The sequence below is a fragment of the Podarcis tiliguerta genome (assembly GCF_965153285.1).
Source record: "Podarcis tiliguerta genome assembly, chromosome: W".
NCBI classification, from domain to species: domain Eukaryota; kingdom Metazoa; phylum Chordata; class Lepidosauria; order Squamata; family Lacertidae; genus Podarcis; species Podarcis tiliguerta.
In genome coordinates, this window is record NC_139552.1 from 4072010 (window position 1) to 4216188 (window position 144179).

Below are 144179 nucleotides of genomic sequence, written 5' to 3' on the forward strand. Positions count from 1 at the left end.
GAAGGCTGCAGCAGATAGGATCCACCAATTTGTCATGACTACTCATGCCATCAGAAAAGAGCCCTACTGCGAAGGCTGTGCGTTGGTCAGCGTGCACTGATCTACACACCTAAAAGAAATTCACGCACAGGCGTCTTCCAAAAACCCAACCAACCCCCCCCCCCCATTGTGATCAGCAAATGGCTTACGGAGGCAGGAATGTGAAATCTGGAAGCCCCTAGTCATGAATTGACACATGGGCAGTGGATACAGATTCAGTCGTTCTGACTCAAGGAATGAGGCAGTTGAGCAGCTCGGCAGCTGTATCCATGACTGAGCAGCCCTTTTTAGGATCCTCTCTGCTCACCCCGAAAAGAGGGAGTGGCTGGAAACGGTGCCCTAAACATAGTCTGCCTCCATTTTTCCCTGACTGGATTACCGCGCCCAGTGGGGTCACCACCCAGGGGCCGTAAAAGACAACTGAACTTTGGAACATGGAATATATGGACTTTGTCAGATAACACAGACAGCGAACGTCCTAAATGCAGAACTGCCATCATTGCAAGAGAGCTGCGATGTTTTAACATCGATATTGCAGCGTTTCAAGACTCTCGAAGAGCAGGCAAAGGACAACTGAAGGAAGAAAAAGGAGGCTACACATTCTTCTGGAGAGGTCTATCTGAACAAGAATATTGAATACATGGGTAGGCTTCGCTATGAAAAACGACCTTGTGAAACTCCTGTCAGAAGTCCCTACTGGCATTAATGAGCGACTCTCAACCCTTCGAATAAAGCTCACAAAAAAACCAACAGATCACTATAATCAGCACTTATGTACCAACAGTGGATGCCGATGAAGACATTAAAGAAAATTCTTACTCTCAGCTGGATACCATCCTATCAGAGATGCCTAAGGAAGATAAAATTATCCTCCTGGGTGATTTTAATGCAAGAGTTGGGTGAGATTTCGATTTGTGGCCTAGGACTATTGGGAAAGAAGGAGTTGGCAACAGCAACCAGAATGGAATCTTACTTTTGACGATATGTGCAGCGCACAACCTTGTTATTACCAAAACACTCTTTTGACAGAAAAATAAATTTAAAACTTCATGGAGGCATCCTCGGTCTAACCACTGGCACCTCTTAGACTATGTTATTGTCCGTGCTAAAGATCAACGTGATGTGCTCCTTACCAGAGCTATGACGAGCGCTGGACAGATCACCAACTAATACGCGCCACGATGGCTATCACGATTATACCTCAACGCAGGCTTCAGGGAAGAAAACCAAGGCGCAAAATGAACACTCAAGCCCTTCAAGTTCCCATTAAGCGGGATTGCTTGTAAACGACTCTTAAGGACCACCTGCTTTCAGAATTCCCTGATAACATCGAGGAACACTGGACCAAGCTAAAAACTGTTAGGATATAGCTCCGTTCCTCCTTAAAAGAGTCAGGCATGATTGTTGTGTGTCACATGCCTGTTTAGTCCCAGCACTGTTCTCACTGGGAACTTCCGTTTTGTATATAGCTTTTGTTCTGGCTGTTTCCTCGACAGGGATGCAAACAGCCATGTTTTTCCTTTGTTTTGACCTATGTTGAATAAAGCTGTAAATATGCTCTTCTGTCTGAATCTTCCATTGCGGAGACTGCTGAAAAGGGTGTGCATGAGTCTTGGAATGTGTCTGAGGCTCATGTCGCTAATTGACTGATGCTGTTTCCACGGGAGACCGGTGATCGTCCGGAGACGGCGTGGAGGCCTGATGCCTCTGTCTCCCTGTCAATTCTCCAACAAAAACATCCATTATTGCAGTCTGTGAACAAACTATTGGATACCAAACCAAGAAACACCAGGACTGGTTTGATGAGAATGACAGTGAGATTGAATGCATGATTGACAAGAAAAGGAAGGCATTTCAGATCTGGCAAAGAGAAAGAAACTGTGCCACTAAGAAAAAAACCCTATGCCAATGCTAAGAACCAGAGAACTAAAAAACACCTGGTGGATAAAAAAAGCTTAAGAGATCCAGCACTTAGCCGACACTCATGATGCACAGAGTTTCTTTAAAGCCACAAAGACCATCTATGGACCAATAAATCATGGCATATGCCCCCTACGCTCAGCAGATGGTACCACAAAAGAAGCTTTTGCACTGTGCTGGAAAGGACACTACCAACATCTCCTTAACCACAACTCCCCCATAGCTGCTGAGGCCCTCTCACAAATCCCACAAAAACAAATTAGAGATGAGCTTGCTGTATCTCCAAATCTGGGAGAGTTGCGTACAGCTATTAACCAAGTGAAAAACAACAAAGCCAGTGGACCTGATGGGATACCTGCTGAAATCTTCAAAGTGGGTGGAACTGAACTTACACAACAACTTCACAAGCTCATCAAAGAAATCTGGGAGAGAGAAGCAATCCCAGCAGACTTCAGGGATGCCAAAATTATCAATCTCTTTTAAAAAAGGTGACAGGACTGATTGTAGAAACTATAGAGGCATCTCTCTATTAGCTGTGGCCGGCAAAATTCTTGCAAGGATCTTAGCAAACCGTCTCTTAACATTATCCGAGGTGACCCTTCCTGAATCCCAAAATGGTTTTCAGCCTTCTAGGGGGACAGTGGACATGGTTTTCACAGCTCAACAACTCCAGGAAAAATGCAGAGAGCAAAACCAACCTTGGTAATCACACCAAGCTGCCAGTTCTAGTGGTGCATCCAGCACCTCAGGGGCTCCCCTTGCTTGCTTATGAGAAGAACTGGCTCGGTGGGGGGGCGCTAGGGGCGCATTGGAAGATGGCCAACAATACCATCTCTCCGGCTCACACGAGGTAATTAAGAGGCTAATATGGGAGTAATTAGCCTCCCGGGTTTTCCCAGGGGGAATGGGAAAACGCTGCCTCGTCCGCGGATGCCTATAATTAACCCCCCGAGTTCGAAAGAAGGAGGGGGTGAGGGCACTGGACGGAAAGCCCTTGTGTGAGTTTTTGGCTCTCCCGGACACTACTTCTGATCGCGATCCTAGTTGCAGGCTCAAGATAAACAATTAGAGAAGAGTAAATGCACATGTTTCGAGCGAAAGAAAGGGAGTTTTGACTGCTAACTGAATCGACCTCTGAGAAGTTGAGTGATGGGTTGGATTGAACAGAAAACTAGATTAAAGAAGATTACATCAAAGATGTTGGTATGTTGAAACGGAGTGGAAAGGGGGGGGGGAACTTATCTTCTTTTCTTCTATGTGATTTACCTAACAACCCCTCCCTAAGAAGAACCGTCGCATAACCGATAACAAGAGAGATAGAATAATAAACTGTGTGGAAATGAATCATTGACTAAAGGCTTTGTTTTGTGGAAGATCTGGAAAGCAAATGAAAGGCTTTTGGATGACGCAGTTCTAATGGAGAATCGCCATGACGAGACAGGCTTTGTTGCAGGATTTATGATCAAGAGGGGGAGGAAGCCACGGCTTTGCTATCATATCTGAGTTCTACGTTTGACTTGGCAAGAACTACCCTGAAAAGATTGATGTCGGAGCAACAGGTCTGGGAAAGTTAATGAGCAGATGTTTAGACTGTATTTTATGGAAACGCTGAAATGGCATCTGCCGTTCGAACAGGACCTTTGGATTAAGGTGAAAATCCACACAGGACTATAATAATGTTTGTTTCAATTCACTTGTGGAGACTTTCAGAGTTTATAAAGAAAAGAAAAAACGATAACAACAACAAGATTGGAAGACGATTGGTAAAGGATAACAACAAAGAGATGGAAAGATGGAACTCTGAACATCAAAGCAGCACAAATATGAGAGGATTGGACCCTTTTTGAGCTCAAAGCATGGGTACCCCCAACAAAAATTTAAAATTTGGCTAAATATTTGGAAATATTTGGAGTTTATTATGTATTGGTATAATTTGGAATTAATGTGATTTGATTGGTTTGTTAATAATTTTTTTTTTTTTTAAAGAGAAGAACTGGCTCTGCGTTCCATACAAAATGTTGTTGTGCCTGCTGTTTGCTACAGAGACTGAAGATTCCTTCCCCCAAGTTTTGGCCCTGCTCAAGAACCAGTTAAGCACTTCTATGCCCCGTTCATTTAAACTGCTGAATAAACTTGGCCCTTCCATGAATCCCATTGAAATCTATAACATTATTATTATTCAGTTGTGTCTCAGCATATTTATGGGAAATGTCACTATTACAAAGTGTTTGGAAGAAGAGTTTGGACTTGATATTTCGCCTTTCACTCCCCTTAAGGAGTCTCAAAGCAGCTAACAATCTCCTTTCCCTTCCTTCCCCACAACAGACACCCTGTGAGGAGCTGCATGTGGAGGAGCGGGGAAGCGAACCCAGCTCACCAGATTATGAGTCCACCGCTTTTAAGCACTACACCACACTGTCTCAAAGACTAATAGATGGCAGCTATACATAACCTTTAGCTTAAAAAATAGCAACAATATCTATCTAATGGAACAGTGCAGTGTACTAGCTAGTGTCATAGAATCATAAAATCATAGAGCTGGAAGAGACCGCACGGGCCATCTAGTCCAACCCCCTGCGATGCTGGAACACACAAGCAAAGCACGAGCAAACCACGTTTTTGGGCCATGGAGTGTCCAGGAAGCTGTGGATCCGAGTTTTTTGTGGTGCAAGCTGTGCTCCTGGCTATGACGTGTGATCTGACGTTGAGTTTGGGTTGTCCCAATGCAAAAAGCGTGAGGCTCCATGAGGATCCGTGTTTCAAAACCATGTTTTTGTACCACGGTACAACCAGGAAACCATGGATCTGATTTTTTTGTTGTGCAGGCTGTGCCCCTGTACATGATGTTTGATTTGACAGTGAGTTTGGGCTGGCCCAATGGAAAAAGCACGAGGATCCGACCTTCAAAACCACGTTTTTGGGCCACGGCGTTGCCAGATAACCGTGGATCTGAGTTTTTTGCTGTACAGGCTGTGCCCCTGGCCATGATGTGTCATTTGACGGTGAGTTTGGGGTGGCCCAATGGAAAAAGCATGAGGATCCGTGAGGATCCGTGCTTCAAAACCACGTTTATGAGCCATGGAGTGGCCAGGTAACTGTGGATCCATGATTTTTGTGGTGTAGGCTGTGCTCCAGGCTATGACGCATGATCTGACGTTGAGTTTGGGTTGGCCCAATGCAAAAAGTGTGAGGATCCATGAGGATCCGTGCTTCAAAACCACGTTTTTGGGCCACGGTACGACCAGGAAGCCGTGGATCCGAGTTTTCTGTGGTGCAGGCTGTGCCCCTGACTATGACGTGTTATTTGACAGTGAGTTTGGGTGGTCCAATGCGAAAAGCGTGAGGATCCATGTGGATCCGTGCTTCAAAACCACGTTTTTGGTCCACGGTTTCGCCAGGAAGCCGTGGATCCGTGTTTTCTTTTTTCTTTTTATAAATAATTTTTATTCACTTTCCAATAAACATTTTTTCCAAATTTAACATTTGTTTTGACATAAACATCTTTTTGACTTCCATCAGCCTATCTGAAAATTCTCCATAATCTCACTACGTCTCACATTTCTTACATTTATATTGCACATTATATCTCTTAATCTTAGCCTTTCTTTTAAACAACATTTCTATCAGTCTTTTTCACAAAGCTTCTTGAAAGCCAACAAGCGTTAGTTGCTCCTCACATTCAGTTTTGATATATTCTGTAAATTTACTCCAGTCCTCGGAAAATCTCTGATCGCGTTGGTTCCTTATTTTTCCAGTCAATTTGTCCATCTCTGCATACTCCGTCAATTTCATTCTCCATTCTTCCTTGGTCGGCATTTCTTCCTGCTTCCATTTCTGGGCCATCAAAATTCTTGCTGCTGTCACTGCATATCTAAACAATTTCACATCTTTCTTACTGATTTCGTTCCCTACTATCCCAAGTAGAAATGCTTCTGGTTTCTTAATAAATGTATATTTCAACATTTTCTTCATCTCATTATAAATCATTTCCCAAAAGCATTTCACTTTTTTACATTCCCACCACATGTGATAAAATGTTCCCTCTTTTTCTTTACATTTCCAACATTTGTTACAAATTTTATACATCTTACCAAGTTTCACTGGTGTTACGTACCATCTATACATCATTTTCATTACGTTTTCTTTTATTGTAGTACATGCAGTGAATTTCATTCCCTCCTCCCACAATTTTATCCATGGATCGAATTGAATATTATATCCAAAATCTTTGGCCCACTGAATCATAACCGATTTCACTTCCTCATCTTTCGTATGCCACTCAAGCAATAATTTATACATTTTTGACAGAACTTTAACATCATTATTCAGAATCTCCTGCTGAAACCTCGATTGCTTTTCTTGGAAACCTCTCTCCAACAATGTCTTTTTAAACATCGCATTTATCTGGTGGTAATGCAACCAATCATATACATTTTTCTTAACTTCTTCATATGGCTTTAATTTCCATTTATTACCTTCTTTCACCATCAGATTCTCATATGTAATCCAATTCCCTGACATATTGACCTTTCTTACACTCATAATTTCCAATGGTGATAACCAGTATGGTGTTTTGAATTCTAAAAGGTTTTTATACCTATTCCAAACCTCATTCAGCGGTCCTCTAAAGATGTGGTTTTCAAAACCTTTGTGCACTCTATACTTTTCACACCATAAATATGCGTGCCACCCGAATCTATTGTCATACCCTTCTAAGTCCAACAATTGTGTGTTTTCTAATTTTATCCATTCTTTTACCCAGCAAAGACACGAAGCTTCATAATACAACTTTAGGTCTGGCAGGGCAAAGCCTCCTCTTTCTTTCACATCTGTCAGTATCTTAAATTTTATTCTTGGCCGCTTGCCCTGCCAGATATATCTTGATATTGTTCTTTGCCATTCCTTAAATATTGTCACACCTCTAATTATTGGAATTGTTTGAAACAAAAACAACAGTTTCGGTAGCACGCTCATCTTTATCGTTGCTATTCTTCCCCAAAATGATAATTTCATTCTTCCCCACACCTCCAGGTCCCGTTTGATTTTATTCCATTCTGGTACATAGTTATTCTGATACAGGTCAATATTTCTGGGTGTTAACATAATCCCTAAGTATTTTACTTTTTTAACCACATTCATCTCGGTTTGTTGCTGTATTCTTTCAATTATTTCTTGATCGATGTTCTTAGCCATTATTTTAGTCTTTTTCCTATTTAATTTAAAACCAGACACCTTACCAAACTGTTCTATCTCTTCCAACACCTCTTTTATACTTTGCTCAGGATCCTCAATAGTTAGAACCAAGTCATCAGCAAAGGCTTTTACCTTGTATTCATTACATCCTATTGTTACACCTTTTACATTTCCATTGTCTCTTATTGATCTCAAAAACACTTCCAGGACCAAGATGAACAATAGCGGAGACAAAGGACACCCTTGTCTTGTACCCTTAGTTATGGCAATATTTTCAGTAATAACATTATTCACAATCAGCTTCGCTCTCTGATCTGAATATATTGCCTTTATACCATTCAGAAAAGCTTGACCTGTGTCCATATATTCTAAATTCTTTAGCATAAATTCCCAAGAAATATTATCAAAGGCCTTCTCTGCGTCCACAAATATTAGCATTGCTTGTTTGTCCTTCCCGCTTGACCGATATTCTATTATATTAATTACATTCCTTATGTTATCTTTCATCTGTCTTCCGGGAAGAAAACCTGTTTGATCATTGTGGATCATTTCCTTTAATATCTTTTTCATTCTGCTTGCTAGTATACTAGCAAACATTTTATAATCATTATTCAATAGCGAGATTGGCCTATAATTCTTTACTTGTGTCAAATCTGAATCTTGCTTGGGAATAAATGTTATATATGCTTCTTTCCAGGTCTCCGGTATTTCTCCTTTTTCCAATATGTTATTCATTACTTCTCTTAATGGTACAAGCAGGGTGTATTTCAGTTCTTTATAATATCTTGCACTGAATCCATCTGGTCCCGGTGACTTCCCGCTTTTCAAATCCCTTATTGCCATTTGGATCTCCTCTAATTCTATTGGTTTGTTCAATTTGTTTTTATTACTCTCCGATATTTTTTGCACCTTTTTCTTCTCCAGGTACTCCTCTATTAATTTCATATTAATTTTCTCCTTTCTTTTATACAATTCACGGTAAAAGTCCACAAAACCTTTCCTTATACCTTTCGGACTCACAATTTCCAAATCATCTATCTTTATTTTGTTAATCATATTTTGCTCTTTCCTTTTCTTAATTTGCCACGCTAGCCATTTCCCTGATTTGTTTGCAGATTCAAAGTTCTTTTGTTTCATTCTTCTTATATTCCATTCTACTTCCTTATTGATTATCATTGCGAATTGTGTCTGGAGTATTTTTATACTTTGTTTTACTTTTTCATCTTTTGGTCTTATGGTCAATTTTTTCTCATTCTCCATTATTTGTCTAAGAATCTCTTTCTTTCCTTTTTCTCTCATTTTATTCTTAATCGCATTTTGTTGAATGAAGAATCCTCTCATGACCGCTTTACTTGCATCCCAAACCGTGCTCATCTCTGTCCCCTTATTAACATTGTTTACAAAATAGTCTTTTAGACATTTCTGAGCGTTATCTGCTACTTTCTGGTCATCAAAGAGACTCTCATTCAGCCTCCACCTATAATATCTTTCTTCAAATCCTTTCAAAATGGCTTTTACCGCGTTGTGATCTGATAATACCTTTGGTTGGATCTCAATTTTTTGCATTCTTGTAGTTAATTCATTGGACACCCAAATCTGATCAATTCGTGACATTGATTGATTTACCTCCGAGTAGAAGGTAAATTGTTTTTCCAGTGGGTGTCTCAATCTCCATATATCCACCAAATTACAATTTTCTACCATATCGAAAAAGGTTTTTGGTAATTTCCCTTCCTTCTTTTTCTCTTTATCTCGTAATCTGTCCATTTCTATTGAAACCACTCCATTCATATCACCCATGATTATCATTTTTTGATCCAAATATTCAAATAATTTTTCCTCCAAACTTTTGAAAAATTCTGCTTTACTCCCATTCGGTGCATACACTCCGATTACTACCAACTTCTCGCCCTGCCAATTGACTTGTACTGCAATATATCTTCCTTCCTCATCTTTAAAAAGTTGTTGTGCCTCTAATTTACTTTTTATATACAAAACCACCCCTCTCTTTTTGCTTTTATCTGATGAAATATATTCGTTCCCCAATTTTTTGTTGATCAAGATTTTTCTATGTGATTTTTTAACATGCGTCTCTTGTAAACAAATAATGTCCATTTTTTTTTTGTTTTAAATATTGTCCCAATTTATTTCTCTTTTTTTTATCGTTCATTCCATTCACATTCCAAGTCCAAAGTTTCAGTGCCATGTTGTCTGCCAATTAAATATTTTTACTTTATTTCTCTTCCTCTTCTTCTTCTTTATCAATATCTTCTTCGTCTTCTCTTTTTTCTCCTCTTCCCCTCCTCCTGTCCCTTTTACTTCTTTCTTCGTCCTCCTCCAGCTCTGCTGAGTCCCCTTCATCACCTCCTGTCCCCGGCTCCTCTGTCTCTTCTTCTTCCCTGGTCAGCTCTTTGTATCTTCTATAAAATTTTTCTACTTCTTCCTTTTTTATCAGCCTGTGCCTCTTCCCTTTATATGCAAATGACACGCCTTCGGGAAATTCCCATTTGAATTCAATCCCATTCTTCTTCAATGTTTGAACCAATTGTCTATATTGATCCCTTTTTTTCAAAAGCCTCATCGGCACATCTTTAAAGATTATTATGTAGTTCCCGTCGATGTTCAAACGTTTTTCTCTGTTTTTTTGCAAAATCAGATTTCTCATTTCTCTATCTTTAAAAATAATCAGGCAATCCCCTGGGAGTTTTTTCGCTCTAACTCTTCTTGTTTTAATCCTGAAGGCGTTCTGTATTGTCTTTTCCACGTCTTCTATTTTCATATCCAACCATTGGGCAATTTCTGCCATCAATTTCTCTTTAATTTTTTTCTCCTGGGGCTTCTGGCACCGCCCTCAGTCTCAGATTCGTTTCCCGTTGCCGAAGTTCGTTCATCGCAACCGCGTCCCACACCTCATCCTGCGTCCTATTTACTTCTGATATTTCCGCTCTCATTTTTTCCTCTTCCTTCCTCATCTCTCTCATGTCTGACTTTGTCCTTTTCATTCCTTCCTCTAGATTCTGTGTCCTTTTGACAATCTCAGTATTTTTCTTAACAATGTCCTTCATCTGGTCCCTCAATTCACTCACTGTTACATCTATTTTATTGTCCATTTGCTCCAGTTTTGTTTCCATTTGACCTAATTTATTCTCAATTCTTCTCACTACCCTTTATGTCCGCCTTTAATTCTGTAAACATCTTAACAATATCTGCTTTCCACTCTGGTTCTTGTCTTGAACCCTTTCTTTCTCCTGGTGTTGCACCCTCGCTTTTTTTCTGTGTATATGCCATTCTCAATTATCTGCAACCTTAAATATTCAATATTCAATATTCAATATCAATATCAATGTTCCAAATAAGTTTTCCAATATCAATATTTCAAATAAAATTTCAGATATTTCGAATAAATTTTCCAATTAAATTAAATATTTCAAATAAAGTTTTCAGGTAAATTAAATTTCTATAATACTCAAGACATTTCCCAATATTCAAAACAATTCCCAATACTCCCAATACTCTTTTCCCATTCACGTTAATTTCAGAAATTATTTCAGAGATTTCAGAAATATAACCAAATTTTTCTATCTGCAACAAATGGGACAACAAATGAATTAAATATACCAAACTCCTTAGAAAGTCAAGTCAAGTCAGAAAGTCAAGAGATCAGAGAGTCAGAAAGTCAGAAACTCGCCAGGTTCACTGTAAATCCACACTCCTTTTGTCTTCTTGCCACTTGCCTGGCCATTTCCTTAGGGTTTGTTGCAAAATTCCGAATAGTACAAAGAGCTTCCCTCATGCACCTCTTACCATATCCTGCAGAGGTCGCCTTATTAAATCCCAAAACAATACGGTGATAGAAAGACCCAAAGTGCAGGCTGGAGTAGGGTGGGGAGTTCAAATCCTTCACTCCAGGGACGAGGGAGAGAAAAAGGGAGAGAAAAAATATAACTCCCACACAATAACGTCTCCAACACAGCAATTCCCAAAGTTTTGGATACAGTAACACGAAGAGAAAAAGTTCTTTTGTTGCCACAAAATGGCTACAGGAAGCTCCTGCTGCGGCGTCAAAATGGCACTTTGTATCTCTTTCTTTATAACTCCAAAGAGAGCAAAGGAGAGGGGGGGGGGTGCTCCCGTAACCAATTTACAATCCCCAAATTCTTAAAGACTCCCCTCCTGAAGCCAAGCAAAAATTGGTGTCCGTCTTATTTCTTTCCTGGTTGCTTGAACCGGCCACTTTATTTTTAATCCAAATCTTTATCTTAACGACCATAAAATAGATTGTGCAGTTTCTTTTAGAAGTGAAAGTAATCCCGTCTCACTATCTCCGGTAACTCCCCAGCGCTCACAGCCGACTCTCCCCAGGCTGTTTTTCTCTCACTTCCCCACAAATCTCCTTTTATCATTTCAGCATAACTCAGTTCATTTTGTGTGGGAAGTTTTCTAAGAAAGGGTCATAAATATATCCATTACTCTCCGCTTGTCAAAACTTACAGTTCTCCGCTCCGTGAATTCCTCTTGTGCCTAGATAAAATTCCCGGCAAGGCTAACCTCCTTTTTTCCACCTTACCGCCTCGAATTAGTTCCAATCAATCTTTTTTAAACTCCAATTATAAGTCCCAATTCGTTTTCCTTCTTTTTGAGAACGGATCGCTCTGTGCGCAAGTTTGGGGCTTCGCTTTGAGAGGTAGAAATGGCCTCCCGCTGCCGACGTCTCAACTCCGTCGCTCTCGTCGCCTCCTAAAAGAAGGTTACTTGGCGACCGGGGGAGAAATTAACTGGCAGCGCTGGGATCCCTGCCTCTTGAATTCCCTTCCAAGAGTATTTGGGAGGCTGCGGCGCCCTTGCAGACCCCCCCTTTCCCCCTCAAAAGCTGGATTCTCCTGCACGCAGGAGATCCCACTTGCTTTCACTTTCGCGATCCGCCGGAAGTCGTGGATCCGTGTTTTCTGTGGTGCAGTCTGTGCCCCAGGGAATGATGTCTGATTTGACGGTGAGTTTGGGGTGGCCCAATGCAAAAAGCATGAGGATCTGTGATTTTTGTGTTGCATGCTGTGCTGTTGGCCATGATGTTTGATCTGATGGTGACTTTGGGCTGACCTACTGCAAAAATCAAGAGGATCCATGAGGATCCGTGCTTCGGAACCACGTTTTTGGGCCACGGTATGGCCAGGCAGGCGTGGATCTGAGTTTTCTGTGGTGCAGGCTGTGCCCCTGGCTATGATGTGTGATTTGACGGTGAGTTTGGGTTGGCCCAATGCAAAAAGCGTGAGGATCCATGAAGATCCGTGCTTCAAAACCACGTTTTTGGGCCATGGAGTGGCCAGGAAGCAGTGGATCCGAGTTTTTTGTGGTGCAGTCTGTGCCCCTGGACATGATGTGTGATTTGACGGTGAGTTTGGGTTGGCCCAATGCAAAAAGCGTGAGGATCCATGAGGATCCATGCTTCAAAACCACGTTTTTGGGCCACGGAGTGGCCAGGAAGCCGTGGATCCATCATTTTTGTGGTGCAGTCTGTGCCCCTGGACATGATGTGTGATTTGACGGTGAGTTTGGGGTGGCCCAATGCAAAAAGTGTGGGGATCCATGAGGATCCGTGCTTCAAAACCATGTTTTTGGGCCACGGAGTGGCCAGGAAGCCATGGGTCCGTGATTTTTGTGGTGCAGTCTGTGCCCCTGGACATGATGTGTGATTTGATGGTAAGTTTGGGTTGGCCCAATGCAAAAAGCGTGAGGATCCATGCTTCAAAACCACGTTTTTGGGCCACGGAGTGGCCAGGAAGCCGTGGATCCATGATTTTTGTGGTGCAGTCTGTGCGCCTGGGAATGATGTGTGATTTGACGGTGAGTTTGGGGTGGCCCAATGCAAAAAGCATGGGGATCCATGAGGATCCGTGTTTCAAAACCACATTTTTGGGCCACGGAGTGGCCAGGAAGCCGTCGATCCGTGATTTTTGTGGTGCAGTCTGTGCCCCTGGACATGATGTGTGATTTGATCGTGAGTTTGGGTTGGCCCAATGCAAAAAGCGTGAGGATCCATGAGGATCCGTGCTTCAAAACCACGTTTTTGGGCCACGGTGTGGCCAGGAAGCCATGGACCCGTGTTTTCTGTGGTGCAGTCTGTGCCCCTGGACATGATGTGTGATTTGATGGTGAGTTTGGGTTGGCCCAATTCAAAAAGTGTGAGGATCCATGAGGATCCGTGCTTCAAAACCATGTTTTTGGGCCACGGTGTGGCCAGGAAGCCATGGATCCGTGATTTCTGTGGTGTACAGTGTGCCCCTGGACATGATGTGTAATTTGACAGTGAGTTTGGGCTTATCTAGTGCAGAAAGCGTGAGGATCCATGAGGATCCGTGCTTCAAAACCACGTTTTTCGGCCATGGAGTGGCCAGGAAGCCATGGATCTGTGATTTCTGTGGTTTAAGCTGTGCCCCTGGACATGATGTGTGATTTGATGGTGAATTTGGGCTGATCTAGTGCAAAAATCATGAGGATTCATGAGGATCCGTGTTTTTAACCATGTTTTTGCGCCATTGCGGCACCACGAAACAGTGGATGCGTGATTTTTTTTGTTCCTCCTACAGACTAAGATGTGGTCTACAGTAGCATGGTGTTTTTATTTTGTTTCAATATAAAAATCATATGAATTCATGAGGATCCGTGCCTCGGATCCATGTTTTTGTGGTGCTGCAGCGCGGCAAAGTGTTGGATCCACGTTTTTTATAGTCCAGTTTGTAGGTGTGCCTTCTAGGTGTGATTTGACACTGCATTTGTTGGAATTATTTTTAAAAAAGTGGAGGATCCATGAGGATCCATGTAGATCCGCCTTTTATGCAGACCCGATTTTTTTCATTCAAATTAAATAAAACCACCATGATACTGTAGACCACGTCTTACTCTGTTTGTTGTTCTTGTAGTTTTTTAAAAAACAACAACAGGTGCTTGGATTTGCTTGTTGTTTAGTCGTTTAGTCGTGTCCGACTCTTCATGACCCCATGGACCAGAGCACGCCAGGCACTCCTGTCTTCCACTGCCTCCTGCAGTTTGGTCAGACTCATGTTTGTAGCTTCGAGAACACTGTCCAACCATCTCATCCTCTGTCGTTCCCTTCTCCTTTATATTTATTCCGGCAATCTTAATTCCGGCTTGGGATTCATCCAGCCCAGCCTTTCACATGATGAATTCTGCATATAAGTTAAGTAAGCATGGAGACAATATACAGGATTGCCGTACTCCTATCCCAATTTTTAACCAATCAGTTGTTCTATATCCAGTTCTAACTGTAGCTTCTTGTCCCACATAGAGATTTCTCAGGAGACAGATGAGGTGATTAGGCACTCCCATTTCTTTAAGAACTTGCCATAGTTGGCTGTGGTCGACATAGTCAAAGGCTTTTGCATAGTCAATGAATCAGAAGTAGATGTCTTTCTGGAACTCTCTAGCTTTCTCCATAATCCAGTTTGCAATTTGATCTCTGGTTCCTCTGCCCCTTCTAAATCCAGCTTGCACTTCTGGGAGTTCTCGGTCCACATACTGCTTGAGCCTGCCTTGTAGAATTTTAAGCATAACCTCTTAAGGTGATTGATTTATTGCTCAGATAAATCCAGGCGTCCAGCCTGCTTCGGCTGCGCAGCTACCAGCCAGGCCTCCAGATTTCAAAGGAGACATTCCGATGCTCTGAGCAACACACAGAGATCAGCAGCAGCGGTCAGAGAAAGCTGTAAGCTCCAGTGTGCTTAAATAAAGTCCACTCAGGATCTTAGCGGCTAAAAGCAGTTTTATTTAAGCAGAAACTATTCATTGTCGAACAGCATTGTGAAAACACGTCCACTCTCCTCAAAAGCGAAAGTAGAAAGAACAAAGGCTGGAGACTCTCGGATATGACGCAGAATCTCCCCCTCCCAAATAGTAGACAGGGCGTACACTCTGAGCTGTTTAACCCTGTAAGCTCAGGTTCTCCTCACACCCCCTCTCGCCCTGCGCTACTGTGGGGAAAGTATGTACAGAACTTACCCCCAACTGCAAACCACCACAAAACTCCCCATGACGCTGGAAGCTTAAAGGTTTGGTAAATCCACCAGCCAAGTTATTGTGACTGGCACAATACTTCAGCCGAATCAAACCTGACTGAACACACTGACACACATTTTGGAAACGTATGTCCAGATGCTTGGTTCTGGCCTTAAATTGCGCAGATTCAGCCAATTTCAAACAGGGTTGATTGTCTCCCCAAACCGTGATGGGCAAGTTACAATCCCCATAGAACTCTTGCACCAAGCATCTATAGAACTCTAGTTCCCGGCACAAATCTGACAGTCCGCTGAATTCAGTCTCAGTAGAAGACAGCGCAATGAGACTTTGCTTCCAGGACTTCCACCCAATTAGTGACTTCCCAAACTTTACCACCAACCCAGAAACAGACTTGCGGTCCTGCGAATTCGCCCAGTCACTGTCCGCATAGCATGTGAGCTTCGCCTCACCTTCAGCTGACAGAAGTCTTTGGTATGCTGCAGGTAGTGCAGTACCCGCTTGATACCGTGCCAAGCACTCACACTGGGTTTTGACGCTTCCCTACTTAGCAGGTTGGTAGCAAAGGCAATGTCTGGTCTTCTCCATTGGGACAGATACAACAGACTACCGAGAGCTGACTGAAAGAGCTCAGCATTCTCAAACTCAGCACTTTCTGTTTGCTGGCTATCTTTCACGAAGTTCGTCTCCATGGGTGTCCGAACTCCTGCACAATCAGACATTCTGAACTTCTCAAGCAACTGCTCAATCTTGCCTTACTGACTGAGCAAGAAGCTACCATCCTCAGTTCTCGCTATCTGCACGCCCAGGTAGATCCTTACTGCACCCAGGTTCTTGAGCTGAAACCGTTTTCCAAACTGTTTGGCAAACTTCTGCACCTGTTTGTCTGCCTTTCCAACGTGGATGATGTCATCAACGTAAAATAACACCAGTTCCTGTGAGTCTCCTGATCCTCTAAGGAACAGGCAACTGTCAGCAAGACTCTTCCTGAAACCTAGCTTCTCCAAAGCTTCATTCAGGCACAAGTTCCAATTCCTGGCCGATTGCTTCAGGCCGTAAATTGACTTGTGAAGTTTCCACACAGTACCTTGCTCACTGCCCTCAAACCCTGGAGGAGGAAGCATGTACAGATCCTCCTGGAGGTCTGAGTTCAAGTAGGCAACATCCACATCAAAGTGATGCACCAGCAACCCTCTTTGTGCATCAACGGCCAAGACCAAGCGTAGAGATTCACTCCTAGAGGTGGGAGCATAAACTTCCGTATAATGCAACCCCCTGCGCTGCGTGAATCCTCTCACCACTAATCTGGCCTTATACTGCGGTTCTCCTGTCGCTGTGGGCTTAAGACGGTAAACCCAGCGGCTACCCACAGCCTGTTTGCCCACCAGCAACTTCGTGAGGGAGAACACACCTAGAGACTCCATTGAGCTCATTTCTTTCTGCATCGCCTCATGCCATTTCCTGGCTTCTTCCTGAGGCAGTTTCTGAACATCCTCAAAACTTTCAGGTTCACACTGTGCCATTCCGACCCACACGCTAGTGACGGCAAACCTTTCAGGAGGTTTCCCCTTGGTCGTCCGAGCTGAACGGCGCAACACTACTTCAGGACCACCCTCTGACCCACTGGGGCCAGCCAGAACATCCTTGGCATCAGAGAGCTCCCCCTCTGACTTACTGCGCCTTCTGGACCTCTCAGCCGAACCTGTGGGGGAAGATGGAGCACTGCGTTGCTCAATCTTCACAGCCTTGGGAGAAGTTCTCCCCTCTGCCTGCACTGGGTCTGGACTCTGAGCCTCAGTAGCAGGTTCAACCTCTTCTTCTTCTTCATCAGCAGAGTCTAGCAGACTCTCTGACAGGATGTCAGGGTTCCCATGTATCCTTGCCCAGCCACTCTGCTCACAGAATTCAGCACTGTTGCTGAGCAGAATCCTGGACTGATTCCCTGACGGATAAGCAAACCTCCACCCCTTGGTCCCTGGCTCATACCCACAAAAAATCATCTTTTGGGACTTGGGTTTACCTTTCTTGTGCTTGGCCTTTGGTATGAGGACCCAGGCCTCACAGCCAAAAACGCGGAAATAGTGCACTTTCGGCTTCTTTCCGTGCAGCAAGAAGTAGGGTGTGTCACCTACCACTGAATTGAATGACCTGTTCAGAATAAAGTTGGCCGTTTGCCAAGCCTCCCCCCAAAGGCACTGTGGGAGCCCGGCATCAAACAAAAGCGCTGCGGACATCTCCCCTAGAGTCCTGTTCCGTCTTTCCGCAATCCCGTTCTTTGCAGCTCAGACCTGGAGAACTTCCCACCGCGACCACTCTGAAAAGTTTTGCACCCGTGTGGAAAACTGCAGTTCCACAGCCGCAATCCAGCCTTTGATTAGCGGCGCAGCTTCATTTTTGTGTTGCATCGTGAAGAGCCAGGAGTTGCGTGTATGGTCATCAATCAGAACCAGCGCATATTTGGCTCCGCCCATACTGGTCACAGACATCGGACCACACAAATCTGCATGAATTAACTGAAAAGCCTTAGTGGTCACCCTCTCAGACCTTGGGTATGTGCGCGTTTTCACCTTTGCGGACTTGCACGCTCTGCAATCTAGAAACTTAGCACATGATTTCATTTTGCACCCTTGCGTACACTCTGGGATCTTCTTCACTGACCCCCAGGACACGTGAGCCATTCATCGGTGCCATAAGTGAGCACACGCATCATGAACTGGAACGTTGGCACACTGTGCTTGAGCCACCTCCGTGTCACCTGTACCTGCAAAAGAAGCATCTATCACAAACAACCTGTCTTTACATTCAACACTGACTAGTTGCTGTCCATTCTTAGAAATAGAACACTTATTGTCCTCAAAACACACTCTGTAGTTCTCAGCAAGAAGTGCACTGACAGACAGCAACGCGCAGGACAGTCCTGGAACAACAAAAGCCTGGATTGAATCCTGTAAGAAAGAACAAAACAGTGAGCCAGTCTGCGTGAGTGGGTGTCGAGTCCCATCTGCTAAACAGACAGTCTTCCCAGAAGTTACAGAGGTGCAGTTCTCCAGGAATCCTGCAGATGGCACTAGGTGATGGGAAGCTCCACTATCGATCACAAAAACCAGCACAGCGTCCTGTTGACAACTCTTGACTGCTGCCATAGAGGCTGCCAAATGTTTATGTTCAGTGTCTCTGCCAGCTGCCTTCGGCTTGCCTTTCCCACGCTTTGAAGAAGAGCCCTTTGTCTGGTTGCTACGGGAGACGGCCTTCGGCTGTTCCTTTTTTTTAATAATAATATTTTATTAAGATTTTCACAAAAAGAGAAAAGAAAGAAAAGAAAAATACAAAAAGTAAAAAGCAATTAAAAACAGTTCAATCTTTCATAATATATCTTGCATTTGCTTGTTTCTCGGACCTCCCCACACCTCACCTCTTTGTATTCCAATTCAATTTATTTATTCAGCAAATCCTTTCCCTCTTTACCTTTATCTTAATCTTGATCTTAATATATTTTAGCTTTAACTTTCCACCTATTAACATTCCATTTTTGCATATTCTTTCATAACATTATTGCTAAAAACCCCTTAACCTCAATCCAACATCATTCTAACATTCATTAATTTTGCAATATTTCTGTAGATAGTCTTTAAATTTCTTCCAATCTTCTTCCACCAGCTCTTCTCCCTGGTCTCGGATTCTGCCGGTCATTTCCGCTAATTCCATATAGTCCATCACCTTCATCTGCCATTCTTCCAGAGTGGGTAATTCTTGTGTCTTCCAATACTTCGCGATGAGTATTCTTGCTGCTGTTGTAGCATACATAAAGAAAGTTCTGTCTTTCTTTAACACCAATTGGCCAACCATGCCCAGGAGAAAGGCCTCTGGTTTCTTCTGGAAGGTATATTTAAATACCTTTTTCGTTTCATTATATATCATCTCCCAGAAAGCCTTAATCCTTGGGCACGTCCACCAAAGGTGAAAGAATGTACCTTCAGTTTCTTTACATTTCCAACATTTATTATCGGGCAAATGATAAATTTTTGCAAGCTTGACTGGTGTCATGTACCACCTGTATATCATTTTCATAATATTCTCTCTTAAGGCATTACATGCCGTAAACTTCATACCTGTGGTCCATAACTGTTCCCAGTCAGCCATCATGATGTTATGTCCAACATCTTGTGCCCATTTAATCATAGCAGATTTTACTGTTTCATCCTGACTATTCCATTTCAGCAGCAAGTTATACATTTTTGACAAGATCTTAGTTTTGGGTTCTAACAATTCTGTTTCCAATTTTGATTTTTCCACCTGGAAGCCAATTTTCTTATCCAATTTATATGCTTCCATTATCTGATAATAATTAAGCCAGTCTCGCACTTTGTTTTTTAACTTTTCAAAACTCTGCAATTTCAATTTATCTCCCTCTTGTTCCAAGATTTCCCAATATTTCGGCCATTTGGCCTCCATATTGAGCTTTTTCACAGCCTTCGCTTCCATCGGTGACAACCACCTTGGGGTTTTATTTTCAAGTAGGTCTTTATACCTTATCCAGACATTAAACAATGCTTTCCTGACAATAAGATTTTTAAATGTTTTATGCACTTTAACCTTTTCATACCACAAATATGCATGCCATCCAAATGCGTTATTGAAACCTTCTAAATCCAAAATATCTGTATTTTCAAGAAGCAGCCATTCTTTCAACCAGCAAAAAGCTGCTGATTCATAGTAAAGTTTAAGGTCTGGCAGGGCAAAACCACCTCTTTCCTTTGCATCAGTTAGTATTTTAAATTTTATTCTTGGCTTCTTGCCCTGCCAGACAAATCTAGAAATGTCTTTCTGCCACTTCTTGAAGCAATCCATTTTGTCAATAACTTGCAATGTTTGGAACAAATATAACATTCTAGGCAATACATTCATTTTTATCGCTACAATACGGCCTAGCAGTGAAAGCTTCAAATTTGACCAAATTTCCAAATCTTTTTTCACCTCCATCCAACATTTTTCATAGTTGTCTTTAAATAAGTTCCCATTCTTAGATGTCATATTAATCCCCAAGTATTTCACTTTCTTAACCACTGTTAAACCTGTCTCATTCTGAAACCTCTCTCTCTCAGTTCCTGTTAAATTTTTTTCTAAAACCTTTGTTTTTAACTTATTCAATTTAAATCCTGCCACTTGACCAAATTCTTCCACCAGTTCTAGAACTCTTTTAGTACTAGATTCTGGCTCCTGCAAAGTCAAAACTAAGTCATCTGCAAATGCTCTTAATTTATATTGTTTGGCTCCGACCTGTATCCCTTTAACCAATTGGTCCCTTCTGATCATGTTCAAAAGGACCTCCAGGACCGATATAAAAAGCAATGGGGAGATTGGGCAACCTTGTCGTGTTCCTTTTTCTATCCTGAATTCCTCCGTCACAACATTATTAACAATTAGTTTGGCTTTTTGTTCAGAATAAATTGCACCTATACCATTTTCAAACCCTTGTCCTACCCCCACCCCCTGGAGATTCTTCTTCATAAAACTCCAAGAAATATTGTCAAAGGCTTTCTCCGCGTCCACAAAAATCAAAACTGCCTTAGTGCTGATGTTCTCTTGTAACAGTTCCAAGATATTGATTATGTTTCTCATATTGTCAGATAAGTGTCTACCCGGGAGAAAGCCTGCTTGATCTTTATGAATCTCTTCTACTAAAACTTTTTTTAATCTTTTAGCCAAAATGTCTGCAAAAATTTTGTAATCCACATTTAGCAATGATATAGGCCGGTAGTTCTTGAGCTGTGTCTTTTCAGTCTCTGTTTTCGGTATAAGTGTGATGTACGCTTCCTTCCACGACTCTGGTGCCCTTCTCCCTTCCAATATTTCATTACAGACTTCCTTCAAAGGTTGTACCAACCATTCTTTCAGCGATTTGTAGTATCTGGAAGTCAATTCATCCGGCCCTGGAGATTTACCTAGTTGCATGTTCTGAATGGCACTTTCTACCTCTTGTTCAGTTATTTTATACTTCAGCCTCAATTTGTTTTCTTGAGAGATTCTTTGTAGTCCATTTATTTTCAAAAATTGATCTATATCAGTCTCTTTCTGTGGCCGTTGTGTATATAATTGTTTAAAATACCTCTGAAAACATTTTCTAATCTCAGCTGGATTTTGTATAATCTTTCCATCCACTTCTAAATTGGTGATGGTATTTAGTTTTTGTCTTTTTCTCATTTGCCAAGCTAACAGTTTCCCACATTTGTTAGCTGACTCAAATGTCTTTTGTCTCATTTGTCTAATTTTCCATTCTATCTCTTGATTTATTATTTCCATATATTGTACTTGATATAATTTTATTTCTCTCAAGATTTCTTGTGACTTTGGTTTTACTCTCAATCTCTTCTCACTTTCCTTTATTTTCTCCAAAAAATTTTCTTTCTTTTCATTTTGGGTTCTCCTCTTTAATGCATTCTGTTGTATCAGGAATCCTCTCATAACGGCTTTACTTGCATCCCAGATTACTCTTTTTTCAACTGAAGTATTCATATTTATCTCAAAGTAATCTCTCAAGGTTTTTTGGGCCTTCTTAGTTACTTCTTCATCTCTAAATAGGTTGTCATTCATCCTCCATCTGAAGGAGCCAATTGGTGTTAAGTTCATCTCCATCTTCACGGGGTTATGGTCGGAGCAAGTTTTGGGGCAGATTTCCACTTTTCTTGTCTTTGGTGCCATACTTCTAGTTATCCATATTTGGTCAATTCTTGTCCATGTCATTTTGGCTTCAGAGAAGAAGGTTCCCTCTCTTCCCAAGGGGTTCTTCGTTCTCCAGATATCCACTAAATCCAGATTGTCTGTCATCTCAAAAAAGGTTTTTGGTAGTCTGCCATCTTTAGTAACTACCTGTCTTTGTGCCTTATCCATATTTGTAGATACCACTCTGTTCATATCCCCCATCAAAAACACATTATAGTCCATGTAGTCTGTCAATGTCTCATGCAACTTCTTAAAAAATTGGGATTTCCCCTCATTTGGTGCATATACACCTACTATCAAAAACTTCTCTTCATGTATTTGAATTTCAACTGCCACAAATCTTCCTTGATCATCTTTAAAAATGAATTTCGGTGATAGGCTCTCCTTTACATAAATCACTACTCCTCTTTTTTTAACTCTATCTGATGAAATAAACTCCTGACCCAATCTCTTATTAATCAACACTTTTCTGTGTAGCCTTATCACATGAGTTTCCTGTAAACAAATCAAGTCCAATTGTTCCTTTTTTAACAAATGAAAAATCTGTTTCCTTTTCTGAGGGGAATTCAGACCGTTACAATTCCAACTTAGTAGTTGCAGAGACATGATGTAATTACCTTGCTTTTCCTCCAACTGCACCCAATGCTGCTTCTTGCTCTGTCGGTGGTACCACCTTCTCCAAGCTGTCTAAATCAGGAAGTATTTTTGCCTTGTCTATTGTTCCTCTTTCCGGTACTCTTTGCTCCTTTCCAAGTCCTTTCTGTAGATCTTCCCCGTAGTCTTTTAGAAATCTGTCTTTGTCGTCCACTGATCTTATTTTAATCTTTCTTCCTTTAATACTAAAGGATAGGCCCTGGGGGAATTCCCACCTGAAAATAATGCTATTGCTTCTCAGCAAGGCAACCAAATCTCCGTACAGTGGTGCCCCGCAAGACGAATGCCTCGCAAGACGGAAAACCTGCTAGACGAAAGGGTTTTCCGTTTTTCAATGCGCTTCGCAGGACGAATTTCCCTATGGGCTTGCTTCGCAAGACGAAAATGTCTTGAGATTTTTTTTCGCTCCCCACCCCCTTTTTCTAAGCCGCTAAGCCACTAATAGCCTTTTAGCAGCTAATCCGCTAATCCTTTAAGCCTTTAATAGCCGCTAATAGCCGCTAAACCGCTAATAGCGCTAATCCGCTAATCCGCTAATAGGGTTGCTTCGCAAGACGAAAAAATCGCTAGACGAAGAGACTCACAGAACGAATTAATTTCGTCTTGCGAGGCACCACTGTAGTTAGATCTAAGTTCCAAAAGATGTTTCGGAATGTCCTTAAATATCTCCACTCTTGACTGATGTATTTTCAGGGCCTTCTGGAAATGCAGACCCAAGATTTTATCTCTCTCCTCTTTTGATCTGAGGGTAATCAGACAGTCTCTCACCTTGGTCTTCTTTCCCCCTCTTCCGAGCCTGAATGCACTCACTATCTTGAATTCTTCCTTCTCCAGATCTAAATCCCAAAAGTCTGCAAATTCCTGCATAAGAAAGTCACTTAGCTTATCTTTCTCAAGTTCAGGTACAGCCCTGATCCTCAGGTTTGTTTGTTTCTCCTTCAGTTCAATCATAGACAACATTGACCTATGGTCTTCCAATTGTCTATGTATCGGTGGTATTTTTTCCCCTGTGGCCACTGCTATCTCTTTAGCTTCTTCAGCCGTCTTTCGGGTCATGGTAGATTCCTGTAATAATTTCTGTATGGTCTCCGTATTAGTAGTGACCTTCTGACCCAAGTTATTAATACTTGTAGTATTTTGGTCAATTTTACTTGATGCTTCCACAACTCGCTTATTTGTTTCAGCTACTTCTGCAGTTAAATTGTTCAAAGATTTCTGAATTTTAGCTAGTCCCACAGCTAAAACTTCTTCAGTTGACATGCCTTTTGATTTAAGTTGTGCAGGAGCACCCCCTGATGGGCCAGATGCTGAGGCTCTTCTCTGCTGTCCAATGTCTGGGCGAAAAGATTTGCCAGACCTCGTTGTTTTTTCTTGAAGCAATTCTATCTTTTCTTTCCCATCTGCCATAACACTCTAGATAAAACTCAAGGTCGATCCCACGGCTAAAGTATATTTTGCAGTGGAAATTTCCCCTAGCCCAGTTGATATTTTAACAGTTTCCAACATCCACTAGGGGGACACAGTATCAATCAACTTGTTGCTTTAATAAAAGTATCCTTTTTTTTTCCTTTTTTTTTTTGGTCCCCCTTTCTCTAAATGGACGATAGTATCAATTTTCCCTTAGTCCCAGTTACTTTAATACCCAAAGAGATCCACCAGAAACACTGTATCTCTCTTTGCAGAGTTAGCTGTCAAAAAAGTACTTTAGCGCTTTTCGCTATACAGCATGCTATTGTCCCTTGGCAGCCCGTTCCCAGGTTTTTAAGCGGTGGATTTTAAACTTTATCTTCTTTTCTGCAGGAAATATATCGTTCCAACCTTTCCCCCCAACTCTCCCGCAACCAGGAGGGGAGATCTCTTATTTGACGTTGGATTTTTAGTCCTTTTAAACGTCTTTCAGGATTTTAGCTCAAAGTCTCTTTGCTTTGATCTATTTACAAAAAGCGGAAGGCGGACTTCCTGTTTGTACCTTACCGCTTCGGTTCCAAATTAATCCCTTTTTTTCTTCTTTATTTCCAATTTTTCCCCTACTCACGGGTAGTTCCTTTTAAATCTGAATTGTCACAGAAAGAAGTCAGCGCTCTCCGATAACAGCTGTGCGGCTTCGCTCTGAAGAAGAAGCAGTCGACTCACAGCACCGCGCCACACCCCGCCCGTAACTGGGTTCCTTTGCCAATTTGGGGGGGCGCAAAAGGTGCCCGCCGAGTCCCACGTTCGCAAGCTTCACCTGCCTGCGTTTTGAGGGGTCCCCACTTCGCCGCAGCGGTGTAGACCCAATTTCCTCAGAGGAGCTCGTCCCTCCGGAGATCAGAGGGAGTCCGCCATTACCGATGGCGCCGACCCGGAAGTCCCGGCCTTCGGCTGTTCCTGTGCCTCCACTGGACATTCTCTCACAAGATGGGAGGGGGAGCCACAGCGATAACAGCGGCGGCACGTAGCAACAGCTCTCACAGCTCTCTCTTCAGCCATTTCTGCGTTCCCAGCACCCCCACTTTTGGGTGCACAGCCTGGGCCTGCACGCTCCCCGGCACTCTGGTTGCGGGCCTCTACATCACACGGCCCCTCGGAGACAAAGCAGCTACTCCCAGCTGTAACGTCAGAAACATGGCCAGCAGCCCCCACTGGGCTCTCGGCTTCCTCCCTGCTCTCGGCTTTCTCCCGGCCCTGGGCTCCTGCTGAGCTTTCACACAGACTCCTCAGCACCTGCCAGGCGGCCTGAGCCGACTCAACGCCCTCCAGGTGGGGCAACAGCAAAGCGTCTACACTGGCTTTCAACATGCAGAGCTCTCTTTGCATTCTCTGCTCTCTATCTTCCAGCAAAGCAGCCTCCAGGTCTGCTGCGCCATCTTCAGCAGCAACTGGCGTGGGTGGGGCCGGCTCCTTCTGGACTATACTCTAGAGCCCTGTGGCCAAAAACCACCCCCTTACTCTTCTAACCCAGATATCCCAGGACTGGGTTGTGAGCTTTTCAAACGAGACATCATAAAAGTCCTGGAGCTCAGCCATCTCCTCCCCCGGTCCCCCCTTGGGGCTTTGGAGTACTCACGCGTACCAACCGGCTCCGAGGATAGGCCTCCGACGTCCCTTTGCAGCACACAGCTTGCAGCCAGCATCCCTGCTTTCTCCCAGGCAGAGCCTCAAAGCAGGTATTTTTTTCTTCCGGCAGCAAAAACAGCAGCTTCTCAGCTTTCACAGCCTTTTTTAAGCACACAGCACTTCAGGCTTTCTCTAATTGCCATAACTGTCATCCATAACCTCTTAAGGTGATTGATTTATTGCTCAGATAAATCCAGGCGTCCAGCCCGCTTCGGCTGCGCAGCTACCGGCCAGGCCTCCGGACTTCAAAGGAGACATTCCGATGCTCTGAGCAACACGCAGAGATCAGCAGCAGCGGTCAGAGAAAGCTGTAAGCTCCGGTGCTTACTCCAGTGTGCTTAAATAAAGTCCACTCAGGATCTTAGCGGCTAAAAGCAGTTTTATTTAAGCAGAAACTATTCATTGTCGAACAGCATTGTGAAAACACGTCCACTCTCCTCAAAAGCGAAAGTAGAAAGAACAAAGGCTGGAGACTCTCGGATATGACGCAGAATCTCCCCCTCCCAAATAGTAGGCAGGGCGTACACTCTGAGCTGTTTAACCCTGTAAGCTCAGGTTCTCCTCACATAACCTTGCTAGCGTGTGAAATGAGTGCAATTGTGCGGTAGGTGGAGCATTCTTTGGCACTGCCTTCTTTGGGATTGGGATGTATACTGATCTCCAATCCTCTGGCCACTGCTGAGTTTTCCAAACTTGCTGGCATATTAAAAAAAATCATGCATTCACTGTTTCCTGGGGCCACGGTGGCGCAAAGACATGGTTAAAAAACACGAATCCTCATGGATCCTCATAATTTTTGCACTAGATCAACCAGAAGTCACCATCAGATCAAACATTGTGGCCATGGGCACAGCCTGCACCACAAAAAACTCAGATCCACGGCTTCCTGGCAACTCCATGGCCCAAAAACATGGTTTCGAAGCACAGATCCTCATGGATCCTCACACTTTTTGCATTGGGCCAAGCCAAACTCACTGTCAAATCACACATCATAGCCAGCGTCACAGCCTGCACCACAAAAATCTAGGATTCACGGCTTCCTGGAAACTCCATGGCCCAAAACCTTGTTCCGAAGCACGGATCCTCATGAATCCTCAGAGTTTTTGCATTGGGGAACCCCAAATTTGCCCTTTATTCAAATATCTTGTACATAACCACAAATCTTACCACAAACATCATGGATCTACTGCCCTGGCCAGATGCTACCCTGGATATATTGGCCAATTTTTAGGTGGGTGTGCTGGGATGGAGGAAACGGAGTCGGCTGAATCTCTATCCATTAAAGATGGGGGTCCAATGGCTGGGCTGGAATGATTTCAGTTGGTTTGCCAGCTCCCAGCTCTTGATGGGGCGCAAAAATCACCTGTAACCGCCATCAGGAGTCCCGGTGTGATCCTGGACGCTTCTGTCTCTATGGAGGCACTGGTCACAAATGTAGCCAAAATGGCATTTTTTAATCTATGCCAGGTTAGGCGATTGGTACCATACCTGTCACTTTCCAACCTAGCCATGGTGATCCATGCAGCAGTCACCTGCAGACTAGACTACTTTAACTTGCTCTACACCTGATCTGGTGAGGGCAGGGTATAAATGTGATAAATAGGTAGGTAGGTAGGTAGGTAGATAGATACGCAGATAGATACGCAGGGCTACCCTTGAGACTGCTCCAGAAACTCCAAATGGTCTAAAATGCAGATGCATGAGTTCTTACTGGGACTTTGTGGAGAGCCCACATTCAGTTGGTTGTTCATCAGCTGGATTGGCTCCAGGTGGAGTATCGAATCAGGTTCAAGGTTTTGGTGCTAACCTTTAAAACCCTACACAGTCTGTGACCTTTCTTATCTATGGGTATTATCTTCCAATACACCCCCCAAAGAGCGTGACGCTCATCTAACAGCAACCTACTGGTGGTCCCTGGCCCAAAACATATCCAGCTGTCCTCAACCAGAGCCAAAGCCTTTTTGGTGGAACACTTGGTCTAATGAGACCAGGGCTCAGTGCAATCTATCTCAGTTCTTTCACTCGCTGGATCATCACCTTGTTGTGGTGAGTGGGCTTGCACAGTCCTATGAACTTTGTGAGCGAAGCCTTTGGGAATCTTGTACTCCCAGCAGGGTCACCCAAGGCGGTAGCGTCAAAGGGAATGAAATATACTTGGAGTCCTGTAGTGATTTCATGCTCTTTATTGATGCTTGTAAAACAGTGATTGAATTGCCCCCCAAACCTCTGGCTTCTATATACATTATTTACACAATGAGTCCTGTCTGATTGTCTGATTCTGCTTCCCTCCTGGAGCCTGATTGGTCTTTTCCTGCAAGCCAATCAGTTGTTGCATTCTAGGATCCTACTTGCCTATTGTTCTAGGATCGAAGCTTAATACATAACAGGGAAGGAGCTAGACAAAGAATGCTCCAAGAAGTCCTCAACGGCAGAATAGGCAGATGATAACAAGCGGTATGTTACAACGGCTGTGAAAGCGGATGAAGGCTGCAGCAGATAGGATCTACCAGTTCGTCGTCACTACTCATGCCTTCAGAACAGGGCCCTACTGCGAAGACTGTGCGTTGGTCAGTGTGCACTGAACTACACACATTTAAAAAATTCATGCACAGGCGTCTTCCAAAATCCCAACCCATGGCAATCGGCAAATGGTTACAGGGGCAGGATCATGAAATCTGGAAGCCCCTAGTCATGTATCCTAGCACATGGGCGTTGGATACAGATTCAGTCATTCTGACTCAAGGAACAAGGCAGTTGAGCAGCTTGGCAGCTGTATCCATGACTGAGCAGCCCTTTTTAAGATCCAATCTGCTCATCCCAAAAAGGGGGAGGGGCTAGAAAAGGTGCCCTAAACATAGTCTGCCTCCCTTTTCCCCTGACTGGATTACCGTGCCCAGTGGGGTCACCACCCAGGGGTTGTAAAAGACAATTGAATTTTGGAACATGGAATATATGGACTTTGTCAGATAACACAGACAGTGAACGTCCTAAACGCAGAACTGCCATCATTGCAAGAGAGCTGCGACGTTTTAACATCGATATTGGAGCGCTTCAAGACTCCTGAAGAGCAGGCAAGAGACAACTGAAGGAAGAAAAAGGAGGCTACACATTCTTCTGGAAAGGTCTATCTGAACAAGAACATCAAATACATGGGGTAGGCTTCGCTATCAAAAATGATCTTGTGAAGCTCCTACCGGCATTAATCAGCGACTCTCAACCCTTCGAATAAAGCTCACAAAAAAACCAACAGGCTACTATTATAAGCGCTTATGCACCAACACTGGATGCCGATGAAGACATTAAAGAAAATTTTTACTCTCAGCTGGATACCATCCTATCAGAGATGCCTAAGGAAGATAAAATTATCCTTCTGGGTGATTTTAATGCAAGAGTTGGGTGAGAGTTTGATCTGTGACCTGGGACTATTGGGAAAGAAGGAGTTGGCAACAGCAACCAGAACGGAATCTTACTTTTGACGATATGTGCAGCACACAACCTTGTTATTACCAACACACTCTTTTGACAGAAAAATAAATTTAAAACTTCATGGAGGCATCCTTGGTCAAACCACTGACATCTCCTAAACTATGTTATTGTCCGTGCTAAAGATCGACGTGATGTGCTCCTCACCAGAGCTATGACGAGCGCCGACGACTGCTGGACAGATCACTGACAAATACGCTCCACGATGGCTATCAAGATTATACCTAAACTCAGGCTTCAAGGAAGGAAACCAAGGCGCAAAATGAACACTCAAGCCCTTCAAGATCCCATTAAGCTGGATTGCTTCCAAATGACTCTTAAGGATCATCTGCTTTCAGAATTCCCTGATAACACCAAGGAACACTGGACCAAGCTAAAAACATCCATTATTGCAGCCTGTGAACAAACTATTGGATACCAAGCCAAGAAACACCAGGACTGGTTTGATGAGAATGACAGTGAGATTGAACACATGATTGACAAGAAAAGGAAGGCATTTCAGATCTGGCAAAGAGATAGAAACTGTGTCACTAAGAAAAAAACCTATGCCAATTCTAATAATAATAATAATAATTTATTATTTATACCCCGCCCATCTGGCTGGGCTTCCCCAGCCACTCTGGGCGGCTTCCCAAAAAATATTAAAATACTGTAATACATCAAACATTAAAAGCTTCCCTAAACAGGGCTGCCTTCAGATGTCTTTTAAAGAGAAGATAGCTGCTTCTTTCCTTCACATCTGAAGGGAGGTCATTCCACAGGGCGGGCGCCACTACCGAGAAGGCCCTCTGTCTGGTTCCCTGTAACCTCACTTCTCGCAATGAGGGAACTGCCAGAAGTCCCTTGGTGCTGGACCTCAGTGTCTGGGTAGAACGATGGGGGTGGAGACGCTCCTTCAGATATACTGGACCAAGGTCATTTAGGGCTTTAAAGGTCAGCACCAACACTTTGAATTGTGCTTTGAAATGTACTGGGAGCCAATGTAGGTCTTTCAAGACCAGTGTTATATGGTCTCGGCGGCCGCTCCCAATCACCAGTCTAGCTGCCGCATTCTGGATTAGTTGTAGTTTCCGGGTCACCTTCAAAGGTAGCCCTACGTAGAGCGCATTGCAGTAGTCCAAGCGGGAGATAACTAGAGCATCCACCACTGTGGCGAGAGAGTCCGCAGGCAGATAGGGTCTCAGCCTACGTATCAGATGGAGCTGGTAAACAGCTGCCCTGGACACAGATTTGACCTGTGCCTCCATGGACAGCTGTGAGTCCAAAATGACTCCCAGGCTGCGCACCTGGTCCTTCAGGGGCACAGTTACCCCATTTAGGACCAGGGAATCCTCCACACCTGCCTGCCTCCTGTCCCCCCAAAACAATACTTCTGTCTTGTTAGGATTCAACCTCAATCTGTTAGCCGCCATCCATCCTCCAACCACATCCAGACACTCATACAGGACCTTCACTGGTTCTGATTTAAAAGAGAGGTAGAGCTGGGTATCATCCGCATACCGATGAACACCCAGCCCAAACCTCCTGATGATCTCTCCCAGTGGCTGCATGTAAATGTTGAAAAGCATGGGGGAGAGGACAGAACCCTGAGGCACCCCACAAGTGAGAGCCCAGGGGTCTGAACACTCATCCCCCCCCCCACTTTCTGAACACTACCCAGGAGGAAGGAGCGGAACCACTGTATAACAGAGCCCCCAGCTCCCAGCCTCTCAAGACGGTCCAGAAGGATGTTATGGTCGATGGTATCAAACGCTGCTGAGAGATCCAGCAGAACTAGGAAACAGCTCTCACCTTTGTCCCTAGCCCGCCGGAGATCATCAACCAGTGCGACCAAGGCAGTTTCAGTCCCATGATGAGGCCTGAATCCCGACTGGAAGGGATCCAAATGGTCCTCTTCTTCCAGGCGTGCCTGGAGTTGTTCAGCAACCACTCGCTCAATCACCTTGCCCAAGAATGGAAGATTTGAGACTGGGCGATAGTTGGCCATTGTGGCCGAATCTAAAGATGTTTTTTAAAGAAGCGGTTTAATAACCGCCTCTTTCAGCGGGTCTGGGAAGGCTCCCTCACAGAGGGAAGCATTCACCACCCCACGAAGCCCATCGCCCAGTCCTTCCCGGCTAGCTTTTATAAGCCAGGATGGGCAAGGATCCAGGAGACAGGTGGTTGGTTTCACTCATCCAAGCAGCCTATCCACATCCTCGGAGGTAACAGATCGGAATTGATCCCACGCAACGTGACTAGACAGGACTCTAGCACTCTCCCGCCCCGGCCCTGCTCCCATGGTGGAGTCTACTTCTTGCCGAATCTGAGCGATTTTATCTGCAAAAAACTTTGCAAAATCATTGCAGGAGATAATGTGGCCCGTACTGGGCCCCGATGTAGCAGGTGGTTCTGCTAAATTGTGAACCACCTGAAAAAGTCTCCTGCTGCTGTTTTCTGCAGATGCAATAGAGGCGGTGAAGAAAGTCTTCTTCGCCGTCGCTATCGCCACTTGGTAGGCTCGACGTTGAGCTCTAACCTGTGTCCGGTCAGATTTGGAATGAGTTATCCGCCACCGGTGCTCTAGCCGTCTCAACGATTGTTTCATTGCCCTCAGATCCATGGAAAACCACGGGGCTGTTCGGGCTCCATGCAATCAGAGAGGGCGCTTCGGAGCCAAAGAGTCAATAGCCCTGGTTAACTCCACATTCCAGCGGGCCACCAGGGAATCAGCTGAAAGGCCATCAACATGGGATAAAGCATCCCCTACCACTCTCTGGAAACCATTTGGATCCATTAAGTGGCGGGGGCGGACCATCCGAATCGGTCCCACCTCCCTGCAGAGGGGATGGGTCGCAGAGAAGTCCAGTTGCACCAGGAAGTGATCTGACCATGGCACTTCTTTCGTTTCGCTTTTACTTAGTGTCAGATCACCAACATCCATAGAGGTAAACACCAGGTCCAAGGCATGTCCGTGGCTATGGGTTGGGCCAGACTTATTCAGGGACAGCCCCATGGAGGCCATGCTTTCCATGAAGTCCCAACGGCCCCTTGTAAGGTCGTGTCGGCATGGATGTTAAAATCCCCTAGGACAACCAAACTAGGTGTCTCCAGGAGAACATCCGCCACGACCTGGAGCAGCTCGGGCAGGGAATCCTTGGTGCAGCGGAGAGGTCGGTACACCAAAAGGAATCCTGTACTGCCCCTATTGCCCAACTTCCAGAACATGCTCTCAGAGAACTGGGTCTTCCCAATAGGACGCCTGGTGCAAACTAATGACTTCCTAAAAATCACTGCAGCCCCCCCTCCCCGCCCACATGACCTGGGTTGCTGTGCGTAAGAGAATCCTGGTGGACAAGAAGCGGCAAGGACAGGCCCATCTGCTTTATCCAACCAAGTCTCTGTTACACGTGCTAGGTCAAGTCCTCCATCCATGATCAAGTCAATAGCAGTGGTCTTATGAATCATTGACCTGGTATTGCACAGCAGCACCTTCAGGTCATGTGGGTATCCCTTGCTAATTCTAGTATCCATCCGGTCAGGACCAGACCCGGAGGCAGGGATAGTCCTCAGACAACGACTAAACCTGCCTCCTCGGTAATGACATGGTCTGGTCTTAGCGTAACTCCTCCTCCTACCCGTGATCACTGAGATCGGTTCTCCCAGTGCATCCCCCCCCCCCCTGTGGAACATGCCCCAGCCATTTTGTTGGCTGGGACCCACTCCCAGGCAGCCCTGACCCCTCCCCTTAAGAACAAAATAAAACCTTTTAAAAAAACACAAACCAATAAAACAATACAAACAAAAAACTATAAAAATTACGAAAACATCAAAATCAAACAAATTTCCAAGCCCAACCAAACATCCATCCCACCCCATTCTAAGAACCAGAGAACTAAAAAACACCTGGTGGATAAAAAACCCCTCAAGAGATCCAGTACTTAGCCGACACTCATGATGCACAGAATTTATTTAAAGCCACAAAGACTATCTATGGACCAATAAATCATGGCATATGCCCCCTATGCTCAGCAGATGGTACCACACTTCTAAAAGATAAAGAAGCTATTGTACTGTGCTGGAAAGGACACCACCAACACCTCCTTAACCACAACTCCCCCATAGCTGCTGAGGTCTTCTCACAAATCCCACAAAAACAAATTAGAGATGAGCTTGCAGTATCTCTCAAACTGGGAGAGTTGTGTACAGCTATTAACCAAGTGAAAAGCAACAAAGCCAGTGGACCTGATGAGATACCTGCTGAAATCTTCAAAGTGGGTGAAATTGAACTTACACAACAACTTCACAAGCTGATCGAAAAAATCTGGGAAAGAGAAGCAATCCCAGAAGACTTCAGGGATGCCAAAATTATCAATCTCTTTAAAAAAGGTGACAGAGACTCTAGAAAAAATAATTGATTATTTGGGCAAAAATAAACTACCAATAATACCTAAGGAAAAAACTGAAATCTTGAACTCACCAATAACAGCTATGGAGGTGCAACAAGCTATACAGAGATCAAAATTAGGAAAGACACCGGGCCCAGATGGTCTTCCAGCTAATTACTATAAAAAGTTATAACAAGCATTATTTCTTCCCATGAAAGACCTAATGAAAAATATTCTGGCAAATGGAAAGCTTCCGAAAACCTGGAAGGGCAGCTTTATTACTCTTATCCATAAACAGGGAACAGATGCCTCAAACATGGCCAATTACAGACCCATTGCACTGCTAAATAACGATTACAAGATATTCGCAGACATTCTTGCAAATAGATTAAAAATGGTGCTGAAAGAGATAATTCATAAAGATCAAACCAGATTTCTTCCCGGACGATTTATGCAATCCAATATTAGATGTGTGATTAATGTATTAGAATATTTGGATATTAAAATTGATAAACCAGCAGCTATTATGTTGGTAGATGCTGAAAAAGCTTTTGATAACGTGTCCTGTAAGTTTATGAAAAAATTAATGGAAGAAATCGGACTGGGAGAAAATATTTGTAAAGGAATAAATGCCATCTATTCGGAACAATATGCAAAATTGATCATCAACGGAATAATTACTGAGGAGTGCAAAATAAACAAGGGAACCAGACAGGGCTGCCCACTGTCTCCACTGATATTTATCTTGGTGATGGAAGTCTTGAACAATCAGATAAGAAGGGATCAGCTTGTTAAAGGCATCACTCTGGGAAACAAAACATATAAAATTAAAGCTTTCGCGGACGATCTACTTGTTATGACTGAAAACCCTTAAAAAAGTCTGAAAAGAGTGCTGGAATTGATTAAAGAATTTGGAGAAGTGGCAGGCTTTAAGCTGAATATAACAAAAACAAAAATGTTTGTTAAAAATGTAACCACAGAAGAAAAGGACGACTTAGAAAAAATATTGGGCCTGAAAATCTCTTCAAAAGCGAAATACTTGGGTATTTGGATCACCCCCAAGAACATAAACTTATTTCAGGATAATTACACCAAAACTTGGTTAGAGATTAGAAAAAACTTGGTAACCTGGAGTAAACTAAAATTAACATTTCTGGGTAGGATTTCCATTATAAAGATGAATGTGCTTCCAAAATTAATCTTTTTATTTCAAATGATTCCAATACTGGGTGAAGCAGGTTGTCTCAAGATATGGCAAAGAGAAATTTCCAAATTCCTGTGGGAAGGGAAGAAACCTAGGATTAAACACCTGATCTTAATAGACATAAAAGAGAGAGGAGGCTTTTCCCTACCCAACCTAAAACTTTACTACGAGGCAGCCTGTTTCACCTGGCTAAAAGATTGGTGCACGTTGCAGGATCTGGACCTCCTGGACCTGGAAGGTTTTGACAACCGCTGGGGATGGCACGCCTACCTAATATATGGAAAAGCGAAAATTCATAAACATTTTACCAACCATATAATAAGAAAGTCACTCTTTGCTGTATGGGAAAAATATAAAGACCTGATGGAGCCTAAAGTCCCCTGGTGGACTTCTCCAGTAGAAGCCATAGCAGTAAAACGGAAAAATACTCAGGAAAGCTGGCCAACATATAAAATACTTCTAAAAAATGAAGATAACCAAATAAAATTTAAAAAATTTGAGGAAATAAGAGAACACATTTCAGACTGGTTCCAATACCATCAGTTATTTGAAAAATTTAAATCTGACAAACAAAAGGGGTTCTCAGTAGAAATTTCCCGATTCTAATCTGATCTTGTAAATTCTAAAAGAAAAACTTTTCCAAAACTTACCAGTCAAGGAGGAGGAGGTAACAGTGGCAATGGTGAGGTGGTCCCAGGATTTTGGCCATTCAATAACCATGGCCCAATGGGAAAATTTATGGAAGATCAATTGGAAATTCACTGTTACACGATTAGAGAGAACTTTCAAAAAATGCAACATCGATGGTATCTTACACCATGGAAACTTTCAAAAATGTATAAAAATGTGTCAAGTAATTGTTGGAGATGCGGAGACTCAGGAACATTCTACTATATGTGGTGGATATGTAGGAAAATACAGGTATTCTGGGAGAGTATACATGCAGAACTGCAAAAAATGCTAAAGATCTCTTTCAATAAAAAACTAGAGGCCTACCTCCTGGGAATAACAGATTTGGATATTCCACAAAAGAGGAAAGGTATCTTTTTATATGCGACAGCGGCAGCAAGAGTTTTGAGCGCAGCAAAATGGAAGAGTAATGAAATCCCCTCTATACAAGATTGGATCCAAAAGCTGACAGAATATGCCGAATTAGATGGTTTATCAGAAAAAATAAAGAATAAATCAAAACAGGAATTTGTTTCTAAATGGGAGGTTTTCAAGAATATCTGAAAAATAAATATAGTAGTTTAAATTCTGTTGCAGCATTCGAGGAACTTCAGTAATAGTTGCTAGGTAGATAGAAGAAATTAGATTTATTGAGAATAAGTTTAATTATGAAAAAAATGTGTATTGGCAATACATAATATGAATTTGAAATATGGAATAGATGGGAAGTTGGGTCTTTAGTGTTAAGACCAATAGATGTTCTATTGTTTGCCAAGATAATTATGTGTCTATGGTTATTTTTGTAATTTGTGTGTAATTTGGTATTTGTGTTTTTTTGTGTGTGTGTTTTTCTTGTTGTATAAATAAATATATATGAAAAAAAGGTGACAGAACTGATTGCGGAAACTATCGAGGCATCTCTCTATTAGCAAGTGACAAAGACTTCCTTTACACACGCAACAGGAAGGTCTCAAATTACACACTGGACACAGATTCCCAAAGCCTGTGAACTTCCGGGAATTTACTTTCCCACAGCTAGCCATATCACATGATGTCAACAAGCTGGCTGTCTGCAGCTGCGATGTTCTCATATTGTAACAAATATGACAGCAACAATCGCTGATAACAATGGCTCTCAAAGTGAACCATTCAAAGTGGGATCAGGTGTTAGACAGGGTTGTGTTATTGCCCCAACTCTATTCATAATTTTCATTTCCATGATCCTACACTTTGTCGAAGGGAAATTCCCCACTGGGGTAGAAATCATATATCGAACAGATGGAAAGCTCTTCAATCTGAGCAGGCTGAAAGCAAAGAGTAAGATTACCATAACTTCCGTCATAGAGCTTCAGTGTGCTGATGACAACGTAGTGTGTGCACGCTCAGAGGAAGACCTCCAAACCATCCTAAATATCTTCACAGGAGCTTACGAAAAGCTTGGCCTGTTGTTCAACACCCAAAAAACCAAAGTGCTGCAAACAATGAGTACAAAATAACCCCTCTGCAGCGCCACAAATCCAACTCAATGGTGTAACATTGGGAAATGTCAATCACTTCTCCTACCTAGGCAGTTATCTTTCCACAAGGGTCAACATTGATGCTGAAATCCAGCATCGCCTGAGCTCTGCGAGTGCAGCTTTCTCCCGATTGAAGTGCAGAGTGTTTGAGGACCGGGACATTCGCAGGGAAACCAAAATGCTTGTTTACAAAGCTATTGTACTACCAACCTTACTGTATGCTTGTGAAACACTTACAAATGCCATCTCCAACTTCTCGAAAGATTCCATCAACGGTGTCTCTGAAAAATCTTACACATCACTTGGGGATACAGGCAAACTAATATCAGTGTACTGGATGAAGCAAAGATCACCAGTGTTGAAGCAATGATTCTTCAACATCAACTTCGTTGGACTGGTCATGTTGTGCAGATGCCTGATGATCATCTTCCAAAGCAACTACTCTATTTCAAACTTAAAAATGGAAAGTGTAATGCTGGTGGTCAACGAAAGAGGTTTAAAGACTGTCTCAAGGCAAATCTTAAAAAATGTAGTATAAACACTGACAACTGGGAAACATTGGCCTGCGAGCGCTCCAGTTGGAGAACAGCCTTTATCAAAGGTGTCATGGACTTTGAAGACACTCAAACTCAGGACACAAGGGAGAAACGTGCTAAGAGGAAGGCATGCTTGGCAAATCCACACCGTGATCAACTACTGCCCAGGAACCAATGTCCCCACTGTGGAAGGACATGTGGGTCCAGAATTGGCCTCCACAGTCACTTACAGACTCACTGTTAAAACCATGTTTATGGAAGGCAATCTTACTCGGCTACGAGTGATCAAAGAAGAAGAAGAAGATCTCAGTTCTGTAGAGCCTGTAAGACCGAGTTGTTTCACCAGTCCTAAGGTTGAGGGCAGCAATTGTTTTATTTTTACCTTTTCCTTCCCTTCCCCTCCCCTTTTTATTTTCTTCTCACTCTTTCCCTCTTCCTGTTGGTCCTTTCCCTCTTCCCCTTTTATCCTAGTCACGGTGCCTCAGTTATTGGAGTCGAATTGTCTTTTAATCTATCTGTTTTATTGAATTTCTGATGTTGTACACTGCTCTGAGCCCACTTTGGTGAGGAGAGCAGCTTAAAAATATAATAAATTATTATTATTATTATTATTATTATTATTATTATTATTATTATTATTTAAAAGGGCCAGGATGAAGGCTGAAGCCCATTCTCCCCTTTCACTGTGGTGCCAATCCAAATTTGGCCCCCGTGGTGCTTTTCCCACAAGGAGGTCACAACTGCTGCCCTGCTGCAAGTCCCTGTGGCAATCTTGTGTTTCGCAGTCTTGTTTTGCCCTTAGAACTGATGGCATACAATGCTAGAATATTGCTTTTCCTCTATTGCCTTATAACAGGATTAAGTGGTGGTTGCACCTGATTTTTAATGTGATGTCATATGCCTCAGAAACATCTGATAATTCCCATTCCCACAGGCCATGAGATATACTTAATCAGAAGAGATCCCCTTCCATCAACAATCCTTGCACTTGCTCTTGTCCCTTTTTGATTGTCTGTATTAAAATTTCAGCTCTGGTCATCCGAGCTGATATGGCTCATCTTCCTTTGAGCCCAGCAGAGCATTAAAACAACAAAGTCCACAACAGAAGGGTGAGGCAGCTATGGGCTACATTGCTATACTTTATTACTAAGCTATGCAGAGAGCAAAGAAATATACATGTTCTCTGTGTGAGAGCAGAGAGCAACTGAACAAAGAAAATGAAAGAACAAAGGAAACAGGAAACCAGTAATGTCACATCCCGTCTCCCTTTCCTGTGAGAATCCAACAGTATCTGGACTGTGGAATGTAAACAGTCCTGTAACTGCAATCAGCTGCTCAGTGAGGAAACAGAAACTAACATCCTCCCCCTTTCTGTGAACATCACTGGGCAGTGTGTTCGTACAATATCAGTACAAACCCAATTTCTGTACATAGGTACAGTGTTGATCCTTTGGAACAACCTTGGACAATAAATCAGCAGGAATTTCATTACCTGGCATGTAGGACAACGTTACGAGTCCTTTCTGAACACATTCTCTAGCATGTTGCAGCTTCAATTGCAAGTGCTTCGTGCTTTGCTTACAACCTTCTGAAGTCAGCAAAGCCAAACATGCTTTGCTGTCCTGATAAACCTGGATTGGACATTTGACAGGAATTTTCATGTCTTTACACAACTGTAACAACCATTCACAATCCACAAGTGAATAAGACAGTGCATTCAGTTCAGCTTCACAAGTACTCAAGCTAACTGTTGTTTGCTTCTTGCACGACCAATCAAATAGACCCTGATTGTACATGTAGCAAACTCCAGACGTACTTTTCCTGTCTGTAGTGTCACTTCCAAAACTCGCATCTGCAAATTTCTCAAGACCTCCAGACTTCTGATTGTTAAATCTCAGTCTGTAGTGCATAGTGCCTTTCAAATATCGTGCTATGCGTTTCAGAGCTTTCCAATCCTTAACTGTAGGATTGTTGACTTGTCTGCTTAGCAAATTACAGCTAACTGCAATGTCAGGTCTTGAACATCTGGCAATGAAGTTTAGTTTGCCTAGCACACTTCTGTACAGTGTAGTGTCAGAAAATGCTCCTTCAGTGTCATCTACCTGAAAACCTGTTTTCATCGGTGTGTCTACAGAGTTAGCATCCATCAAGTTTAGTTTGCTTAACACATCAGCAATTTTCCGTGACTGGTGTACTAGAATATTACCATCTTGGTCTCTCTCTATTTCCAGAGATAGGTAGTTGGCTACCTCACCGAGATCTTTCATGTCAAAGTGCTCTTTCAGTTGAGCTAGGGTGCTATTGTACATTTTGACATCCTTCCAAAAGAAAAAATATCATCAACATAAAACAAGCAATACAGCTTCTTTTGCCCTTCCTCTTTGACAAATACACATGGATCAGCTTTACCTTGCTGAAAACCCAGAGAAAACAATACTTCAGTGAGTTTAGAGTGCCAGCACCGTGCACTTTACTTGAGACCATATAGGGACTTCTTCAGAGAACAAACAAATTCCTGTTTTACCTGTACGCCATCAGGTGGAAGCATATAAAGTGATTCACCTAAGGTTCCGTACAAAAATGCTTTATTCACATTGTGATGAGAAACATGTAGATTCTCTTCTGCAGCAAGTTTGAGCATAAGCCTAATGCTCTCATATCTCATGGTGGGTGAGTAGGTCTCGTGATAGTCTTCTCCTGTTACCTGTGAAAAACCTCTGGCTACCAATCTGGCTTTGTGTCTGACTATCTTACCATTTTGATCTGTCTTTGCTTTGAATACCCATTTGCTGCTAACCAGCCTCATTCCTGGAACTACTGGAACCAGCTCCCATGTTTTGTTCCTCTCTAAGGAATCAAGCTCAGCCTTCATGTCAGTTAACCATGGCTCAGCATCCTTTGAATCCAAAGCCTGGATCTCTTGGAAACTTGAAGGTTCAAATACCTTCTTGGAGCTTTTAACAGCAGTTACAGCTTTTGCTGCCTTAGCAAATTCATCAGTAAATCTCTTTGGAGGTTTACCTTTAGTGGCTCTTTCAGACCTGCGAATTAGCCGTAAGTCTTCAACACTTTCCTCTTCTTTCTTAGGAGAAAAGTGGCCTATAGTGAATAATGGTTCCTCCAATTCTCGATCAGAGCCTTCAGAGGGTTGCATAGAGGCCGTAGCACTCTTGAAATCCTCTGAATCATCTGATTCAGTTTCAGAATCAGAATCCGAACCTTCGTCAGTGGATGTGGGGTGTTGCTGCTGCTTATCCTCAGACTCTTCACTGTCATCAGGATAACACTGGAAAATTCCCACATTCTCCCCCCACTCGGCATTGTACTCAACACTTCTAGTGAGCCTAATTGTCTTAGAGTCAGTCATCATCACTCTGTAAGAACCTTTCTGATACCCTAGAAAGATACCATGAAAACCACGTTTGCCTAACTTGGAGCTTTGTGGTGTGTGAACCCACATGTCAGAACCAAAAATTCTCATGTGCTTGATGTATGGTTTCTTGCCAAACATCTTTTCATAGGGGGTACAACCAATCGGAGATGATAATCTGCGATTATAAGTGTAAACAAGACAGCTGAGTGATTCTGCCCAATAACTCTCTGGAAGATTGGCATCATGCAGCAAGGTTTTCAAGCCTTGAATTAATGTTTGGCTTGCCCTTTCACAAAGTCCATTCATCCATGGAGATCGTGGACTTGAAAGGTCATGTTGAATTCCTTTCTCAGTCAGAAAAGCTTCAAACTGCTGAGAAGTGAATTCTCCCCCTCGATCTGTAAATAGACACTTCACCTGTTTACCATGCACATTTTCAACCAAGCACAGAATTCCTTGAACCTAGGAAACGCTTCTGATTTCTGCTTGAGATTGAACACATAAATATACCTGGAAAATGAATCAATGAGGACCATGAAGTACCTGGCTCCACCCAAAGAGGGTGATAGTGGACCAACGAGATCAGCAAGCAATACTTGATATGGTTCTGTAGCTTGTCTACTAGACACCTTACCTTTTGCAGCCATTTTGACCTTGTTTGCTGCGCATGCCTTACACTTCATGTGGTACCTGCAGGGTTTAATAGTCACACCTTCAACTAAGGCAGGCATTTTGGAAACTGCCTCGAAGTTCAAATGACCAAATTTCCGGTGATAATCATGAAAACATCCTGCATGCAAAACCTTGTTAGTATCTGCAATACAATAAGTTTCATCCTGCACAACATCAACAGAATCAACATAATGCAATACAAACAAACGATCAATATAATCAGCATGCAATACAAAGCCATCTTTCTTGGTGATGGTGCACTTCCTTTTCTTGAAGGAAACATCTATGTCCTGTTCAGTCAGCTGCGAGACACTCAGTAGATTGTGTGCAGCATCTGGAACAAGAAGAATGTTGTTTATAGATGCATCCAAGCTGTGAAGAACAACCGTTCCATAGCCTTGACTGGAGATCGTACGGTCATCCGCTTGGTGAATCGCACCTTCCTGCGGAGTAAAGGACACAAAGAGATATTTGTCCTGACAGACGTGCCTGGTGGCTCCCGAGTTGACAACGAAGAAAGATCTAGACATCTTCTGGACCTTTGGAGTGTAGCGTGAGACCATTGCCCTGTGTTGCGTTGTCCTGGACTTCGGACCTTTGCCTTTGCCTTTTCCGCGTGTTGAGCTTTCGCTGCGCTGCTCTGTTGCCTTGGCCTTGGGATATTTACTGTGATGGCCTGGGAATCTGATTCAGAGGCTGAACCGGAGGAATCCCAGCCTGCACAGGAGTCCCCTCCTCCAGGGCTGGCTGAGCTGGGGCAGAGCCTTGAATCTGAAGCGCCTGCACCTGTGCCGGATCCTCAGGAGCAGACACCAGATGAATCCACTCTGGCTCCGGAGGTGATTGAGGACCCATTGCCTACAGGTGCGCCTCTCCCAGCCCTGTCAGGGGAAGGTGAGCCTCCCCCCTGGGTCCAGTAACCCTCCAGCCTCTCCTGAGCTGCAGAGGCTCAGGGCAGAGAGGCAGAGGGAACTGGTTTCTCTCAGGAGGAGTGCTCGCCTTAAGGCCAGGAGAGGCGGGTCACCTGTGGGCCGGGACTGCCCCTGGCCTCAGAGAAGATAAAGGCCAGTCAGCTCGGTCCCAGGTTGCGGGAGCAACGATGTTGGAAACCTGTTTCTGCCAGCACCCAGACCTGTCTTTCCGGAGTTCCCGACCATGCCTGGCTTTTTGCTTTGAACCCAGCTTCCCCCTTGGTGGACAGTCTCCAGACCCTCGGCCCAGGACCAGACTTTGACCACGCCTCACGGTAACCCCCTCCGGGACCAGCACAGTTTGCTCCCGCCACACCACCACTCCCCCATCATTGGGGTGTGTTTGGGAAGACCCAGAAGCCATGGCTGACCAGGCAGCTGCATTGGTGGCATTGGCCCAGGAGAACCAGGCCTTGACTTACACTGTTCAGCAGCTAAGCAATGCGGTTACGGCGCTTCAGCAGTGGTTGGACGCCTTACCGGCTCCTGGGGCCGACGCCCCAGCTTCTGGCAAGTACCCACTGGCCCTGCCAGAGAAATTTGATGGGTCCCCAGCCAGCTTTCCCATGTTCCTCGCCCAGGCCAAGCTGTATATTCAGGGGCGAGCCCGGAATTTTCCTGACGATCGCACCAAGGTGCACTTCTTGATCAGTTTGTTAAAGGACCAGGCGGCCAAGTGGGCTTTGGCACTGCTCCGGCAAGACTCTCCTTTGCTAACAGACTATGTGGGGTAATGTAACCACTTGGAGACTGCGTTTGGCAACCGTCTGAAGGGGAGCCAAGCCAATCGCGTGATTCGTCTTTGCCATGATTATCGGGCCCTGAACAAGATTACTATCCCAGACCGGTACCCCTTGCCCCTTATCTCGGAGTTGCTGGAGCGGGTGCAAGGGGCGCAGGTGTTCACCAAGCTAGACCTCCAGGGGGACTACAATTTAATTCGGATCTGAGCCGGGGATGAGTGGAAGACAGCATTATGGGCAGTTTGAATACCTGGTAATGCCCTTCGGATTGTGCAACGTGCCCGCTGTGTTCCAACGGTACATCAATCACGTGTTCCAGGACTTACTAGACAAGTACATGGTGGTGTACCTAGATGACATTCTGATTTTCTCCCGTGACCCGGCTCGCCACGAGGGTCATGTCTGGACCGTGCTGCAGCGCTTGCGGGAGCATCGCCTGTATGCGAAGCTCAGCAAGTGCGAGTTCCATCAGCAGTCAGTGGACTTCCTTGGTCACCGACTCTCTCCAGATGGGGTGCAGATGGATCCTGGGAAGGTGGCAGGAGTTCGGGAATGGGCAGCACCTCGGAACCGCAAGGACCTACAGTGATTCCTGGGGTTCGCCAACTATTACCGGACTTTCATTGCTGATTATGCTCAGCGCACCACCCCGTTGACCCGGCTGCTGCGCCCCAAGACACCATTTTCCTGGGACAAGGAGGCAGAGGAGGCGTTTCAGGGGTTGAAAGCCTGTTTCAAGAGGGCGCCGATCTTGCAACATCCTGATCCCTCTTGACCCTTTGTGGTAGAGACCGATGCCTCCAGCACGGCTCTTGGTGCCGTTTTGTCTCAGCAGCACGGACCTGATGCGCCACTGTTACCCTGCGCCTTCTATTCCTGCCAGCTCCTTCCAGTGGAGCGTAACTATACCGTGTGGGAGCGGGAACTACTGGCCATCAAGGTGGCCTTTGAGGTCTGGCGCCACCATCTTGAGGGGGCACAACACCTGGTGGAGGTGAGAACCGACCACCGGAACCTGGAGTACCTCCAGACCACCCGCAAGTTGAACCAAAGGCAGATCTGGTGGGCGTTGTTCTTCTCCCGGTTCCAGTTCCGGATCTGCTACATCCCCAGCTCCCAAAATCAGAAGGCGGTTGCCCTGTCCCGGAAACCCGAAGACATCGCAGACACGGTACAGCAAGCAGTACCAACAACGATTTTTCCACCGGCCGTGTTTCTGGCCACTCAGGAGGCTGAGCCACTGCTGGCTCGGGAGCGGGAACAGCAGCGGGTCGACGCTTGGGCCCAGGAACGACTCCGGGAACTGGCCGAATGGTCATGCCCTCAGTATCCGGGGCTGGTCTTGCACCAGGGCCTTCTGCTGCACCACGGTCGCCTGTACATCCCGCCAGGGCCACTGCGGGCTGAGGTTCTCCGGATGACCCATGATGCCCCAGCAGCAGGACAGTTTGGGCGGTATCGGACCACCCATCTGGTAAGCCGCGAGTTTTGGTGGCCTCGCTTGAAGGCTGACGTGGCTCGCTACATCGCTGGTTGTGATGTCTGCCGGCGGGCCAAGGGCCCTACCGGGCGACCCCCCCCGGCCTACTTCAGCCGTTGCCAGTCCCACCACGTCCTTGGCACACGGTTTCGCTGGACTTTGTGGTGGACTTACCCCCGTCTCGTGGCTGTACCTGCCTCCTAGTTTTCTCCAACCATTTCACTAAGATGGTGCACTGTGCCCCCTGCCCATCCGTACCCACAGCTAAGGAAACCGCTCAGCTATACCTTCGGCATGTCTTCCGCCTGCATGGCCTATCTGAGCGTGTGGTGTCCGACCGGGGCGTTCAGTTCACATCCCGTTTCTGGCGAGTATTACACCAGACCCTCGGGACAGAGGTCTGTCTATCATCAGCCTACCACCCACAGACCAATGGCCAGACGGAACGGGCGAACGCGGTGCTGGAGCAGTACCTCCGGTGTTGCTGCAGCTACCAGCCTGATGACTGGGTCGACCACCTAGCATTGGCGGAGTTCGCCTACAACAACGCGGTGAATGCGTCCACCCAGCAGACCCCATTGCAGGCCAGTTACGGTTATCATCCGCGGCTGTTCCCGGATGTGCTGCTGGCATCCGCAGTCCCTGCGGTGACAGAGTAGCTTCAGGAGCTCCAGTCTCAGCAACAGCTATTGATGGAGCAACTGCGCCAGGCCAAGGAGGCGTACAAGTCCCAGACCAACCGCCAGCGCCAGGTGGGGCCGGAGCTCCACGTTGGTGACCTGGTATGGCTCTCCACTCCGCACCTCCACCCCTCTCGACCTTTGCGGAAGCTGGACGCCCTTTTCACCGGCCCGTTTCCCATCGTGGACTAGGTCTCGCCTGTGGCTTTCTGTCTCCGGTTGCCCGCAACCGTGAAGGTTCACCCGGTATTCCACAAGTCCCTTCTGAGTCTGGTGGCCCCGCCCGACGAGTTCCACCCGAACCGCCCCCGACCGCAGCCAGTTTTGGTTCCGGGGAGCCTGAGTACGAGGTGGAACGCATTCTGGACTCCCGATGCCGCAGTGGAAAGCTGCAGTATCTCATAGACTGGAAGGGGTATGGACCTGAGGACTGTTCCTGGGAACCAGCAGCCAACGTCCACGCACCTGCCTGCCTCCGTGATTTCCATGCGGTGTACCCCAGCAAGCTGGGTCCAGACCCTCGGTTGAGGGGGGGGGGCTGGGAGGGGGGATGATGTAAACAGTCCTGTGACTGCAAGCAGCTGCTCAGTGAGGAAACAGAAACAAACAGTCTGCACTGGGAGGGTGCAGAGGACACGCACTCATGTGCCACAAGGGTGAGTGCGTAGTGAGCCACTGTTTGAAAATCATGTGCATTCCATAGCTTCCCTCCAAAAGGAAGTCCTGCTCGCCAGCATTTTGGAGTTCCTTGAGAAGGGTTACAAGCACCTGCATGAGGGTGAGCTGTTAGACATGATATGCTTGGACTTCCATTAGAAACCTCACCAGACTACTGAGAGTAATCTTACCAGCCATGGGACCAAAGATTGGGCCCACTGGGGGATTACAAATTGGTCAAGCGACAGGAAGTTGGAAGAAATGAACAGTTCTCCCAGTGAAAGAAAGTGAGCAGTTGGGTCCCACAAGGATCAGAACCACTATTATTTCATTTATTCATGCATGATCTGGAATTAGTGCTGAGCAGTATAGTGGCTATGTTGGCAAACCAAATTCTGTGCTGGAGACTATTGAAAAAGGAACTAAAAATGAAATGGTCATTATTGTAATGTCTCTGTACAGTTCACATTCTCCTTCAATGCCATACATGCTGTAAATTTTAAGTTCTCCTTCCATAACTTCTCCCAGTCTTCAAACTGTATATTATAACCAATATCTCTGGCCCAATGTATCATCACCGACTTTACTTCTTCGTCTTTTAAATTCCATTCTAATAACAAATTATACATTTTTGAGAAATTTTTAATCTCCTTATTTACTATCTCTGACTGGAAAATTGAGTCTTTGTCGGCATAGCCCCATTCTTTCACATCTTTTCTGAACATTTCGTTCACCTGGTAATAATGCAACCAATCATAAACATACTTTTTAACTTGTTCGTATGGTTTCACTTTCCATTTTCCTCCTTCCTTCTCTAACAATTGACCATATGTTGCCCAATCACTTCTCATATTGATTTTCTTTACACTCATAACTTCTAGAGGTGATAACCAGTGTGGTACTTTAGGTTCCAATAGGTTTTTATACCTATCCCAAACTTCAATTAATGGACCTCGGAAGATGTGGTCCCCAAAACCTTTATGTACCTTTTTTTTCTCTTTCCACAAGTACGCGTACCAACCAAATCTGTTATCGTATCCTTCTAAATCTAACAGTTTCCTATTCTCTAATTTTATCCATTCTCTCAACCAGCAAAGGCATGATGCCTCATAGTATAATTTCAAATCAGGCAGGGCAAAGCCTCCTCTTTCTCTTGTATCAGTTAGAAGTTTAAATTGTATTCTCGGCTTTTTGCCCTGCCATATATATATATTGAAATCGCTCTTTGCCATTCTTTAAATAGACTACCCCCCTTAATTATAGGGATAGTCTGGAACAGAAATAACATTCTTGGCAACACATTCATCTTAATTGTAGATATTCTTCCCCAAAATGAAAATTTCATTCTTCCCCACACTTCCAGGTCCTTCTTTATTGCATTCCACACTGGTACATAGTTGTTTTGAAACAAATCAATATTCTTCGGAGTTAACCATACTCCCAAATATTTCACCTTTTTGACTGCTTCTATTTCAATTTGCTGTTGCATTGTTTCAATTACACTTTGATCCATGTTCTTCACTATCATTTTGGTCTTTTTCTTGTTTAACTTGAACCCTGCCACTTCTCCAAACTTTTCCATTTCCTTTATCACTTCTTTGGCCGTCTCTGTTGGTTCTACTATTGTTACCACCAGGTCATCTGCAAATGCTTTAATTTTGTATTCATTTTGTCCTATCGTTACCCCTTTTATATTTCCATTTTGTCTTATTGAATTCAGAAGGACCTCTAACACCGTTATGAATAATAATGGCGAAAGCGGACATCCTTGTCTTGTTCCTTTAGAGATTTTCAGTTCTTCTGTAATAACATTATTTATTATAAGCTTAGCTCTCTGTTCCGTGTAAATTGCCTTGATTCCATTGAAGAACTCTTCACCGATTTCCATATACTCTAAATTTCTCAGCATAAAGTCCCAAGCTATATTGTCAAATGCCTTTTCTGCATCCACAAACATCAGCATGGCTTGTTTCTCAATCCTGACAGACAGATATTCCATTATATTGATTACATTTCTTATATTATCTTTCATCTGCCTGCCTGGAAGGAAACCAGCCTGATCCTTATGAATGTAATCTTGTAATATTCTTTTCAACCTCTTCGCAAGTATCCCTGCAAATATTTTATAGTCTGTGTTCAATAGTGAAATCGGTCTATAGTTCTTTACTTGGGTTAAATCAGAGTCCTGTTTTGGTAAAAATGTAATATATGCTTCTTTCCAAGTTTCTGGGATGTCTCTTTCTTTTAAGATGTTATTCATGACTTCCTTCAACGGTGTTAGCACAATAGGTTTCATTTCTTTATAGTATCCTGCGGTGAATCCATCTGGGCCCGGAGCTTTTCCCCTTTTCAGATTTTTAATAGCTTCTTTTACTTCCTCGATTTCTATTGGGGTATTTAACCACTGTTTTTTCTCAGTAGGGATCTTTTGCACCTTTTTCTCTTTTAGATATCTCTCTATTTTCCTCAAATTATTTCTTTCTTTCTTCTTGTAAAGTCCTCTGTAATAATCCAGGAACCCTTTTCTTATCTCTTTCGGGTTGACTATCTCTTCACCTTCAGCCGTAATTTTATTTATTGTACTTTGCTCTTTCCTTTTTTTAATTTGCCAGGCCAACCATTTTCCAGATTTGTTCGCATGTTCAAAATTGTTTTGTCTCAGTCTTTTTATGTTCCACTCAACCTCTTTGTTTATTATCATTGCAAATTGGCTTTGTAGTATTTTGATATTTTCTTTTACTTTTCGGTTGTTCGGGTACCTAATTAACTTTTGTTCATTGTCCATTATTTATTTTAAGATTTCTTTTTTCCCTTTTCCCCTGTTTTTATTCTTGATTGAATTCTGTTGGATAAAGAAACCTCTCATTACAGCTTTGCTTGCGTCCCAAACTACATTTATTTTTGTGCCTTTATTACAATTGTCCACAAAATATTCCGTCAATTTCTTCTGAGCTTTTTCTACCACTTCCTGATCATCCAGTAGATAGTCATTCATCCTCCATCTGAAAGTTCTTTCCTCGTATCCTTTCAGTTCAAATTTTATTGGATTATGGTCTGAAATTACCTTCGCTTGAATTTCTATTTGTTGGGTTCTTGGAGTGAGTTCCGTTGAAATCCAAATTTGGTCTATTCTAGACATTGACTGGTTCGGTTCCGAATAATAAGTAAACTGTTTGTCCAATGGGTGTCTAAGTCTCCAAATGTCTATCAGATTGAGATTCTTTGTCATTGAGAAAAAGGATTTCGGTAATTTCCCTTCTTTACTTACTCCATCTCTGAGTCTATCCATCTCCAGTGAGACCACTCCATTCATGTCTCCCATTATTATTATTTTCTGATCCATATATTCAAATAATTTTTCTTCCAAAGTTTTGTAGAACTCAGTCTTATTTCCATTAGGTGCATAGATCCCGACTATAATTAATTTTTCTCCTTGCCATTTGATTCTAACCGCAATTATCCTTCCGTCTTCATCTTTGAATATTTGTTGGGCTTCGATTTTGTTGTTTATATAGATGACCACTCCTCTTTTCTTTTGTTTATCTGAAGATATAAATTCGTTCCCCAATCTTTTATTGATCAATATCCTTTTCTGTCTTCTTGCCACATGTGTTTCTTGTAGACAAATTATGTCTAAATGTTTCTTCTTTAAAAATTGTTTGATTCTGTTTCTCTTTTTTTTATCATTCATTCCATTAATGTTCCAATTCCAAATTTTCAGCGCCATAACTTCCGAATTTTAATTTTAATAATTTTGATTAAATAATTTTATAATTTAGCTTTTTCTTCTTCCTCGTCTTCTTCTTCGTCTGTCTTCTTCTCCTTCTCTTCTTCTTCCTCTTCCTCTGATCCGCCTGATGCTCCTCCGTCAGTTCCTTTGTCTTCTTCTTTCTCCGATTTTAATTCCTTATATTTTCTCAAGAATTTCCCCATCTCCTCTGGACTTGTCAATCTATGTCTTTTGCCTCTGTATGCAAACGCTATCCCTTCCGGGAACTCCCATCTAAAATCAATCTTGTTTTTCTTCAACGTTTGCACCAAAGGTTTGTAGGGGTCTCTTCGTTTAAGCAGTCTAATCGGAACATCTTTAAATATAATTATATAGTTCCCATTTATACTCAATCTCTTCTCTCTGTTCTTTTGCAAGATTGTGTTCCTCATTTCTCTGTCTTTAAATGTAATCAGGCAGTCTCCCGTAAATCTCCTTGCTTTTGTTGATTTTACTCTCATTCTGAATGCGCTTTGCACTGTTTTTGCCATCTCTTCCTCTGGTATCTCTAACCACTGTGCCAATTCTGAAATCAGCTTATCTTTAATATTTTCTCCCTGTGCCTCTGGTACCGCTCTGAGTCTTAAATTCACTTCTCTCTGTCTGAGTTCATTCATAGCTATTAAATCCTTCATATCTTCCTGTGCTTTGCTTAACTCTCTCATCTCCATTTTCATTTTCTCTTCCTCCTTTCTGACATCCTTCATCTCTGATCTTGTCTTCTTCATTCCCTCCTCCAGTGATTGTGTTCTTTTCACCACCTCCTTCAATTGCCCTTTCAATTCATTTACTGTTTCATCAATTTTTTTGTCCATTTTTCCAATTTTGTTATCCACTTGCTCTAATTTTGTTTCCAAGTTTTTTTCACTCTGCTTAATTTCAGCAAACATTTTTAAAATCTCTGCCTTAAACTCTGTTTCCTGTTTGGACCCCTTTCTATCTGATGGTGTCCCCTCCGTCCCTTTCTTTCCCAAATTAGACATTTTGCCTCAGTTTCACACCCCTCTCCTTATTTACAAATATTCCCGCCAACCTCCCTTTTTTGCCCTTCTTAATTTCCAACTTATATATTTAACAAAACACAAATTAGAATTATTTTAGTTCCAATAGTTCAATAGTTCATCAATGTTCGCTCCTCTTCTTGCCTCCAATCAGGCTAATCCATTTTAAATAAATCGTCCTCTTCTTGCCTCCACTCAGGCTAATCCACTTTTGGGGTTATTCAAATTATATTATTTTTTAATTCCGGGGTCCAATCCTAATACAGTTACAATCCCAGTTCAGTTCCAATTGAAGACAAAAGCGGAGAAATCAAATCGGTCCCAGAACACAGAGAGCCAATCCACCATCCAAGTCCCTCTCCAATAAGGGGAGAATTCCAAAAGTTATATCAATTAAATTTGTGGCTGAAAACAGAAAAATAAATTGTAGTTTCCTTATCCACCACCAGGGGGGTAGCTTATAGTGTGGCGTAGTTCAAAAATCAAAAGTTTTTTCACAGTTTCTCAGGCTGTATTAGTTCCACCCATAAAAAGAATGTGAAAAAAAAACCAATATAAAGAGTCATATACCAATAGCGATCCCAACTTCCAGTTCCAGATATATTTTGGTTTTTAACTTCTTTGATTTAGTTGTAGAAAACACTCGATAGTTAGAAATGGCGTCGAGGGCTTCTCTTCCGTTCCGCAATCTATTGTTCTTTTCAAAAGTGAAAGTAAGGAAGCACCTCTACTTAAATAAAAGCCCTCAGTTTAACAGAAAGCCTCCTTTTAAATCAATTTTTATCTTCTGCCTCCCCCTTATTTTAATCATGCTTGAGACGTTGCTTCAAGCAGGCCACTTAATAACTTAAAAGTATCTTATGGGGGAAAAGAAACAGTAACCGCCAGTGACTCACTTTCCTTTGTTGTCGCTCTGCCAATGGTGCTGCGTCTCTGCCGATTTTGGCAGCCGGCTGAACTCGGGAGAGGTTTCTTCACTCCCCGGGACTTCCTTTTTTTTAATCCAAAATTATCCAAAATTGTCGGTTTTAAATTTGGTGCCGGGTTTCGATGTCTCGACCCGCTGATCCGCTCCGCCGTTCTCTTCGCTTCTAAGAAGCTACCTGACGGCTGGGCGAACCGCTTCTGGTACCGCCGGGAACCTGACCTTCTGGACTCCCACCAGAGGTGATTTTTGGGGGCTACTGCGCCCTGTAGCACCCCCTGCTCCTCCGAAATAGCCCGGGATTAGCCTCTCGGCAAAATCCCCGCTTGCAGCGAGATCGCGCTCCACCGGAAGTCCCCTTTTAGGAAGATATTTCAGGCTTTAGCTGCCATCATAACACTAATGTTTCAAAAATGATAACAACAGGGCATTACTGACAACTGGAAAAGGCACTTCAGGTGTGGTGTGGTGGTTATGAGTGGTGGACTCATAATCTGGTGAGCCGGGTTCACTTCCCCGCTCCTCCACATGCAGCTGCTGGGTGACCTTGGGCTAATCACAGTTCTCTCTGAACTCTCTCAGCTCGGTCTACCTTACAATGTGTCTGTTGTGGGGGTGGAAGGGAAAGGAGATTTTTAGCCGCTTTGAGACTCCTTAAAGTAGAGAAAAGCAGGATATAAAAACCAACTCCATGAATAAGAATTCTATGGAAAAGGACCATCCCTGCCATGATGATGAAAACTATGTGTTTGGATTTTGCTGTATTATACCAACCTGTGAAATATGACAGTTCGCAGATTATCAAATCCTACAAAGTACTGAGCGCAAATATAACATTGAATCACAATGGTACAAAATAACTCAGCAAGCTGACATTTATCAAGAGCTAAACGAAGGTTAGTGTACTAAATATTATTTCCCATTCTAGGTAGTTTGCTATTGGAGAAATATCATATATGATTGTAAAAATCTAAAGCAAAATTATTTAAAAATATTATTTCATTTCTAGATCAGACAGACAAGATTTCTTCTACTATATATTTCTTTATCATATACACACAAAGCTTCTATTTTTAAACAGGAAATATTTTTGTAACCTAAGGTCTATTATACAAATCCATACAGATGTTCATTTTGTTACAGTTCTGTTAAGTTGTATACAAATTATAAAGATTCATTTTTTTTTTTTTATGTTCCTCCATGGGTCTATTATTTACTAAATTAGCGAGTTTTGCCATTACTGCATATTCTGATAGTTTCTCTTTCCATGCATCTATTTCAGGACATATGTCAGATTTCCATATGTTAGCCAACACACTCTGACTACTGTGGCCATATAACTAAATAGTTCCACTGACGATTTCACAATAGTTGAATGAGTCATTCCCAACAGCATAGTTTGGGGGTCCAAGGCAAATTTAGGGTTTTGGGGGTTTTTTACATTTTTTTGCATTGCTAAATGATCTTTCCTCCAAAACCTTTTGGTCTTTTCACAGGTCCATCATGAATGGAAGAAGGTCCCTTGAGGTCTATCATATTTCCAGCAATTTCCATTCATTTCATTATTCATCTCTATATCTTTCAATTTATATACCATCGAAAGAACATTTTTGTACCAATTTTGTTTTAGGGTTTAACTAGCAGTGAATTTTATTCCTTTATTCATAATTGTTCTCATTGTTCCACTGCAATCTGCTCTTAAAATTTTTGCATCCATTTTCTCATACAAGGTTTTGCTCATTCGGGCTCGGTGTCATATTTGAGTAATAGTTTATAAATTTTACCCAAAAGGTAGACCTCTGTTATGATGGACTCAAATTCTGTCTTTTCTCTGATTTAACTGTTTGCCATACAGTCTTTGTTGAATCTGGATATTAGTTGACATTATGTAAGCAGTTTCATATTTTTTCTCCTCTTTAATACTTCGGCATGTTTTTGATCTCTTCTTGAAGATGAACCATATCTTGGTACAATATATAGTTTCTCCTCTATACATTCTCCTCTTGGCTCTAATACTAATGTTCCAGTACAGTGGTACCTCGGGTTACATACACTTCAGGTTACATACGCTTCAGGTTACAGACTCCACTAACCCAGAAATAAAACCTCGGGTTAAGAACTTTGCTTCAGGATGAGAACAGAAATTGCGCGGCGGCAACGCAACAGCAGGAGGCCCCATTAGCTAAAGTGGTGCTTCAGGTTAAAAACAGTTTCAGGTTAAGAATGGACCTCCGGAACGAATTAAGTACGTAACCAGAGGTACCACTGTAGTGACATTAACAGTGCTGGTGAGGGCCTTCTTGTGATTTTTGTAGTGCAACTCATGATTCTTGTAGTGCAGGCTGTGCCCCTGGCTAAGATGTGTGATTTTACGGTGCATTTGGGGTGGCCCAATGCAAGAAGCGTGAGGATCCATGAGGTTCCGTGCTTCACAACCACGTTTTTGGGTCACGTTTTTGGGCCACTCAGACACTCACATGATGTACACAAAACATAGTACAATAGTACCACTCGCTGGAGCAGCTCGGATAGATAAAAATCCTAACATCACTCCCCCATTTTTAGGTAACCGTAGCTACGTAAGGTAGTGCAGCATCAAGTGACATAAACAAACAGTTGTCATACACTTAGTATACCCCTGTTGTACCAGTTCCACTCTTAGAACTACCTGCAACTGGATTGACCAGTTCAAACCTCTGGTTACCTGTCTTCCATGGGACTAGAGTTTTTGCTCTACCTTGGTCTGAGGAAACAGTGTTGACTCTTGCAACCTTCAGATGTGGCTTTGTCTTTCCTGTGGACAAACCATGTATCTCACGCAAGACCTCAGTGTCTGAAACCTGGTTTGAGCTGCTAGCCACAGCTATACATGCAACAGATGTGTTAGCAAACTCCCGAGAGTACCTCTTGGGTGGCAGTCCCTTTGTGACTCTCTCAGATCTATGTATCAGGTGCAGATCCTCCTTGCTGGCTGGTTCTTCCTTGGGAGAACCACGACCAACAGTAAACAGTGGCTCTGGCAATTCCAGTTCAGCCTCAGACAATGGCCTGGACACTGCTTGTGTATTTCTCTCAATAACTGTGTCATCTGTACTAGAACTCTCAATGGTGCTTTCAGTGTCACTCTCAATGTCAGAATCTACATCTGTGTTGGCATTGATGGGGTAACTGTGGAGAACCTCTCTCCTGTTGTGCAGTGCATTCTACATCCCTAATAAGAATCACTGTCAGAATCAGGCAAGAAAACTCTGTATTGACCTTTCTCATAACCCATGAAAATGCCCCGTGCACCCTTTGCAGCTTGTGGTGTTTGTACCCACATGTGAGACCCGAAAACCTTTAATTGCTTGACGGAAGGTTTTCTCCGGAACAGTTTCTCAAAAGGAGAACTTTCCATACCTGTGGAAACCTTTTTTACCCACGTGTAAGAAAAAGCGTTCAGCAACTCAGCCCAAAACTCCTGGGGCAAACCTGCACTTAGCAGTTGTGCTTTCATGCCTTGTTGCAACTCTGTGTTCACCTTGACACAGACACTCTTGTTCCAGGAAGTTTCTGAGACAGCAACCTTGTGCTCAATCTCCTGTTCACATAGGAAACCCTGAAATTCCTGTGATACAAAAACCTGCTTTTCATCAGTGAAAAGACATTCAACATTAGCATCATGAACAAATTTCACCTTATCACAAAAATTCTCTGAACTTTCTTAAGGTTTGCTGCGGTCTCTGCAACATATGCACCCAAACATACTGAAAAAAACAATCAACCATTATCAGGTAGCATTTGGCTTTGCCTCTAGAAGCTGGCAGAGGTCCAACCACATCAGCATACACTTGCTGGAAAACTCTGGGTGTTAGGCTTCTTGCCTGTGGCACCTGTAACACAAGACACAACAACACCATTACAATCCTTACAATCAGTATTACAATCAAAGGAAAGCAAATAAAGCCCATCTTCTTTGTAGGCGTACAGAAGTGGTGTCCCATCTCTGGAGATCTCACATTTCTTCTTGTTGCAGGAAACCTCAAAACCCTGCTCAGTCAGCTGTGGCACACTCAACAGGTTGTAAACTGAACCTGGAACAAAATAAACATTGTTAATGGTGGTTTGGAGACTTTCAAGAAACACTGTTCCAAACCCAGTGGCTTCCAAATCATGACCATCCACTTGCTTGACAGTGTAACGCTGTTCCTCAAAAGTGGTAAACAACCCCTTGCGTCTAGTCAGATAAACTGTGGCTCCTGTGTCGACAACAAAAGCATTCCAGGTTGACAATGACGTCTCCGGTGTAATCAAAGAAAGTGCTTGCTTGGTCTGGGGCTTAGCACGCTCCCTCTGTGCTGCTTTGCTACCGGCCCCTCCTATCTCTGAGCTCCCCGTGGCTCCTTTGGGATTCCGGCTCTTTCTACAATTCTTTTGTAGATGGCCAATTCCACAATTGTGACACCAAATGACTTTAAGAGCAACTGCCTGCTCTCCTTGAGCAACTGTGGGGGATGCTATCAAAGCTCTACTCTCCCCCTGACACGCAGCAAGCGCGGCCTGGTGATCGGCTTCATTCAGAAGTGCTGCACAGATCCTCGGCACCGTGAGATCTGCTGCAGGCAACGTGCCAAGCTGTGACGCAACAGTCATAAATCTCTGATCCAGACTGTTGATCAACATGAAAGAGAACACAGGCTCTGGCAGTGGAAAATTCCTCTGCTTCAACTGGTTATGCAGGAATTTCATCTGTGTCAGATGCTTTTGGAGATCTTCTCCTTTCCTCAGCCTTAAATTGCTGAGCTGTTGGAAATACACTCACATGATATACACAAAACATAGTACAATAGTACCACTCGCTGGAGCAGCTCGGTTAGATAAAAATCCTAACAATTTTTATTCCTTTCCCCGGGATCTTTGGAAAGGGAAGTATCCGCTAAGGTTATATTTTTTTTGCAACCTCATGTTCCTGTAGCTTAATTAGATGAACTTTTGCCAAAGAACAAAGGAAAGAACTGTCATTTCCAAACCTTTTGAAACAACGACACCCCCGAAATCAATACATCAATTTTTGTATATGTAACTGAATAATGTATTATGTAATTATTATTATTATTATTATTATTATTATTATTATTATTATTATTTATATTCCGCCCATCTGGCTGAGTTTCCCATCCACTCTGGGCGGCTTCCAATTGAGTGTTAAAAACAATACAGCATTAAATATTAAAAACTTCCCTAAACAGGGCTGCCTTCAGATGTCTTTTAAAGAGAAGATAGCTGCTTCTTTCCTTCACATCTGAAGGGAGGGCATTCCACAGGGCGGGCGCCACTACCGAGAAGGCCCTCTGTCTGGTTCCCTGTAACCTCACTTCTCGCAATGAGGGAACTGCCAGAAGGCCCTTGGCGCTGGACCTCAGTGTCTGGGTAGAACGATGGGGGTGGAGATGCTCCTTCAGATATACTGGACCGAGGCTGGTTAGGGCTTTAAAGGACAGCACCAACACTTTGAATTGTGCTCAGAAACGTACTGGGAGCCAATGCAGATCTCTCAGGACCGGTGTTATGTGGTCCCAGTGGCCATTCCGAGTCACCAGTCTAGCTGCAGCATTCTGGAGTAATTGCAGTTTCCGGGTCACCTTCAAAGGTAGCCCCACGTAGAGCGCACTGCAGTAGTCCAAGTGGGAGATAACTAGAGCATGCACCATTCTGGCAAGACAGTTCGCAGGCAGGTAGGGTCTCAGCCTGCATACCAGATGGAGCTGGTAGACAGTTGCCCTGGACACAGAATTAACCTGCACCTCCATGGACAGCTGTGAGTCCAAAATGACTCCCAGGCTGCACACCTGGTCCTTCAGGGGCACAGTTACCCCATTCAGGACCAGGGAGTCCCCCACCCCCGCCTACCCCCTGTCCCCCCAAAACAGTACTTCTGTCTTGTCAGGATTCAACTTCAATCTGTTAGCCGCCATCCATCCTCCAACCGCCTCCAGGCACTCACACAGGACCTTCACCGCTTTCGCTGGTTCTGATTTAAAAGAGAGGTAGAGCTGGGTGTCAGCTGCATACTGATGAACACCCAGCCCAAACCCCCTGATGATCTCTCCCAGCGGCTTCATATAGATATTAAAAAGCATGGGGGAGAGGACAGAACCCTGAGGCACCCCACAAGTGAGAGCCCAGGTGTCTGAACACTCATCCCCCCCCCCCACTTTCTGAACACAGCCCAGGAGAAAGGAGCGGAACCACTGTATAACAGTGCCCGCAGCTCCCAGCCCCTCTAGACGGTCCAGAAGGATGTTATAGTTGATTGTGTCAAAGGCCGCTGAGAGATCCAGCAGAACTAGGAAACAGCTCTCACCTTTGTCCCTAGGCCGCTGGAGATCATCGACTAGTGTGGCGAAGGCAGTTTCAGTCCCATGATGAGGCCATCAACTGGAAGGGATCAACATGGTCCGCTTCTTCCAGGCGTGCCTGGAGTTGTTCAGCAACCACCCGCTCAATCACCTTGCTCAAGAATGGCCGGGTCTAAAGATGTTTTTTTAAGAAGCGGTTTAATGACCGCCTCTTTCAGCGGATCTGGGAATGTTCCCTCACAGAGGGAAGCATTCACCACCCCACGGAGCCCATCGCCCAGCCCTTCCCGGCTTGCTTTTATCAGCCAGGATGGGCAAGGATCAAGGAGACAGGTTTCACTTGTCCAGGCAGCCTGTCCACATCCTCGGAGGTAACAGATCGGAATTGATCCCACGCAACGTGACTAGACAGGACTCCAGCACTCTCCCGCCCCGGTCCTGCTCCCACGGTGGAGTCTACCTCCTTCCGAATCTGAGCGACTTTATCTGCAAAAAACTTTGCAAAAGCATTGCAGGAGATCTTGGGGTCCCTACCCGGCCCCGATGACGAAGGTGGTTCCGATAGATTGTGAACCACCTGAAATAATAATAATAATAATAATAATAATAACAATAATAAATAATAATATTTATATCCCGCCCTCCCCAGCCGAAGCTGGGCTCAGGGAGGCTAACAACAATAAAATAATACAACATTCTAAAATCATTACATAATAAAATTAATTCAAATCAAATTGATGGCAACCATTGGGCTAGAGTTCTGTGAAGATTGCCAAAGAGGGGAGTCAGGCTGTGCCCTGGCCAAAGGCCTGGTGGAACAGCTCTGTCTTGCAGGCCCTGCGGAAAGATGTCAAGTCCCGCAGGGCCCTAGTCTCTCTCTCTCTCTCTCTTTTTTAATAATAATATTTATTAGATTTTCCACAAATACAAAAATTACAACAACAAAGGAATCAAATACAACAAAATAAAAAGAGGGAAAAGGGGGAAAAAGGCAAAGACCCAAAAAATGCATAAAGAAAGAAAACAAAGGAAGACCAACACCCTCCCTCCACCCCTCCCACCAACACAAAAAAAGAAAAAAAAGAACACAAAACAAAAACATTCAAAAAGAATAAATTTCCATTTTTCAATTCCATTTTTCAATAACTTATTTCCTCGGCCTCCTCCCACCTCCCTTTTTGTATTCCAGTTATTAATCAGGTCAGCAAATTCTTTCCAACTTTCACTGCTTACTCACTTATTTACCTTAATCCATTTAAACGTTATTCTCTCGTCAGCATCACAATATAAGTAAGCATCTAAAAAGAAATTATCCAAACTCCAATTCACTAGATAAGAAGAAAAAAAAGAAAAGAAAAAACCTTAAATCTTATACTCTTAAATCCTAATATCATATACCCTTATATCCTAATATCTTAAATCTTTATGTTATTTCCACTAAAGCCAGATAGAATCATTCCACCATCTCCCAAAGGTTCTTAATCATGCCATATTATACTAAATACTTTTTTTTTAAAGGTTCCCAATTTTTCCCACCATCTCATCCCCCTAGTTTCGGGTTCTACCAGTCTTTTTTACAAATTTTATCAGTCTTTCCTGTCGACGAATTAATTCCCTCAACCCGATTCCCTTATGTCCGAGGCTCTCGAGTCATCTCCCTGGACTGCCTGCAAGTTTCTTTTCCGGCCTGAAATTAAGTCCCAAAGAACTTCTTTCCCGACGTCTCCTTTAATCCTCTTCAGCACGCTTTAATCCTCTTCAGCACGCTTGCCCAAACTTCATATTTCAGTTCATTTTTTTTTTTATATGATATTTTATTGGGTTTTACAATAAGTGAACAAAAAATAAAACACAATACAACAGACCAAAAAAGCAGAAAAGAAAATACAACAACATACAAACACCAAACAACAGAAAATATAAAAAATAAAAAATAAAAATATTAAAAGCAATTTTTGTCTCCTTATATTCTTTGCATTAACTTGTTTCTGCGACTTCCACAGACTTCCCTTCTCTGTATTCCAGATCATATATTCTGTCAGCAAATTCCTTCCCTCTGTCATATTTTGATTTCATCATTATCTTAATGTCTTAATATAATTACATTTCCATATATCTTAGAACATAATCTTTCTTAATCTTTAAATTTTTTACTAATAACCTTTTACATTCAGTCTGGTGTCATCAAGTATTCATTATCTTATAGTGTTTCTGTAAATAGTCTTTAAACTTCCTCCAATCTTCCTTCACCGTCTCTTCTCCCTGGTCTCTGATTCTGCCAGTCATTTCTGCCGATTCCATGTAGTCGATAACTTTCATCTGCCATTCTTCAAGCGTGGGTAGTTCTTGTGTCTTCCAATACTGTGCGATAAGTATTCTTGCTGCTGTTGTGGTGTACATAAAGAATGTCCTGTCCTTCTTATGCACCTGTTGGTTGACCATGCCCAGGAGAAAGGCCTCTGGTTTCTTCGGGAATGTGTATTTAAACACTTTTTTCAGTTCATTATAGATCATCTCCCAGAAGATCTTAATCCTTAGGCACGTCCACCAAAGGTGAAAGAATGTACCTTCAGTTTCTTTGCATTTCCAGCATTTGTTATTGGGCAAGTGATAGATTTTTGCTAGCTTGACTGGTGTCATGTACCATCTGTATATCATTGTCATAATGTTCTCTCTTAAAGCATTACATGCTGTAAATTTCATACCAGTGGTCCATAACCGTTCCCAGTCAGCCAGCATTATATTATGACCAACATCTTGTGCCCACTTAATCATTACTGATTTCACTTCCTCATCCTGTGTATTCCATTTCAACAGCAAATTATACATTCTTGACAATATCTTAGATTTGGGTTCTAACAATTCTGTTTCCAATTTTGATTTTTCCACCTGGAAGCCAATTTTTCTATCCAATTTATATGCCTCCATTATCTGATGGTAATGAAGCCAATCACGGACTTTGCTTTTTAATTTATCAAAACTCTGTAGTTTCAATTTGTCTCCATCTTGTTCTAAAATCTCCCAATATTTTGGCCAATTGGCCTCCATATTGAGTTTTTTTAAAGCTTTTGCTTCCATTGGAGACAACCACCTTGGAGTCTTGTTTTCCAATAAATCTTTGTATCTAGTCCAAACATTAGACAGTGCTTTCCTGACAATGTGAATTTTGAACATTCTATGCACTTTGACCTTATCATACCATAGATATGCATGCCAGCCAAATACATTATTAAATCCTTCTAAATCCAATATATCTGTATTTTCAAGAAGTAGCCATTCTTTCAGCCAGCAAAAAGCTGCTGCTTCATAATAGAGTTTCAAGTCCGGCAGGGCAAAGCCTCCTCTTTCCTTTGCATCTGTTAATATTTTAAATTTTATCCTTGGCTTTTTGCCCTGCCAGACAAATCTAGATATGTCCTTCTGCCACTTCTTGAAACAGTCAGTTTTATCAATGATCTGTAGTGTCTGGAATAAAAACAGCATTCTTGGCAATACATTCATCTTTATCACCGCAATGCGACCCAATAAAGAGAGTTTCACATTAGACCATGTTTCTAGATCTTTCTTTATCTCCGTCCAGCATTTTTCATAATTGTCTTTATATAAATTCCCATTTTTTGGAGTCATAGTAATTCCCAAATATTTCACTTTTTTCACCACTGTCAAACCTGTCTCATTCTGAAACCTTTCTTTCTCAATTTCTGTTAAATTTTTTGTCAAAACCTTAGTTTTTGTTTTGTTTAATTTAAAACCTGCCAATTGACCAAACTCTTGAATCAGTTCTAAGACTCTTTTCACACTAGATTCTGGCTCCTGTAATGTCAAAACCAGATCATCTGCAAAAGCTCTTAGTTTATATTGTTTAGCTCCGACCTGTATCCCTCTGACCATTTGGTCCTTTCTAATCATATTCAGCAGCACCTCCAGGACTGATATAAAAAGCAAAGGGGAAATGGGGCAACCTTGTCGTGTTCCTTTTTCTATTCTGAACTCCTCAGTTAAGACATTATTAACAATTAATTTAGCTTTTTGTTCAGAATAGATTGCTCCTATACCATTTTCAAATTCTTGGCCTACCCCCATGCCTTGGAGATTCTTCTTCATAAAACCCCAAGAAATATTGTCGAAGGCTTTCTCCGCATCCACAAATATCAAAGCCGCTTTTGTATTTATCTTTTCCTGTAAAAGTTCCAAGATGTCTATTATATTCCTCACATTGTCTGATAGGTGTCTTCCTGGGAGAAAGCCTGCTTGGTCCTTATGAATCTCCTCTACTAAAACTTTCTTCAATCTTCTAGCCAAGATATCTGCAAAAATTTTGTAATCCACATTAAGCAATGATATAGGCCGATAGTTCTTAAGTTGATGTTTTTCAGATTCTGTCTTTGGTATAAGAGTCACAAAAGCTTCTTTCCACGTTTCTGGTGCCCTTTTCCCCTGGAGTATTTCATTACATACTTCCTTTAAGGGGTTGAATTAGCCAGTCTTTCAGTGATTTATAGTATCTTGCAGTCAGCCCGTCAGGTCCTGGAGACTTGCCCAATTGCATGTTTTGATTGGCACTCTCCACCTCTTGTTCTGTTATCCTGCAACTCAGTTTACATTTACTTTCTTGAGGTATTTTTGGTAGCCCATTCACTTTCAAAAATTCCTCTATATCTGCATCTTTCTGTGGTTGTTGAGAATAAAGCTGTCTAAAGTATTTTTGAAAAGCACTCCTAATCTCGGCAGGATGCTGTAAAGTTCTTCCTTCCACTTCCAAATTTGTTATTGTATTCATTTTCTGTCTCTTCTTTATTTGCCATGCCAATAACTTTCCACATTTATTTGCAGATTCAAAAGTTCTTTGTCTCATTTGTCTAATCTTCCATTCAATCTCTTGGTTTATCATTTGCATGTACTGTACTTGGTATAACTTTATCTCTCTTAAAATTTCTTGTGATTTTGGTTTTGTTCTCAATCTCTTTTCACCTTCCTTGATCTTTTCCAGTATCTTCTCTTTTTTCCTGTTGTAGTCTCTTCTTGAGTGCATTCTGTTGTATCAAGAATCCTCTCATAACAGCTTTGCTTGTGTCCCAAATGGTTCTTCTCTCCACAGTGGTGTTCAAATTTATCTCAAAATAGTCTTTCAGAGTTTTCTAGGCTTTCTTGGCTATTTCCTCATCTCTGAACAGAGAGTCATTCATCCTCCATCTAAAGGAACCAGTTGGTAGTAGGTTCATTACCATCTTTACTGCATTATGGTTGGAGCAAGTCTTTGGGCAGATTTCCACCTTTCTTGTCTTCGGTGCCAGTCCTCTAGTGATCCATATTTGGTCAATTCTAGTCCAAGTCATTTTGGCTTCAGAAAAGAAGGTTCCCTCTCTTCCTAAAGGGTTTTTAGTTCTCCAGATATCAATCAGGTCCAAGTTGTCAGTCAATTCAAAGAAAGTTTTCGGTAGTCTCCCATCTTTGGTGACTACCTGCCTTTGTGCCTTGTCCATATTTGTTGAAACTACTCCATTCATGTCTCCCATCAAAATCACATTGTACTCCAAATAGTCCATCAATGTCTCATGCAACCTTTTGAAAAAATCTGATTTTCCTTCATTTGGTGCGTATACACCCACTATCAAATATTTCTGTCCATGATATTGAATTTCAATTGCCAAATATCTTCCTTGCTCGTCCTTAAAAATAAATTTTGGTGACAGGCTCTCTTTAGCATAAATTACTACTCCTCTTTTTTTTACTTTGTCAGATGAGATAAATTCTTGTCCCAATCTTTTGTTAATTAAAATTTTCCTATGGAGCCTGGTCACATGTGTTTCCTGCAAACAAATCAAGTCCAATTGTTCTTTTTTTAAGATATGGAAGATCGATTTCCTCTTTCGAACCGAGTTTAGACCGTTACAGTTCCAGCTCAAAAGTTGCAGAGACATGTTGTATTTTTTTCTATTGTAATCCTCCAGATGCACCCAACGTCTTCTCCTCTTCCGATCCCGGTGGTGTCTTTTTATCCAAGTTCAGATTCAATATTGCTTCTGCAGCATTCTTCCTTCTTTCCTCTAGCAAGTCCACAGTTCCTTTCTGTAGGTCTTCCCTGTAGACCTCCAAGAAGCTGTTTTTATCTTCCACTGATCTTATTTTTATCTTTCTTCCTTTGAAGCTAAAAGAAAGTCCTTCAGGAAATTCCCACCTGAAGATGATATTGTTGTTCCTCAACTGAGTGACCAAGTCCTTGTACCTGGCTCTGAGGTCAAGAAGGTGTTTCGGAATGTCCTTGAAAATTTCAGCTCTAGACTGGGAGATTTCCAAAGATTTTTGAAAATGCAGTCCCAAAATCTTGTCCCTTTCTTCTTTAGATCATATTTCAGTTCATAAACCAAAAAGTATTCCACAGTGTACTCCACAGTCTCTTTGGGGTTGCAGAGATCCATCTTTCCAAACTCTCCCGCAGTGCCACCCTCCAGCATATTGATCATCCATCCTGCATCACTCAGTCCACAGGGGGCACTGCCATTCCAAGTCTGTCCTTCAGCCTCAGTAACCTCGAATTTAAATTTATCTCCATCAATTTGAGGCTCTGTTGCTGAGGCTTCCACATAAAATTCCTCTTGCAGAAACAGAACCGGTTTGGGTTGCTTCGTCCTCTTCTCCAGTGCTTGACTTTGTGAAGTTGATTCCATTTCTCGAACCACACCTGTTAAATTATTCCCATTCTGTACCAAAATCAATACATTTTCCTTCAGATCAGAGATGCCCTGTTCAAGAATGCTCACTTTGTTTATAACTTGATCCAGCAGAGCTGTTATTCTTTCAGCCATGTTCCCAGGCTTATTTTTCCCAGTATTGTCTGCTGCCCTTCAAGGTCACGTTCACAGTCTCTTTATCTGCAGTCACGGAATTTTCCATCCAATGTAACAGTCCCAATTTCCAGACATGCAACAGTTAGCAACAGTTTACTTTAGTTATTTTCCATTCACTTCAGTTACAAAAATTACCATTCAGCTCCTTTTTTCTTTCAAAAACCACAAATCAATGCCTAAAACATATATGTCTCTGATCCTCCTTCCGTAAAAGTATAGTCCATTCCTCCGTTGTTGTTATTTTTAGGTTATAAAAACCTTTTTTTTTTTTTGACAGCCCGATCCCAAGGCTTGAGACGGTAGTAAATTAAATCAACTTTTACTGTCCTGCAGGGCTCAATAATCCATCAAAAGAATCTCCCCCTCTTCCCCTGCTTCCGAGGGGGGGTTTAGGAAACTTGAATGATAAAAATTTATACTTTGCGAAACACTTTTCAAAGGCTCCAGCTTATAGCGGCTTTGCTTTGATCTTTCTACAGAACGGAAGGTGGGCTTCCTGTTTATACCTTCACGTTCAAGTGCCAAATTCAGATATTTTTGTAGTCCAATTCTGTTTATTTACGAAGTTTATTTGAGTCCAAATGTCCACAGGAAAAGTCGGCGCTTTCTGGTAACAGCTGTGCGGCTTCACTCCCTGAAAACAGTGATCGATTCGATGTGCCGCGCCACTCACCCCACGTCGCTCCGGAGCCCCGAAACCGGGGTCTCCCCACGAGTAGGGGAGGCACTAAAGGCACATGCCGAACCCCAAGCCCACGGTCTTCCTCCGACTGTGGTTTTTAACGGGTCTCCGCCTCGCTGTGGCGGTTAGACCCTTCTTTCCAGGGAGCGGTCTCCTCCAGAACGGAGGAAATCCGCCATTAGCCAGCCGCGCCAACCCGGAAGCCTCCCGCAGGGCCCTAGTCTCTTGTGACAGAGCGTTCCACCAGATCAGAGCCACAGCCGAAAAAGCCCTGGCTCTAGTTGAGGCCAGCCTAACTTCTCTGTGGCCTGGGACCTTCAAGGTGTTTTTTTTTTTTTTTGAAGACCGTAAGTTCTTCTTCTGCTGTTTTCTGCAGATGCAATAGAAGCGGCAAAGAAGGTCCTCTTCGCTGTTGCCATTGCCACTTGGTAGGCTCGACCTTGAGCTCTAACCCGTATCCGGTCTGATTCAGAGTGAGTTTTTCACCACCGGCACTCTAGCTGTCTCAGCGATTGTTTCATTGCCCTCAGCTCCGGGGAAAACCACGGGGCTGTCCGGGCTCCATACAATCGGAGAGGACGCTTCGGAGCCAGACAGTCAATAAAGGTAAAGGTAAAGGTACCCCTGCCCATAGGGGCCAGTCTTGACAGACTCTAGGGTTGTGCGCTCATCTCACTCTATAGGCCGGGAGCCAGCGCTGTCCGCAGACACTTCCGGGTCACGTGGCCAGCGTGACAAGCTGCATCTGGTGAGCCAGCGCAGCACACGGAACGCCGTTTACCTTCCCGTTGGTAAGCGGTCCCTATTTATCTACTTGCACCCGGGGGTGCTTTCGAACTGCTAGGTTGGCAGGTGCTGGGACTGAACGACAGGAGCGCACCCCGCCGCGGGGATTCGAACCACCGACCATGCGATCGGCAAGTCCTAGGCGCTGAGGTTTTACCCACAGCGCCACCCGCGTCTCTAGACAGTCAGTCAATAGCCCTGGTTAACTCCATATTCCAACGGGTCACCAGGGAATCAGCTGAAAGGCCATCAACATGGGATAAAACATCCCCTACCACTCTCTGGAAACCATTTGGATCCATTAAGTGGTGGGGGCGGACCATCCAAATCGGTCCCACCTCCCTGCAGAGAGGAAGGGTCGTGGAGAAGTCCAGTTGCACCAGGAAGTGATCTGACCATGGCACTTCTTTTGTTTCGCTTCTACTTAATGTCAGATCACCAACATCCATAGAGGTGAACACCAGGTCTAAGGCATGTTTGCGGCTATGAGTTGGGCCAAACCTATTCAGGGACAGCCCCATGGATGTTGGAAATCAAGCCTATATCGGGAGAAACTGGCAACTCTCCCAGGCACCCGGCTTGGTCTCCGGTTGACCTCCCTGGCTGCATTCCCCAGCAAGATCCAGGCTAGGTCTTGATAGGCGATTCTTTTTTTAAAAAAAATGATATTTATTCAAATTCTAACAGATACAGAAAAAGTAGAAAAAGACAAAATACAATAAAAAAAGAGAGATATAAAAATATAGAAAAATTTAAAAATACATAAAACCACGCCTCCACCCCACCAGCAGGAAAAGACACAAAAACAAAAACCTTTTAAAAAAAGAAACCCTTCCATTTTTCACAATTCCATCCTTCAATGACTTGTTTCCTCGACCTCCTCCCACCTCCCTTTTTGTATTCCAGTTAGTAATTAAGTCAGCAAATTATTTCCATCTTTCACTGCTTACTATCCCTTATTTATTTTAATCTTAATCCATTTAAATCTTATCCTCCCATCAACATCTTAAGAATTATCTATACTCCAATCTAGTAAAGAGAGAAAAAGAACCTTAAATCTTATACCCTTAAATCCTAAAATCTTAAGTCCTTATCATATTTCAACTAAAGTCATATAAATTCATTCCACCATCTCCCAACATTCCTTAATTATACAATATTATACTAAATAATGTTTTAAAAATTTCCAATCTTCTTCCACCATCTCTTCTCCCTGGTTTCGGATTTTATCAGTCTTTCCTGCCAATTTATCAGTCTTTTCTGTCAATTCCATATAAATCATCAACGGGGTGCTCTTGTGTCCGAGGCTCTTAACTCTTCTCCCTGTCCTGTCTGCAAATTTCTTTTAGTGCCAAAGATTAAGTCCCAAAGGGCTTTCTTCTCAGCAGCTCCTTTATCCCATTTCAGCATGTTTGCCCATACTCCATATTCATAATTGTAATCCAAAAGATATTCCAAGACATACTCCACAGTCCCTTTGAGGTTACGGAGCTCCACTTTTCCAAGCTTTCCCGCAGTGCCTCCCTCCAGCAGAAAATCTACCCATCTCGCCTTATTCAGTCCAAGCGGGGCACTGTCTCTCCCATTCTGGCTCTCAAACTCCATCACCTCGAAATTCAACTTGTATCCATCAATTTGGTTCAATGGAGCCAGGGCCTCCACTTGAGTTTCTTCTTGCAGAGCAGAGACAGTTTGTTCCATCTTTTTCTCCAAAGCTTGCCATTTCAAAGTTGGTTCCACATCCTGAACAGTTCCTGTTAAATCACTCACTTTTTGTTCCAAGACAAATACATTCTGTTCCAAGTCAGAAACACTGTGTCCACAAGTGTCCAATTTCTTTATCGTCAAGTCTGTCGTTTCATGCAGATGCTCCAACAGAGCATTTATTTTGTCAAACATGTTCCCTAGGACTTCTTGTTTTTCCATTCTTATCTAAAGACTCCTCAAGGTCGCTTGTTTCTCAGCCTCTATTTTTTGGTGGAAAGTTCCACCTCTCACTTATAACAGTTGCAACAGTTTCTGAAGCTCCCTCTATCGACAACAGTTTCTATTTTTTTGTTATTCTGAGTCAAAATCCAGTAACAAAATTACTATTCAACTTTTCTTCTTTTTAAATACCGCAAAATCTCTATTCAACCGTCCATCAAGATGTGTTCCATTCCTCGTTGTTAATTTTTCCGGATCGCAAAACTTTTTGACAGCCCGATCCCAGGCTCGAGACAGTGGTGAATTAAGTCATCTCCCTCACTCTCCTGCAGGTTTAAATCATCCACAAAAAAGTTTCCCCCTCTTCCCCTGCTTCCAAGGGGGTATTCAATATCTTAAATGGTGAAAATTTAATACTTTACAAAATACTTTTCCCAGGCTTTAGCTTACGACGGCTTTGCTTTGATCTTTTTACAAAACGGAAGGCGGACTTCCTGTTTAGACCTTCACGTTCAAGTGCCAAATTAAAATATTTGGTAGTCCAATTTTCTGTTTACTTACGAATATTTACTTAGAGTCCAAATGTCCACAGGAAAAGTCGGCGCTTTCTGGCAACAGCTATGCGGCTTCACTCCTTGAAAGTAGCGGTTGATTCGATGTACCGCGCCGCTCACCCCACGTCGCTCCGGAGCACCAAAACCGGGTCTCCCCGTGAGTAGGGGAGGCACAAAAGGTACCTGCCAAATCCCAAGTCCACGGGCTTCTTCCGCCCATGGTTTTTAGTGGGTCTCCGCCTCGCCGTGGAGGTCAGAACCTAGTTTCCAAGGAGCAGATTCCTCCGAGACGGAGGAAATCCGCCATTACCAGAAGCGCCAACCTGGAAGTCCGATAGGCGATTCTTCCCAGCGTGGGAAGAGCACACCCACTCCCTCCTGCTCCCCCAGCAAGGAAAGGAGATAGACAGAAACGTATTTACATGCTTTTATTTCTGTCTTTGCAGCATTACAGAAAACGTGTCTGTACTCTTCAAACTCCAGCAATCAAGTGACAAAGACTTCCTGTACTTCCTGTACAAACGCAAGAGGAAGGTCTCAAATTACACTCTGAGCAAATTCCGGTGCATCGCCCTGTGAACTGACTGTCCCGCTGTTTCCCACAGACAGTCCCAACATTCCCATCATGTGATGTTTTCAAGCTACCAGTTTGCAGCTGCGTTGCTTCCATATCATAACATACTCCCCCATATGAATCAATGTGAGCTGCGAACAAAGCTTGATCCAGAGAAGAAAGCAAACAGTTGTTATACATACAACAATCCCCTGTTGTTTCAGTTCCACCCTTGGAACTACCCGCCACTGGTTTCACCAGTGTACCTCTCTGGTTGTCTGAGTTCCAAGGAATGAGTGCTTCTTCACTACCTTGGATAGGGAATGTAGTGTTATGCTTAGCAACTCCCTGTTGTGTCTTTGTCTCTGACTTGGACACACCTTTAACCTGTCTTGAGTTGTCAACAATAGTAACACATGCAACAGCTGAGTTAGCGAACTCTTTAGAATACCTCTTGGGTGGTATACCCTTGGTAATTCTCTCAGACCTGCGTATGAGGTGCTGATCCTCTCTGCTGACTGGCTCATCCTTTGGACTCTTTGGAGAACCAGTTCCAATAGTAAACAGTGGTTCATCCTTAACCTGTGAAGGTCTAGCCATTGTGTGAGATTTCCTCTCAATTACTGTGTCAACAGAGCTCTCTGAGCTGTCTGTGTCACTCTCAGTACCACTATAATCAGCAAATTCAGAATCATCATCTGAATTGTCATCAGTGGGAAATGTGTGAAAAATTACTCTCTCCTGCCCAGGAGCACTTTCTATAAATTTTGTGAGAATCACCTGACCAGATTCAGACAAAATTACTCTGTAGAGACCCTTCTCATAACCCACAAAAATGCCTCTGGCATTCTTTACTCCACCTGGAGCTTCTGTCTTTACGTGAGATCCAAAAACCTTAAAATGTGCAACTGAAGGTTTTCTATGAAACAGCTTTTCAAAAGGAGAACACTCCATACCTTTTGAAACCTTTCTCAACCAAGTGTAACAATAACACGATAAAGATTCAGCCCAAAACTCATGCGGCAAATGTGAACTCAGCAATTGTGCCTTCATGCAATTTTGCAATTCTTTGTTCACTTGCACACAAACACTTTTGTTCCATGCATCTGCAGAAACAGCAGCCTTGTGCTTTATGCTTTGTTTCTCCAGGAAGTCCTGAAAATCCTGTAAAAGAAAAACTGGCTTTTCATCTGTGAAAAGACAATCAATGTTAGCATCATGAACACTTTTAACCTTATCACAAAACTCTTTAAACCTTGTTAAGGCTTCCTTTGGACTCTGCAAAATGTATATCCACACATAATGAGAGAAATTATCAACACATATAAGATAGTATTTTGCATTGCCTCTAGATGGTGCTAGAGGACCAATCACATCAGCATACACTCGCTGAAAAGCACTGGTAACTTTCGTTGCCTTCTGGACGTCTTTCGACACACCTGCAAGAGAAATCATGTTAGACTCAGATGCAGTACAATTATTGTAATCATTCTGATCAAAAGTCAACAAATACAGTTCATCTTTCTCTCTGGCAGAAAGATACAGCTCTCCATCTTTGAAGATTTTGCAGCTTTCCTTATCATAGGACAACACCAGTCCTTTCTTAGTGATCTGTGAAACACTCAGCAGATTGAACTTTAAATCAGGAACCAAATACACATTGTTAATAGTCAAGTTCAGACTTTCAAGGTAAACAGTTCCAAATCTGGTCGCTTGGATTTCCTGACTGTTGGCCTGTTTCACAGTGAAGCTTTGCTTCTCAAATGTAGAAAACAGTTCTTGGCGCAGTGTCATGTGTTGCGTCGCTCCAGTGTCCAAAACAAAAGCGTTTTCCGCTGAAAATGCAGCTTTTGTCGACAGCAATGCCTTAGCTGGTTTCACCTGGGACTTGGTACAACTTTTGCCTGACGCCTCAGGCTTTTCAGAGCTCCCTCTAGCTCCTTTCTGTTGACGTGGCTTCTTGCAGTTCCGCTGAAGATGCCCAGTCTGTCCACAGTTGTAACAACGGACCATGTTCAAAGCAACAGCCTGTTCTTCACTAGCAATAGCAGCAGGGGTGCTTGAACTCCGAGCTTCTCTCCCCCTGTCAGCGACATCTATTGCAGCTAGGCGATCTCTCTCATTGAGAACCACGGAACAAATTCTCTCCACTGTGAGATCTCTGGCAGGTAGAGAACCCAGTTGACTTGCAACTGTTTTATAAGTCCGATTAAGGCTGTTAATTATCATGAAGCAGAATATCTCCTCCTGTAGAGGGAAGTTGCGTTGCGCCATCTGTTGGCGTAAGAATTTCATCTCTGTCAGATGCACTTGCACATCCCCATCAGGTGCCAGTCTCATGTTTGTCAGCTTTTCAAAGTGCAGCAATGCTGTAGCACCAGCATCTCTTTGATGTATTCTCTGCACCGTTTCCCAAATCTCATGCGCATATTCCAAATTCTCAATATGTACGAGTTGATCATCAGAGACACACAGAATTATGGCCGACCAGGCTTTAACATTCTGTGAATTCCAAGCTGGCGTGTGTGCAGCTGGAATGGGATTTTCAATCACTGTAAAAATCCTCTGACTCTGAAGCATGGCCTTCATCTTTACAGACCATGAGGAATAATTGTCATTAGTCAGTGGAGGTGGGTAAGGTAAGCCTCCCCCCTTCTTGGCATCCATTTTGAATCCAAGCCTCAGCTCTCACTCTCAAGCTGGTAAAATCCCAAAAGTCTATTGGTTGTTTACTGCTTTGCACCTGGCAGCTAAAGCCCAGGCTGCTTTGGAAAGTCCCTCCAAGAGCAGTGAGATAACAAACAAACGCTGGAATTTCCACCAGTATTTTTCCAGCCTCTCACAGTCCCAGCCTTGCTCTTGCGTTGGCTTGTAATTTTCCACTTTACTTTTCAAAGCTAACTAGCTCAGAAGTAGCTGAAAAGTACTCACGTCTTGTTGCTTAGCAACTGGACTCGGCAGGCGGCAGTAGCAGACCTTATCAGTCCCCAGGAATGTGAAGTATGTGGCTCTCTCTCGGTGCTGTTTTTATCCAAAAGCAGCTTCTGTGAACCAGAGAAGAATCAATCTGCGTTCACTCTTTTAGCCATCAAATCGGCATACCTTTAGGGGTTCCGCTGCACGTAGCTTATCAGCAAAAACGTCTCAGCCGTCCTTGTAGCTTCCATCCGCTCGCTACCATATCTTCTTTTATCTCCTTGCAGAGGATGAATACGATCCATCGTCCTCTTTTGCTACCACATGTAGCAAAACCATCAGCTCATGCTACCAGATGTTGGAAATCAAGCCTATATCGGGAGAAACTGGCAACTCTCCCAGGCACCCGGCTTGGTCTCCGGTTGACCTCCCTGGCTGCATTCCCCAGCAAGATCCCTTCTCCAGTGTTTCTAAGCAAAAGTGCATCCCTTTATGATACAGGGAATTGTTTTTGGGGAAGAAAAGAAAAGTCAACAAGTTATACCCCTAGTGCCCACACAAACACACAGACACGCCTTCTTGGCACTGCCTGCTTTCATCCACATGCCTTGGAATATGTGTAGAGGGTGCTTCTGAGCATCTACAAAGTACCCCCCCACACACACATACACAAAAACCCTATCTCCACCGGCTTATCACACAGCTCACCCATAAGCATGTCTGAGTCTGTATGTGCAACTGGAGAGGGTGAGGGGTGTGTAGAAAAAGAGTCACCCTTAACCAAATTTGAAAATTGCAATGGATGGGGGGGGGGGAGGATTAGATTCTAAATTATACTCTCTATTGCTTCATGTAGGTTTGTGGTTCGAGGACCCCCAACCCACCGTGAGGTGGAAATAAACACACAAGGACACGTGGTATAAGGTTTATGGGCAAGGAAAAGGCCACAACTTTATTGGTTACTGCAATGAAAAGGTATTGGCTTAGGCATTGGATGACCACAGCAGAGGGGTTGAACCACCAGTAGATGGAGCCAGTTGATGCCGATCCAACTATAGGCTCACCCATGATGTCACCGGGGGTCATGCCATGGCCTCCAGCCAAGCAGGCATCGGACAGAATACACGACCGCCAGATTCCTTTAACGGAATACCCAAATCGAAGGCGTAGGCGATGGCCACACCTAGCCTTCCCACACAGCATAACACCCAAATCCAATGCCTAACCGCCACCCGAGCCGAAAAGGCTCGCCGCCAATACCTTCAAAGCCGCAACCAATCCCTAACACTCCTGATAACGCTGTCCAACCATAAGTCATTCCCTTTATCCGTGAGGTGAACCCCGTCATCCCGGTATAAGGCCCTATCGCCAATCCGGATGCGGTCATGACTGATCACTTGGCCATAAAAAAGCGCACCCAGCGGGACACGGCCCGGTTCAGGACTTTCCTGGTTCTTTCAATGGCCATACAGCTCTGCGCACCACGCCAAACAGTTCTTTTCAGGAGGGAGGACCAAAACACCATCGTTCCGGGGCACGAGGCCGCAATTTCATCCATATCATTCCTTATGGCCCAAGATAAGTCCACACTTTTCCTGCTCACGAGATCATTCTCTCCCAATTGAATGATCAGAATGTCAGGGGGGCCGAATGCAGCCACCTTTGCCCTCAGCAAAGGCATAAGCTCCTGCCAGAGCATGCCTCTTCTGGCGAACCAATATACGCGTACTCCCGGATGTAAGCCCAGATTGGGAGTGAGGCCCCGGCTGACGGCCCTCTTGTGGGCCCAATGGACAATACTGTGGCCGCAAATCCACACGTTCTTCCTGAAAGCAACTATGAAATGAAGAAGAGAAAAGAAGGGTAAGCGGGGGGTCTGGAAGTAGACACGATTTAACGTATATAAGTTTTATAAGCATTAGACTTCCAACGGCCCATCTCCTTAATCCTATCAGCTGGTAGGCCCAAGCACGCGGCTGTTGTGGCGGCGCCGATCCTGAACGAATGCGCCGCGTAATCCCGTGAGGGTAAACCGCAAGCGTCAATGGCCTTGCAGAGCACCCTTGAAAACTGGTGTCTTAACAGAGGAGATCCGTCCTCGTGGACTAGAAGTGGACCGGGACCGGGAGGGCGCAGGCGGAGGAAAACGCCTGGTATCCTTGACCGGGCATGGCCCGGGCTCCGCTGATGCTGTAAGCTTTATTAGGACCCCCCTGCCAGCCTGATCCGTCTTTGACTGACGTATCCGGACTGTCATGCCTGCCTCAGACAAGTGGACGTCCTCCATCAGGAGCCCGCGCATAGACCCATTTCCAGCTGCCTCAACCACCACCTCGCCCACCCGGAGGGCGCCGAAAAAGGCGATGGCAAAGGCCGCTGAAAAGAGTCTGGCCTCGAACTTGGACCAACAAACCGACCTTAGCTTTTCCCGTATCTGGCAGAGCAGCCCATATGAAATTGGTTTGCGGCCCCTAGCTCTGGACAGTTGCGATCTACCCCATCCCTCTATTGCTCTACGAACTAGAAAGTCACAGCAAGGGTCGGAGGCAAATGTCGCTTTGGCGAAAAAACTGATGGCGGCCGTATGTATTTTTAAGGTTTTAGATGCTCGCCCCAAGTCGTCCAGGTGGGCTAAGTATTCTAAGACGTCATCAGTGGTGGGTGGCACGCTAGCAGGTTGCCCGGATACCCTGACCCTAAAGCCCAGGAAATCGCACCAGGCCTTTTTGTAGGACCTAAGAGTGGAAGGCGCGATAGACGCTAATACTCCCTTGATCACTTTGCGTCTCCAACGCTCCACAGGTGCTCCGGAAAGGGTTCGGGCAACAGTTGAGCTCCAGGTGCTAGCGACCGGAAGCGGGACATCTGAAATCGAGACAAAGCATCAGCAATGTTATTATCCACTCCGGGTACAAATTTAGCTGAAAAGACTATATTATACTCAAGACATCGGAGGACGAAAGATCGCAGGAGGGCGGAAACCCTTGCCAATTTTGATGATTGCCTCGCCAAGATTTTTACCACTGCCTGATTGTCAGATCTGAAGCACACCCGGCGATTTCGGAACTCCTCTGGCCAAATGTGTACCGCTACCGCTATAGGGAAGAACTCAAGAAAAGTAAGGTCACGAGTGATGGCGGTACCCTGCCAGCTTGCCGGCCACTGCTGAGCGCACCAACGACCCCTGAAATACACGCCGAAGCCTAAGGATCCTGCTGCGTCGGATTGGACCTGGAAGTCTGAGGAAAGATTAATGACATCCTGCCACAAGGAGACCCCATTGTAGCGCTCCAGAAACATAGCCCAAACCTCCAAGTCTGACTTGATTGACTTGGGAAGTCGGACCCTGTGATGCGGGTACTTGAGGCCCGCTGATAGTCTGGCCAGTCGAGCGCAGAAGGGGTGCCCTGGGGAAACCACCCTACATGCAAAGTTGAAATGGCCTAGCAGAGACTGAATCTGTCTAAGTGTGATCTTTTTGAGGGTAAGAGTAGATTGTATCATTTCCTTGAGGTTGCCAATTTTCTCCTCAGGTAAGCGAGATGACTGGGCGATTGTGTCTAACTCGATACCTAGGTACGTGAGGCGTGTGGCCGGGCCCTCCGTTTTTTTCAGCCGCGAGGGGTACACCCAGGTCCTGCGCTAAGGTTGAAAAGGCCTGGAGGAGTGATGCACACTCCCCAGACCCGGACCTGCCCACGAAGAGAAAATCGTCTAAATAGTGTGTGACCCCGGCAGAATTTGTCCTAAACCTCAAGGCCCAATCCAAAAAGGTACTGAATGACTCGAATGCCGAGCAGGCGACTGAGCAACCCATCGGCATGGCCCTATCCACGTAATACTGACCCCTGAATTTGAAACCCAATAACCAGAAATCCTTGGGGTGAACCGGCAGGAGGCGGAAAGCCGATTCAATATCACATTTTGCTAAAAGGGCTCCCTGGCCAAAACTCCTAATTAACTTAACCGCATAATCAAAAGTGGCGTATTTAACTGAGCAAAACTCCGGCGGAATGGCGTCGTTCACTGATCCCCCCTTAGGGTATGACAAGTTGTGGATGAGGCGAAATTCGCCAGGGGTCTTTTTGGGCACTATGCCCAATGGGGATATGTGCAGATTTGGGATGGGAGGTTTTTCAAAGGGGCCCGCAACTCGACCCGCGGTCACTTCTTTGGCAATCTTCTTTTCCGCGACTTCCGGTCTCTCCCTAACTGATTTTTGATTGGGAGAGTCCCTGGACATCAGGTGGCCCACAACCGGAATGCGAAACCCAGCTGAAAAACCCTCCCAAAGGTATGATGCTGTCGTTTTGTTGGGATAATGTGCTAGCAACTCGTGAAGGGGGGCCAACTTCATAGGGGAAAAAGCCATTTCCAGCCTCACCTCACCCTCTGTTCCCGGATCCGGGGGCTCCCCTGGGACTGGTATGATGGAACCCCCGGCCTCCGCGAAAGGGCTGTTTGCCCCCTTTAAAACAAGTCGTCACAGGGTGGGCCCCGGCGCACCTCTCGCACTCGTGAGGGTATTTGCATGCTGCCCGCTGGCAGGAACCTTTATTATACTCCCAACACACCCTGCGTCTGAAGTCCCTTCTGGGATCTGCCCTGACAACACGCAAAGAGTCGCCCTGCCTTTCCTTGACATATGGGCCCACTGCGATTGACCAAATACCATTTTCAATCTGATCCCAGCGCGCAGTTGGAATCCTAGAGGCCTTTCTACGGAATTTTTTGTCGTAACTTATCGCAGCGGCCTCCCCAGAGAGGGCATACGCGGTACGGATATGAGAAAGATAAGCGACTAAATGGACCGCCCTCTTGGGATAAGCGGCGACTATTGTTCCCATGAAGGCCTGGAAGCCATCAAGCCAATTCTCAAAAGTTCTCGGCACCGAGGGGTACTTACTCTTCCTCTTGCCGTGGGAAGGCCTCCTTTCACCCCTCCCTAATTCCTCCGCCGTAGGAACTAGTTTAAACATGTCTACAAATTCCCCGTTTAAAATTTTTGAACGCAATTTGGGTGAGAGATGATCTCCAGGAATCACATCAGAGGTTGAATAAGTGGAGGCTGGGGAATCTTTTAGCCGGGCCCCATCCTTCCATTCCTGGGTACCACCAAACTTCTTTCTGTGAGCGTTGGCCCTCCTAGCTATGGCCCAATCAGGGAGACCTGAGACCTCCTCCCCTTTCCCCCAATAGGATCCCAAGGAGGCGTCGCTATCATAGTCTGATGTGGAGCTACCTGTCTCATCATTGGTGTCACTCTTTTTGGACTTGCTCCTTCTGCAGGTGTGCCTCTTCTTTTCGCGTCTCTTGCCAGCTGGTTTTTCCACAGGTAACCCGCCGGGCGTATCGTCCACGTCCTGCTGCTCTTCATCCTCCGTTGATGAAGTTGGCTCTGTTCGCTGCACCCTAGACCGCCTGATCTGTACACGAGTGGTAGAGCTAGACAAAGAAACATTATCAGCACGCGCGGACTTATTGGACGCCTTACCCCCTCCGCCCCGAGACGTGGATGCTGCTGGCTGGGCCCGTGATCTGGTCCGCACAGGCTCCACCCTGCCTGTCGCGCCCACCCTTGCCAGTTGTGTATCGCTAAAGAGGGCAGCAGAAGTGCTGGGAAGTTCCTCATCGGGAGAAGATCGGGGGCTCTCCGGAACCACTTGTGTATCCGGGATGGTGTCAGGGGAAGACGGGGGGCTGGCGTTTTCCTCCGGGAAGCGTTGCTCGTAGTCATCTATAAAAGATCTGAAGGCTTGGAGGAAATGAGAGATAGGTTTTTGAGTACTGCTCTTTCTTTGTGGTTTCCCTGATGATTTTGCCACTGCACTGCGTGCAGCCTCGGGCGCGCACTTCCTCTTTGGAGCCATGGGACAAACAGCACGCAAAAGGTGGCTTACAGTTATTATTGTTTTGCTGCCTATTAATACCTGTTATTGTTGCTATTGGTATACGCCAGATATTTGTATCTGTATATCTATCTATCTACCTATCTGTCTATCTAACTATCTGTCCACAATGTGTAAGGATCTATGAGTGCGTGTGTTTGTGAAGTGAGTGTGAAGCTATGCGTGGGTGTGCTAAATATCTGAATATATGTATAAATATTCTAAAGCGTGTGTGTGAGTAGCGTGTGTGTGTGCGTGTTGATTTGTTACTAATCAAAAGATCAAATATTAATAGGTTTTTTTTGTTTTTTTAATTTATTTATTTATATATTTATCTATTTATTAAATTTATATTATTAAATTTATTTTATTTTATTTTATTTTTTATTTAATTATTTATATATTTATCTATTTATTAACTTTATGTTCCAATAAAATGTCCAGCCCAATCGCCACCTAACACTGCTTGCTAAATACCCACTGTGCCGAAATGCGTAACTCAAGTAAATCACAGAATAAGCAACTGTAGTAAACCGTCTGTTGAACCACTGGCCCGGAGGGCAGCAAGCTGTACCCCAGTAAATCTAAGAAACTTTGCTCTCAAGCTTGCTCTCTAGCAGCCACCAGCACCCCCAATGTGATAGCCTTTTGCTACAATATTAAGTACCAGCCAAGGGAGGTGCAGCTACCCAGCAACACTGTAACAATAGCCTGGCTATCCACGTGGTCACTAGGGATCAATGTATCAATAGCTTGGAACTCCAGCAATCACTCGGCAACCAGTGAACAAAAGCCTAGCAGCCAAGGAAAAAGGTGCAGCTGCTCAGCAGCAATGTAACAATAGCCTGGCTATACACGTGATCCAGCAATCACTCAGCAATCAGCGAACAATAGCCTGGCTGCTGGGTTGCCTAGCAACACAACAGTGTCTAGCTGGAGAGGCAGTAGGCTCAGAAAAGCAGGAAGAATAAACCGCTCCCAACTCAGTAGATGGCTGGCTTTCCCCAATGCCCCGAGGGAACAATACAGCAATCACCCAGTAGTCAGTGTAAAATACAGCAGAGTATAATAGATAGGCAATCAGTTCAGCAGTAGGCTGGCTATTCAGCAATTAGTGTAAAATAGCCCAGCAATCAATTCAGCAATATGCTGTGCTGGCTGCTGCAGTTGCTTAGCAACGTAACAGCGCCTAGCTTGAACGGGCGGGAGACAAGAAAAGCGGGCAGAATGAACTACTGTTCAAATAGCGAAAAGGAAAAATGGTATGGGGGGGGAATTAAGAATTAAAGCAAGTAGCCACTTCGCTGGGCAAGAACCCAGACTAACATCCCTGTGAAGGGGAATGGGTACAACGTGAAGCCCCCTAAGATTGCAGCCCCAACGACCCCTCCTTAGCGCTAAAAGCGGGACCCTGAAGCCCCTTAGGATTGCAGCCCCAAAGATCCCTCTTCAGCGCTTAAAGCAGGGGATGGTGGGGGTGGGGTGGGGGTGATCTTTTACCCTGTAGGTGGTTAAATTAAAGTATTACCACAGATAACTAACAGGACACAAAGAAGACAAACACAAAGGACATAAACCTAACAGAAGCCTAAACACAGCAGAAAACAAATAGAAATGGTGTGTGAAATTAATCCTAACAGAAAACAAACAGGCACGGAAAGACAAAAAGGCACAGGGGCGGGTACACACACTGCACGTGGCAATGTTCCTGTTCTATGCTAAGCACCAACTGAGCAGATGAACCACTTGCGTTCCCTCGCCCAACGTGCTGATAGGGAAACCTACAGATTCCTACAGGCAGGTACCCCCCCACGGGAGCATATTATTTGCTGGGGGCGCCTGCCGCCAGAAACACAACCCAGACAGCCGCAATGGTAAAGTCAGGGAAACACAGAAGCAAAGTTTCGCAGGGGAGAATGGGGTGGGGGGGTGGGGTAGCAGGGTTAAAGCAACGGGAAAGGAAGGTGAAGCAAGGCAGCACAAAATGCAAAGAACGGCAGAAGCAGGGTTAAAGCAGCGGGAAAGGAAGGTGAAGCAAGGCAGCACAAAATGCAAAAAACGGCAGAACCACTCACGCGGGAGGTAAAACACTGGCTGGTTAAAGGGGGGGGGTGGTCGGTTTTCCAGGCAGCAAATGCTGTTTAAAGCACCCCGCCGCGGCGGCAACAAAATGCAGGCTTATAAATCAGGAGGAAACACGAAGCGCCGTTGCAACAAAAGTAACAAAGGAGCCCACCGCACACGTGGCAACCGGGAGCACACACTCAGGAAACCACTCAGCAGCAGAAACGTACACCAAGGGCTCGCACACACACTGGCCCCTCAGACCGCACACTCAAACCATACGACTCCCAAGCTAGCCAGAGTCCACCCCCCTAACCACGTTAATACTTCCCTGGCTTCTGCGCAGCGTAGATGCTCCTCCTGAGGATCTTGACTCTCGGAGCGGCGACGACGAAAAGAGGCTGGGGGGGGCGGCGCCTGAAGATAAAGGATGGCTAGGCACGCCCCTGCTACGGGCGGCTCCAGGTGGGAGCCGCCCCCTGGGCGGGAGGCGCCGGCCAGGTACGCAGGAAGGGGCAGGGGCTCACGCCCCTGCGTGGGCGGGGGTTGGAGCTCCCGCCCACAACCACTCCCCTCCCCTCTGGGGAGGAGAGTCTTATCAATGGATATATGGAACCCCTTAAAAAGATATGGCACACAAATGATTCCCAAGGATGGGAATAAAATTTGGGAATCGCAGCCCTTAAAATCTGCTTCCAGATTTCTTTGGGGAAACACCTTGAAATTATTACACAGATGGGAGAGCAGGACCTGGTCGCTTGCGCATGCACCTGGCAGGGACCTGGCCTTGTTGTGAGCAGCAGAGCTTCCAGCCGTGGTGCTCACGACGGACTCCCGAGAAGGGCACGGAGGCTGCATCGCCTGCTGTCACTTACTCCAAAGTAAGTGTGTGCGCACTTACCTGGGACTAGTTGGCCCGATCTGACTCAATGCACTTACTTCTGAGTAGACATTTAGGGGATTGCTCTGAACGCCTCCATTAAGGGGATGAAATGTTTCATGTGCGTGTTGTGCTCGGTCCTCAGTGCCAACAAGGAGAGGGAGCTTACTTGCAGGAAAATCACCAGGATAGTGTTATTATTATACCTGTTGCTTGAGAGAGGCAGAGTTTTCCCAAACTGCCAGCATGGCAAGGAGGCAAGGTGCACGCCAAATGGGTGGGAGACACGTGTATGCCTGCGCGTGTGTGAATGTGACGTTGCGTGTAGTGGGCAAGGCATGAGACCTGCAGCCAGGGAGAAAGTGTGGTTCCCACAGGCTGGAAGAGCTGTGTGTTTTCTCATGGGAAGTGTGCAAGGCAGGGAAGAGGCACTTGCCTTCCGAGCATGCAGCAGGACATGATACAAGAGCGAGCGTGCAAAAGGTGTGAGCCACCCGTGCACGCCAGGCACAGATGGCAGCAGCGGCTTCCTCCGAAAGCAAGGTGCAGGGATTCGTTTTCTGAGGGTATAGGCAGCAAGGAGCAAAAGACAGCTCATGAGCGTGCAAAGGGAAGGCAGTGTGGTGCTGTGGTTAGAGAGCTGGCCTAAGACCTGGGAGGCTTAATGTGGGGGCTGACCTAATCTTACTCAAAGTAGACCCATAGAAATTACTGGACACAGAGATAGTTTGGTGTAGTGGTTAGATTGTCAGACTGAGACCTGGGACAGACCAGGGTTCAAATCCCACCAGAAAGCTCCTCTCCACAGGCGGTTGGACTAGATGGCCCTCAGGACCCCTTCCAACCCTGCAATTCTATGATTCTTTGAGAGCAAGAGAAGAACTTTTCCCTACCCGCTTTCTCAATGCCATCCATAATTTTTTAAAAAATTCTATCCTGTCGCCTCTTGCTTGTCTAACTCCCAAGCGCTGCAGTCTTTCTTCATCAGGGATTCACTCCACGTGGTGTGTGGCGGGGAGAGAAAACTGCTCTGGTTATCCAAACTGAACATAGTCATAATTTGGTTGCATTTTACAAAGCACTTCAGGGCGGTTCAGACGCTTCCTTGGAGAAAGCTCCCCTGCCCATGAAATCTTCCTAACAGCCTTGTGAGGTGGGCTCGTTCCCATGTTTGTAGCGACTGGTTTTGGAAGCAGGCGGCAGTTTACTAAGATGCTGACCTTTGTTTGATAATTTGTATTTTGCTGCCTATAAACCTTACTTTCTCTGCGTTAATTTTCTTGCCCTTACCGGCAGCGGGGGTGGGGGTGGGTGGGAAGGGGATTTACCTATTTCTATGGGGAAAAGATAAATGTCATAAATTCACTTAGTGATGATGACAAATCAGGTGCCACTTGAAAATAAGTATTAGCTTGGCAGGTTCAGACTTTTTAGCTTTGTTTACTAAATGTAAGAAAAACAAGCAGGCTAATATAAGTTTTTGCAAATTTGATATTCAACTACCCTCCCACCCCTGCATTTTATACGCTTTTTCCGAACATATATTCTATACTTTTCGCAGATATAGCGCCTGAGACGTGGGCTTTCCCACCTGCGCCCTCTGCTTCTGTCTGTCCCTTTTCTTTTTCCCACCCCCTTGCATAGTTTCTAGTCTCTTATATCTGTTCTTTGTTTTCTTTTCCCCCAGATTTCTCTGCTCCCTTTCGGCTGTTCCATCTCTGCATAATTTCATCCTTGTATAATTGATTTCCCCCTAGTTGGGGAATTAGTAATACCACACGAGCTTAGGTGGTTGGACGATGGTGGAAGAGGAAATCTTGTAGAAGAGAAAAGAGAAAAGAATTAAGCCTTGAAGGGTTAAAATAAGACGTAATCGTGTGGGACAAAAACAAGCTGTACTGAGGGGAATTGACGGGAGGAGCAAGGGAATTTGGTGGTCAAAGGGGGGGGGGTAAGGCTCTTAGCAACAAGTTTGTATAATGGATAAAATGAAGAGGGAGGCGGGAACGCCAGCAGAAAGGAGGCCATCTAGACAAGAAGACGGAAAAGAGAGGAAAGAAATCAAGGACTATGACAGTCTGATGGCTGAAATAAGAAAAGAATTTAAACATAATGAACACAATATTGAGAAAAAGTTATTGGAACTACAGGAAACCTTGGAAAAGAGATTGGAGGGGGTGGTGGGAGAATTGACAGGAAAAGTGAAAGACTTGTCGGCAAAAACTAAAGTAATTGAGGATTCTGTGAAAAGGGTACAAAAAGATATGAAAGATAGTAGGAAAGATTTGGACAGGACTAGAATGGAAGTTAAGGAGCTAGGTAAGGTACAGGAAGAATTGCTAGATAACATGGCAATGACGCAGATGAGACAGAATCAACTAAATTTGAAATTTAGAGGGATCCCAGAGGAACCAAATGAGAATATAAGATCTAAAATGGTTAAAGAGTTGGCAATTTGGCTAAATATGAAGGAAGAAGAGATAAACTACTCACTGGCAAACATCTTTAGGATAAAAACAAAATCGGCTAAAGCTAGGGGGGGGGGGGGAAATCTGCCAGGCGATGTATTAGTTATGTTCAATTCGTTGGATTTGAGAAACGAAATTTTGAAATTGAATTACAGTAAAAGATTAATTATTGGCGGAAATTCAATTATTATATTTAAACAAATACCTGCGAGATTCCTTCGAAGGAGGGATGTTTACAAAAAATTAACCACCCAGTTGAAGAAAAATGGGATCTTATATAGATGGGAATTTCCGGAAGGAATCTCATTCTATTTTAAGGAAAAAAGATTCAGACTGCCCAGTCCTTCGGAACTGGAAAAATTTGCAAGAAGATACGAGAATTAGCTGATTAGCTGCTCTCCCTGTGCAAAGGTCAGAGGGGGCAGGGTTTCTGTTGAGGCAGGTGATTAGCTGTGGGAGGAGCTTATCAGACCTTGCAGGCCAGTGGCTGAAGAAGGAGCCAAAAGGGTTTTCTTGTGTGTGTGATTCTTTGTGGATGATTAGCTGCTCTCCCTGTGCAAAGGTCAGAGGGGGCAGGGTTTCTGTTGAGGCAGGTGATTAGCTGTGGGAGGAGCTTATCAGACCTTGCAGGCCAGCGGCTGAAGGAGGAGCCAAAGGGGTTTTCTTGTGTGTGTGATTCTTTGTGGCTGATTAGCTGCTCTCCCTGTGCAAAGGTCAGAGGGGGCAGGGTTTCTGTTGAGGCAGGTGATTAGCTGTGGGAGGAGCTTATCAGACCTTTCAGGCCAGCGGCTGAAGAAGGAGCCAAAAGGGTTTTCTTGTGTGTGTGATTCTTTGTGGCTGATTAGCTGCTCTCCCTGTGTAAAGGTCAGAGGGGGCAGGGTTTCTGTTGAGGCAGGTGATTAGCTGTGGGAGGAGCTTATCAGAGCTTGCAGGGCAGCGGTGTGCGTCTAGCGGCGCGCACAGTTTAATCCATCTTTTAGATTTAGGGGAGCTAGTCTCATACGTTTGTTGGGGGAGACCTAGGTTTTTTTGGGGGGGAGTTATTTGTCCTGTCTTCACGCTTTTTATGATGCAGGACAGCTGTAGCCACCCCCAACGACACGTTCTCAAGATGGAGGGGGAGGGAACAGCTGCAGTCGCCTGCGGTTCCTGCGCAATGTTTGCCATCTTGCCAAAGGTTGCAGGCAGCTTTACCTGCAGCAATTGCATGTTGATTGCCCTCCTAAAAGACAAAGTCCAGCAACTGGAGGAACGTGTAGCTACGCTCCAAAGAATTAGAGAGCTGGAGCTCTTCTTGGAAGCAACAGAGCACACTGTCTCCACCAAGGAGGAGACAGGGGACTCCCCTGAGAAGGAGGCTAGTTCACCAACACAGGAGCCAGATATATGGAGAAACGTGACTCAAAGAAGTAGGAGGCCCAGGGTTCGCTCTGATTGTTTAGAAATACACAATCGCTTTGAGGTCCTCTCCCCTAGCATGGAAGACGAAGAGCAGACTCCATTTGAGGATCTCTCCCTCATTACAGTCGATCAGGTATATGAAGATGAGCAGCAAAGTCAGTCCTCAGGGAATGTGCAGGCGACCTTGGAACGGACCGCTCACGGAAGAACCCCGACCAAACCTAAGAGGAGGCGTGTAGTGGTGATAGGGGATTCCCTACTGAGGGGAACAGAAGCAGTGATCTGTGGGCCTGACAAGATGTCTTGGGAAGTGTGCTGTCTCCCCGGGGCTAAGATCCAAGACGTAACTGAACGACTGCAAGGAATCATAAAACCCACTGACAAATACCCCTTCCTCTTGGTTCATGTGGGGACCAATGACACTGCAAGCAATAGCCTCCAGAAGATCAAAAGAGACTACGAGGCTCTGGGCAGGAAATTGAAGCAATTAAATGCACAAATCGTCATCTCATCTGTCCTCCCAGTTGAACGACGTGGCCCAGGGAGAGAGGGGAAAATAGTGGAAGTGAACAGCTGGCTTCGCAAATGGTGTAAACAGGAACGGTTTGGATTCTTAGATCACGGACTGCAGTTTCTTGAAGATGGACTTCTGGCAAGCGATGGGCTGCACCTCACAACGGTTGGGAGGAATGTTTTTGCCAAAAATATCAGAAACCTCATCAGGAGGGCTTTAAACTGACTAATGTGGGGGAGGGAGACAGTGCTCCTGAAGGTAGGAGTCTATCAATTGATGAAGATGATCATCCAAATGTCATAGACCAAATGTAGCAAACAGCAAGCAGACCTAGTGGTGGGAGGAAAAAATCATTAAATAAGAGACACGGGGGAATGACTAATGGACTTCAATGTCTGTACACTAATGCACAAAGCATGGGAAATAAACAAGATGAGCTTGAGCTCTTGGTACAGCAAACTAAATATGACATAATAGGCATCACTGAAACCTGGTGGGATAAGTCCCACGATTGGAATGTAATAATGGAGGGATACAATCTATTTCAGAGAAACAGACCAGACAAGAAAGGAGGAGGAGTGGCATTATATGTCAGGGATGTGTATACCTGTGAAGAGATCCAAGATTTAGAACCTCAAAGCCAAAGTGAGAGCATTTGGGTCAAAATTAAGGGAGAGAAGAATAACAGTGACCTCATTGTGGGAGTTTACTATAGATCCCCAAGCCAAATGGAGGACATAGATGATGCCTTCCTGGAACAGATGGCCAAGCATGCAAAAGGAAGGGAGATAGTAGTAATGGGGGACTTCAATTACCCGGATATTTGTTGGATGTCAAACTCAGCCAAGAGCATAAGGTCAAACAGATTCCTCACTGGCCTTGCAGACAACTTCATTGTCCAGAAAGTGGGAGAAGCAACAAGAGGAACAGCCATTTTAGATCTGGTCCTAACCAATGTTGATGACCTGGTTAATGAGGTAGAAGTGGAAGGATCATTAGGCGCGAGTGATCATGCTCTTCTGAAGTTTACTATACAGCGGAAAGGAGCAGCCAAGCATACTAGGACTCAATTTCTTGACTTTAAGAAAGCCGACTTCATAAAACTTAGGGAAGTGCTGGGTGAGATCCCATGGACAGTAATACTAAAAGGAAAGGGAGTTCATGATGGCTGGGAGTTTGTTAAGAGGGAGATAGTAAAAGCACAACTTCAGGCAATACCAATGAGACGGAAACATGGAAGGTGCCTAAAGAAGCCAGGGTGGCTATCTAAAGAACTTTTAACTGAGTTAAGATTAAAAAAGGATGTGTACAAAAAATTGAAAAGGGGGGAAACCACCAAAGAGGAATTCAAACAAATAGCCAGCACGTGTAGACACAAAGTCAGAAAAGCTAAAGCATAGAATGAACTCAGGCTTGCTAGAGAGGTTAAAAGCAACAAAAAAGGCTTCTATGGGTATGTTCGTAGCAAAAGGAAGAACAAAGAAACAGTGGGGTCACTCAGAGGAGAAGATGGTGAAATGCAAACAGGGGACACAGAAAGGGCTGAACTCCTCAATGCCTTCTTTGCCTCAGTGTTCTCCGATAAAGAAAACAATGCCGGACCTGAAGAATTTGGAGCAAATGATTCAGCAGAGAAAACACAGCCCAGAATAACTAAGGAGATAGTACAAGAATACCTGGCTAGTTTAGATGTATTCAAGTCTCCAGGGCCAGATGAACTGCATCCAAGAGTATTAAAAGAACTGGCAGATGTGATCTCAGAACCACTGGCAATCATCTTTGAGAATTCCTGGAGAACAGGCGAAGTCCCGGCAGACTGGAGGAGGGCAAATATTGTCCCTATTTTCAAAAAGGGGAAAAGAGAGGACCCAAATAATTACCGCCCAGTCAGTCTGACATCAATACCAGGGAAGATTCTGGAGCAGATCATTAAGCAAACAGTCTGTGAGCACCTAGAAAGGAATGCTGTGATCACCAATAGTCAGCATGGATTTCTGAAAAATAAGTCATGTCAGACGAACCTGATCTCATTTTTTGACAGAATTAGAAGCCTGCTAGATGAAGGGAACGCAGTGGATGTAGCCTACCTTGATTTCAGCAAGGCATTTGACAAGGTGCCCCATGATATTCTTGTAAAGAAGCTGGTAAAATGCGGTCTTGACTATGCTACCACTCAGTGGATTTGTAACTGGCTGACTGACCGGACCCAAAGGGTGCTCATCAATGGTTCCTCTTCATCCTGGAGAAGAGTGACTAGTGGGGTGCCACAGGGTTCTGTCTTGGGCCCGGTCTTATTCAACATCTTTATCAACGACTTGGATGATGGACTCAAGGGCATCCTGATCAAATTTGCAGATGACACCAAACTGGGAGGGGTGGCTAACACCCCAGAGGACAGGATCACACTTCAAAACGACCTTGACAGATTAGAGAACTGGGCCAAAACAAACAAGATGAATTTTAACAGGGAGAAATGTAAAGTATTGCACTTGGGCAAAAAAATTGAGAGGCACAAATACAAGATGGGTGACACCTGGCTTCAGAGCAGTACATGTGAAAAGGATCTAGGAGTCTTGGTTGACCACAAACTTGACTTGAGCCAACAGTGTGACGCGGCAGCTAAAAAAGCCAATGCAATTCTGGGCTGCATCAATAGGAGTATAGCATCTAGATCAAGGGAAGTAATAGTGCCACTGTATTCTTCTCTGGTCAGACCTCACCTGGAGTACTGTGTCCAGTTCTGGGCACCACAGTTCAAGAAGGACACTGACAAACTGGAACGTGTCCAGAGGAGGGCAACCAAAATGGTCAAAGGCCTGGAAACGATGCCTTATGAGGAACGGCTAAGGGAGCTGGGCATGTTTAGCCTGGAGAAGAGGAGGTTAAGGGGTGATATGATAGCCATGTTCAAATATATAAAAGGATGTCACATAGAGGAGGGAGAAAGGTTGTTTTCTGCTGCTCCAGAGAAGCGGACACGGAGCAATGGATCCAAACTACAAGAAAGAAGATTCCACCTAAACATTAGGAAGAACTTCCTGACAGTAAGAGCTGTTCGACAGTGGAATTTGCTGCCAAGGAGTGTGGTGGAGTCTCCTTCTTTGGAGGTCTTTAAGCAGAGGCTTGACAACCATATGTCAGGAGTGCTCTGATGGTGTTTCCTGCTTGGCAGGGGGTTGGACTCGATGGCCCTTGTGGTCTCTTCCAACTCTATGATTCTATGATTCTATGAGAAGGAACTAGGAAGGATGGTGGGGTTGGAGGAGGCAGGGGAGCGGATGAGGGAGGGGGGCGGAAACGGGGGGAGTGAAGAAGGAGAGGGGGGATAAATTCGGGAGAAGAGAGTGAAAAGGAAAAGATAGACGACAAAGAACAGGAGCTTTAACTTAGATTAGATAAAGACTTATTTGCATATAAGCGATGGCTTTAAAAGTTCTATCTTGGAATGTGAATGGGCTCAATAACAAAAATAAAAGGAATCAGACTGCGCATATACTTCTAAAAAAGAATCTTGATTTAATTTGTCTTCAAGAGACGCATGTAACGAGAAAACATAAGAGAATTTTGAGTAATAGGAGATTAGGGCTGGAGTTTGTGACATCAGACAGGGTTAAGAAAAGAGGAGTGGTACTATATAAAAAGGAAAAACTTGACCCAAAAATATTATACAAAGATGAACAAGGGAGAATAATAGTAGTACAATTTACGTTTCAAGGAGTAAAAATAATTGTTGTTGGAATATATGCTCCGAATGACAAAAAATCGACTTTCTTTTCAGAACTAGGAAACAAACTATTAGAATGGATGGACCAAAAAATGATATTGATGGGTGACTTTAACGGAGTGGTATCACCTGACCTAGATAGATCAGCAAAACAGTTAAAGAGAAAGGAAGGCAAGCTACCCAAAACTTTTTTTGAAATGGTCAACAATATGGGAATAATTGATGCTTGGAGATTTAAAAACCCGTGTGTAAAACAATATACCTTTTTCTCAAACCCGAACCAGAGTTGGGGGAGAATAGATAGTATTTGGGTTTCGAAGGAATTGACACAGAGTCTAAACAAATCCGAAATTCTCCCACAAACTATATCGGACCATAACCCAGTATTTATGGAGATAAAGGGTCAGGATGTTAGAGCATCCAGATGGAGAATGAACGAATATTTATTTAATGACCAAAAGGTAGTAAATAAGGCAAAGGAAACATTTGAAGAATATCTTAAATGGAACCTAAATAAAGGGACAGCCATAGAGACGGTTTGGGACGCGGGAAAGGCAGTTATGAGGGGCTTCTTAATTCAGAAAAATAGTCACTTAAGAAAAAGAGAAAAGAAAAGAGGAGATCCTAGTGCAGCTTATGGAGAATGAAAGACAATTGACTACAAAACCAGTAGAGGAGACAATAAAACAAAATATAAAGATATTACAAGCCCAATATTCTATGATAGTAAATCAGGAGATCGAATGGAAAATTAAAATGATGAAACAAAAAAGCTTTGAGTCAGCTAATAAAATAGGGAAATACCTGGCGTGGCAATTAAGAGAAAGAAAAAAACAAGACATGATCTGTAAGATAAGAGGTGGAGAAAGGATAGTAGAAGAGCCAAAAGAAATAAAAAGGATATTCCAAAGATATTACAAAGACCTATATAAAAGAGAGAAGGAATGGGATTCTGAAATAGAAAACTATTTGGGAAAACATCACTTACAACAGATCACAACAGAATAAAATGAAATCTTAAACCAGAAGATTACAGAAGATGAGATAAAGAAGGCAATAAAAAAAATGAAAAGTGGAAAAGCACTGGGGCCGGATGGCCTATCGGCCAAATATTGCAAAACGTTAAGCGACCAATTGATACCAATTCTAGGGGAAGTTATGAATAAAATCTTAGAAGAGGGAAAGATTCTGAACACCTGGAAGGAAGCCTATATCACATTAATTCCCAAAAAAGAGGTAGACGCTTTAGAAGCGAAGAATTATAGACCGATTTCACTTTTAAATAACGACTATAAATTGTTCGCGGATATAATGGCTGAAAGGTTAAAAAAAAGTTTTGATTAGTAGAATTCACAAAGACCAAACAGGCTTCCTAACAGGGAGACAACTGAAGGATAACGTGAGAAATGTGATTGATATTATTGAATACTTGTGTAATGGTTCTAGGGGTTGCTCGTGCATAAGTTGTCTTTACTCCTCGCTAGGTTGCATGGTTGAACCCTTTCTGTCAGGACAGCCCCAAGATCCGTGGCTGCCTCAGTCGCTGGCAGAATCCGTCAGTGGGCGTTTCTTGAACCGCTTCCAGCATAGAAGCTGTTTGACGCCCAGTCTCCTCCCCTGTTGCCCGCGCGAATGTTTTCTGCGCAAGGTGGGTGTGGGCAACGGAGTGCTAGTGCCCTCTCCGCTGGTCTCCTGCGAAGAGTCCGGGAGCCACCTCTCCGATTCCTCTATCTCCTCCCCTTCTCCACTGGTGTTGCGCTGACTACCTTCCCCAGCGGATGGGCTATCCCTCCTCCTACTAGGACCTTCTCCACCATCGTCCGGGAGCCTCCTCTCCGCCTCCCGCTCCGATGGCAGTTCCCTGACATCCACCTCCCCCCCAGGACCCCCTCCACCCCCGGGCTGACCTTCTGACATAACCTCGTCCCTGTCCTCGACCGACGATGCGGGGAAGTCCCTGAAGGAGCTGTCGTCATCCTCCGAGGATTCAAAACCCGCTTCCCACCCGCTCTGATACCTTCCCGTGGGGTGAGTCTCCCAGCTTCCTTCTTCTTCCTCGGACACCTCTCCTCCCTCCTCTTCAGAGGCAGGAAAACCCACGAAGTCCTCTTCGTCGTCTGTAGTGCCAAAGTCCTCCTCCCAGAATCTCACTAGCGGTTTTGGTTTCCGTGGATACAGATTGTGGAATTCTTCCACTACACCCCCGTCCGTGACAGCCTCAGCAGGGACCCACGTGTTTTCTGACTCAGGTTCTCCTTCCCAAGCTACCAAGTACTCCACCTGGCGCCCTCGCCACCTTGAATCAAGTATTTCCGTAGCTTGGGTATGGTGTTCCCTCTCCTCTACCTGCGGGTGGGTGGTGACTCTTCCCCCCTGCTCTGGAAACTTCTGCCCCTCCCTGTACGGTGAGAGTAGGGACCTATGGAACACCGGATGTATCTTCATGCTGTTAGGCAGTTTGAGCTTGAATGCCACCGGGTTCACCCGCTGTGTTACCTCAAATGGTCCCAGCCTCCTTGGTTGCAACTTCTTGCACCCTCCCTTTAGGGGTAACCCCTGGGTTGACAACCACACCCGGTCTCCCACCCGTATGGTCTCCCCCTCCCGACGGTGTTTGTCGGCTTGTCTCTTGTAAACTTCCTTGGCCCGCTCCAAGTTCCACCTGAGTTGCTGGTGCAAGGCCTCCATTTCTTCCACAAACTGCTCTGCCGCCGGTACACTCCATCCTTCCTCCCCCCTCCCCGGGAAGGCCCTGGGGTGACACCCATAATTGGCCATGAACGGGCTCGTTCCCGTGGATACATGTTCAGCGTTGTTGTACGCAAACTCAGCCAGCGCCAACTTCTCTACCCAATCGTTCTGTCTCTTGCCTACGTAGCAGCGTAGGTATTGCTGGAGTATCCCGTTTGCTCTTTCTGCTTGCCCATTGGTTTCCAGGTGTCGCGCTGTCGAGAACCCCACTTCGACCTGTAACAAGCTCATGAGCTTCCTCCAGAACCGGGAAGTAAATTGTTTCCCGCGATCTGAGATGACTCTCGAGGGAACCCCATGCAGTCTGAAGATGTGCTCCACAAATAACCTGGCTGTTTCCTCTGCCGTCACCGCATGTGAGCAAGCGATGAAATGGCACATCTTTGTCAGTAGATCAACTACTACCATGACTGCTGTTTTCCCCCTCGACTTGGGCAAATCTGTCATAAAATCAATGGACACCACCTCCCAGGGTCTTCCCGGCGTGGGTAAGGGTTCCAGTAACCCTGCAGGAGCCGCCCTCTCCCCCTTGGCCCTTTGGCAACGGTCGCACCCCCGTACATATTCTCGCACATCTTCCCTTACTCTTGGCCACCAGAATTGTCTGGTGACAAGTAGCATTGTTTTGTGTTGCCCGAAGTGGCCCGCCGTGGGGTTGTCGTGGAGTTGCTTGAGTACCCTTCCCCTCAGGGTCCCCCCTATTACATACAGCGCCCCCTTGTAGTACAATAGCCCTTCCTTTTCCTCAAACCCTCCCTGGCTTTCCCTTCCGTCTCAGAGTTCTCTGATCTTGGTTTGAGCGAACTCGTCATTTCTAATAAGCTCCCCCAGTTCCCGTTTCCCAACCAACGTTCCCCCGCCACACCCATCGGTCCTCGGGGATCACGTGTCGTATCTCCGGCGGTCCCTCTCCTTCCATGTACTCCGGCTTCCGGGAGAGCGCATCTGTTCTCACGTTTTCTTCTCCCGGAACGTATCGGATCTCGAAGGAAAACTTGGAGAACTCCTGTGCTCATCGAATCTGTCTCTGGTTGAGCACTCGCGCGGTCCTCCAGTATTCTAGGTTCTTGTGATCAGTGCAGACCTGAATCTTGTGTTGCGCCCCTATTAACAGATGTCTCCATCGGCGAAACGCCACATAGATCGCAAGCAGTTCACGGTCATACACAGTATAGTTCTGCTCCGACTTGCTCAGCTTCCTCGAGAAAAAGGCACACGGTCTCCAGTCCCCTTCGGCTCCCGCCTGCAAAAGAAGTACCGCCCCAATGGCTCGGTCGGACGCGTCGGTTTCCAACCTCATGGGCTTCTTCAGATCAACATGCAGGAGCTGCTCCTCTGAGGCGAATGCCTTCTTCAGTCTTTCGAAGGATTGCTGGGCACTTTCTGTCCAAGCGAACTTCTTCTTGCTGCTGAGACAATCTGTGATGGGTGCTGTCAAGTGGGCAAAGTTCTTGATGAACTTCCTGTAGAAGTTGCTGAACCCTAGGAATCTCTGCACGTCCTTCCGGGTCTTGGGTGCCTTCCACTCCAACACCGCCTGCACCTTGCTCGGGTCCATAGCTAGGCCCTTGTCAGACAACCTGTACCCCATAACTTCGACTTCTCTGGTGTGGAATTGGCATTTTTCCAGCTTGACCCACAGCTGGTGCTTATGCAGTCTTTTTAGCACTTCCCTGACGTCTCTGACATGTTGCTCCTCATTGTCCGGATAGATTAAGACGTTGTCCAAAAAGGCCACACAGTTCTTGTACAGCAGGGGCCCCAACACGTGGTGTATGAAAGCTTGAAAGCAGGCGGAGCCTGATTGTAATCCAAATGGCATGACTAAATACTCAAACGCCGCCAGGGGGGTGAACATGGTGGTTTTACATTCGTCCCCCTCCCGTATTCTGATCAGATTGTACGCTCCCCTGAGATCCAGTTTAGTAAAAAAATTTTCCCGCCTCACCTGTGTTAAAATGTCATCAATCCTTGGCATTGGGAAGGTCACTGGTTCTGAAACCATGTTCAACGCCCTATAGTCCACGACCAATCTGGGCTGGTTAGTCTCCTTTTTGTCCACAAAGAACACCGGGCTGCCCCCCACCGCCTTGGATTCCCTTATGAACCCTCTCTTCAGATTCTTGTCGATAAACTGCTGCAACTCCTGCATCTCCCTGTCAGACATGGCATACAGCTTACCCATTGGTAGTTTAGCGCCTGGGAGCAAGTTGATTTGGCAGTCAAAGGGCCGATGGGGGGGTAGTTTGTCTGCCTCTTTCTCGCTGAAGACTTCCCTTAGGTCAGCATATTGTGTTGGCACCTCCCCTTTCGTTCCCACTGCCAGCCCAGCTACCCTGGCCACTGTCATTCTTGGGGTCCCCCCCCCCAGACAGTGCTCCAAGCAGTAAGTTGACCCAAAGGTGACTGACTGCTGATGCCATGACACTACTGGGTCATGCAGTGCCAGCCAGCTCATTCCCAATATTATTGGAGGTCCTGCCAGTGTGGCCACGTGAAAGGCGATGGTCTCAGTGTGCCTGGAAACCCTCATTCGCATTGGTGGGGTCTGGTGTGTCACTTCCCCTCCCAGAAGTTCCCTGCCATCTATGGTGGTCACTTGCAAGGGAAAATCCAAAGGTAGTAGGTGGAGTTGGTGCTCCAGGGCAAAGTCCCTGCTGAAGAAATTACAGGAGCTGCCTGAATCCAGCAACCCCTCAACCTGGACTGGGTGCCCATTCGGGAGTTCTAGCACCACTTCTACAGCTATAGCTGCTCTGGGGCGCTCAGGCCGGGGCGCTTTTATTGGTTGTTTGCCTGGCTGCTGCCCCTCTTGATTGGCAGCCAGGCACTTTCGTTTCCCTGCTCCTGTTCTTGCTCCTCCTTCTCCTCCCCGCTGGCAGCAGCCCCCACCATCCCTTGCCAGGCCTTCCTTTGAGGGCAGACCCTGGCAAAGTGTCCTGGCCGTTGGCAGAGAAAACATTTCTTGGTCGTCTTCCAATCCTTTCCCTCCCTTTTGCGATCTTCACTGGACTTTGAAACCCCGCTGGCTCGAGCACCATCCACTTCCATTGGTTCAGGAGCCTGGGAAAGCTGCCTTGGTATTTCAGGAATGCTGTAGTCAAGGCAACGTTCCCTCTTTCCCTCACGCTTCTCCTGAGCGCGCGCTTCCTGTCGTACTCCAATCGCAAGCACAGCCTTGGTCAGCTGATCCATGGACTGCGGGGGGGGGGGGCTGGACAGTTCGTCCTTCACAGCAGGAGACAAACCTTCCTTGAATAGCATTTGCACTGGTTCCGAGTCCAAATTCCATCCGAGCCGGTGGATCAGCATGGCAAAACGTGACCAGTATTCTCTAACTGATTGGTTCCCCTGCTTGCACCCCATCAGCTCCCACCGAGTCACACTTTGTGCCACTTCACTTTAATACATCACATCCATGGCCTGGAAGAATTTCTTAAGGTCCTTCAGGGCCGTATTCTGCGTTGCCATGAGGGGCCTAATCCATTCACGTGCCCCCCCCCCCCCGGAGATGCCCCACCACATAGGCTACCCGTTCTCCATCATCCGCAAAGTCATTATGCTGCAGTTCCAAGGCATACTCTATTTCCGTTCGGAACGCATTATAGTCTTGGGGGTCCCCCCGAAACTTCTGTACCAACCCCGGCACTTACCTTGCGATGGGGGTGGGTCTGACCTGTGCATCCAGAGCCCGCCTTTCCTCCAGCCGCGCCGTTAGGAGAGCCACATGCTGTTCCAAGTCTCGGTTTCTCTCAACCAGACTTTGCCCTCCAGCTGCTTGCTCCTCCCGACCTCCGGATCCCCTGGTAGGGCTCATGTTGTCGCTCCTCCGAAGCTGTGCACAAGCAACATAAGGGACTGACGGATTGCTGTAATGGTTCTAGGGGTTGCTCGTGCATAAGTTGCCTTTACTCCTTGCTAGGTTGCATGGTTGAACCCTTTCTGTCAGGACAGCCCCAAGATCCGTGGCTGCCTCAGTCGCTGGCAGAATCTGTCAGTGGGCGTTTCTTGAACCGCTTCCAGCATAGAAGCTGTTTGACGCCCAGTCTCCTCCCCTGTTGCCTACGCGAAAGTTTTCTGTGCAAGGTGGGTGTGGGCAACGGAGTGCTAGTGCCCTCTCCGCTGGTCTCCTGCGAAGAGTCCGGGAGCCACCTCTCCGATTCCTCTATCTCCTCCCCTTCTCCACTGGTGTTGCGCTGATTACCTTCCCCAGTGGATGGGCTGTCCCTCCTCCTACTAGGACCTTCTCCACCATCGTCCGGGAGCCTCCTCTCCGCCTCCCGCTCCGATGGCAGTTCCCTGACATCCACCTCCCCCCCAGGACCCCCTCCACCCTCGGCCTGACCTTCTGACATAACCTCGTCCCTGTCCTCGACCAACGATGCGGGGAAGCCCCTGAAGGAGCTGTCGTCATCCTCTGAGGATTCAAAACCCAGTTTTGATTAGTAGAATTCACAAAGACCAAACAGGCTTCCTAACAGGGAGACAACTGAAGGATAACGTGAGAAATGTGATTGATATTATTGAATACTTGTGTAATGGTTCTAGGGGTTGCTCGTGCATAAGTTGCCTTTACTCCTGGCTAGGTTGCATGGTTGAACCCTTTCTGTCAGGACAGCCTCAAGATCCGTGGCTGCCTCAGTCGCTGGCAGAATCCGCCAGTGGGCGTTTCTTAAACCGCTTCCAGCATAGAAGCTGTTTGACGCCCAGTCTTCTCCCCCGTTGCCTGCGCGAAAGTTTTCTGCGCAAGGTGGGTGTGGGCAACAGAGTGCTAGTGCCCTCTCCGCTGGTCTCCTGCGAAGAGTCCGGGAGCCACCTCTCCGATTTCTCTATCTCCTCCCCTTCTCCACTGGTGTTGCGCTGATTACCTTTCCCAGCGGATGGGCTATCCCTCCTCCTACTAGGACCTTCTCCACCATCGTCCGGGAGCCTCCTCTCCGCCTCCCGCTCCGACGGCAGTTCCCTGACAACTTGGAAACTAGAATAGACAAGCAGGCGGCTTTGATATTTATCGATGCCGAAAAGGCATTCAACAATGTTTCTTGGCGCTTCCTGACTGAAAATCTAAAAAAGATGGGAATGGGAGAAAGATTTAGAAAGGGCATTGAAGCTATTTATTTTGAGCAAAAAGCAAAACTTGTAATCAATAACACCACATCGGAATATTTTGATATATCTAAAGGGACTAGACAAGGTTGCCTCCTGTCTCCTTTATTGTTTATAACAGTGCTAGAAGTGCTTATTAAGAACCTGAGGGAAACAACAGAGGTTAAAGGAGTCAAGGTGGGCATTAATGAATACAAGATTAAAGCCTTTGCGGATGACATTGTACTAACATTGGAAGATCCAAAAGATAATGTGGAAAAGGCTCTTAAAAAATTGGAAGAATTTGGTGCTGTGGCTGGACTTAAAGTGAATATGAATAAGACTAAAATGTTGACCAAAAATTTAAGTAAAGAAGATAATATAGACCTAGAACAAAGGACAGGAATTAAGATAGTAAAGAAGGTGAAATATCTTGGCGTGTGGATCACAACCAAGAATATCAACCTCTACAAGGACAACTACGAGGTCACCTGGAGGGGCATTAAGAAAGATCTAGAAATTTGGGAGAGAATGAAATTATCCTTCCTGGGGAGGATAGCGGTTGTTAAAATGAACATATTACCCAGAATGCTTTTTCTGTTTCAAACTATACCTATACTTAAAGGGTTAAAACAGTGTAAAGAGTGGCAAAGAGCCTTAGCGAGATAGATCTGGCAGGGAAAAAGACCGCGAATAAAAATGAAAATATTGGTAGACAAAAAAGAGAGAGGGGGCTTCTCCCTACCGGATTTAAGCATATACTATGAAGCGGCGTGCCTATTGTGGCTTAAAGACTGGATAAGATTGGAAAATAGAGACATCTTGGATTTGGAGGGCTTTGACAATAGGTTCGGGTGGCACGCGTACTTATGGTACGGAAAGGTGAAGGCACATAGAAGCTTCCTGAACCATGTTTTCAGAGGACCAATATTTCAAGCATGGGAGAGAAATAAAAACTTGCTGGAAAGGAAGACACCTTGGTGGATCTCGCCAATAGAGGTCCTAACGGTTAAAAAAACCAATATGGAAGGGAAGAATGCCACCTATGAAGAACTTATATGGAAAACTGATCAAGGCATTAAACTCAGACCATATGAAGAGATAAAAAATTCATTTACTGGGTGGATACAATACCACTAGGTAAATGATTTGTTGAAAGAAGATAAAAAGAATCCAGGGTTTGAAGATAAAAAATCTAAATTTAGTATAGAAATCATAGAAGGTAAAAATAAAATATTGGCTAAGATGTATGATATTTTACTGGAGTGGTATACAAAAGACGAGGAGGTGAAGGAGGCTATGACTAAATGGGCAGTGGATATTGGGTATAATATTGAGTTTGAGAAGTGGCTGGAATTGTGGAACATCAATATGAAGTTCACGGCGTGTACGGTACTAAAGGAAAATCTATGGAAAATGATATATAGATGGTACCATACACCAGTGAAGTTAGCTAAAATCTATAGGCTGAAAAATAAGAAATGTTGGAAATGTGGAGAGGCAGAGGGAGACCTCTACCACATGTGGTGGGCATGCAGTAAGGTGAAGGGCTTTTGGGAAATGATTTACAATGAACTTAAAAAAAATTTCAAATATACTTTTCCCAAAAAGCCTGAAGCCTTTCTGTTAGGAATGATGAGTAAAGAAATTAAAAAAGAAGATAAGATACTGTTTTTATATGCCACTACAGCCACCAGAATCTTGTTAGCGCAAAACTGGAAAACAGAAGTTATACCCAGTATAAGTGATTGGCAGGTTAAGTTGATAAATTATGCCAAGCTCGCTAGAACAACAGGAAGATTAAGGGATCAAGACGAACAGAAATTTCATGACAATTGGAATAAATATTTGACTTATCTTAGAACTAATTTTCAGACGACACTGGCAGGGCTGAATTAACTCTAACAGTACATGATACAGGATTAAAACGATAAAATACGTGAATACAAATTTATTTGATACTTACCAAAAGTGTGGAAGGAAGTCTACGGCTCGGCGGAGCCTAAAAGAATTTTGTGTTGTATTTTTGATTTGTTGATTTGATGTGATACGCGCAAGTTATGGTATAAATTTTGTATTTGTTCTTATGTATAAATGAGCAATATTAATAAAAATTTACTTGCAAAAAAGAAAAGAAAAGAAAAGAAAAACAAGCAGGCTAAATTGGATAGCTCATTAGTCCCAGGATGGAGAATCTTTCGTCAGCCCCCGCAGGCGTGGCAATGGCTAGGAATGGATGGAGTTGTATTGTAGTTCAGCAATATTCGGGGGGGGGGGCACAGCATTCCCCACACCTGCTCTTGGTCATTAGGATGTTTGCCCCATTCAACATTTTCCCCCAAGTGGTTAGCACGCTGTCCACCAGCCTGAAGAGTGCTGGATTGTCTGTGCGCTGCTTGTTTTCTTATGGTAGTCTGTTGCAACATACACATAGCTACTCTCTCAACCGAAAAGGAGAGTAGAACTCTTCAAAATAAATATTGCCCCCCAGTAACTTAATCAGCAACATGTTTGCTTGATCTATAAGTGATACGTTGTGGTCCTAATATTTATCACTTAATTGGTCTAGGGGTTTTCAATTCAGCTATGCAGTTGTTCCTTGCAATATTGACTTGATAAAATTCTCACGACCCTGAGAGGTCATGACTGTGAGGTTTGGAGTTTACAGGGTTAACATCTCTGTGTGTCCTGCATCTGGGGAGGAGCCTTCCCTACATCCGGGAAAGCTGAGTTCTTTGTGAGTTACTTTCACTTTTCTGAGGAGAGAAGCAGACACATCATGTCAGCTGTTTCTGATGGAGTGTTTGTTGTTTTATCTGTCTGATGTAAATAAAGCTGTTAGTTTAGAAGAACTACAGCGTGTGGACTCTCTCTTCACTCACACATCAAGCACTCACTGTTCCACTCTGCTACAAAGTCCGGTTATGGCAAGTTGCCAGCCACGTTTGTGCTGAGTGTGAGGAGGAGGAGAAGTGAAGTCCAGCTCTGAGATCCTGTCTGCTGTGGTGAAGGGACAGAGGCAGTTTGACCTCGCTGGTGAAAGCAGGAGCCTGCTGGAGGAGGCATCTTTGAAGCAACTGGCTGGCAGAAAGCATGAGTAAGCTTATAGCCCCGGGAAGATGGCTCAGGCTCAGGAGACTTTCACTGTCCCTTTTGAGAGGTTGAATGGGTGCAATTGGGAAGACTGGTCGAGGCGTGTGAAGTATTGGCTGTTGGGCAAACAGCTCTGGGATTGCATGCAAGCCCCACCGATCCAGGCCGCTGCTGGAGCAGATGTGGCAGCTGCTCTGAAGAGGGATCAAAGTGTGCTGAGCATGCTGAGGCTTAGCGTGGAAGGTTTGCTGTTGCCCCACCTTGAGGGTCTCAAGGTGGCCCAGGCCTTTTGGCAGGCACTGGAAAGGGTTTGTGAAACCACAGTGGGAGCCAAGGGCCATGCAGGAACCGAGGGCCATGTGGGGGCTAAGGGCCAGGTCTCTGGAAGCTGTTTCTATGCTTCAGCGCGTCTTTGCGATGAACAGGAGAAAAGACAGAAAGCTGGGGGGGCAAGCAGGCGCTGGCTGTTCCTCCAGAAGCTGTGCACCAAGGAGTGGGGGTACAGGGAAAAGCAATGATGAATTTGTGAAAGCCTTTGCTTGAAGACGCTGCTACAGATGTGGGTCCCCCTCCCATCTCGTGAGAGACTGCCCGGTAGAGGCTCAGGAATGCAAGGTCAAACAGATTAGCTCAGCGCAGAGACATGGGAAAATGCACAAAAGTTCCAAGGGAACTGAGAGCAAGGAAAAGTCTTCTCAGTATCATCTGGCAGCTTCCATGGCAACAGTCAAGAGCTGTAAACAGGACGCTGTGCTGACCTTCGTGGTTGACTCTGGAGCGACTCACAATCTTGTGCCATCTAGTGGGCTTTGGCGGGTTTGCAAGGCTGTTAAAAATGGAAGAACTGTCACGTTGGCAGGTGGAAGTCGACGTGCTCTGACTATGTCTTGCTCATTGTATTGTCCTTTCTTGCAGCACGAGATTCAGACTTTTGTGGTTCCAGAAATGTCCAGCTGTCCAGAAATGTCTATCCGTCGCTGCCCTCGTTGCCGATGGTTTCAGCGTTTGTTTTGAGAATAACATGTGTTCTTTTTCCAGGGGTGGGCATCAACTGTTCAGTGTTGAATGCAAAAGCAGGCTGTTTGTGGTAGAAACGCCTATTGCAGGTAACAGTCCCACTGAGTCAACACAGGAGCAGTATGCCAATGTTCCAACACATGATGGCTGTCAGCATTTGTGGCATTGAATTGGGATTACGTTAAAAAGGCCCCGGGGTTTACTGAGGGGTGCAAAATGAAGGCATGTGATAAGTTTTTAGATTGCAGAGCTTGTAAGTGGGTGGACACGCATACATGGTAACCCAGACGTACTTTCAGAGAGTTTTCTTGACTCAGCTGATGAGGAAGAGGTGGAGACTGATCCTGCTGCTGAGGAACAGAGTCCAGAGCAGGAGCAGCCTGGAGCCTCTCCTAAAGCTGTCAAGTCAGAGCCAAAAAGTGAACCGTCCTCACCCACAGGTCCATTTGAAAGGTTCATTTTTTAAAAAATAAAATTTATTAGACATTTTATACTTATAAAAAGAAAAATAATACATAAATTCAACAAACAATACGTCAACAATAAAAAGAAAAAAAGAAGAAAATACAATACAACAATACAACATAAGAAAAAAATACAAAAACACAAATCCAAATTTTTGTATCCAAATCTTTCGTTAGCTTATTTCCTCGACTTCCTCGCACCTCCCTTTTTTGTATTCTGGTTCAAATTATCTAGTTCAACAAATCCTTTCCCTCTTCTTCAATTTGGTCTGTAATTTATCATAACACAATTTAACTTTCAATTTCCCAATTTAACACATTAACACTTAATGTTCATATAATTCTTAATAACCCTTCTGGTAAAACCATATAACTTCATTCCAATATACTTCTAACATTCATTAATTTTGCAATATTTCTGTAAATATACTTTAAATTTTTTCCAATCTTCTTCCATCGACTCTTCTCCCTGGTCTCGGATTCTGCCGGTCATTTCCGCCATTTCCATGTAGTCCATCAGTTTCATCTGCCATTCTTCCCGAGTGGGTAGTTCTTGTGTCTTCCAGTACTTTGCGATAAGTATTCTTGCTGCTGTTGTAGCATACATGAAAAAGGTTCTATCTTTCTTTAACACCAATTGGCCGACCATGCCCAGGAGAAAGGCCTCTGGTTTCTTCAGAAAGGTATATTTAAATACCTTTTTCATTTCGTTATAGATCATTTCCCAAAAGGTCTTAATCCTTGGGCACGTCCACCAAAGATGAAAGAAAGTACCTTCCACTTCTTTACATTTCCAGCATTTATTGTCGGGCAAATGATAGATTTTTGCAAGCTTGACTGGTGTTAAGTACCACCTGTACATAATTTTCATTAAATTCTCCTTTAAGGCATTACATGCCGTAAATTTCATACCGGTGGTCCATAACTGTTCCCAGTTAACCATCATAATGTTATGTCCGACATCCTGTGCCTAATGAAATGAAACAGGTATTTAAATATACCTTCCAGAAGAAACCAGAGGCCTTCCTCCTGGGCATGGTCGGCCAATTGGTGTTAAAGAAGGATAGAACTTTCTTTATGTATGCTACAACAGCAGCAAGAATACTCATCGCGAAGTATTGGAAGACACAAGAACTACCCACTCTGGAAGAATGGCAGATGAAGGTGATGGACTACATGGAATTGGCGGAAATGACAGGCAGAATCCGAGACCAGGGAGAAGAGTTGGTGGAAGAAGATTGGAAGAAATTTAAAGATTATTTACAGAAATATTGCAAAATTAATGAATGTTAGAATGATGCTGGATTGAGGTTAAGGGGTTTTTAGCAATAATGTTATGTAAGAATATGCAAAAATGGAATGTTAACAGGTGGAAAGTTAAAGCTAAAATATATTAAGATCAAGATTAAGATAAAGGTAAAGAGGGAAAGGATTTGCTGAATAAAAAAATTGAATTGGAATACAAAGAGGGGAGGTGTGGGGAGGTCCGAGAAACAAGCGAATGTAAGATATGTTCTGAAAGATTGAATTGTTTTTAATTGCTTTTTATTTTTTGTATTTTTTTTTGTTTTTTCTATCTTTTTGTGAAAATCTTAATAAAATATTATTGGGGGGAAAAGACATCCTGTGCCCATTTAATCATAGCAGATTTCACCATTTCATCTTGAGTATTCCATTTCAACAGCAAGTTATACATTCTTGACAAATTTTTAACTTTGGATTCTAACAATTCTGTTTCCAACTTTGATTCTTCCACCTGGAAGCCTAATTTTTTGTCCAATTTATATGCCTCCATTATTTGATAATAATGGAGCCAATCTCTCACTCTATTTTTTAATTTTTCAAAACTCTGCAGTTTTAGCCTGTCTCCCTCTTGCTCCAAGATTTCCCAATATTTCGGCCACTTGGCCTCCATATTGAGTTTTTTCAATGCTTTCGCTTCCATTGGTGACAACCATCTTTCTAGCAGATCCTTGTACCTTATCCAAACATTAAACAGTGCTTTCCTAACAATATGGTTCTTGAAGGCCCTATGGACCTTGACCTTATCATACCACAGATATGCATGCCAACCAAATACATTATTGAAACCTTCCAAATCCAGAACATCAGTGTTTTCAAGAAGCATCCATTCTTTCAGCCAGCAAAAAGCGGCTGATTCATAATAAAGTTTAAGGTCTGGCAGGGCAAATCCACCTCTTTCTTTAGCATCTGTTAATATCTTAAATTTTATTCGAGGCTTCTTGCCCTGCCAGACGAATTTAGAGATATCTCTCTGTCACTTCTTGAAACAGTCAATTTTGTCCAAAATTTGCAATCTTTGGAACAAAAACAGCATCCTTGGCAATACATTCATCTTTATAACAGCAATTCGGCCTAGCAATGATAGTTTCAAGTTTGACCATATTTCTAAATCCTTTTTCACTTCAGACCAGCATTTTTCATAGTTATCTTTAAATAAGTTCACATTCTTAGAAGTCATGTTAACCCCCAAATATTTCACTTTCTTAACCAATGATAGTCCTGTCTCCTTCTGGAACTTATCTCTCTCCATTGCAGTTAATTTTTTTTGTTTTTGTTTTCATTTTATTTAACTTAAAACCTGCTACCTGACCAAAATCTTGGATTAATTTCAGTGCTCTTTTAGTACTAGTCTCAGGCTCCTGTAAAGTTAATACCACCATTTGAAAGGTTCAAAAGGTGCAGCAAGTCAGAGGGGGAGCTATCTGACACCGGGGACGGTTTAGCTGGCCCTAGTGGGTCAGAAGGAGTACCGGAGCTCATGTTGAGACGTTCGACCCAGGCCACGAAAGGTAAACCACCTGACAGGTTTGAGGCCACAAGTGTATGGGTTGGGGTAGCTCAGTGTGAACCTGAAAGTTTTGAGGATGTTCAGAAACTGCCTCAGGAAGAAGCCAGCAAATGGCAAGAGGAGATGAGCTCAATGGAGTCTCTAGGTGTGTTCTCCCTCACAACGTTGCCGGCTGGCAAACAGGCTGTGAGCAGCAGGTGGGTTTATCGTCTTAAACCCACAGAAACTAGAGAACCGCAGTACAAGGCTAGGCTAGTAGCCAGAGGGTTCACGCAGCAGAAGGGCATGCTCTTAGCCATTGCTGCACAAAGAGGTTTGCACTTTGTTTGTTTGTTTTTGTTTTTTTAAATAACCAGTGTGGTGTAGTGGTTGAGAGCGGTAGTCTTGTAATCTGGTGAACCGGGTTCGATTCCCCGCTCCTCCACATGCAGCTGCTGGGTGACCCTGGGCTAGTCACACTTCTCTGAAGTCTCTCAGCCTCACTCACCTCACAGAGTGTTTGTTGTGGGGGAGGAAGGGAAAGGAGAATGTTAGCCGCTTTGAGACTCCTTAAAGGGAGTGAAAGGCGGGATATCAAATCCAAACTCTTCTTCTTATTATTATTATTAACAGGCCAATCAAATCACATTAATTCCAAATCACATTAATTCCAAATTACACAGCCAAATTTTAAAATTTTTGTTGGGGGTACCCATACTTCGAGCTCCTGCTCTCTCTTGCTGCTGCTTTAGTATACACAGTTCTGTCCAAATAGTATTCACAGTTCTATTCCATCTTCTCTTTGTTGTTTTCCTCATCTTCTTGTTTTCTTTATGATCTCTGATAGTCTCCACAAGCGGGTTGAAAACAAACGTTGTTATATCCTGTGTGGATTTTACACTCATCCAAGAGCCATATCAAAATAGACAGACATCATTTCAACACCTCCGTACAAAACATTTCCCACAGTCTGTCCTGATTTCCACAGGCCTGCCGCTCTCATAAATTTTCTCAGGGGGCCCTGCCAGGCCGATCTCACATTCCGATATAGTAACGAGCCATAGTCCTCCTCCTCCTCAGTCCTCCTGCGGGCAGGCCTGCCATAACAATCTCTTTTTATGACTGCGTCACAAGGAACTTTCTTTCCTTTCTCAATGTTCCCACACGCCATATCTTTGATTAGTAATTAATTTCCACCCAGTTCTTACTCCTCCTGCTTGTGATCAGTAATCGCGACAATTCTTTCTTAGGGGGAAGGGTTATTGGGTACTCAACATAAGACAAAAAAAGAAAAGCCCCCCCCCCCTTTTCAGTCTCACTCCGACATACCAATCTTCTGATGATTCTTCTTCTTGATTTATTGTTGAATCCAGCCCGTCGCTCCACATCCCAGAGATCCCTTTAATTAGCATTCTTTACTCCTGATCTTCACTCGAAGTATGTGCATTTGCTTCTTTTCTAATTGTTTATTTCAAGCTGATGCAGCCAGCGCACGATCAGAGACAGCATCCGGGAGAGCCGGACCCCACATAGACAGGTGGAGAAGTTTCCCAAAGAGCTTGGTAAACGGTTTAAACTCAAGAACTTAGGCGCAGTAAAGATCTACCTAGGCATGCAGATTTTTAGAACTGAAGATGGAAGTTTCTTGCTCAGTCAGAGAAGCGAGATTGAGCAGTTGCTTGAGAAGTTCAGGATGTCTGAATGTGCAGGGGTCAAGACACCCATGGAGACAAGCTACGTGAAAGATAGTCAGCAAGCAGAATGCGCTGAGTTCGAAAATGCTGAGCTCTTTCAGTCAGCCTTGGGTAGTCTGTTGTATCTGTCCCAGTGGAGCAGACCTGACATAGCTTTTGCTACCAATCTGCTCAGCCGGGAAGCTACAAACCCAAGCGTACAAGCCTGGAATGGTGTCAAGCGGGTGCTGCGTTACCTGCAAGATACCAAAGACTTTTGTCTCAAGCTGTCAGCTAAGGGCGACGTCAAGTTGATGTGCTAGGCAGACAGCGATTGGGCGAATCTGGAGGACAGGAAGTCCGTTTCTGGTATGGTGGTGAAGTTCGGGGACTCTTTGGTTGGGTGGAAGTCCCGAAAACAAAGTCTCATAGCGCTCTCATCTACTGAGGCTGAGTTCAGTGTGCTGTCTGAGATTTGTAGGGAATTGGAGTTCTGCGGAGAGTGTTGCTTGCCCATCAGGGTTTGGGAGGACAATCAACCCTGTCTGAAGTTGGCAGAGTCTGGGCAGTTTAAGGCCAGAACCAAACAGCTAGACATCCATTTCCAGAATGTGTGTCAGAGTGTTCAGTTGGGATTAGTGGAACTGAAATATTGTCCCAGTTTGAAGAACCTGGCAGATGGGTTCACGAAACCGCTGACCTTCCAGCGTCGTGGGGAGTTCTGTGAAGGTCTGTATTTCGGGTAAGTGGTCACACTTACATTCCCCCAGTGCAGGACAAGAGGGGGTGTGAGGTTTGGAGTTGACAAGGTTAACATCTCTGTGTGTCCTGCATCTGGGGAGGAGCCTTCCCCACATCCGGGAAAGCTGAGTTCTTTGGCTGTGAGTTACTTTCACTTTTCTGTGGAGAGAAGCAGACACATCATGTCAGCTGTTTCTGATGGAGTGTTTGTTATTTTATCTGTCTGATGTAAATAAAGCTGTTAGTTTAGAAGAAGTATAGCACGTGGACTCTCTCTTCACTCACACACTGAGGACTCGCTGTGCCGCTCTGTTACAAGTCCAGGAATTCTGTTGCTGTGGAAGCGTACCAGACAGGTCAATGACTGGTCCATGGTCACTCACTGAGCTTCATGGCCTAGTGTGGATTTGGACCCTGGATCCAACACTCTTACTACTACTGCACAGTGACTGTCGGAGGAATTGGCAAAAGCCCTCCCACTGCAGGCCTTAAATACATGAGGGAAAACTGTTGCGCAGCGGTCAATTAATCAACGCAGAGTCTTCTTCATAAACAGAATAAAGGTTTACTAAAGAAAATAAACTTATTCAGAAACAGCATAGTCAAAGAGCATACACAGAGTGCTCCTAACAGCCTTCTTAGTCTTCACAGAGGCACAGATCTTAGTTACTGATTAATTGGAGTCCTGGAGCCGCTCTGTCTGCAACAACACAACATATTGGCTGAGATACACACACTCTACACACAGACTGAGGCCCACAGAGATGGCTGGTTATATTTATAGGGAACCCAAGATGAGTCACGAGTCACAGTGACACAGCATTTTACTGCTAAAAGTTAGGCTTGAAAGATTTGTGTAGCCCTCGTAGGCCGCACTGCCTAGGCCTTGCCTGCTTCTGCTCTCAAGCACCTTTGTCTCATGACACTCCCCCAAAGGTTAGAAGAGCAGAAGTATAAACATGAATATTAACTTATTCCCCCTTCATGGATCACTGCCTTGCCGTGGCGAAGGGGCTTGAATAACTCAGAGAAGCTATGAGTTATGCCGTGCATGTTAGGATATTTCCATTCCACCTTAAAAGGGAGCAGGCTTTGTGAGTCACAGAGTCTGCGTATTTCCTGTTCAGAGGAAGTTTATGTTGTGTCTTTGCTTTCGTTTTCTCTCTGTGTCTGAGACACTGAAGCAGGCAGTCATGTTTTCTCTTTGTTCTGATCAACGCTGAATAAACTTGTAAATAATGCTCTCCTGAGTGCATCTTTCGCTGTGCATTATCTGCTGATAGAGCGTGCATCAGCTCTGGAATGTGGCAAGCTATTTCTGGAGCTCGTGTCACTAATTGCTGATACTGCGTGTCTACGGGAGATCGATGGACGTCCGGAGACGACGTGGAGTCGTGATGGACTTTGTCTCCCTGGTAGTATCCCAACAACAAGTTTCGGGCCCAGATTCACAGCACTTACAGGAGAGTAAGACTGCAAGAGAGGTATGTGGGGGAAAAGTGAAAGTGAGGCTTTTCGTTGCTACGGTAGAGTCTCTTTGAACTCCGGCCAGCTAATTGGCCTGGGAGTCAAGCCAATCAGAACTCAAGATTTATGAGCTGCCAAGATAAGGAGTCTCTGAAGTGAATAAGGCTCACGGCTCAAGTAAAGAGCTGGAATGGATTTTTTTCAAGCTTCTGAAGCTGATCAGTGCCCAAAGTTAAATGGGCACAATTATAATACCTGGGGTGTGTGGTGTGAGAGTTTGTTGCGACAGTTTGGAGTGTGGCATACTATGTGTGAAGCCCCTCCAGTTCCTCTGACAGATAGATGGAGGGCCCAAGATTCAAAGGCCATAGACGTAATAGTCTTGTCCGTCTTTCTGGAGGAAATTGCTACGCTAGCTGGAAACACCACAGCACGTCAGATGTGGAATGCTTTGAAAATAGCCCATCTGCCAATCATCCCAGCCCAGAGTTTGACTGCGTCGGAGGTCCTGGCTGTTTCCCAGAATGCGAGTGAATGCAGGGATGCCGAGGGCACTGGTTGCAAGCTGCAGGGGGAGCTGACTGTGATGTCATCCCAGGCAGCATTCCAGCCTCCAGAGGGAGCCAAGGAGTCGGCAGCTCAGAGCTCTGTTTCTCATGGGAGCCAAGGTCATCCTCACAGATACCGGAAGGCCAGAAGTAAACAGAGACAGATGCCTGCAGATGGCCCGAAGCAGAAGGGGGGTGAAGAGCCCACGCCAGTGGAAAACAAGGCTTTGTTTGCTGGCACAGCTTCACCAAAGGCTAAAGGCAAGTCTGATGGCCAGGAGCAGGGGGGCAAGCAGCAAAAGCCCACGCTGGTGGAAAACAAGGTTTTGCTTGCTGTAAAAGCTGCTCCAAAGGCCAAGGCCAGATTTATTGTAGATTCTGGATTCACCCGCCATCTGGCAAAAGATAAGCATCTGTTTATCTCCTTCACACCTCAAGATGGAGAGATCCACCAGGCAGATGGAAAGACGTTGTGAATCGCAGGAGAAGGGAATGTGAGACTGGCAAGTCTGCACACAACCATCAAAGATGTACTTTATGTTCCAGGTGCTGTAAACAATTTGCTCAGTGTCCCACAGCTGACTGGGCATGGTTTTGAGATTTCCTTCAAAAGGAACATCTGGGTCATCAGGAAAGCAAAGAGAACATTTTGCATGCAAAGTTTATAGATGGTTTGTTCTGTATAACTTATGATGACAATGGTGCTGTTGTGTCTAATGTTGATTCTTGTTGTGTTGCACAAACTAACAAAGTTCTTCATGCAGGATGCATTCACGAGGCACATCGAAGATTTTGTCACATGTCTTGGCAGGCACTGGCCAAGATGCCTGGATTGGTTCAGGGTTTGAACATCAAACCCTGTAAGTTTCACATGAAATGTGTATCTTGTGCAGAGAACAAGGTGAAGGTTGCTCCAAAAGGCAAGGAGTCTAGCAGGCAGGCTTCCAAACCCTACCAGCTAGTCCACGCAGACCTGGTTGGTCCACTTGCGCCCTCTTTGGGTGGAGCAAGGTACTTCATGGTTCTAATTCTTTTTCCAGGTACATTCATGTGTTTATGCTCGAGCAGAAATCACAAGCGTTTCCTAGGTTCAAGGCATTCTGTGCTTGGTTGGAGAATGTTCACAGTAAACGTATCGGCTGTCTCTTTACTGATCGGGGCGGGGAGTTCACTTCTCAGCAGTTTGAAGCTTTCCTGACTGAGAAGGGAATCCAGCATGACTTGTCAACGCCTAGATCGCCATGGATGAATGGGCTTGCGGAGCGAGCAAATCAGACTTTGCTTCAAGGCCTAAAAACCTTGTTGCATGATGCCAATCTCCCTGAGAAGTTTTGGAGGGAGGCTCTGTCCACTTTTGTTTACACTTTTAATCGCAGATTGTCATCACCTATTGGTTGTACTCCCTATGAGAAGATGTTTGGTAAGAAACCTTATGTCAACCACATGAGAATCTTTGGTTCTGACATGTGGGTACATACCCCACAGAGCAACAAGCTTGGGAAGCGTGGGGCACATGGTTTGTTCATGGGGTACGAAAAAGGTTCATACAGAGTATGGATGACTGGCTCTAAGTCCATTAAGTTCACAAAGAGTGTTGAGTACAATCCTAAGTGGGGGGAAAATGTGGGAATTTTCCAGAGTTACCCAGAGGAAGATGAAGGTGATGTGAAAAAAACAGATAATGTTGAGAAAGCTGAGGAAGGTGAGGATGAGGATGATGATGATCAGAGTTCGGATTCCAGTTCAGTGGGCGGCGCTACTGCTGATGTCAGCGACAGTGATGACACAGCAGACTACAAGAGCGCAAAGGCCTCAGTCAGACCATCTGATGCGCCTGACAATGAACTGGAAGAACCACTGTTCACCATTGGTCACTTTTCTCCTAAGAAGGAGGAGATGAGTCCAGAAGACTTGCGTCTAGTACGCAGATCTGAAAGGGCGACCAAAGGCAGACCTCCAAAGAGATTTGCTGATGAGTTTGCTAAGACAGCAACTGCTGTTCTTAGTAGCTCAGAGAAGGTGTGGGAACCTTCAAGCTTCAAAGAGGTTCAGGAGTTAACCTCTAAAGATGCTGAGCCTTGGCTCAATGCCATGAAGGCTGAAGTTGATTCCTTGAACAGGAACCAAACTTGGGAACTGGTACCGGTAGTCCCAGGAATGAGACTGGTTGGCAGCAAATGGGTCTTCAAGGCCAAGACAGACCAGAATGGCAAGGTTGTCAGACACAAAGCCAGATTGGTTGCCAGAGGTTTTTCACAGGTACCAGGACAGGATTACCACGAGACCTACTCACCCACCGTCAAGTATGAGAGCATTCGGCTGATGCTCAAGATTGCTGCAGAGGAGAAACTGCATGTTTCCCATCATGACATTAATACAGCTTTTTTGTACGGGATTTTGGGGGAGGAGCTATATATGCTTCCACCTGATGGAATGCAGATACAGAAGGGGATGGTCTGTAAACTTCGGAAATCCTTATATGGTCTCAAGCAGAGTGCCAGGTGTTGGAACACAAAACTCACTGAGACATTGCTTTCTCTAGGTTTTCACCAGGGAAAGCTGATCCATGTGTGTTTGTCAAGGAGGAAGGGCAAAACAAACCGTATTGTTTATGTTTTGTTGATGATCTTCTGATGTTTTGGAAGAATCAGGCTTTGTACCAAAGCACCCTAGCTCAGCTGAAGGAGCACTTTGACATGAAGGATCTTGGTGAGGTATCCAACTATCTTTCTCTGCAGGTGGAGAGCGACGCAGCAGGTAATTTTCTGGTACATCAAACACAGAAAATTGCTGATGTATTAACCAGGCTGAATTTGGTTGATGCAAACCCAGCAGACACACCGATGGTGACAGGTTACCAGGTTGATAGTACTGCTGAAGCGTTCTCTGACACTACACTATACTGATGCATTCTAGGCAAGCTGAATTTCATTGCTAGACGCTCAAGACCTGACATAGCTGTAAGCACTAACCTGCTTAGCAGACATGCTAATAATCCTACTGTTCAGGATTGGAAAGCTCTGAAGCGCATAGCCCGCTATTTGAAAGGGACTTTGCACTACAGGCTGAGGTTTACCAGTGAGAAGACTGGAGGTCTTGAAATCTTTGCAGATGCAGTTTTGGAAGTGACACCACGGATGGTACAAGCACTTCTGGAGTATGCTACATGTACAACCACTGTCTGTTTGACTGGCTGTGCAAGAAGCAGACGACAGTGAGCCTAAGTTCCTGTGAAGCAGAACTCAATGCTCTGTCATTTTCACTCATGGATTGTGAATGGTTGATGCAACTGTTTAAGGACATCAGAGTTTCTGTGAAATGTCCTATGCAAGTGTATCAAGACAATAGATCCTGTTTGGCTTTGCAGAACTCAGAGAGTTGCAAGCAAAGAACCAAGTACTTGCAGATTAAGCTACATCGTGCAAGAGAGTGTATTCAGAAAGGACTCATTCAGGTGTCCTACATGGCAGGAAATGAAATTCCTGCTGATCTGTTGTCTAAGGTTGTTAACAGAGAACAACATAAGGTTTACGTACAGAGGTTGCAATTGGGTTGAACCACAGGTACTACAGGGTACACGGAAAGGGGGAGGATGTTAGCATATTTCCGTTCCACCTTAAAAGGGAGCAGGCTTTGTGAGTCACAGAGTCTGCGTATTTCCTGTTCACAGGAAGTTTATGTTGTGTCTTTGCTTTCGTTTTCTCTCTGTGTCTGAGACACTGAAGCAGGCAGTCATGTTTTCTCTTTGTTCTGATCAACGCTGAATAAACTTGTAAATAATGCTCTCCTGGGTGCATCTTTCGCTGTGCATTATCTGCTGATAGAGCGTGCATCAGCTCTGGAATGTGGCAAGCTATTTCTTTTTTTTTTTATATAAATAATTTTTATTGATTTACAACAAAACAAAACAAACAAAACATACATTATTTTCACATCTCACATTTCGATTTCTGCATCTTTGATTTTGGACTTCCTTCAGCTTTTCCGTAAATCTTTCGTAGTCTTTATTAATTTCCGCATTTCCTTTTTTACCATTGTCATTAGTTATATTTTCCCCTCTCCTTCGTTTTGACAATGTCTCTCGTATATTCACAGTGCTCTTTTAAAACCTTCTAGTGTTATTTGACCATCACTTATACTCTCCAGATACTTTACAAATTTCCCCCAGTTTTCTGTAAACTTTTGGTCTCTTAAGTATCTAATCTTTCCAGTCATCTTATCCAGTTCAGCATAATCTAACAACTTAGACCTCCAATCTTCTATTGTCAGTATTTCCTGTTGTTTCCATTTTTGTGCCAGTAACACTCTTGCTGCAGTCACTGCATATTGGAGAAATTTACTGTCCTTTCTCTTAATTTCCTTTCCCAAGATTCCTAGCAGAAAGATCTCTGGTTTCTTTGTAAAAGTATATTTCAGAATCTTCTTCAACTCATTGTATATCATTTCCCAGAAGTCTTTCACTCTCTTGCATTCCCACCACATATGATAAAAAGTACCCTCTTTTTCTTTACATTTCCAACACTTATTACAGGTCTTATACATTTTTGCCAATTTTACCGGTGTAATATACCACCTATAAAACATTTTCATCACATTCTCTTTCAATGCCATACATGCTGTAAATTTTAAGTTCTCCTTCCATAGTTTTTCCCACTCTTCCAGTTGTATATTATAACCAAAATCTCTGGCCCAACGAATCATAACCGACTTCACTTCCTCGTCTTTTAAATTCCATTCTAACAACAAATTATACATTTTTGACAAAATTTTAGTCTCCTTGTTTACTATTTCTGACTGGAATGTTGAGTCTTTATCTACATAGCCCCATTCTCTTACATCTTTCCTAAACATTTCATTTACCTGATAATAATGCAACCAATCATAAACATGTTTTTTAACTTGTTCATATGGTTTCACTTTCCATTTTCCTCCTCCTTTCACTAACAATTGACTATATGTTGCCCAATCACCTCTCATATTGGTTCTCTTAACGCTCATAACCTCTAATGGTGATAACCAGTGTGGTACTTTAGGTTCCAATAGGTTTTTATACCTATCCCAAATTTCGATTAGTGGACCCCGGAAAATGTGGTCCCCCAAACCTTTATGTACTTTTTTCTTGTCTTTCCACAAGTACGCGTGCCAACCAAATCTGTTATCATAACCTTCTAAGTCTAACAGTTCCTTGTTCTCTAATTTTATCCATTCTTTCAACCAGCAAAGACATGATGCCTCGTAGTATAATTTCAAATCGGGCAGGGCAAAGCCTCCTCTTTGTCTTGTGTCTGTTAAAAGTTTGAATTGTATTCTCGGCTTTTTGCCCTGCCATATATATCTTGAAATCATTCTTTGCCATTCTTTGAATAGACTAATCCCCTTAATTATAGGGATAGTCTGGAACAGAAACAACATTCTTGGCAACACGTTCATCTTAATTGTTGATATTCTTCCCCAAAATGAGAATTTCATTCTTCCCCACACTTCCAGGTCCTTCTTAATTGCATTCCACACTGGTACATAATTATTTTGAAATAAATCGATATTTTTCGGAGTTAGCCATATTCCCAAGTATTTCACCTTTTTAACTGCCTCTATTTCAATCTGTTGTTGCATTGTTTCGATTGCACTTTGGTCCATATTATTTACGATCATTTTAGTTTTTTTCTTGTTTAACTTGAAACCTGCCACTTCTCCAAACTTATCCATTTCCTCTATAACTTCTTTGGCCGTAGTTGTTGGCTCTTCTATTGTTACCACCAGGTCATCTGCAAATGCTTTGATTTTGTATTCGTTTTGTCCTATCGTTACCCCTTTTATATTTTCATTTTGTCTTATTGAATTCAGAAGGACCTCTAACACCGTTATAAATAATAATGGCGAAAGTGGACATCCCTGTCTTGTTCCTTTAGAGATTTTCATTTCTTCTGTAATAACATTGTTTATTATGAGCTTAGCTCTCTGTTCTGTATAAATTGCCTTGATTCCATTAAAGAACTCTTCACCAATTTCCATATGTTCTAAATTTCTCAACATAAAGTCCCAAGCTATATTATCAAATGCCTTTTCTGCATCTACGAACATCATCATGGCTTGTTTCTCAATCCTGACAGACAGGTATTCCATTATATTAATTACATTTCTTATGTTATCTTTCATCTGCCTGCCTGGAAGGAAACCAGCTTGGTCTTTATGAATATAGTCTCGTAGTATTCTTTTCAATCTTTTCGCAAGTATTCCTGCAAATATTTTATAATCTGTATTCAACAATGATATCGGTCTGTAATTTTTAACTTGGGTTAAGTCTGAGTCCTGTTTTGGTAGGAATGTAATAAATGCTTCTTTCCAAGTTTCTGGGATGTCTCTTTCCTTTAAGATATTGTTCATAACTTCCTTCAACGGCGTTAGTACAATAGATTTCATTTCTTTATAGTATCCTGCGGTGAATCCGTCTGGCCCTGGAGCTTTTCCCCTTTTCAAATCTTTAATAGCTTCCTTTATTTCCTCTGTTTCTATTGGGGTATTTAACCACTGTTTTTTCTCAGTCGGGATCTTTTGCACCTTTTTATCTTTTAAATATCTCTCAATTTTTCTCAGATTGTTTCTTTCTTTCTTCTTATATAGTCCTCTGTAATAGTCCAAGAACCCTTTTCTAATCTCTTTCGGGTTGACTATCTCTTCTCCTTCAACCATAATTTTATTTATTGTACTTTGTTCTTTCCTTTTTTTAATTTGCCAAGCCAACCATTTACCAGATTTGTTCGCATGTTCAAAGTTATTTTGTCTCAGTCTTTTGATGTTCCACTCTACCTCTTTGTTTATTATCATTGCAAATTGGCTTTGTAATATTTTGATGTTTTCTCTTGCCTTTCTATTGTTCGGATGCATAACTAGTTTCTGTTCGTTGTCCATTATTTGCTTCAAAATTTCTTTTTTCCCTTTTTCCTTATTTTTATTCTTAATTGAATTCTGTTGAATAAAGAATCCTCTCATTACTGCTTTACTTGCATCCCAAACAACATTTATTTTTGTTCCTTTATTACAATTGTCCACAAAATATTCCGTCAATTTCTTCTGTGCTTTTTCTATAACTTCCTGATCGTCTAATAGATAGTCATTCATCCTCCATCTGAAGGTTCTTTCTTCGTATTCTTTCAATTCAAATTTTATTGGATTGTGGTCTGAAATCACCTTCGGTTGAATCTCAATTTGTTGGGTTCTTGGGGTGAGTTCAGTTGAAATCCAAATTTGATCTATTCTGGACATCGACTGGTTCGGTTCCGAATAATAAGTAAATTGTTTGTCCAATGGGTGTCTGAGTCTCCAAATATCTATCAAGTTCAAATTCTTTATCATCGAAAAAAAAAGATTTCGGTAATTTCCCTTCTTTGCTTACTCCTTCTCTGAGTCTATCCATCTCCAATGAAACCACTCCATTCATATCTCCCATTATTATTATTTTCTGATCCATATATTCAAATAGTTTCTCTTCCAAGATTTTGTAGAACTCAGTCTTGTTTCCGTTAGGTGCATAGATCCCGACTATGATTAAGTTTTCTCCTTGCCATTTGATTCGAACCGCGATTATCCTTCCGTCTTCATCTTTAAATATTTGTTGGGCTTCGATTTTGTTGTTTATATAGATGACCACCCCTCTTTTCTTTTGTTTATCTGAGGATATAAATTCGTTTCCCAATCTTTTATTAATCAATATCTTTTTCTGTCTTCTTGCCACATGTGTTTCTTGCAAGCAAATTATATCTAAATGTTTCCTCTTCAAAAATTGTTCAATTCTATTTCTCTTTTTTTTATCATTCATTCCATTGATGTTCCAGTTCCAAATTTTCAGCGCCATATCTTCCAAATTTTAATTTTAATGATTTTCAAATAATTTTATAATTTGGCTTCTTCTTCCTCCTCCTCTTCTTCTTCATCTGTCTTCTTCTCCTTCTCTTCTTCTTCTTCTTCTTCTTATCCGCCTGTTGCTCCTTCGTCAGCTCCTTTGTCCTCCTCTTTCTCCAATTTTAACTCCTTATATTTTCTCAAAAATTTCCCCATCTCTTCTGGGCTTGTCAATCTATGTCTTTTACCTCTATATGCAAATGCTATCCCTTCCGGGAACTCCCATCTAAATTCAATCTTATTTTTCTTCAGCGTCTGAACCAATGGTTTATAAGGGTCTCTTCGCTTGAGTAGTCTGATCGGAACATCTTTGAATATAATTATGTAATTCCCATTAATGCTCAATCTTTTCTCTCTGTTCTTCTGCAAGATTGTATTCCTCATTTCTCTGTCTTTAAATGTAATTAAGCAGTCTCCCGTAAATCAAGCTATTTCTGGAGCTCGTGTCGCTAATTGCTGATACTGCGTGTCTACGAGAGATTGATGGACGTCCGGAGACGACGTGGAGTCATGATGGACTATGTCTCCCTGGCAGTATCCCGACAGTGCAGGGCCACCCAAGATGGACAGGTAATAGTGGAGAGTTTTGACCAAACATGATCCACCTGGAGCAGGAACCGGCAAACCACTCCAGTATCCCTGCCAAGAAAACTCCATGGACAAAGACAACAGGCATATAAAAGTTATGACGCTGGAAGATGAGCCCCTCAGGTCGGAAGGCATCCAACATGCTACTGAGGAAGAGCGGAGGACAAGTACAAGTAGATTCAGAGCTGATGAAGCGGCTGGGCCAAAGCTGAAAGGTTGCTCAGTTGCGGATATGCCTGGAAGCGAAAGGAAAGTCCAATGCTGTAAAGAAAAATATTGCATAGGAACCTGGAATGTAAGAACCATGAACCTTGTTAAGTTGGATGTGGTCAAAAATGAGATGGCAAGAATAAATATTGACATCCTGGGCACCAGTGAACTAAAATGGACGGGAATGGGTGAATTCAGTTCGGATGACCATCATATCTACTACTGTGGGCAAGAATCCCGTAAAAGAAATGGAGTGGCCCTCATAGTCAACAAAAGAGTGGCGAAAGCTGTACTAGGATGCAATCTCAAAAATGATAGAATGATCTCGATACGAATCCAAGGCAGACCTTTTAACATCACAGTAATCCAAGTTTATGCACCAACTACTGGGGCTGAAGAAACTGAAATTCACCAATTCTATGAAGACTTACAACACCTTATAGAAATGACACCAAAGAAGGATGTTCTTCTCATTATAGGGGATTGGAATGCTAAAGTAGGGAATCAAGAGATAAAAGGAACAACTGGCAAGTTTGGCCTTGGAGTTCAAAACGAAGCAGGGCAAAGGTCAAGAGAACAAGCTGGTCATCATAAACACTCTTTTCCAACAACACAAGAGACGACTCTACACATGGACATCACCAGATGGGCAGCATCGAAATCAGATTGATTATATTTTCTGCAGCCAAAGATGGAGAAGCTCTATACAGTCAGCAAAAACAAGATTTGGAGCTGACTGTGGCTCAGATTATCAGCTTCTTATAGCTAAATTCAAGCTTTAACTGAAGAAAGTAGGAGAAACCACTGAGCCGGTAAGATACAATCTAAATCAAATCCCTTATAAATATACAGTGGAAGTGAGGAACAGGTTTAGGGATTTAGATTTGGTGGAAAGAGTGCCTGAAGAACTATGGATGGAGGCTCATAACATTATACAGGAGGCAGCAACGAAAACCATCCCAATGAAAAGGAAATGCAAGAAAGCAAAGTGGCTGTCCAACAAGGCCTTACAAATAGCGGGGGAGAGAAGGCAAGCAAAATGCAAGGGAGATAGTGAAAGATACGGGAAATTGAATGCAGATTTCCAAAAAATAGCAAGGAGAGACAAGAAGGCCTTCTTAAACGAGCAATGCAAAGAAACAGAGGGAAACAATAGAATAGGAAAAACCAGAGATCTGTTCAAGAAAATTAAGATATGAAAGGAACATTTTGTACGAAGGTTACCATAATAAAGGACAAAAGTGGTAAGGACCTAACAGAAGCAGAAGACATGAAGAAGAGGTGGCAAGAATACATAGAGGAATTATACCAGGAAGATATGACTATCTCGTACACCCTAGGTAGTGTGGTTGCTGACCTTGAGCCAGACATCCTGGAGAGTGAAGTCAAATGGGCCGTAGAAAGCACTGCTAATAACAAGGCTAGTGGAAGTGATGATATTCCAGCTGAACTATTTAAAATTTTAAAAGACGATGCTGTTAAGGTGCTACACCCAATATGCCAGCAAGTTTGGAAAACTCATTTGCACTCATTTCACACGCTAGCAAGGTTATGCTTAAAATTCTACAAGGCAGGCTTAAGCACTATGTGGACAGAGAACCCACAGAAGTGCAAGCTGGATTTCGAAGGGGCAGAGGAACCAGAGACCAAATTGCTAACATGCGCTGGATTATGGAGAAAGCTAGAGAGTTCCAGAAAAACATCTACTTCTGCTTCATTGACTATGCAAAAGCCTTTGACTGTGTTGACCACAGCAAACTATGGCAAGTTCTTAAAGAAATTGGAGTGCCTAATCACCTCATCTGTCTCCTGAGAAATCTCTATGTGGGACAAGAAGCTACAGTTAGAACTGGATATAGAACAACTGATTGGTTCAAAATTGGGAAAGGAGTACGACAAGGCTGTATATTGTCTCCCTGCTTATTTAACTTATATGCAGAATTCATCATGCGAAAGGCTGGGCTGGATGAATCCCAAGCCGGAATTAAGATTGCCGGAATAAATATCAACAACCTCAGATATGCAGATGACACAACCTTGATGGCAGAAAGTGAGGAGGAATTAAAGAACCTTTTAATAAGGGTGAAAGAGGAGAGTGCAAAATATGGTCTGAAGCTCAACATAAAAAAAACTAAGATCAAGGCCACTGGGCCCATCACCTCCTGGCAAATAGAAGGGGAAGAAATGGAGGCAGTGAGAAATTTTACTTTCTTGGGCTCCATGATCACTGCAGATGGTGACAGCAGTCACGAAATTAAGAGACACCTGCTTCTTGGGAGAAAAGCAATGACAAACCTAGACAGCATCTTAAAAAGCAGAGACATCACCTTGCCAACAAAGGTCCATATAGTTAAAGCTATGGTTTTCCCAGTAGTGATGTATGGAAGTGAGAGCTGGACCATAAAGAAGGCTGATCACTGAATAATTGATGCTTTTGAATTATGGTGCTGGAGGAGACTCTTGAGAGTCCCATGGACTGCAAGAAGATCAAACCTATCCATTCTTAAGGAAATCAGCCCTGAGTGCTGACTGGAAGGAAGCTGAGGCTCCAATACTTTGGCCACCTCATGGGAAGAGAAGACTCCCTGGAAAAGACCCTGATGTTGGGAAAGAGAAGGGGAGAAGGGGACGACAAAGGACGAGATGGTTGGATAGTGTTCTACCAGCTACCAGCATGAGTTTGACCAAACTGTGGGAGGCAGTGGAAGACAGGAGTGCCTGGCGTGCTCTGGTCCATGGGGTCACGAAGAGTCAGACACGACTAAACGACTAAACAAACAACAACAACATTAACTTATTCACATAGTTTGTCCACAAGATTCAGTCTTGCAATCAACTCAACATGTTGCACCCTAGGGAACGCTTTTGTAAATAAATCAGACAGACTTCCCTGTGATTGACAATAAACCAACTTAATCATTGACATTGCAAAACTTGATTGCCATGTGTTTGCACGTGCTGTAGTGTTCCTTAGAAGGTATTTTCAGAACTTGAGCAAAGTCTTGTGGCTCTGCATAATTAACATTACACACTTTCGTTGCACCAAAAGTCAATTTATCAGGGGGAATACCCTTGGTAGTCTGTGTGGACCTCCTAGGAATAACCACCAGGTTTACCTTCTCTTGTTGCCCCCCCCCCCCCCGTTCATCATGTTGTTCTTCCTCTGATTCACTGCTTGTGGCACTTTGTGAAGTGTCAGAGTCTGAGAACAAATCTTCCCCACTTTCTGGCCTTTTCTCAGCAGCTGCCTGCCTGAGAGCTTCCTGTGGCTTTACTGAGAGAGGAATTAAAATACTAGGATTGGCATGAACCTGTTCCCACCTATCCTGTTCAGCAAATTCGGCATTCTGTGAAATGACTACTCGGCCATGTCCCGAAGCAAAGTGGTAATACCTGCTAGCATAGCCCTGATAGCCAATGAAACGTAGCTTTTTGGCTTTAGGCTCACCTTTGTGTCTCAGAGACTTGGGAATATGAACAAAAGTCCAACTCCCCCACACATGTAAACCTGCATAATCCGGTTCCTTCCCAAAAAGCATTCACCCGTGGCAGTAGTGAAAGTATGTTTCACTATAACATTTGCAGTTAGGAAAGTCCCCGGGGCTGGATGGCTTACCAATAGAATACTATAAAATTTGGAAGATCTGTTAGCACCACCATTGAAAGATGTAATCAATAACACTATAAATAATGGGAAGGCACCAGAGTCGTGGGCAGAGGCATTTATAACTCTTATAACTAAACACGGAACAGATTTAGAATTGGCAACTAATTATAGACCAATTTCTTTGTTGAATTCCAATTATAAAATATTTGCGGGCATTCTAGCAGAGAGGTTAAAAACTATATTAAAAGATATTATACATGTAAATCAATCAGGCTTCCTGCCGGGAAGACAGATAAGAAATAACACAAGGAACATCATTAATATTCCTGCCCAGTTCAACACCCTTACCACTACCTGTCAGAGGAACTGGCAAAAAGCCACAGGAAAAGATTTTGCAAGTATACAACAGTCTATCAATCTGTGCACTTTTGCCCATGCTAGACCCCAACAATGCTTATGCTGCTGCAGAATGCTGCTACATGTAGGATATCAGGTGCAGTAAAAGAGCCAGGATGCTTCCTTGGATGTTTGATCATGGTCCATATTGGAGATCTAACTCCTTTTTGTGTCTCTCCTCCTGCTGTAGGTCTGAGGACGGCTTCCAAAGAAGCTACTGGGTAAGTTTGTTTTACTTAAAGTCTTTGCAAAAGAGGTGGTTGCTTTTACTGTGAGCCCGATCAAGATGCACAACAGTGCACTGCCGCCTTGGGCAAATGAGAAGCTATGGAGGGATCATGCAACTTTTTGTTCTTTTCAAAGTTTCCACTTCAAGACTTTTATTTTTAAAAAATATCCCCTTTGCAAATTTGATAAGTTTCCCTATGTTGTGCCTCAGCATTTGACACTGCTTCTGTGCAGCCTCACCAGTGCACTGTGCTCACTAGAAAGATTCCCTTAAAAAATCCCTTCTTTGCCAAACTCATTTTGGCACCAATGCTCTTAATTATTATTATTAATAATAATAATAATAATAATAATAATAATAATAATAATAATAATAATTTATTTATACCCCGCCCATCTGGCTGGGCTTCCCCAGCCACTCTGGGCGGCTTCCAACAAAATATGAAAATACAGTAATCCATCAAATATTAAAAGCTTCCCTAAACAGGGCTGCCTTCAGATGTCTTCTAAAAGTCTGGTAGTTGTTGTTCTCTTTGATATCTGGTGGGAGGGTGTTCCACAGGGTGCAGTGGCGTAGCGTGGGTTGTCAGCACCCGGGGCAAGGCAAGTAATTTGCACGCCCCCCCACTGCACTGTCCCTCCCCCAGATAGTCCCTCGCTCTCTCTCCGCACCGCACACCTGGCACCCTCCCCTCCACAGTGGGCGGCGACCCGGCGGCTCGGATCGGATTCGCACAGCGAGCACTGCAGTGAGAGAGAGTGAGTGAGCCAGGTAGGGGCAGAGAGCTGCGACTGTGAGCGCGCCCCCCCCCCAGATGTTGCGCCCGATGCGGCCGGCCCCCCCTGCACCCCCACGCTACACCACTGACAGGGCGGGTGCCACTACCGAGAAGGCCCTCTGCCTGGTTTCCTGTAACTTGGCTTCTCGTAGTGAGGGAACCTCCAGAAGGCCCTCGGCGCTGGACCTCAGTGTCCGGGTAGAATGATGGGGGTGGAGACGCTCCTTCAGGTATACTGGACCGAGGCTGTTTAGGGCTTTAAAGGTCAACACCAGCACTTTGAATTGTGCTCGGAAACGTACTGGGAGCCAATGTAGGTCTTTCAAGACCGGTGTTATGTGGTCTCGGCGGCCGCCCCCAGTCACCAGTCTAGCTGCCGCAGTCTAGCTGCCCAGTATACCTGAAGGAGCGTCTCCACCCCCATCGTTCTGCCCGGACACTGAGGTCCAGATGTCAATGCAATAAATAACTACCTGACATTTAGAAGACATCTTAAGGCAGCCCTGTTCAGGGAAGTTTTTAATCTGTGATATTTTACTGTATTTTTTGTTTCTATGGAAGCCGCCCAGAGTGGCCGGGGAAACCCAGCCAGATGGGTGGGGTACAAATAAATTATTACTTAATTTATTTATTTATTTTTTTTTATTATTATTATTATTATTATTATTATTATCGCTCAGAAAGTTTTTGTGAACCATGAGATTGAAGTAAGGAAGGAAAGAGTGAAGGAGATGAAGCAGAAAGCTGTACTGCTGGCAGGGGCTATCAGCCAAGGCCCAGTGTTCGAAGCAAGCCCCCAGGGAGGAGGTTTCAATAGAGGAAGGGGCAGGGGAAGAGGTCAACTGCTAGGAAGAAACCAGTGTGCCATATGCAAGAAGGAAGGCCATTGGAAGCAGGAATGCCCCGAAGTAGGGAGGACAGAAGGACAGCAGGAAGGATTTGGAGGACAGAGAGGAAGAGGATGGGGACAGCAGCGTGGAAGAGTACAAGGAGGAAGATATGCAAGGAATGGAGGAAGCCACCGATATTTCATTGGATTGGCGCAGCTTGAGGAGTATAAGAATGAATAGGACAGACCGGGCTCAATACTCCCATTAGGCCCCTGCAAGCCCATGGTCTCTGTCAAAATAGGGAGCCGCCTAATAGACTTTATGGTGTATACCGGGGCCCAATATTCTGTTTTGACTAAACCCCTGAAAGCAAAAAGCAACCAAGCAGTAACGATTGTGGGAGCCACCGCCAATAAAATCCTAAAACCCTTTCTGCAACACCAAGAGTGCCAGATTGGAGGGAAGACCCTCACTCATCAGTTCCTTTATGTGCCAGAATGTCCCATTCCCCTTTTGGGACGTGATTTTCTATCTAAAATTCAAGCTCAAATAGCCTTCACACCTAAGGGGCAGAATTGAAGTTACCACAAGAGGCAACAGGAATCGTAACAGTGACTGTGCATTATTAAAGAACCCACTAACCGCAGACAGCTTCACGGATTCCTGGGAGCAGCAGGCTTCTGCCGCATCTGGATCCCAGATTTCAGCAACCTTGCCCGGCCCCTTTATGAGAGCACTAAGGGAAAAGAGAACGCTCATTTTGAGTGGCATGCTGAGCAGAAGGAGGCCTTCAATGCATTGAAATCCAAGCTCATGCAGGCCCCAGCCCTAGGACTGCCAAACCCAAATAAGCCCTTTCAGTTGTATGTTCATGAACAAATGTGCTGGACCCGGGGGAGGCTACCGAGAGGCGTGGTCAGAGTCCGGTCCTGGGTCGAGGGTCTGGAGACTGTCCACCAAGGGCGAAGCGGGGTCCAAAGCAGGAAGCCGGGCGTGGTCAGGAACTCCGAAAGAACAGGTCTGGGTCTGGCAGAAACAGGTTTCCAACGACGTTGCTCCCACAACCTGGGACCGGGCTGACTGGCCTTTATCTTCTCTGAGGCCAGGGGCGGTCCCGGCCCCCAGGAGACCCGCCTCTCCTGGCCTTAAGGCGAGCACTCCTCCTGAGAGAACCCAGTTCCCTCCACCTCTCTGCCCTGAGCCTCTGCAGCTCAGGAGAGGCTGGAGGGTTACTGGACCCAGGGGGAGGCTCACCTTCGCCTGACAGGGCTGGGAGAGGCGCACCTGTAGGCAATGGGTCCTCAATCACCTCCGGAGCCAGAGTGGATTCATCTGGTGTCTGCTCCTGAGGATCCGGCACAGGTGCAGGCGCTTCAGATTCAAGGCCCTGCCCCGGCTCAGCCAGCCCTGGAGGCAGGGACTCCTGTGCAGGCTGGGATTCCTCTGGTTCAGCCTCTGAATCAGACTCCCAGGCCATCACAACAAAGGGGGGTGGCAGCAGGAGTCCTGACCTAAAGGATGGGAAGCTGGAAGCGACCCGTGGCTTATTTGTCTGAACAATTGGACTCAGTAGGCAAAGGATGGCTCCGTTGCCTGCGAGCAGTAGCCGCCACGGCTCTATTAGTCAAGAAGGAATTCAAATTCACGTTTGGACAGGAAATGTATGTAAATGTGCCACATGCGGTCTTCACTCTTATGGAATACAAAGGGAGCTACTGGCTTTTCAATAATCGCATGGCCAAATACCAAGGACTCTTATGTGAAAATCCACAGGTGCGGACTTCCGGGTCTGAGCGCCAGCGGTAATGGCTGATTTCCTCTGATCTTCAGAGGAAGAGCTCGGAGAAGGACGGGGTTTTACCGCTCCGACGACGCGGGAACCCCCTGAAACCGCAGGCGGGGAAAGCCTACGGCCGTGGGACTCAGCGGGCACCAAAAGCGCAGCTCCAGATCGTCTCTGGGACGAAAAATAGCCCCGGAGATCGGAGGGGGGGGCTAGCGTGGTGCTGTGAGGCTATCGCTACCTTCTCAGAGCGACGTCGCATTGCCGGACCGGAGAGCGCTCGACCTCTTCTTGTTACAATTCGGATTACAAAACAGAATAATCGTGAGTAAATTGCAGTAAATTTGAAGGACTCTAATTTGGAAAAATTGGACTGAAAGAGAAACCCCCGGGTGTAAGAGGCTGCAGTAAAAGAAGCACCGCTCAGACCCTCAGGTCCTGAGCTGTCAAAACTGAAAATACAAGCCTCAGAAAGGGGATCGTGGACGGCGCTTGCAAAAGAGAGCTGAAACGGTTACAAAATTGCTATAAAGGAGTTGAAACTGCTATAAAATTGCTACAAAAAGGACTGGAATTTTAAAATATGTATACAAGATTGCCTTGATAGTAAACTAAAGGACATTTTATTTCTTCTAACTTTGGGATCCTAGAGTCCCCCTAGTGGGCATGGACATTGTTACAAAGTTTCTTGGTAACTTTCCACTGTAACGTCTTATTGCAACTTCTTATCTGACTGTTTGACAACGTCACAAGCCCAGCTGCAGTCTGACTGTGGGAAAGTTTATCTTATGGCTGAGAAAGAAGGATTTTATCAGGAAAAAACGACAAGATCAGGCAAATCCTTTCTACCAGGAAGAAGAGGATCTTTAGACCCTACAGGAAGTACTACCTCACAACAGAAAGGGAAAGGAATGTCGAATACAGATGAACTGATAAGTTCTGGTTTTGCAAGGCTACAAGGAGCCATTGATAAACTTACAGTGGAAGTGGCAGAAACGAAAAGAGAGGTTGCAGAAACAAAAAAACAAGTGGCAGAAACGAATAAGGGGATTGCAGAAGCATCCTCTAAAATAGACCAAAATACATTAAGCATTCTGCAAAATACAGATTCAATTAAAAAATTATTGGATGACTCTGCCAAAACACGAAAGATTGCAGAAGAAGCCAGACAGGCTGCAGCTGCCACAGAGGAGAAATTACCACCTATGAACAGACAGCTGGAGGACTACAAAGCAAAGTTCTCCTTAATTGAATTAAAAGAACGGGAGGCAAATTTGAGGATTAGAGGCCTGCCAGAAATCGAGAAAGAGAATCTACGGGACTACCTGACACAAGAATTTGAGAAATTTTGGGGATTGGATTCGGAAAAAGAAGAATTTAAAATACTGAGTGCTTTTCGATTGGGAAGAGCAAGTAAAAAGATCAAAATCAGAGATTGCTTGATTGCACTAAGATCTAAAGAGGAAAGGGATAAGATCTTGGGGTTACACTTTCAAAAACCTTTGGAAATCTCTCAATCGAGAGCGGAAATTTTCAAGGACATCCCCAAACATCTTCTTGACCTTAGAGCTAGATATAAAGATCTGGTTACCTTGTTGAGGAGAAATAGTATAATTTTCAGGTGGGAGTTTCCAGAAGGACTTTCTTTTAATTTCAAAGGACGGAAGATAAAAATAAAATCAGTGGAAGATAGAAACAGCTTTTTGGAAGCCTACGGGGAAGACTTACAGAAAGGAATGGTAGATCTACTAGAAGAAAAAAGAAAAAAGACAGCAGAGGCAATATTGAATTTGAACTTAGAGGGAAAGACACCACCGGGTGCGGAAGAGGACAAGCTATCGGAAGCAGCAGGAGGAACAGAATAACAATAACACAACATGTCTCTGCAACTTTTGAGTTGGAACTGTAACGGTCTAAACACAGGTCAAAGGAGGAAATCTATTTTTCATATATTAAAAAGAGAGCAATTGGATTTGATTTGTTTGCAAGAAACACATGTGACTAGGCTTCACAGGAAAATTCTAATTAATAAAAAGTTGGGACAAGAATTTATTTCATCGGACAAAGTTAAAAAAAGAGGAGTTGTAATTTATGCAAAAGAAGGCCTGTCACCAAAATTTGTTTTTAAAGATGAGCATGGAAGATATTTGGCTATTGAAATACAATATCACGGACAGAAATACCTGATGGTGGGCGTGTATGCGCCCAATGAAGGGAAATCTGAATTTTTTAAAAGATTGCATGAGGCATTGTTGGACTATATGGAGTACAATGTGATTTTAATGGGAGACATGAATGGAGTAGTTTCAACAAATATGGACAAGGCACAAAGACAGGTAGTCACCAAAGATGGGAGACTACCGAAAACTTTTTTTGAAATGACGGATAACCTAGATTTGATTGATATTTGGAGAACGAAGCATCCCTTGGAAAGAGAGGGAACCTTCTTTTCTGAAGCCCAAAAGACTTGGACTAGAATTGACCAAATTTGGACCACTAGAGAACTGGCACCAAAGATAAAAAAAGTGGAAATCTGCCCAAAGACTTGCTCCGACCATAACACTGTTAAGATGGTAATGAACTTACAACCAATTGGATCCTTTAGATGGAGGTTGAATGACTCCCTCTTCAGAGATAAGGAATTTGTTAAGAAAGCCCAGAAAACTGTGAAAGATTATTTTGAAATAAATCTGAACACTACGGTTGAAAAAAGAATCATATGGGACGCAAGTAAAGCGGTTATGAGAGGTTTTTTGATCCAACAAAATGCACTCAAGAAAAGATTGCAACAGGAAAAAAGAGAAAAGGTTTTAGATAAGATCAAGGAAGGTGAAAAGAGACTGAGATCAAATCCAAAGTCACGAGAAATAAAATTGTATCAAGTACAGTATATGCAAATGATAAATCAAGAGATTGAATGGAAAATTCGACAGATGAGACAAAGAACATTCGAATCGTCAAACAAGTGTGGAAAGCTATTGGCATGGCAAATAAAGAAGAGGCAAAAAATGAACACCATTACAAATTTGGAAGTTGAAGGAAGAATGCTACAATACCCTACGGAGATTAGGAGTGCTTTCCAAAAATATTTTAAAAAGCTCTACTCTCAACAACCACAGAAGGAAACAGAGATAGAAGAATTTTTGAAAGTGAATGGGCTACCAAAAATATCTCAAGAAAAGAAACTCAAATTGAGTAGTAGGATAACGGAACAAGAGGTTGAGAGTGCCATTCAAAACATGCAATTAGGCAAATCCCCAGGACCAGATGGGCTGACTGCAAGATACTACAAATCATTGAAAGATTGGTTAATTCAACCCTTAAAGGAAATGTGTAACGAAATACTTCAGGGGGAAAAGGCTCCAGAATCGTGGAAAGAAGCTTATGTAACTCTTATACCAAAGACAGACTCTGAAAAACATCAACTGAGGAATTACCGGCCTATATCTCTGCTTAATGTGGATTATAAAATATTTGCAGATATCTTGGCTAGAAGATTGAAGAAGGTACTAATAGAGGAGATCCATAAAGATCAAGCAGGTTTTCTTCCAGGAAGGCATTTGTCAGAGAACGTAAGAAATATAATTGACATTTTGGAACTTCTACAGGAAAATATAAATACAAAAGCGGTACTGATATTTGTGGATGCGGAGAAAGCCTTTGACAATATCTCTTGGAGCTTTATGAAAAATAATCTCCAGGGTATGGGGGTAGGCCAAGAGTTTGAAAATGGTATAGGGGCAATCTATTCTGAACAAAAAGCTAAATTAATTGTTAACAATGTTTTAACAGAGGAGTTCAGAATAGAAAAAGGAACACGACAAGGTTGCCCAATTTCCCCTTTGCTTTTTATATCGGTCCTGGAGGTGTTGCTGAATATGATCAGAAAGGACCAATTGGTTAAAGGGATACAGGTCGGAGCTAAACAATATAAACTAAGAGCCTTTGCAGATGACCTGGTTTTGACGTTGCAGGAGCCAGAATCCAGTGGAAAGAAGGTCTTAGAACTGATGCAAGAATTTGGCCAATTGGCAGGTTTTAAATTAAATTAAAAAAAAAATAAGGTTTTGACAAAGAATTTGACAGAAACTGAAAAGGAAAGGTTTCAGAACGAGACAGGTTTAACAGTGGTTAATAAAGTAAAATACTTGGGAATTACTATGACTGCAAAAAATGGGAATCTATTTAAAGACAATTATGAGAAATGTTGGACGGAGATAAAAAAGGATTTAGACATATGGTCAAACTTGAAACTCTCACTTCTAGGACGTATTGCTGTGATTAAGATGAATGTACTGCCAAGAATGTTGTTTTTATTTCAAACGTTGCAGATTGTTGATAAAATTGATTGTTTCAAGAAGTGGCAAAAAGACATATCTAGATTTGTCTGGCAGGGCAAAAAGCCACGAATAAAATTTAAAATATTAACAGATGTAAAAGAAAGAGGGGGCTTTGCCCTGCCAGACTTAAAACTTTATTATGAAGCAGCAGCTTTTTGCTGGCTGAAAGAATGGCTACTTCTTGAAAATACAGACATATTGGATTTAGAAGGTTTCAACAATGCATTTGGTTGGCATGCGTACTTATGGTATGATAAGGTTAAAGTGCACAGAATGTTTAAAATTCACATCGTCAGAAAAGCATTGTTCAATGTGTGGAATAGATATAAAGATCTTTTGGAAAACAAAACTCCAAGGTGGTTGTCTCCAATGGAAGCTAAAGCAGTAGAGAGACTCAATATGGAGGCCAATTGGCCAAAGTATTGGGAGATTTTAGAACAGGATGGTGACAAATTGAAACTACAGAGTTTTGATAAACTAAAAAGCAAAGTCCGAGATTGGCTTCATTACTACCAAATAATGGAGGCATTTAAAATAGAAAAATTGGCTTCCAGGTGGAAAAATCAAAATTGGAAACAGAATTGTTAGAACCCAAAACAAAAATATTGTCTAGAATGTATAATTTGCTGCTGAAATGGAATACACAGGATGAGGAAGTGAAATCGGCTATGATTAAATGGGCACAAGACGTTGGTCATAACATAATGTTTGCTGACTGGGAAAGGTTGTGGACCACTGGAATAAAGTTTACGGCATGTAATGCCTTAAGAGAGAATATAATGAAAATGATTTACAGATGGTACATGACACCAGTCAAGCTTGCAAAAATGTATCATATGCCTGATAATAAATGTTGGAAATGTAAAGAATCTGAAGGTACCTTTTTTGCACCTTTGGTGGACGTGCCCAAGGATTAAGGCCTTCTGGGAGATGATTTATAATGAATTGAAAAAAGTGTTTAAATACACATTTAGAAAGAACCCAGAAGCCTTTCTCCTGGGTATGGTAAACCAACAGGTTCAGGTGAAGGACAGAACTTTTTTTATGTACGCTACAACAGCAGCAAGAATACTCATCGCACAACACTGGAAGACGCAAGATCTACCCACGCTGGAAGAATGGCAAATGAAGCTTATTGACTACATGGAGCTTGCAGAAATGACTGGCAGAATCAGAGACCAGGGAGAAGAGACGGTGAAGGAAGACTGGAGGAAATTTAAAGACTATCTACAGAAGTATTATAAAATTAAGAACGTTTGAGGATATCAGATTGAATGTAAAAGAATGTTAACATAAAAACTTAATGATAAAGAAAGTATATTTTGTAAGACATAGGGAAATGCAATGATTATTAAGATAATAACATTAAACTGAACTAAAGATACGCCAGAGGGAAAGAGTTTACTATCATAATATAAGACCTAGAATACAGAGTGGGAAGGTATGGGGAAGTCGCAGACCCAAGTTAATGCTGAAAATTATAAAGACACAATATTTGTTTTTAACTCTTTTTTATTTTTATCTTTCTTTTTTGTCTTTGTATAATGTATGTATTGTTCTTTTTTCTTTTTTCTTTTTGATGTATTTGTTGATTTGTACTTTTTGTTTATTGATTGTGGAAAAATAAAATATCATTTAAAAAAATTTAAAAAAAAGAAAATCCACAGGTGCACCTGCAGGTTGTAAATGTCAGTATATGGAAACATCACCGCTGCAGACAGCCAGATTGTTGACATCACATGATGTGCCTATCTGTGGGAAAGAAGAATTTCCCAGGACGTTCACAGGCTGGATAAGTCCTTGTGAAGAGTGTAACTTGAAACCTTCTGTGTGCGCATGTTCAGGAAGTTTGTCTGACTTGCTAGAAGAACTGAACTGAAAGGACGTGTTTTTCTCTAGTGCTGTAATGTCAGAAATAAACATCATGTAAATAGATTTCTGACTTATTTTCTTTCTCCTGCGGAAGCAGGAGATAGGGGTTGTGCATTTTACCCACGCTTGGGAAAATGTCGCCTATCAAAATCTCCCTGGTCTGTCTGGATATCAGCCAGAGGAGGTTACCGGTATGCAAGCTCCGAGGACAGTGAGAGGGGCCAGCCTCTGTGGAGGGGGCTTGCAATCCAACAGTAAATACCCTGAACCCCGCCACTCTATTGCCCCTCCCTGAGGCAGAGGAACCCCATGACTGCCTTCAAGTGATGGATGAGGTGTACTCCAGTCGCCCTGACCTGAAAGATGAGCCTCTGAAGAACCCTGATGCAGAATATTTCACGGACGGGAGCAGCTTCATCTGGGAAGGGAAAAGGAAGGCAGGATATGCAGTAGTGACCCTAGAAGAAACAGTAGAGGCCAAACCCTTACCAGTAGGGACCTCAGCACAGAAAGCAGAAATTGTGGCACTCACTAGGGTCCTACAGCTATCAGCAGGCTGCCGTGCTAATATCTACACTGATTCAAAGTTTGCCTTCTTAACCCTGCATGCCCATGGAGCCCTATGGAAGGAGAAGGGACTCATTGGTGCAAAGGGCAAAGCTCTTAAATACGGCCCAGAATTATAAAATCTCTTAGAAGCTGTATGGGCGCATGAGAAAATTGCTGTAATGCACTGCTGGGGCCACAGCCAGGAGGCCACCAGAACTGCAAAGGGCAATCACCTGGCAGACAAGGCAGCAAGGGATGCAGCCCTAGAAGAACCTCCGCCAGAATCTGTGATAGCCTCCCTTTTACCGACAGTTATTAATATGAAGGAAATGAAGCCCATTTATACAGAGGGAGAAGCAGAATGGGCCCATCAGGAAGGAGGAACCAGAGTACCTCCTCACGAAGGATGGTTCATATTGCCAGATCAGCGAGTTTTTGTCCCAGAAACCCTAGGCAGAGAAGTGGTGAAGCAGTACCACAAGTCCACTCATTATGGAGCCACAGAAACTGTGACGGTAGGGATGAATGGAAATGACATTCCGTTTAGCACTCTATTTAACCTAGGGTTACCAGACGTCCCCGGTTCCCGGGCAAATTCCGTCCCCGGAATGTCCCCAGATTTGCACATCTGTCCCCAGGAAACGTGGCAACGGCAGCCTCAGCAGCCCGGAGCCAGCCTGGTAACGCAGTTGGCTCTTGCTGGCTCCGGGCTGCTGACTGCTGCTGCCGCCACCACTGCTGAAGGGGAACCGGGGACGTCCGGTGGTAAAGATCTCCTGCCTCCTTCCCCCTTTGTTTTGACTGATGAGGGAGGCTCGGGAGTCATGGGTGGGTGGCTGTCGCCCAGGAGGGGCGCAAGGCGCATGGTTTCTCTGCCGGGCAAGGTGCAAAGCCCTTCTTTTGCACCCTGTGAAACACAAATGTGCAGAGTTTTTTTTAAAACTGGGCAATGGCACACCACCAACCCATGACTCCCGAGCCTCCCCCGATCTCCTGCTCCCTTCCCCCTTTGTTTTGACAGATCGGGGGAGGCTCGGGAGCCACGGGCAGGCACCATTGCCCAGTTTTTTTAAAACTCTGCGCATTTATGTTTCACAGGGTGAGAAAGAAGGGCTTTGCACCTTTATACAATATGCATGTGTGCTTGGGCCCAGGTTCTTTTGCCTCACCATCCCCACTACTGACTCCCTGTTGCTACTCAGCTAAAAAAAAAAAGTGTTCCCAGATTCATTGAAAAAAATCTGGTAACCATAACTTAACCTCCACTCGAAAGCTGGGGGATGCATATAGGTTTTGGTAACACCAGATGCATTTGCACAGAGTATTTGATCCCCACAGCCCATGTTCACGGAGACAATGCCATCTGTGGAAGTCCTAACCATGCCACATGATTGACAGGCTATGTGCAAGTCTAATATGGGGTGTGTGCAGCTAGGCCTCTACAGCAATAGAAAAAAGACAGTCACTGAACTGAGAAATTGCACAAAACAAATGAAATACCATGAAAATCCCTGAAACGAGAAGTAATCGACTAGAAATATTATCTTGTGGAAATAAACTAAATAAGAAAAATCAAAAAGCTTAAGGAAAACGTTAGAACAACCTAAAATTGAACAAAGCCTTAATGGGATGCCGGCTACAAACCTCATTTCACTCAACTATTCAGTTTCCTCAGAAGGAAATAGAAAAATCATAAACTTTAAATGACCAAAATTTCAACAAAAAAGGGCGTAGAACCCCCCAAAATTCTAAAGTATTATAATCCTAGCTCAACCTAGTTAAAGCAAAGGCCAGTAATAAAGGATAGAGGACTCAAAACTACAGTTACTAACACTGAATTTACAAAAAAGGTTTGAAAACCTAAATGGCAAGTTTTAAACAAAACCCAACTTGAAGAAAGCAAAGCACAGTAATAAGGGTTGAGGACTCAACTATGAAAATTCTAGTGCTGCTTTTACAAAAAGGTTTAAAAACCTAAATGGCACAAATTCAAAGAAAGGAATACAAGATAAGCTGCTTTAGATTTTAAACAAACTCAAGAACAGGACTGAAACGCTCCCATGGTCTAGATGTTACTGCTGATGTTAAAGACTGATACTGGGTGTTTCCAATCACAGGTTTATGTACTATAGGGTGAAAAAAATTTTAAAGGGACAGGCCATCTTGTTCAAACAATGGGCGAGGTTGGTAAAGTTTGGAAAAAATAACAAGAATAATATTGAATGGAGTTGTAGAAAATTATAAAAATGAAGTAAAATCAATGTAAGCATTGAGACCTGACGGAATTAAGGAGCCAAATCTAAAAATCCAATACATTTCTTTCTGTAATAATTTCTTAAGATATCCGTGTTTGCCTCAGGAGTGTGATGTTTATAAATGACAAACCATCTGAAATCCGTTGCCTTATGTTTAGCCTCTAAGAAGTGAGATATAAGAGGTGCTTTCAACACCTTGTTGAAAATATGATTCTTATGCTCTAGTATTCTAGTTTTAACCGTTCTTGTAGTATTGCCCACATACCAATGGTCGCAAATACATTTAATTGCATATACCACTCCATGGGAATTACAGTTGGTAAATGCTTCCAGTTTGATAATACTGTTGGTTCCAGGTATGATAAAATATTTCGTCTCAATTGTTAAACTACATGCTGCACATCTTCCACATTTAAAATGTCCCTTTATATCGCAACCTCGCAGCTGGTTCTTATACCTGCATGTACAAGCATGTCTTTAAAGTTCTTGGTTCTACAGAAACTGATCCGTGAAGGTATAGAAGGGCAACCTGGTACATCTAAAAAGGTGTTCAATCCAGTGCTGAACTGGAAGCATAACACTGGCTCTCCAAGCTGTAATGGGCTCCCACGTAACCATCCAGCCACAGCTTCCAGACATCTGGTCAGTGTGTCTGGGGCCGAGTCAGGATGGCCATCCATCAACAGATAGAGTTGGGTGTCATCAGCATACTGATGGCAACCCAGCCCAAAACTCCGGACAAGCTGGGCGAGGGGGCGCATAAAGATGTTAAAAAGCATCGGAGAGAGAATCGCACCCTGAGGCACTCCACACACCAGGGAGTGGCGCGATGACAATTCCCCCCCAAGCGCCACCCTCTGTCCCCGACCAGAGAGAAATGAGCGCAGCCATTGAAGGACTGTGCCCTGGATCCCCACGTCGGCAAGGCGGTGGTCCAGGAGTTCGTGATCGACCATGTCGAAGGCTGCTTACAGGTCTAGAAGAATCAGCAGCCCCGACCCGCCTCGATCCAGCTGCCTGCGGAGATCATCTGTTAGGGCGACCAGAGCCGTCTCGGTCCCATGACCAGCGCGGAAGCCGGACTGGAATGGATCCAGAGCCGATGTTTCATCCAGAAACCTACCAAGCTGTTCAGCAACCGCTCTCTCAATCACCTTACCCAGGAATGGAAGATTCGAAACCGGGCGGTAATCGGATAGATCTAAGGGATCTAATGATGTTTTCTTTAAGAGCGGGCGCACCACTGCCTCCTTCAGTTCCCCTGGGAATATCCCAGTGCCAAGGGACAAATGGATGATATCACCCAGGGGGGCCCGCACCTCGTCTGGACACGCTCTAATCAGCCGAGACGGGCATGGGTCAAGAGGACAGGTGGTGGGCTTTCCAGCTCGAAGGAATCTGTCCACATCGGCTGGGGATATCCGGTCAAAGTGGTCCAATACTGGACCCGAGGACAGTCGAGGGGCCTCCAGTTCCCTTATTGTATCCAAATTGGCAGGGAGGTCATGGCGGAGCAACAGGACCTTCTCCGCAAAAAAGCTCGCAAATTCCTCACAGCTGTGTGTCAAATTGTTATTTAAATTTGGCTGTCCTTCAAGGGACGTTAAAGACCTAATTATACTAAATAATTGCGCCGGGCGAGAGCTAGCGGATGCAATGGTGGCCGAGAAGTAGGACTTCTTAGCGGCCTTCACTGCCATCTCGTATGTTTTCATAAAAACCCTATAAGATGTTCTTGAGGCTCCGTCACGGGCACCCTGCCATACTCGCTCTAGCCGTCTGAGGTCCCGCTTCAGGGAGCCCGGTTTCTGCGGGGTCGCAGAGGGCGCCTAGGTGCAATCTCATCGATGGCTGCTAGGAGCTGGATATTCCAGCCCTCAACAAGCTCAGTCAATGAGTCGCCAGAGGGAGCAAGGTCCCACAAGGCCTCACGGAATCTATAAGGGTCCATCAGCCTCTGCGGGCGAGCCCAAATCGGCTCGCCACCTAAGCAGGGTGGGGTGGAACGTCAATCCTGGCTGTCAGAGCGTAGTGATCAGACCATGGCACCTTCATTGAAGGAATCATGATCACATCTATACCGATGCCAAAGATCAAATCCAGCGTGTGGCCTGCTTGATGTGTGCGGCCCGAAACAAACTGGGAGAGCCCTAGTGTCGCCATGGAAGACACCAGGTCCAGAGCCTGTGAGGAGGGAGTGGCATCAGCATGGATGTTGAAGTCCCCCAATACCAATAAGTTAGGGAATTCCAAGGCCCAGCCGGCCACCGCCTCCAGCAGGCCTGACAGGGTGGCTGCTGGTGCGCTAGGTGGCCGGTACACCAGCCAGACAGCCAAGCTCACCTCGGAGCCCCACACTAGGCCAACACATTCAATGCCGGGGATCGATGGCGATGGTAGAGCCCTGAAAGAACAATCTTCCCGGATTAATAATGCCACCCCTCCCCCCCGGCCCACAGTCCGCGACTGGTGGAGGACGGAGAAACCTGGGGGCGCCATCTCTCGTAAGGTAACAGTATCCCCTTCGCGCACCCAGGCCTCTGTCACACAAGCCAGGTCGACCCCCTGCGAGATGAAGAAATCTCGTAGGGTGGCGGTTTTGTTGCCTATAGACCTGGCATTGCACAACACCAGTGACGGAGGTGAGTAATCCTTGCTCACCCTACCCTCGTCCCTCGGGATGGGGCACAGATTGGAAGGGGTACGAGCATATCCGTATCTCGATCCCCTTCGCCTATGACATCTGCCCCCACCGCCATACCTCCCTCGCCCCACCACGGTAGCAATCCCAAGCCTCATACCAACCTCCATTTATAAAGTAGAAAGCAAACCAAACTAAAAACAATTGTACCAAACAAAACCAATCCCCACCCCACTCAATATCCAACCCCAAACCAAAATAAAACGGAACAAAATAAACATACATCAATAAAAACCACTGTACATGGTGGTACAACAAAGTAAAAAGTAAAAACCCCTTTAAAATACTTCAAAATATATAAAAACATTTTTAACATTTGCTGCAGCAGCACCAGTGTCCTTAAAACTATAGCGGAGGTGAGTCTGGGCCCCGCCCCCTGGGCCAGGTGGAATCAGCCTGAGGGGGGAGCGGCCTTCCCAACTCACAGTGCAGCAACAGCAGCGGTGTCCCAGTGCCTCATGGGGCCTCTTAAGCTGTGGCGATGGTGAGTCAGTCTGGGCCCCGCCCCCTGGGCCAGGTGGAATCAGCCTGAGGAGGGAGCGGCCTTCCCAACACTCACAGTGCAGCAACAGCAGCGATGTCCCAGTGCCTCATGAGGCCTCTTAAGCTGTGGCGGTGGTGAATCAGTCTGGGCTCCGCCCCCTGGGCCAGGTGGAATCAGCCTGAGGAGGGAGCGGCCTTCCCAACTCACAGTGAAGCAGCAGCAGCCTTCCAGTAGCACCTTAGAGACCAACTAAGTTTGTTATTGGTATGAGCTTTTGTGTGCTCATGTGTGATGGGATGAAGAGCTGCTTGTGCGTAAACTGCAAGTCCCTCAGAGTTTGAACAGGTTCTCAAACCTCTGCCTGTGACGGAGCCCCTCCAGCATGGCTGCGTCAATCGCTAGCAGAATCCGAAAGTGGTTGCTTTCGGAAACGTTTCCAACATAAAAGCTCCTTAACGGAAACACGTCTTCTGGACTCTCGGCGTGACAATTTCCGGCGAGGAACGGGTGTCCCTATAGGAGGTCCTGAGACCTCCCCACTGTTTTCGCTGGAAGCGTCTCTGAGCCATTCCTCCGACTCTCCTTCCCTTGACGTTCCTATTCGCCCCCTACTGGTTCCCTCTTCAGGTGTAACGTCTCTCTCTACCTCAGAGAGCCTTTGCACCTCCTGTCCTGCCGATGGCAGTTCCCTGACATCCACCTCCCCTCCAGGGCCCCCTTCACCCCCTCCCTTCTCCTCCCCTACGGGTTGGGAGGAGGTAAAACCCCGGAAAGAACCTTCCTCATCGTCTGAAGTTTCGAACACCTTTCTCCACTTGTTGTGGTTCCTAGTCTCTCGGTACTCCTCGTCATCTGAGTCCGTTCCTTCTTCCAACTCCGACTCCGCGAATCCTTCCAGTTCCTCTTCCTCGTCTGTGGTGCCGAAATACTCCCTCCTAAACCTTGCTACCGGCTGTGGTTTCCTCGGGAATCTTTGGTGGAACGTTTCTGTTAAAACCTCGTCATTGACCTCCTCTGCCGTCACCCAGGTGTTTTCTGACTCCGGTTCCCCTTCCCACACCACTAAATACTCCACCTGATTGCCCTTCCACCTGGAATCGAGGATTTCCGCTACATGGTTACTGCTTTCCCTCTCTTCCAAGACTGGTCCCCTGGTGTACTCCCCTTCACCTCCCCCCTTGTACGGTGACAGTAACGACCTGTGGAACACTGGGTGCAATTTCATGTGGCTGGGTAACCGGAGTTTGAAAGCCACTGGGTTGACCTGCTGAATGACCTCAAAGGGTCCCAATCTCTTGGGTCTTAATTTTTTACAACCCCCTTTGAACGGCAACACCTGATCCCCCACCCTTATTGTTTCACCTTCCCTTCTGTTCTTGTCTGCCTGCTTCTTATATTGTGCCTTGGCCTTTTCTAAGTTGAGCTGAAGCTGACGATGGATCGCTTCCATCTCTTCTACAAAATGTTCGGCCGCTGGGACGCTCCATCTCTCGCCTCCCTCCCCTGGGAATGCCCTGGGGTGACACCCGTAATTGGCCAAAAAGGGGCTCATCCCTGTGGACACATGCTCCGCATTGTTGTAGGCAAATTCTGCCAGCGCCAACTTTTCGACCCAATCATTCTCTCTGTCATTGACATAACACCTCAGATATTGTTGGAGGATGCCATTTGCTCTTTCCGCCTGCCCGTTGGTTTCAGGGTGCCGGGCAGTCGAAAAGTTGACTTCCACGTGCAGCAAGCTCATGAGCTTCCTCCAGAACCTGGAAGTAAATTGTTTGCCGCGGTCTGAGATCACCCTCAAGGGGGCGCCGTGCAGCCGGAAGATGTGTTCTACAAACAACTTCGCTGTTTCTTCCGCTGTGACTGCATGTGAACATGCTACAAAGTGGCACATCTTAGTTAACAGGTCCACTACTACCATAATGGCCGTTTTCCCCTTGGATTTGGGCAGATCCGTCATAAAATCTATTGATACCGCCTCCCAAGGCCGTTCTGGCGTGGGTAATGGTTCTAATAACCCTGCCGGCGCCCTTCTTTCCCCCTTGGCCCTCTGGCATTGGTCACACCCTCTTACATACTCCTTTACATCTTCCCTCACCTTGGGCCACCAAAATTCCCTGGTGACCATCCACATGGTCTTGTGTTGTCCAAAATGTCCCGCCGTGGGACTATCATGCAACTGCTTGAGTACCCTCCCTCTCAATTCACCTTCTGGTATATACAGTGCCCCTTTGTAATACAATGCCCCGTTTCTTTCCTCAAAACCCTCCGGGCTCTCACCCTCTCCCCTGAGACCTCTGAGCTTATTTTGGGCATATTCGTCATTTTCCGTTTCCTCTACCAGTTCTCGTCTCCCCACCAGCGCCGCCCCACACACCCAGCGGTCCTCAGGAATGACATGTCTTTCTTCGATTGCCCCCTCCCCCTCCAAATACTCTGGTTTGCGTGAGAGAGCGTCCGCCCTGACGTTCTCTGGGCCTGGTACATAACAAATCTCGAAGTGGAATTTGGAAAATTCCTGTGCCCATCTCACTTGTCGTTGGTTGAGTACTCGAGCTGTTCTCCAATACTCCAAATTCTTGTGGTCGGTGCACACTTGCACCTTGTGTTGTGCCCCAATCAATAAATGTCTCCACCTCCGGAACGCTTCGTGAATGGCGAGTAGTTCCCTGTCATACACCGTGTAGTTCCGCTCGGACTTATTCAGCTTCCTCGAGAAGAAGGCACACGGTCTCCACTCCGACGTATTTCTTCCCGGCTGAAGAAGTACCGCCCCTACCGCTCGGTCTGACGCGTCTGTTTCCACTCTCATGGGCTTCTGTAGGTCCACATGCAGAAATTGTTCTTCCGAGGCGAAAGCCCTTTTCAGTTCTTCAAAAGCTCGCTCCGCCTCCGCCGTCCAAACAAATTTCTTCTTGCTACTGAGGCAGTCGGTGATGGGCGCCGTCAAGTGTGCAAAGTTCTTGATGAACTTCCGATAAAAGTTCCCAAACCCCAGGAATCTTTGCACATCCTTCTTGGTCTTCGGTGTCTTCCATTCCAGCACCGCCTGGACCTTGCCTGGATCCATGGCCAATCCTTTGTCTGACAAGCGGTACCCCAGGAATTCCACCTCCTTGGCATGAAACTGGCACTTCTCCAGTTTCACCCACAGCTGATTGGCTTGCAGCCGGCCCAACACTTCTCTCACGTCCCTCACATGCTGCTCTTCATCTTCCGAATACACCAACACGTCATCCAAAAAGGCCACACAATTCTTGTAGAGCAAAGGTCCCAAGACGTGGTTGATAAAACTTTGAAAACATGCGGAGCCGGCTTGGAGACCGAAGGGCATTACGAGGTATTCAAATGCTCCCAAAGGGGTGAACATGGTGGTCTTCCATTCATCCCCCTTCCTTATGCGTATCAGATTGTACGCCCCCCGCAGGTCCAGTTTTGTAAAAATCTTCCCCTTCCTCACCCTGGTCAGAATGTCATCAATTCGGGGTATAGGAAAAGCCAGGGGTTCCGACACGGCATTTAGCGCCCTGAAGTCCACTACAAGTCTCGGCTTATCTGTGTTTTTTTTGTCCACAAAAAACACTGGGCTGCCCCCCACCGCTCGGGACTCTCTGATGAAACCTCGCTTCAGGTTTTTGTCAATGAACTCCCTCAGCTCCTGCATCTCCCTGTCTGACATGGCGTACAGCTTGCCCACTGGGAGTTGAGCCCCAGGGAGTAGGTTGATTTGACAGTCAAAGGGTCTATGCGGCGGCAGTTTATCCGCTTCCCTTTCGCTAAATACGTTGCTCAGATCTGCATATTGCGGAGGCACCTCCCCTTTGTTCATTACCTCCATCCCAGCTAGGGTGAGCCTGGCTTCCCCTGGATCCTTCCCCTGCTTGCAGTGTTCTAGGCAATGCGCTGACCCAAAGGAGACCACCCTCTGATGCCAGCCCACTAGAGGATCGTGTAGTGCCAGCCAGCTCATCCCCAAAATGATGGGAGCTCCTCCCAAGGTGGCCACATTAAACGCTATCCTCTCGGTGTGCCTTGCCACCCTCATTATCATGGGGACTGTCTGTTGGTTCACTTCTCCTCCCAACAGCTCTCTGCCATCAATCGTGGTCACCTGCAGGGGTTTACTTAAGGGGAGGGTTTGTATCTGGTGCTCAGCTGCGAACTCCTTACTCATGAAATTACAGGAGCTGCCTGAATCCAGAAGGGCCTTGACCTGTAGGGGGTGTCCGTTTGGCAGCTCTAGCAACACCTCTATCACTAGAGCAGGTCTGGGAGGTTCTGGTGAGGGCACTTTCACTGGTTTTGGGCCTGGCTGCTGTGCCCCGACGGCGGCCAGGCGTTGGCTTTTACTTGCTCCTTGCTTTCCTCCTCCTCTCCCCCAACAGCTCCTGCCATGCCTTGCCATTCCTTTCTCCGTGGACAGACTCTGGCAAAGTGTCCTGGCTGTTGGCAGAGATAACATTTCTTGGCGCTCTTTCCCTCCTTCTTCCGCCCTTCACTGAGGTTTGAAACTGCGCGCGCCCGCGCTGTTCCAACTTCCATCGGCTCTGCCGGCGGGAAAGGCTGCTCTGGAATGTCTGGAATGCGGAGCTCCCTCCAACGTTCTCCTTTCCCCTCCCGCTTCTCCAAAGCCCTCGCTTCTTGGCGCGCTCCTATGGCCAGCGCGGATTTAGTCAGCTGGTCCATAGACTCCGCTCTGGGGGTCCGGGAAAGTTCATCTTTTAAGGACGAAGAGAGCCCTTCTTCGAAAAGCATCTGAATGGGCTCCGCAGACAAGTCCCACCCCAATCTATGAATCAACATAGTGAACTCAGTCCAGTACTCACGGACAGTCCGGTTCCCCTGTTTGCAAGCCATTAACTGCCTTCGCACCCCTCCCTGCTCAATGTCGCTGGAAAACATCAGGTCCATGGCACGAAAAAACTTCCTTGTGTCCTTTAGGATCTCATTATTGGCTGCCATCAAGGGTCTAACCCAGTCCTTCGCCCCTGATTCGAGATGGCTAATTACAAAAGCCACTCGTGATTCCTCATCAGGGAAGTCATCAAATTGCAGATTGAGAGCGTATTGCATCTCTGTCCTAAAGGCATGATAGTTTCTGGGGTCCCCCCCAAATTTCTGCACCAATCCTGGCATCTTTCTGGGGAGCGGGGTGGCTTTCTCCTTCCCCCTTTCTGCATCCTGAGCCCTCCTCTCCTCCAGCCTCGCCGTCTGCAAGGCAAGCTGGATTTCCAACGTCCTGTACCTTTCCTCCAGGCTAGGACCTCCTCCAGCTGCTCCTGCTCCTCCGGTTCCGGCTGGTTCGCTCATGATGCCTCTCCCTGGCACAAGCTAGCTTTCGGTGACTTTCGGATTGCTGTGATGGGATGAAGAGCTGCTTGTGCGTAAACTGCAAGTCCCTCAGAGTTTGAACAGGTTCTCAAACCTCTGCCTGTGACGGAGCCCCTCCAGCATGGCTGCGTCAATCGCTAGCAGAATCCGAAAGTGGTTGCTTTCGGAAACGTTTCCAACATAAAAGCTCCTTAACGGAAACACGTCTTCTGGACTCTCTGCGTGACAGTTTCCGGCGAGGAACGGGTGTCCCTATAGGAGGTCCTGAGACCTCCCCACTGTTTTCGCTGGAAGCGTCTCTGAGCCATTCCTCCGACTCTCCTTCCCTTGACGTTCCTATTCGCCCCCTACTGGTTCCCTCTTCAGGTGTAACGTCTCTCTCTACCTCAGAGAGCCTTTGCACCTCCTGTCCTGCCGATGGCAGTTCCCTGACATCATGTATCTGAAGAAGTGTGCATGCACACGAAAGCTCATACCAATAACAAAGTTGGTCTCTAAGGTGCTACTGGAAGGAATTTTTTATACATTTAAGAGAAAGTCTTTAATTTGAAAGTTATAAACATAAAACTTTTTAAAGTAATTAGACCTATTAGTACAGCAGCAGCTAAAAGTTTAACATGTCAAGCCATTCATAGTTCTACTATGAATACGTAACAGGGCTGAGAAAGTGAGATGCTGCAACTCAAGTTGACTTTATCATGCAAGGTTCAAGTCTTACATGCTTGTTCCTTGAAACATGGCCCTATGGATGCAGCTTCCCCACAGCAAAGCATTTATGAAAAGGAGATAATTCTTTTATCCTCTTCCAACCATTTGAGAAGTGTTTCACATAAATGGCTTAGCTCATATCGATTTGATTCTGCCCCAAGTGGCAACATTGGTACTGTCAGGAAACTGCCATCAGAACAGAGGCAGGAAACAGAGGGGCAGTTGTGTTACAGAGAGCCTCCAAAAATCTTGCGAAGTAGTTCCTCTTCTGGTGATGAGGAAAACCCCACCTCCAGTGGGGAAGAGGTGAAAGGACCAGAGGATGCTGGTGGGAGCCTCAGCACCACTCCTGACAAAGCCGGCCAGGAGGGAAGCACGCGCCTTCCGTCGCCCACCCTGCGCAGAAGTCGAAAGCGCAAAGAGGGAAGGAAAAGGCTGGGCATAACGATACTTTTATGCTGGGGGAGGTCCAGGAAACAAGCACTCCCGGATTCTGCTAGCAATTGAGGCAAACATGAACTTTGGGGTTCTGCACTGTAAATAGTTTGCACCTAAATAAAACCTGTAAAAGACAGGTCAGAGACCTGCCTGGTTACTCGTGAGCAACCACCTTTGCCATCTGACAGGTACGGACTCCATTATGAATTGCTCCATAAGCATATGCCTGGACAGGAAAAGCTGTTCAGATCTAACATGATGGCTGTATTCTCTTAAAGAGAAGACTCAGACCACCAAGAGTTATTTGTAATA

The 144179-nt window shown here is 44.6% G+C and overlaps 2 protein-coding genes across 3 annotated transcripts in view; both read left to right on the forward strand.

The window, feature by feature from the left end:
- The first annotated feature begins 22397 nt into the window (after nucleotides 1-22397).
- LOC310668845 (uncharacterized protein) lies at nucleotides 22398-86831 on the forward strand. 2 transcript variants are annotated; one of them, XM_083422192.1, is made up of 3 exons: nucleotides 22398-22818; nucleotides 23177-23653; nucleotides 84345-86831. In XM_083422192.1, exon 3 carries the CDS (start codon nucleotides 84667-84669, stop codon nucleotides 85738-85740), a length of 1074 nt encoding a protein of 357 aa, XP_083278318.1. In that variant the 5' UTR covers nucleotides 22398-22818; nucleotides 23177-23653; nucleotides 84345-84666; the 3' UTR covers nucleotides 85741-86831. The 2 variants fall into 2 exon arrangements, with proteins under 2 accessions (XP_083278318.1, XP_083278317.1); XM_083422191.1 differs by lacking the exons at nucleotides 22398-22818; nucleotides 23177-23653 and having other exon boundaries at nucleotides 84400-85761; nucleotides 85971-86815.
- Nucleotides 86832-107912: 21081 nt separating this feature from the next.
- The window catches only part of LOC310668784 (uncharacterized protein), a gene marked incomplete at its 3' end in the record, with an annotated part of 816304 nt that continues 780037 nt past the window's right edge, over nucleotides 107913-144179 (forward strand). Inside the window, exon 1 of the mRNA XM_083422113.1 lies at nucleotides 107913-109192. Within this exon, the coding sequence (XP_083278239.1) occupies nucleotides 108512-109192 (681 nt within the window). The 5' untranslated portion in view covers nucleotides 107913-108511. The remainder of the gene's footprint in view (nucleotides 109193-144179) is intronic.

Coding starts and splice junctions, on each gene's coding strand:
- LOC310668845 (XM_083422192.1), top strand. CDS start 84,667: ATGATGCAGGACAGCTGTAGCCACCCCCAACGACACGTTCTCAAGATG.